The 144179-nt window shown below is 46.4% G+C and overlaps 1 protein-coding gene across 1 annotated transcript; it reads right to left on the bottom strand.

Moving 5' to 3' along the window:
* Positions 1–24242: 24242 nt before the first annotated feature.
* LOC119160911 (alkaline phosphatase, tissue-nonspecific isozyme) lies at positions 24243–115134 on the bottom strand. The gene is made up of 8 exons (XM_075889823.1): positions 114925–115134; positions 70087–70367; positions 68673–68847; positions 66820–66992; positions 65741–65915; positions 63747–63878; positions 26798–27088; positions 24243–24719 (listed from the first exon to the last, which is right to left on the bottom strand). The coding sequence occupies exons 1-8, from the start codon at positions 114983–114985 to the stop codon at positions 24424–24426; spliced, it is 1584 nt and encodes a 527-aa protein (XP_075745938.1). The 5' UTR covers positions 114986–115134; the 3' UTR covers positions 24243–24423.
* Between the last annotated feature and the right edge of the window lie 29045 nt (positions 115135–144179).

The raw sequence follows: 144179 nt of genomic DNA, 5'->3' as shown, positions 1-144179 counted from the left end.
AACCTTTCGGATTCACAGTAGTACAGATTGCGAATAGCCAGTGCACAAAACCCGTGACATATCAACGCTGCAGCTCAACGACACAGAAAAGGACGGTCTTCCCAAGTGCTCGAGTCACCAACAAGCACACCAGCACACCATGAAACTGTTCATCGGGTTTGGCAATCGATGTCTGTCGAGCAATGAGAGCAGGCGTAGGCACGTCTGCGCAGCGAAACACACCGGCCTAAACGGAGGGACGTCAGAGCCCATGGCAGACACACTGAGCAGGCCTGAAATTATACAGGTGGCATTGACCTTGCACGCACAATGAGTGATATCTTTTTTTTTTAGCGAATAAACCACAATTTCTTCCTAGGTCTGCTGGGTGTTACCACTAAGGTATTTCGTTTCAGGCATGAATTTGTCGCACTGGGTAGCAATGTGCAGTTAGATGCGTGTGTACAGGTTGTTGTTGGCGCTTTTGAAGCAAAAACAGCAGGGCTAAAATTTACTTGTGAGGTCCTGGTTCACAACACCTTGCAGTTTTTCTAACAAGTAATTTTGCGCCATTGTCATCAAAGCACTTTTTTTTTTCAGAGTGCAAGGTTACGAGGCCACCAAAGCTGACGAAGACCGAAACATGAAAGAGGTCGTCAAGCGCTGCGAAAACCTAGGCCGCATCACGTGAATTCAAACTAGGGATTCTGTCACTACGTTAATGCTTTGACCTCTGTCACCATCCTAGTGATATACTATGAGAAAAAAACTTGTGTTTAAGGCGTTGATGACCCATCTATCAAATCCGTGGTCTACATTATCTTTTTTCGGCATAGTCGTCGTGTAACAACACACGCAAGCGATGTCTGCTCACCCCGTCTCGGTTCACCATTCCTCGCAAGCTAAACATGTTAATTCCCTTGTTGCGGTCGTCATTTGCTACTATGAAGGTATAAGGTGGGTGTCGAAATTTCCAGAGCCCTTTGCTACATTCTCTCTCATGATCACATCGTGGTTTCTGGACGTAAATTCCAGAATTTATTGTTATTATTACTCACTTTCGCCAAACAAGGTAGCTTCGCCACTCTCCACAAATCGTTCTATTACTGGCGGATGGCTTGCGGTTGACTTGGCTTGCTCGAAGTGCGAGAAAGTTTCAACTTTTCTCTGTGACTAGCCCAGAGCAAACTTGGGACTTTCCTATCCTTTTCAGTGAAGCGCGCCGGTAAGGGACCATTTTTTAGCATAATTAAAGTTACAAGATGTCTAATTGACCCTACCCTCATAAAACAGCCTCTGTGAGGGCCTTTTGTTTTGTTTTTTTTTATTTCTTAACAATTGGCCTTATTATAATCATTCGACCATCGTACTTCGGTTTTTTCACTCCGCGCATTCGAGCTTCATTCTTCCTCTCACAGCTTCTCCGAGTCGGTGGTCATTTTCCTGTTGACCCTGATGATCCTCCTCACATTCACACAAAGGCCGCACTTCATTCCCGGCTGGAGTGACACCTTTCCTCACCAAAAGTACGCATTTATCATATGTTTATTCGACTACCTATGGATGACTGAACGAGTAACGACGTGCCTTTCTTTTTTTTTCTACTTGAGTTCTGCGCGTTATGTTTACCAGCGCAGGCCTTCAACACAAGCTATGCGATAATGTCACGCTTTCCCGAGGCAACGCCGGTGGGCGCGGTTTTAAACGTATGAAATTCCGGAGTACATCTAAAATCAACTAAATTATGCGTCATTATAGGGAAGGGTCTCTGCGTATTCTCCTTCAATCAAGCCACGTGGCACGAAGATTTGGGATCTCAGATTAACAGCCTGCCTTTGATGTTCGGTAGAGTCTCGCTTAGTTACACTCCAAAACGTCGAGCTTGGTTATTCGTCGATCGGTTATTCGTTGATTGCCAATTAGCTGTCGAATGACCAATACAAGGTATTGGTTATGCATTTAGAGGAAGGCTGAGCTTTATCAAGCATTATGTTATCATTGACTAATTGTTCTTTGATTATCGCTTAGGTACTGAATGCATTCAATTGATCATTACAAAGTATTGTCCCTCCATTCTGAGGTAAGGTGATGTGGCCAAGCATTTTATTCTCACCCAACTCACCACGCATGGCATTGTCACTCTAACAGCGTCCCTCCATCCGTGCATTCCTCAGTCCACCCGAAAGTCCGTCCGTCCATCGGTTTGTCCATGCGTGCGTCCATGCCTCCATTCGTCCGTGTGTGTGTTCATCCCCCGTACGTGTGTCCGTCCGTCCACCTGTGCGTTCATCTCTTCCTCCATCTGTCCTTGCATCCATTCGTGCGTCTGTCTGTCCATCCATCCAAGCGTCCGTCCGTCTGCATGTCCGTTCGTCCGTCTTTTCATATAGTGAACACTCCAAGTACCACCATCTCGCATCTTTTCATCATATATCTAGCATATACAAGTACCGCCATCTCGCTGCCATTCTAAAGACTAATCGAGAGGTGACTACTACTACAAACACGGGACGACCAGCCCACGGCGTAAGGAGCTTGGCCCCTAAAACAGCAAAGACTCTGCGCCGCGACTTTTATTAGCTCAACATTTGCATCAGGCAGTTTGCACGGGCTATTCAGTCAAATCTCATGACAAATAGTATTCATGAAGCGTTCCCACTGTCGTCCTGCACACCATTCACCTGAAAAGGGGGAGAGGTTCAACGATGAAGAGCTTGATGGGTCAACGTTCGGCGCCTCATTACGTCATCGGCATTCATTCGCATTTACAAGAGAATTGTATTGTATGCCACGAATTTTTTACTAGCAGAATAGCTTTTTTATCCTAAGCGTGTCAACTTATCGGCAAGCACGACAAACACAAGGTGTAATATAACTAGAAGCTGAAAGTTTAGAACCGATGTACTCTGAAGAGTAAGTGCAAATATAAAGGCGCACAGCATCTTACAAATTAGTCAACGATTGCTGGTTCATCGCTTATTGTAGACAAGAACTCTGGCTTTAGCACACCAGGGATAGTATGTTTTCTTTTTCTTTTTTTATAAAATATAGATTGTGTGCACAAATTCGTGCATGCGAGGGGCTTGCTCTACAGGGTGCGTGTCCCATTCACTACTTGCCTTCGAAAAAGTAAGCTTTAAGCTACAAAAAAATACTCTACAGAAAAAGCATGAATGTAGAAAATATGCACCCTTTCAAATCTGCACAAAAATACAAGTGAGTTTCTTTTTCTCATTTTGCCAATTTCCTGCGTTAAAGGGCCCCTAGACCATCTAGGGGTCAAAACTTGCTTTGGCGTTGCAGTTGCATACGAGGCTACAGCATACGTGGGCTCAATAACACGCGTTTGCTCATTCCGCTATCTCACCTGTATAGACAAATTCCACTGGACTTTCGTCACGAAAATGCGGTGGCGCTGTCTCAGTAGGCAAAAGACACTCTGCCTACCGCAGTTTCGGCTGCGTTTTCAATGGTGCATGTCGGTTTCTCAGTCAAGCAAGGAGGAAAAAAAATGGTATGCCGACGAGCTGAGTGGCGGTTGGACGTGAGTCGCGTCTATCAACTTAGTTATGTTTGTTGGCGCACTGAAAAGCCAGGGGGCGCTCGTCCAGTGCGGATGTGCGAACACGTCGGCTCCCGATTGTTCAAGTGTTCTGGCACGGATTTTTTGCCTCAACTAGCAAGAACTGTGCATCATTCGACGCCGTTTGTTGTAGTGAACCAGCAGATACCAACATCTTACCGGTGGGTGAAATTTTTGGACATCCCCAGGACTTTTACCCACGCCACGCAGACGCCTCGTGCGTCGACGCGTTTCTCGGGCGCTGCAACAGCGTCGCGACGACGCCTAACGCGTCGTCGAGCTGAAGAATGGCCTCCAACCCCAATGTGTCGGTTGTAGAAGGCATGGACATCAATCCGGAAGAAGCGGAGTGCGCGGGATGGATTGAAGTAGCCAGCAAGAAGAAGAAACTTGCCGAGCGGGCGGATTGTAACGCTGGTAATGCGCCCACGTCAGCGACAGGAAGCGGTAAAGGCGGCTCCCACACTGCCGCCTCACAGAACGTGTTGAGGCGTGTTGTGAAAGCTTCCAGGATCCCAAACCTTCCCAGAGATCACTTTAAGACCATTATACGGCCACGTGGAGGGATGGATGTCAAGAAGACAGACCTTCTTATCTTCAAGCGCTCGCTCGCAAAGGCGGCTTCCCTAACAGCAGAGCAGGTGTTCGACGACACGCTGTGCACGAACCCCTTCCAGAACATTTTCGTCGTTGCCACGCCGTTCGAGGCGAATGCGCGCGCCTACGCCAGGATCCAAGAGATAAGTATGGGCTCGACTGTCATAGGCTTGGCGGCTTACGTGGCTGCGTCTGACAACACATGTAAAGGAGTGATCCGTGGAATCAACGTGGATCTCAGTGACGCAGAACTGACAGAGATGATCGTCAACCGGAGGAACCCTGACGCTCTGGGGGTTCGAAGAATCAAGAAGACACCAACAGTGATCGTGTTGTTTGACGGACAAAAGGTCCCCCAGCACGTCGTGTGTGATGGTGTTCGATACCCTTGTTCCTTGTATCGCAGGCAAGTGGACGTGTGCTATGCATGTGGTGATTTGGGCCACAGGTCCGATGTTTGCCCCAAGGGCGATGAACAGAAGAAATGCCGCGGATGCGGCATGCAGTCACCATCACCGGATCATCAGTGTGATCCCACGTGTGCCATCTGTGGCGGAGCGCACCCAACGGCGGACCGCAAGTGCAGAAAGCGCTTCCAGGTGCCCTACATCGTGCGCCAAAGACGACGGCGCCGCCGTAGGCGCGCGCGGCGTGGCTCCGACACAGCTGGAGGCGAAGAAGGACTGGCGGAAGAAGAATCATTCTCCAGCGCTCATCGCAGCAGATCGGCATCTAGAGGACGCTCCCGCTCCAGAGGACGCTCCGGCAGCAAATCGCGCTCTCGCTCCAGAGGGCGTGACAAGGGCAGCAGTCGCTCCCGTTCGAGAGGACGATCGGGTTCTAAGGGCCGCGTTCAGAAGCAAATGTCTTGGGCTGACAAGGCCAGGATGAACATCCCAAGCGGCCAAAAGGTAACGCAGGGCATTTTACCAGAGCAAAAAAGAGAACAATCAGAGATTTTAATGCTTAAAAAAGAAAATGCAGAACTTAAAGAAGCACTACGAACGCTGAGGGCCGAGTTCAAGCTCTTCCGCAACTTGCGTGAACCCCGTGCAGTAGCCACACCCATACCGGTTCAAGCAGGAGGGTCGAATAAGCGCAAGGCCGTTTCGCCCCCCGCGATCGCGGAAAGCGTGGCAATGCAAAGTGACGAGTCCCCCGCTCAGGTCCCTGAGAAAAATGTACTCGCGTCTTTAACGGCGATGGAGGAATCGCTCAAGCAGGTGAGAGAGGCCTTAGCCATTCAATCTAGCACAATCGAACGTATGGACGGGAGCGTCTCCCACCTGACACGTCGAGTAGGAATCCTCGAATCTAAAATGAAAATGATTGACTCTAGCAAACTCAAGACGACCAACACTGGTACGATTGCAAAAGCCAAGATAGTGCAGCGGGATTCGGACGCTACGAGGTCGCCGCAGGCTATGTTCCTTCAATAATATTCAAAATGGCGGGCCAAACCGGAAACATAACTATCTGGCAGTGGAATTGCGCAAGTTTCTTAAGGCGTAAAGCTGCTCTACTGCAGCTCATCAAAGCACAGGCGTCAATGCCGCACGTCCTGCTCTTGCAGGAAACACTTAGCGAGAAGGTAGTTCTCTCGGGCTACCGTTCGATTAGCCAAAAAGGCGCAAATGGCAGAGGTATCGCCACGTTGGTCAGGAAAGATACCTCCTTTGAGCAGCACGAAGTCAAAATTTGCGACTCGGATAAGAGATCCGGTCTTGAGGCACAATTAATTGAAATCATCCCTAATGGCAAAATCCGAAGCAACATATTCGTTTTTAACCTGTATAGCCCTCCTTCGGCTTATAAACATAATATTCGCTCACTCCTTCATAGGGTCACAACTGCCGCCAGATCGAACCCTTTAATAGTAGCTGGGGATTTCAACGCTCCCCATCTGTCTTGGGGCTATGTTACGAGGACAAAGAAAGGGGCCAATCTAGTTGCAGCCAGTATAGATTTAAACCTAACGCTTATCTCCGACCCGCGTTTTCCCACGAGGCTGGGAAACTCGGTCGCCAGAGACACGATGCCTGATCTCAGCTTCACTAGAAATGCGGTGGTCGAGTGGTCCAACTTACAGGAGAACTTGGGAAGCGACCACAGCATCATAGAACTCCGGATGGAAATAAGAGCACCACCCCCAAGAACCTATAAATATACAGACTGGGACCTTTTTAGGCAAATCAGAGGTGAAGATGAGTCAGTACATGACACCTTCAGTGAACTTCTTGTACAAATCCAGAAGGATGTCGAGAAGGCCACCAAAGAAATAGTAACAGAATTTGATGCTCCGGGGATGGATGCAAGGTTAGCGCACCTCCTGGACGCCAAACGCTCTCTCATCGCGAGATGGAAAAAACAAAGGCTAAATCGCAGGCTACGGAAAAAGATTGCGGAGCTCAATCGGAATATTGAGGAGCACTGCTCCGAACTCCATAAACAACAATGGAGGGACGCCTGCTCGGCTGCGGACGGGAAAATGCGCAAAGGAGGCAAATGGACCCTCTTCAAACACCTCCTGGATGATGGACAATTCAAAGGCAATCAAAAACTAGCCATGGACCGACTTATTAATAAGGAGAAAATGGCAGGCATCTCAGAAGCTTCCCAATTTCAGATACTTGCCAACAAGTACCTCCCGCTTAGCCAGAGCTCAACTTCTGTCCCCCACCGGTATGAGGGTGTGCCTTCCCCAGAGTTGGACGCTCCCTTCTCGGAAGCTGAGATCAGGGAAGTGCTCCATAGCCTAAACGGAAGGTCTGCCCCAGGTCCCGATGGAGTTACGAATCGGCTCTTAAGAAATTTGGATGATAAAGCCATTCAGGCCTTAGTGAAGGAGATAAACAGGGTATGGGAGGAGGGCGTCGTACCAGAAACTTGGAAGAGGGCCACAGTGGTCTTAATCCCCAAGCCAGGTAAATCACCCAGCTTAGATCACCTCCGCCCGATCTCCCTTACTTCTTGCCTTAGCAAAGTAGCAGAACATGCAGTACACAACAGGATATCGTGCTACATCGAGAGGAATGACCTATTTCCATATAATATGGTAGGTTTCAGGCCCTCACTTTCCACGCAAGATGTCATGCTCCTCCTCAAAACACAAATAATTGACTTTCCAAGCAAAGATGTAAAAGGGGTCCTCGCACTGGACCTCACTAAAGCATTCGATACTGTCAAACACGACTATATTCTTAAGGAGATATCGGCTTTGAACCTGGGAGTTAAATTCTTCTCCTTCGTTGAATCTTTCCTCGAGAGTCAGACGGCGGCAATAAAACTGGGACAATCAGTCTCGGAGCCTTTCAAACTCGGACGAAGGGGTACTCCCCAAGGGGCAGTTATCTCCCCCCTTCTATTCAACATAGCCATGCGCAAACTGTCGGCAAGCCTTTATAAAGTTCCTAGTGTCGGACACGCTTTATATGCTGACGACATTACAATCTGGTGTCCCGGAGGATCGGAGGCGGCGGTTGAACAAGCTCTACAGGAGGCTCTGGACGTTACAGAGTCTTTCCTGGAAGGTACGGGACTGGCGCTTTCGCCGGAAAAGTCGGAACTCCTGCTGTACAGACAGGCTAGACGAGGTGTTAGGGGACTCACCCCTCTCGATCAGGTGCCCATTAGCGTTTGCACCAAGGATGGTCGCACAATTCCTAGAGTCAATTCTATGAAAATTCTGGGGCTTTTATTAGACTCTAAGGGATGCAACGCAAAGACTATAGCCCATCTCACCACAAAAACAGAGAACATTCTGAGATTAATTATGCGGGTGTCCAACAAGAAGGGCGGCATAGGCGAGGATATCCTCCTTAGGGCCCACCACGCTTTCCTCATGAGCCATATCATATACATAGTGGCGGCTCTCAATTGGACCAAAACGGAAAGGGATAAATTGGACACGCTCATGCGCAAAAGTGTCAAAAAGGTGCTCGGCGTCCCAGTCACGACTAGCACAGAAAAACTCATGAAGTTGGGAGTGCACAACACCACTTCGGAATTAATTGAAGCGCAAAGGTCAGCACAAATAATTCAGTTATCGAGTTTCAAAACAGGAAGAAAACTGCTCGATGCGGCAGGCCTCCGTCCTATCTTCAATCAGGGAGAAACTACGCAGCTTGATTATCAAACAAGGAATTCCTTTATTGTTGACCCTCTTCCACGAAACATCCCTCCCCAACACAATAAAGGTCGTAGGTTGGCGAGGGCTAGGGCTTTCATAAAGAACCTCTCCGGAACAGAGACATTTGTGGACGCGGCGCGCCACGCCGGCGGCAGCGGGTTTTCCGTGGCAGTAGTCAATGACAGGGGAGAACTTGTCTCGGCAGCTTCAGTGAAGACCTCCTTGGTCGATGTAGCAGAACAGGCTGCTGTAGCGCTGGCATTACTGGACACGAAACGCACCACGGTGTACACCGATTCCCGAGCGGCCGTTAGGGCGTTCGCATCGGGATTGATAGCCACAGAGGCAGCCAGAATTCTCCACAGCAAACCCCCCTCAGACGTTATTCATCACATAGTCTGGTTTCCCGCTCACATGGGACCAGACGTACTGCCGGGTCACCTGAACCCAAACGAGATAGCCCACGACTGTGCGCGAGGTTTCACAAGCCGCGACGGGGTGGTCTCTTGGGTGGGTTCGGGAGAGCTCGTCCACAGTGATCCTCTCGTTACTTTTCACGAGATAACATCTCATTACAGAGGAGAGCGACAGACTTTTCCCTTTCCCCATCATAAGCTCCACAGATCACAAGCAAGCACGCTCCGCATGCTCCAGACGGGGTCTTACCCCTCTAGGGGCTTTCTGAGCATGCTTCATCCGGATATTGATCCACTTTGCCCAGATTGTGGTGAATTTTGCTCTTTGAGTCACATGCTCTGGCAGTGCCCTGCGTTACAGGATTTTAAAACAGAAGAAGACTGGACGACGGCAATCACAGACCCCAGACAAGACGTCCAGCTTCAGGCTGTCCAGAGGGCCCGTGAACGAGCGGAGAGGCATGGCCTCTCTGTTCCGACATGGGACTAGCCAACGGCTGGGTGGGGACCTACATAGTTGGCCCGCTGCCTTGCCTCTCAGGACCAAATAAAGTTGTTTGTCCTGTCCTGTGTTGGCGCACATCGCAGCCCTCAGAGCTTGTGGCTTTCGCAATGCTTATGGCGTCTCACAACGTCGTTTTGTTGACACACATCGCAGCCCTCAGTACTTGTGGCGGAAGTTACGTGCGGATATCGCCATAATTTGACCCATAATGTCGACATCGGCCTACCTTTGTTTACAAACAAGGAATGGGTCTATACATCGGCGAGTGCCTTTCCTGGGCGTCCGAGTGGAAAACGCAAGAGGCCCACGCATCTGCAAGCAGAGTACAGGCTCTTCTTTAGCCATTGACCAAGTCTCTTGGTTGCCACGTCACCTAATCATACGGGGGACGTCATGAGAGCTATTGCCGGCAGTGGAAAGGCGCGGAGAGCTGCGTGCGAGCGTTTGTCGCTCCTTTATAGGCCCTTTTACCACTATGCTGTTCTTGGTCCAGCCTTTGATGTCTGGGATCTGTGGTAACGCTTGCGCACGTCATGATGAATTGCGCCAGAGACACTAGGTAGATGCCACAACTCAGCACTGTTCTACTCAAAGCGAAGCCAAAAGTTAGCCCCCCTTCCCCCCGACCAAAAAAACGTGTATGTGCCACAGAAATCCATGCAGCCTATGAGGAAGCCATCATCCTCATAAACGCGCGTTTGCCACAGAAAGTGGGCAAGTTCTACTGCAAACAACTCTCGCTAAGAAGGCAGAAGGCACCAGTTGGCCCAATAAGTGGAATGCGCCTTACAGGAGTCGCACCACTGTAAGATGATACTTCGTGACTGTAATAGGTGGTGGCTATATTATCACCTCAAATCTTAAATGCGACACTACATATCGGCGCATCCTAATTGAAAAAGACACTAAAGAGCAAGCCGATCTTTCGCGTATTTGTAAAGTAGAATTTCACTATCCCGAAAACACCATTCTTACCACGACATGACGCTCGGTTAGCGAGAAAACGCGGAAAAAGAATATCCGGGTGGAGACACCACGGTGACATTCCCGCATCAAACGTCGTGACGTAGTAAATTTTGAAGGTGTATGCTGGGTCCTACCAATGAGCCCTATATAGCTTCCACTCGATAAAAATGAAGTGCTTTGCGATCTGTGGGTGCCATAGACCTATAGCGTGCGAAATTTTGGAGCGTGCCACTGTTGAGAAAATGCGAAAAATACATTTTGAAATTGCTTACGTCACGCGTGAAGAGTTCGGCTCGAAGTTTAAAAATGGAAAACTTCAATTTTGATTTTCTCTGCAAATAATGACCCTATGACAGTAAAACTTATGACATTGGAGTTCTCAGTGTATAGTTTATCCACATGAACCAAGTCATGGTTTCTCTTTAGGGTCCCTAGAAGACTTCTTTGTTAAGTTTTGCATGAGAGTGGTATGGTCTAGATCCAATACGTTCCTACTAATACTTCAAAGCTTAATAAAGAGTTTTAGGGGCGAAGCTCCTTATAGCGGTACCCGTTCATCCCTCTTAGCCGTTGTAGTAGTGTGTAACGAGTATAACGTTCTGACATCCAAGGTGGTGCCGGTAAGAAATTTCTTCTGTGCGTTGTTGAACAATAAAAGATAATGCTCAATGTACATGTCAATGGCTGCTAAGGAGGAATGAAAGACAGGAGAATTTGGCTTTTAGTTAACGGCAACGCTACGAATTTTTTATTGTTCAACAACGCACAGAAGTCAAGAAAGGGTTGCTACGTTATACTCGCTGGCCGTAACCTCCTAGGTTTTAGAAAGGTTTAGCGAGCGTTGGGCTGCAGTGCCATGAATACAGTGAACTACTATATACCATGAACTCGAGGTGGTTAAAGGTGGGAAGTAGACACAAAGTGTCAGCCGTAAGAAAGTGTGCGTGTGCCTTCTCTCGTTCAGTACTTGGTATGTCCGCTGGATGGCGGTGCTTCTATATGAGGAATATATGATGAAAAGATGCGAGATGGTGGACTCGGCCATCTGCAAGCTCATGCTTCCGGTGGTGCTCGAGAACGCGGTGCTCCGGAACGTAGACCCGCTCTACTTCGGCATCCCCACGACCATGGGGTGTTCGTTCACGTTCAAGTTGCCCACCTCGACGCCACCCAATGCCATAGTTTACCACAGGGGACACATGACCCCTAGTGACATGGTGCGTTTCCTATCCGCATGCTTATAGACAGTGGCAACAAGACCTTCATTTCATTCATCAGGTTCAACACTGTACAGCCTAGTTCTCATCAGTCAATAGTTTAATATCTTTGCTATTCAGAATATCATTTTTAAACGAAGTCCTTAAAAGCCTAAAAAAAGCAAAAGTTGACCGCCGACGTGGAGATCCCTTCGCGTTATGTCGTCACTATGAGGTCCTCGTCACGTGAAGTCACATGAATACGTGATGACATTTTATCGCCACTTAGTAAAATGTGCGACGATCACGGAGGCAGTGGTAAAGGAGGAGAGGTGCCGACATCTTGCAATGCCTCCAATCTTAGAGGCAGTGTAAAACCACGTCAGGAGCACAACACTTTCAGAGCAAGGCAAGAGACGTTCAATGCAATTACTGAGAATACTAACATGGCTTTCGCATTCGAGTCATCCGAGGTATGGGCATAAGAGACCCCAACTTTTCGTTTTTTAATATGAAAGCTTTATGTCGGAGTCCAGTATGACTTCAGTGACGTACTTCCATCACGGAAATGACGTCTTGAAAATTAACATGATCAGGAGACAAAAGTTACGCAAGCGGGAGACGAACCCACCCCATCTCAGTCCGCGACAACAGCCTTCGCTTAACTGAAAAGATGCTGCCGCTTGTCGACAACTGCAGACCACATCCTTTTTTTGTCTTTGCATGCTAAATTGCTTTCATCCGACTATGTAAACTTTTTACTTCCCTTTTCTACGAATCTGTGCCGCCAGCGTACTACTCCATGTGGGAATGTTCTGCCCTACGGGGCGTTCTTTTTTATTCCCTACCCCACTGCTTCCTTTTTGGAGTGTGCACTGTTCAGCCTACGCCAGCAGGAACAGCAGTGGCTGGTCCAGTGGTCGCTCGAGACTATGGAGCACGGGATGGAGGGACCCACTCAACGAAGGCTCTCTGTACATTCGCTGGTAAAAGTTCATTACTCTCTTTCTCTCCTTCACTTTGGTTTGTCAGTCTTTCTTCTGGCATAGTTCACTGCTGCTCCTATCAGGGTGCGTTTCATGTCCTTATAAGTTGCTTAATCACTTGTGTAAAGCACACGCTATTGGTTTGTCAGATCTTTAGGAATAGCTTATTGCTCTCTAAAGCTTCTGAAGTTTTTCGAAACATATTATTTTCATAGGAGAAAGCCAGACAGACTCTCAGTTGTTTCTCTTGAACCACATGTGTGCCCTGTATGTTCCTGTACACTTGCAGCAACAGCAGACAACTCGTGTCCGTAGTCTATTTGTTTTGCTTTCACCACGATTTGTTGCGTAACGTGATATAACGATGCAGTGCAGTGGGACAGATAACTACATTGTCCAGCGTGTATACTTTCATTTTGTAAGATGAAAAATGCCTGGCCAAACTGTGCTCATTGATCTGCGTTACCAGTGGCCGATTACATTCCGTGTAAGACAGCAGATGACATGCCACGAAATTTCGTTTGTAGGGACTGAAGACTATAAATCGTTCATAATTTGTTCTAAACACGAATCCATTTTGGCAACGCGATAAGCTTCTTTCTTTCAGCTGGCGTACAATAAAAGGCACAAAAGAGAAAATACGGGTGATGATGCCACCGTGAAAAGCTTTAGTGTCACCTCGTGCTTTTCTCAAAAAATTTCAAGCCGACTCCTTGAGCCAATATAGTTACTAATCAATAAAAATGAACTACGTTGAGCATTGAGAGAGCTAGAGAGTTCACGTCCTAAGTTTCTGAAAATTTCATTGAGCCAACGTGACCACTGCAAAAACAATGACCACTTTGAAATCTATGACGTCAATTTGGGATTTACAAGCAATGATTTCGGCGTCAAATCAAAGAATGACAGTTTGTAATCTGTCGTGTAAACACAGCTAAAGGGGCTATGTAACCCACTATTTAACTATTAGGAATGCAGTTGTGGCGAGTTGCGTTAATTTAGACCATCTGGTGTTTGTTAATTTGTTCCAACATCGCACAATACATGGGCCTCTAGAGTTTTCCTTCATCAAACGCGACCACCATGGCTAGATTCCAACTCATAATCTTCGTGTCAGCAGCAAAGCAGGTTAATCCCCAAACTAGCGCACAACCATGGCGGACCCCAAAGAACGAAACCGAGAAAAGATTGCAAGACGAGAGGAACGTAAGAGTTTACGGTGGCCGAGGAAAGTCATCTCTGCAAAGCTAAGATGGCAAGGTTGCTGCAGTCTTTGCCAATTTCGTGTTAACACGTCCTACACTGAATATTCTCAATAAATGAGCGCTGCAGGATGCGCTCAGAGGAGTTGAAGACATGGAACTCGGTAATCATTTCGGGTGCGTTTTTGACAATTGACAGTTTTGTACATTGACACAAGAAAGTAACTGGTTCGTGTCTGCTTTTGCTGTCACGTATCAGAGATTGATATCCCCCACGGGGGTGCTGCTCTGAAGATTTCTTCATAGTGCATTCATTCCTCATTTTCACTTGCTATGATTCGCGCTTTAATAAATGAGCCGTAAAATAATAACATACGCCAATTGATGAGCAAAAGCTCCAAAATTTTCACCCTCGTAAAGCGCATTGCAGCTGAGCTAGCAAAGCATGACGTTCCAACGATTTCGCAGCTCTGTAGTCGCTCAGAGCTGCTTTGAGTGCACACAACACGAGCGTGACAATATTATGCAACCTGGGTGTAGCCCAGATAGTAAACCCAAAATAAATGTGGCAAGCGCTACCGTGGTGATCTGCACCCTAATTCAAAAAATACGACGCCTTGAATGTGCTGAACGAACAAGTCCCCTCGCTCAAGCGTCATCATTTCCATCGGCACTCCGAAACTGGAAGACTTCGAAGGCGTCGTTGAAGGCAATCCGCACCTGTTCGTCAACCACTGTATCTGTGTCGCTATAAAGGAATCGCTCAGGTGCGTAGAGGGAAAGCAACAATGCTGCTTACGAGTTTCAGCAATGAGTAAGAACACCTCAGCAAAGGCACGACAGTCGCTTACACTAAGAAAACTTTGGAGGTGACCTCAGCAAATCTACCGATCCTACTGCAACAAACCAAGCTCCTTAACCATGTTTCAATGTCAACCTGGCCCTTCCATAGTCAAGATGACCTTCAACCCATGCTTCTGCAATTAGACGTCTGTTTTATGTCTTCTTCAATAATTCGGCTGACCTCAGTCGCCAAACATCCCATCATAAAAGAGAAAAGTGCACTACCACTTCGTCAGAGCCCGCACAGATTTTCTACGCGACAGCTTGAGGCTGTAAAGAAACAAGTTGACCAAATTCTATACGTGACGACATCATTGAGCCATCCAAGAGTCTGTGGGCGTCTCCTATGTGTCAGTGAGGAAGAAGTATAAACACTAGGCTACTGCGTCGACAAACACCACCTGAATGAGATTACGAAGAAGGAAGCATACCCTCTCGCCCATATAGACGACGCTCTTGATCGATTCAGAACGCGAAATACGTTTCATCCATGGACCTAGAGACAGGCTACTGGCAAATCGAAGTAAAGGAAAGAGACCAAGAAAAGTCTGCCTTCAAAACGCCAGACGGCCTCCTTGAATTCAAGGTTATGCCCTTTGGTCTTCGTTCTGCGCCTAAAACGTTTCAGCATGTTATGGACACCATGCCGGCTGTAATAAAGTGGCAGACTCGCCATGTGTACCTGGACGTCGTCGTCAAGTTTTCCTCAAGCTTCGACGAGCATCTCACTCGCCTTGAAGACTTCAGAATATCAGGCCCTCCGAACTCACCCTGAAACAAGAAAAGTGCGGCTTCGCGTACGAGGAGATCTTGTTCGTGGGACGCGTGAATAGCAGCCGCTATGTCCGTAGCAGACTTAATAAACTTAAATGTGGCAAACGCTACCTCAGTGATCTGCGCCAATATTCGAAAAATGCTTACGCATTTGATTTCTACGTAAAGCTCCTCTTCAGTCTTGACATTGAACTTAGCCATGAATGCGACCTGCGAATGGCCGTAGCACATATTACGAACGAAACAGGTTTTCTCAGTTCGCCCCACCGCCTGCTTCTTCACTTGTGCATTTCGGTGTTCTCGTTAATGTGAAACGGACGAACTCTTACGGATTATTCTCATGCGCACTCCATTCCCGATTTACATCACTTACATTACCATGAAAAAAAGAACAAAAATAAACCAGAGTTCCTTATGCATTCCCTTTGGACGACTCGAAGTTGAAAATCATTTTTTTCTTTCTACGTAATCGATTTATTGATCGTCCCCCTCATCACACAGAAAGGTTTTTGCACCTACATAGGTCTTGCACAGGCTGCACGATTGCCCCATCGTGACCAAATTACGTCATACGATGACAACAACATGTGACGTCATCCTATGTAGTCTTGGTGATGACGTTACTGTAATTAGTGAAGTTTTGGTGCTCTGTGAAATCATTATGATCTCATACAGGGACGTCACCAAGTGACTTTTTTGTATCATTGGTTTTGTCGACGCCGTGGGACAACACTGAAATCCTACTGCAAATTTTCGAGTGTGATAAAACATATAAGGCTTGCGCGTAAATGCGAAATTATAAATTACTGAACTTATTCAAAGTGGCACCTTTCCTAGCTGCTATGTTAGCTTGTATCGCGGTAACACATTCCAACGCAATTACTGTATAAGATGATAAATTGCTCATTAAATTAGAGTCTGGTGTCTGACGCTTGAAAAGTGGGTACGACTATAAGTCACGCAGTGGTAGAGGGACTTTTCATAGATATCAAACATAGGCGTTTCGTTAAAGTGTACCTCAATCTACGTGTGTGAGCACATGGACGTTTCTGTACATCTCGCCCGCTTAAAAATTGGGGAACCCCTAAGCTCTGCCTTTAAGAGTTGAACGTGATAGCGAAATCCGGCGCCTATGTGCGCCCTTCAACCGCTAAATGCATACTTATTAATATATTGTGTTACATACATACACACACACACGCACGCGCACACCCACGCACACAGGGGTGGGACCCGCCGCACGCCCGCAATGTCGGAGGCCTTGATTACATTCTCTCTTCTCTCGTCCCTACTAAAGCGCTGGAAGCTAGATAGGGAGGGGTGGCAGGGGCGAAGAAACTACATCACCTTCGCCTCGTGACCTTGAGCACTTTTCTTTTCCTTTTTTTTGAATGCGCGGCTTTTGCAGTTTGATCGCACGCGCACGCGTGGACAAGTAGCGGCCTCCCGCGGCAATCTCTGGAATGAGCTTTTGCACTCAGGGACGATTTTTCGCTGACAACCAACTTGGTAGAGCATCGAACGCGTTATTCGGAGGTCATAGGTTCGATTCCTGCACACGGCAAGTTACATTTTCAGCCACTTTTTTTTCGTATTTACATTACATTGGTTCTAATAACTTCCCCTATACATTCCTTGGCATGATTGTCTGCTAGATCTAATTATTATTGTGTCAAAACACGAAAAAAGGAGCCCTTAGGTATACACTTCTTTCCCTTATATATATATATATATATATATATATATATATATATATGTATATATATATATGTATATATATATATATATATATATATATATATATATATATATATATATATATATATATATATATATATATATATATATATATATATATATATATATATATATATATATATATATATAGATATATAGTAATGAGATATAACAGACACTGATCCTGCCCACAGCGAGTTATCTTTTCACCCACTTTTCTTTCTTCCCATTTACAATAAAATTGGCCTAATAACTTCCCCTATACCTTTCTTGGCAATATTGTCTGTTATATCTCATTAATATTGTGTAAACACGAAAAAAACGAGCCCTTAAGTATACACTTGTTTCTCTTATTCCTTAACGAGGGTCTCGTACTGGCAGACTTGGTGCCTCTAGGTTGTATACGGTGGACTATTGGTCAGCTGCCAGTTAGTAATAAGTTCACGTGCTACGTGACGCCAAACAGGCTCATAAAGAGTGTATACCACACTTGCCGCCATGGCTACTTGTGGCGCTGACTGACACTCCCACGCTTAAATTGACATAGATACCCAATAAAGTGGCTGGGGGGATGGCTGTCGTGGTAGCTCAGTGGTAGAGCATCGAACGCGTTATTCGAAGGTCGCAGGTTCGGATCCTGCTTACGGCAAGTTATCTTTTCACCCACTTCTCTTTCTTCTCATTTACATTACAATTGTACAATTGGCCTAGTAACTTCCCCTATATCTTTCTTGGCATTATTGTCTGTTATATCTCATTAATATTGTGTAAACACAAAAAAAACGAGCACTTAAGTATACACTTGTTTCCCTTATATATATATATATATATATATATATATATATATATATATATATATATATATAGAGAGAGAGAGAGAGAGAGAGAGAGAGAGAGAGAGAGAAAAGCCAATAATCGAAAAAGGAGTATATTTGAAAAGGATGCAGGCTATCAGATGTGATCTGAGACTGAGGTAGTGATGGGTCCAAAACGAATGATATTAGTAGTTATATTCACACTACCATGGCAATCAGTTTGTTTCAATTACGAAGTCAAATATTGCAGAGCAGACGACCCGGTGGCTATAACCTGATTTAATGCTGCAAAACAATAAAAATACTGCCACATTTAATTCTAAGCCTAATTTTTCAAGCGAAGCTGCCAGGTACATTTTCCGCTGATAAGTATATCGGCGACAAAATAAAAAGAATTGATCTATTGTTTCTATTTCTTCGCAAACCTGACATAGCGGTGACGCCTTTAGACCAACTTTGTGTATAATATTTTGGTTGTGGAATTCTGCAACGCAATCTGGTATAAGTAACTTCCAATTGCTGTGTTGCACACCACTGTCTATTCCAGCAGCATCTAAGATGTGCGCAATCTTGAAATTTATCCAACGAGAAAGAGTTGATTTCATTATGCAAACAAAGATCTCTAAACCTTATAGCTGTCATGTAAGGCGTAGCAGGCAAAATCGGGATAAGAGGACTGCTAAGAGATACTGTGGCTAGTGGATCCGCCATCTTATTGAGATATATGCCACAATGGCCTGGTACCCATAACAACTGAAGTTTTTGCAAGTTTGTCAGTATGAGTTGTCAAAACATATGCATAAGAGTTAGGTTGGCTCTCGAAGACAGTGCAGCACATACTGAAAAAGAATGCGTGATTACGACTGCTTCTGATTCGCCCGAAGGAAGTTTCCGCAGTGCCAGTACAATAGCAAATAATTCTGCTATGAATATTGGTGTGTATACTGGAAGTGCTTTCGACGCGCTTGTGACATTCGAGAAGGAGGACGACTCAATCCAACATAAGCAAGTGAATCCAACAGACAATTAGGCCTGGGGAAGTACAGATTACATTTAACTGTAGTGTAGTCATAATGATCGAAATTGAAATGTTTTAAATGGAACGAAAAATAAAACCTTATCCTCCGTGGGATCACAACCTACAACGTTCGGATTTCGCGTTCAAGGCTCCACCGATTCGCTGCCATGAAAGCTGCACGCCCGCTAACTTAGTTTTGATAATGCGGTACGTGTTATCTATGTGAGTGTTATCCATCACCGCTCGTAGTAAAGGCGATGATAGAGAAACACACTTCTGTCACAGGGCGTCACGTGGCACGTGACCTTCGCACGAGGAGGTAGAAGGCCAATAAACCTGAGGTAGTGTCTGCCCGGACGAAGCCCTAGCTATGAATGAAAGAAAGAAGGGTACTGCTGCCTTGGGCTGGTGCAACGCAGCATAGCCTTTTGAGAGCATGCTGGAGCCTAGGTACAGGAAATAGAATTATAGACAAAAAGATAGAAAAAAATCAGAGCATATTAGTTGGCTGAATGATGACGAGTGGGCGAAGCTCCGGAGATAATCATCGGTAAAACAGTCAATCTTCCTTGTGTAATTCGCCCAGTCGATCATCGTGTACAGACATCATGAGAAACACCGTATGTGTATATATAAAAAGCTACTTTTATTTATTCTTAGAGACGATAGATGACTTGCAATGTCCCTTCATCATGACGCCTTTATGGTCCGTGCAATGAAGGGTGAGCGGTTCCTGTGTAGGTTGCGGTGGAAGATTTGCAAATACTAGGTCAGTGCATGTTCCTCGGATCATGGTTGGTTTCATATGGTCATACGATATACATCCATGCGTCCATCCATACGTCCGTCCGTCTCTTCATGCGTCCATCCGTCAGTCCGTTCGTTCATGCGTTCATCCGTCCGTACGTACGCGCGTCCGTCCATCTGTCGGTCAGTCTGCTAGTCTGTCTGTCCATCCGTCCGTCCGAGCGTTAAACTAGTGAACACTCCAAGTACCGCCATCTCTCATCTCGCATCCCCTCGGCACATATCCACTCTAGAGCGGGTATGTGCCACCGGTGGCTACGTACGTCACCAACAACAAACCCCACCGGATGTACACACCCATGCCCTAAGGAGCTTCGCCCCTAAATACTGGGAATTAGAAAAAAAAGAAAGAGAAAACCTAAGAGAAACAATGAAGGCTTTTAATTGAACTAGATTGGTATTCATTATTTCTAATATTCTCTCTTTGGGAGCTTCCTCACTAGCTCGTTGTCACGGGGAGCAGGTTGTACAGCAACAAATAAAGAATATTTTACCTTCACCAAGATAACCATTCCCCTGTAGAAAGGTTCTTCATCGAATTCTTGCGGTTTCGATCACAAATCTCAGAATTAGCAAAATTAATTTCTTTTAACAATATTATGAATTATTAAATATACAATTATTCTATGATTCTTACTAACTATTTGTTTATTGGCCAATCCCCTAGAATGGGTGTGAGCCACATACATGCATCATCATTAGCAAATCATCATCATCATCATCATCATCATCATCAAATGCGCACTTTCCTCAGGCTTGGCCCCCGCAGATACCAAGCTGCTTTGGTGTTTTTTTTTTCTATGGACTAGACTTTGCGCACGCTACTATACACCAAAAAAAAAACAAGGCCTGTACTAGTACTGACAATTGCGAGAGTGAGTAACTGCTTACTCATTATTTAGCTTTAAATGTTGTTTTTTTCAATGTTTCCGGTGCCAACTATTCTTATTGTCGTTCTTTCTGACAAGTCAATGACAGAGTACATTAGCTGAGATCTTGGGTAAGGACAACTATCACAAAATGAAATGGAACACGGACTTAAGCAGTTACATCCACGTATTGTTTATCGCAGCGTTGCCACTGGTGCCATAGTTATCGTTCTGAAGCCAAATAAGCGCCAACGTTTCCACCCATTTTATTTTCCCCTGCTTTTCTACATATCGTACTTTCGAACATTGCCGTGTAGCTAACGTCGTCGATAAGTCAGAACTAGTAAAGCATTTTTCTCTTTGTTTTCTTTTGTAGGTGTGCTCGTTGAAATTTGTGAAATTATTGAGGAAACTCGACAAACCACACGCCGCTGAAAAAAATTGCAGGTGCATCGACAAGCCCATGCATGCAAAGGTGCTCTAATAAAACATAAAGTAGTGATGACATGCTGAGTAAATGTGGTGACGCACTGATTTTTGTTTCAATCAACCTGCGGATCCCGCGCATTTGGTGCCTAATTATTTGAGCGTCACTGTCAGTAATTTAACATTTGGGGTTTTACGTCCCGAAACCACGATATGTCCTTACCCCCTGTTTGTTCCCTGATAATCTGCTCTCTTCTTGCTACTTAAGGTTACAGGTGTAATTTTCCTTTTCAATGCTCGCTCCATCATCATTAATTTAAGCTAAACCCTCTTTGTAAGCCTCCAGGTTTGTGCTTCGTAAGTAAGTACCGCTACACTGAAGCCGCTATATACATTCCTCTTGAAGGCTAGGGGTGCACTACCACCCACTATTGGAGAATATCTATCGAATGTGGTTCACCCTTATTCTTTTATAGTTATTTCACTGTCGTAGTTCGGCTCCCCAGTTACAATCTGTTCTAACGTCAATCCTTTACAACTTGCAGTGTTCCACAACCTCTCACGAAGCGCTGCTCTCTGTCATGCGGCACTTCAGTTTTGCGCATATCAATTTTCAAACCTGCTCATCTGCTTCTCGTGTCCAGTTCAGTAATCATGAGCTGTAGGTTATCCCCTGAGTTAATCATGAAGGCAATGTGACCCGCGAACCACAGGCAAGTATAGTTCAACGATGATGACTCATGCTTGAATCTCGCATCATTTAAAACTGACACTTATTTGTGCAATGTTAAGATGCAATACACTGGGTTTTGCAAGTGTGTTCGTGGCAGGTATTCTATGTCACACTGGCTTAAACAGAAGGTAATCACTTACCTTTAACACATACACCCCCCTCCCCCCAAAATTAAAAGAGGATGGCTTCTACAGAGAAAACAAAAACAAAAATATAGCATTCAAAAGTCTCACAAGTAGAAGAGGATAACTTTTGTTGCAAGCAGAAGAATAACAAACTAAGATTGTTGAATGAAGTTCTGCATTCGCCCATGCATCCCTGGTAACGACGCTGTGCCATACTTAAGTCTGGTTAACAGGAGCGTAGTGTGCTCGCGTATAGTAGCAACAACGGCACAGAGTACAATACATACATGTCATCTGGCGTGTCTCGCACATAAAGAGCCAACGTGCAATCACAAGTCAGGGCGAGGCAATGATCACGAAAACGAACACGCAGCAGGCTGGCTCCCTTTACGAGCAATTGTCCTTTACCGTTGTTGGCGCTGCGGTGGTGGAAGAGAGAACTAGCACTCTCACCGGTGCAAAAGGGTGGTCGGCTGGCCACACTAATTGAAATGTGACAAGCGTGTCTATGCAGGCTATAGTTGGTATTTCATTGCAGAATTTTAGGAATGTAGCACCGCGTACAAAATTGTAAGCAAGATGTTGACAGGAAGGAAGCACACTCGCAACTAACCTTTATCTTGCGTTGCTTCCACATATAAAGCCAAGGAACTACGTGTTGCCGACAACACCGACACATAATAAACGAAAATAACAGCTGGTAAAACCACCTACCACATGTTAATCATAAAATATTTCCGCTCTTGTTTCATTCAATATCCTTTTATATAGAATCAAATATAAAGGAGAGCCTATATTTTATATAGACTCTCCATATAATTTATATGGGCTTTTCATTGCAGCAAGCGGTGCACGTCAGCCCACTGTGCACAAGCTTGACCTTGACAAGACGCGAGTTCTAAAGAGATTTAGAATGAAACAAGAGCGGGAAATATTTGACGCGTATGTCATCAACAAGTTGGGAAGCAGATGACTCAGTAAGCCATTCCTCGACCCATTTTCTTCTGAAATAGGTTATCTTGACGATTATCCTATTAGGCGGTTTTATCTGATTTTATCTTGTTTTATTACGTGGCGATGTTGTCGGTAACAAGTTGTTCTTTGGCTTTATATGTGCAAGCGACGCAAAATAAAGCTTGGTTGACAGTGTTCCTCTTTGCTGTCAACTTCTTACAATCTTGTACGCAGCACCACACCTAAAAAAAATTCTACAATGAAATGTGACCTTTATAGTTGCCAAACCAATTCACGCCTTACACCGTGCTTAGCGGCGCAGCGCCCCAATTTCTAATACGGGCTTACGAACTAACGCATGATCACAATATCCATTCGTGCCATTCTCACCTAGAACGCAGTAATAAAGAGACTGACCTTTTTCAACAAACAAACGCAGCACATCGCAGTCAAGTTTATCAGCGACATTTATTTCTTTTTTCAATGAGGCATTAAAAGTGAACGTTCTTTTTTTTCTTGCTTTCTTTTTATTCTTTCAAATAAACGGGATGGCATATCGTAGCGAAAAACGACATTCAAAAGCAGGGTCCTATCAGTAAATACTATGAAGGAGAGTCCAATACTGTTCGTAGCAAGCGTCTCATGGGGAGCTAAAGAGACAGCTAGATGTTGTGTTTGACATAAAAGACAACTGCAGCTGAAAAAAAACAGCAGAGCCTACGCTCGGATAACTGAAGCACGACCACCGATTGCCTACATGAGTGTATACCGTTTGGCAGCGTACCAGCCGTCCCGCCTACGACCTCAGTCTTGAGTGAGCCCCGAATGGTGCCGGTTCGTATTCATCCGCCTTTGAGAAAGAGATACCGCAGCCTTTGAAAGTTGGCTCAGTGTATTGCTTGTTTAAATCTCATCTGCGACAGGCGCTATTCGAGCAGCTGAATATCGCACATAATCACATAAATTGCTGTAAAGTAACAGACGACTAAGCAGATTTTATCTTTATCGCACTTCAATCACCCTCCGTCCTCTAAATGTTTTCTCTGAATATATTGAAACCTTACATATCCCCCCCCCCTCTTCCTTTGTTCGTTATGCATGCATGAGCAGGCATGAGGCCACTTCACTCAGACCTGCTTTCCCTGCTTTCCACCATCTCAGTTTGTTTAAACTCCGTATCACACCTACAGCGCGCAACGTTGATAGTATATATCAGCTTCGTTTGTTTTTTTGTTCTTACAACAAGGAATAGTTCAGCACGTTTATCTATAATTACTCCTAACTCTTCTCTATTGACCAACAAATGAGAACATAATTTTTGTATCATAAAGGTGAAAAAAAACAGCAAATAACAATTAATACCTTATTTTCAAGAAATATGCGCATTGCTGCTGTTCTCTTGAGTGTTTTTATTATTACTACTATTTGTAAGTCACCAAGCTGCCTTAAGTGAGGCTCACTCAAGTATTGTTGAATCATTTATAACTACAAAACGCACAAAGACGCCCATTTTAAAAAATGAGAAATGCTAACCTTGCATCGCTTCTGCGGCGTTGCATGTTGTGTGTGTAAAATAGATTGGTCCTAAACTAAATCAAAATTTCATGATTGCGCAAGTGTGCAATTTTTAAGCTGGGCGAGCTTACTTAAAATGGCTTCGAGGCCAGCCCCGATATGAACGCTGTTTCAATAACGTCTATCCTTGCAGTACTTGTCTTCGTACGAAAAGTTCGACGTAGAGTGCGCAGCTGACGGCGTCGTCTCTACCGCAGCATGACCAAGGACGCCGCCAGCGACACAAGCACACTGACGATGCGTGCTAACGAGGAATCGGCCACCGTCGGAGCCGCAGAGGCTCTCTGCTCCTGACATCGTGATCTCAGCCGGGCGACGTCGCCAAGACACGCGGCGTAGTCGACCAAATGGGCAACGATGTGCTGCTCCAAGACTCCGTGCACCATGTGCGCCATTGGGCCAATGGCGTACAGCGCCACGTCTTCACCAGCGTGCGTCTCTAGCCGCAATGGGACGGCGCTCACCTGCTGGTAGTCCACGGCCTCTGCGAGGTCAAATCAATCAATCAATTGATCAATCAATCAGCCAATGTTATTTCAATCATTACGATGTCCTGCTTGAAAATAAATTCCACAGTAGATACCTTGATCTCCTCGAACGATCATCGGGGTACAACACAAGATTTGAAGCTTCTTTGTTCGTACATCACTCTTGTTGACAGGTCTCCTTTATTTTTCGACGAATGTCAGTAGGTCACTCCCAAGTTAGTCGCTACTTAAATAGCGGCACCACACGACAGAAACGTCAACACAACGTCAGGGAATGTGCCAACAGCGGCGTCGAGCAGCTGTATGCATGTGGGAGTAAATGTGGCAGTAACCAACTGCGCCCCTAGTGGCAGTATAGGCATCACATCTTGATGACGTCTGCACGAGATGAGAGCAAGAGGTAATATTCAGCGTAACGAGAACTCACCAGGCGTCTCAACGCACCGACTTGCAAGAGGGAAATGGCACTGCTGAAAACACATCAAGAATAGGAACGCGCTTGCTTGCAACGGATAGCATCTGCCCTATTTTGACACAGACCATATCGAAGGTATTAAATTTCACTTTGTAACGCATTGTTGTGATGTTATCATACAGAACTTCTTCTGGATGTTTATGATATACCATTTCTTTTAGTAAAAATGACAAAGAGATATCTTTTCATGAATGATAGTTTGCTATTTTGCCGAAAAGGACAGGTGTGAGTGTGTTTGTCATGAAGATTGATGACCGGGTGAAGCTGCTGCTTTGAAACTCTTGGCATGAGTGCGCTATAAGGAAAAGCCGTACGAACCATTATTAAGAAACGCTCTTGATATCTGTGAAAAAATGCGGCCGTGTTAACCCATCTATGAGGGGTAGCGATAGAAGCATGTCGGGTTGTTCTTTGTTGACGATGGTTAGGCTGGAGGATGATGTTGGTGATGACGCTACCCCAAGCAGTGTTAGCCTGGTAGACCTGGCCGACAACTTAGTGACTCTTTTCAACCTGTATGTCTCGTCATGCATCACTTACACCAGTCTCAGGCATATAACGTAAAATAATACCAGACGCCCCTTTCGAATAATTCGTGCACCTTCCAAAACTCCTCACTCTAATTGCAAGAATACCTCCTTTCCTTAATATTGTCGATTAGCATTTCCCTTTCAAAACAAAAGCGCTTGCAGTACCAGATGCAGTGGCTATATCGCAAACTTCATTGCACTCAGGGCACAATGCGGAAGGAGCTTCTTAGTGTGAACGCTATGCTGGAGAAGCACGCTAGACACCCAGGTGCCCAGCACAAAGCATGCGCAAAATAGAAGGAGGAGAGGTTTGAAATGGAGACAGACGCCCCCCTTCCCCCTGATCATCCGAAGTGGGGCGCTATGGCTACCGCCTTTCCTCGTTTACTCAATGGGGCATTTCACGTCGTTTTTAATACGCAGGGTTATGGCAACGCGTGATGTTAATGGCCACCGAGGACCTCTGGTGTTGCATTCGAACTGCTTACTTTCCGCCTTTACCTTTGAAGATCACGGAACCTATGGTAGGCCTTTGTGAGAAGCACGTCGTCCCTTTTCATTTTTGTATTCATAGCGAAGTTCACTTGTTTGTTTTTTTTTCTAAAAATTGACCCAAAATTGACCAACGCGGGGGAGGGGGGGCACTGAAGTGACATATTAATTGCTCTAATGGAAAGCTCTGCGCACCCTATGGCACCCCCTGTGCCTTTATTGACGCCCTGTTCTTCAGCGGCACTAACAATAGTAGGGAGTCTTAGAATAGCGCACCACAAGCCCTTGCGGTGCAGTCGCTGACACTGCGCATGCGTCGTAACGCTAGCCGCTGTTCGTGTTCGCTGCCCGCCCGCAGACAATCCGAGATAGCGGATGGCGTGTGCGGACCGCAAGCGGCCCGCCAACGCTGGTTTCGAGGCTACGGTGTCGTTGCGATCGTGTGTTGCGGTTCGCATGAGGACAAATGCTATTCTAAAGCTCGTATGGCGCCCGCTATACCAGCAACGCCCTCAGTGCTTGCAAACGTTACTGTAAAACTCCCTGGTAACTCGCATTGCACAGAACGTAAACTCACCCGTGTTCACGTCGGCCTTCCTCTTGGTCGTCGAGGGCCCGTTGGCGTAAGAGAGTGTGGTGTAAGGAAGACCGTCCTTCTCGGAGATTCCGGCAAATCCCAGGATAGGGTTTCCCCTTGCAGGGTAGCCGTTCATGGTGAACGAGTGCGAGTGGTCGGCGGTGACCAGCACCAGGGTTTCACGCACGTCAACCAGCTCCAGGGCAGCGGCCACCGCATCGCTGAACTCCGATGTCTCGCGCAGCGCCAGCGCAGCCCGATTCTCGTGGTGTCCATGGTCGATGCGACCGCCTGCGGGTCACATTGTGGGTTTTTATTGTTAAACAAGGTGGAGGACGATTGGGCCAGTTGCTGATACGTGATATAAGGGTACTACAGGGTAGAAAACACGGACGGGAAAAAAGCAAGGACAAGCGCAACTTTAAACCGCGACAAACTTTCATACTGGCGAAAATGCATGGTATCTTCCTGCCAGCCCTAGGTAACACAGCCAGGGTGGTTTTTAAATATGGAACAACAATGAACTTTCACGCTGGCTAAAACTGTTCGAGACTATCCTATGCGATACCAATGTAACAAAGCCGGAGTTGTATGCAGAGTAGCTTTTAATGAGATAACATATAGGGAATATCATATAGGGAAAATGTTCTCCGGACAGATACACGCGTTCTTATCTGACCATGTGGCTGCTCACTTCCCCTTCACCTTACTAGGGCGTAGGAAGTCGTGCCTAATATAGGCTTCGGGTTGGGGTGGTCCTAACACCAGCTTTTATCTCAACTTGGAGCTAGTCTCACTTACCTAAGGGTGCTACGTGTTCATACTGCTGTATTACAGTGACGCAAACACATGCATGCTGTCTTACACCGACATGTTATGGGCTACAGTCAGAAAGCCCCCGTCACCTGCCGCAAGCCGGCCTTCGTTACAGTGAAATGACCATTTACGACCGCTAGATGCATAACATATTCTACGAGACTTGAAATCACCCGCAATACCAGCCCATGGTAAAAAACATCTGTTATGCATGTACACCAAAAATAGTATGCATCATGGGCAAGTCTGCGAGACAACCAAGCAACAAAGCATTCAGAAAGGAAACCTTCGTGATTCTCATGAAATGGTTATAGTGTACAGATATCGATTCAGCGGTGGCGAGGAATACGCATTCTGGGAACTTTAAAGCAGAGAGTAGACTATCGTTCCTTCTAGTGAAGTCTTTGAGAAAACTAAAAAATAAAAACAGTACGGGAAGCACCTAACTTCACGGACTCCCAGTTCATGTACAGGCTTTTCCGACATAGGTGAAACTTTTCTGTATCATTGAAGGCTCAGACGAAGAGACTAAGTACACGCGCCCGCTCACTCACTACTAATCATGCCTACACGTTTTGTGAAAACAAACGCTATGCAGCGTTACACATCGGAAACTGCTCTTTTTTTCTTCTTTACAAGGGCCTAGTGAATATGGGTGTGATTTATTTACACTTCGAAGGCCTGCATACATGGCATAACACTTCAGAAACATTACTCCAGAGGATGAAGTAACAAGCACTTTAATAAACAATTATATCGGGCAAGTTGGTATGAATCCATCTTGATAGAAAGCGCACAACTTTTCACAGCAGCTGTAAGTATGTCTCGTGTTCCTCTGAACACATTGTGCGCTTCCTACCAAGATTGGTCCCTAGTACGATAAGGTGGTATTAAAGGCGTAACTAAAAAAAAGTCACCGCTTTGCCGCAAAGGTGAGGCAATGAGAGCGACAGCAACTAATTGGAAGGCCAGGCACACAATGTAAAGCGGATCTTTCGATCTGCTTTCCATTCTGCACCGTTCCTCACGTATCTCACGCCAAATGACGCACTAAACGTACTCAGAGGTTCATATGAACGCGAATAAGCGCCTCAGTTGTCACTGCGCTGCGTCTAAAAGTACGCCTTTTTCGCAAACAGAGACTGCGATGATTTCAGTGAACTTGTACACCCGGTGACTACCGCAATGTCGTTCCACAGAAAGCCCAAGGCCATCCAAGGCGTACGGTTGTCCTCACTGCGAGATAAGCGAACCCACGTGTGAGCGTCCACCCTGCCTCCGCGAGGCAAAGTACACGTGGGATGAGAGCTCACTCTACAGCGTCTTGACGATGTGTCGACGTCCGCTCGTTGCGCCACCTCGCTGGTAAGGCTGAAAACATGATAGTTGTCCTAGAGATACCCATCACCAGTGGTAGGTGGTAGATACAAAGAGTTTGCCGTTTGAACGTTGAAGGAGGCGCTCCTTCGTGGCTCAGTGGCTAACGCCTCGCACTCACAATTCAGAGGCCCGATGTTCTATATCTCGCTCCGGACTCTTTTAGGGGCAAAACTCCTTGAAACGGCACCCGTTCGTCCCTCGAAGTAGTGCGTAACATGTCTTACGCTCTAACCTTCAAGGTGGTGCCTTGCAGGTTAGAGCGTAAAATACAATCAAAATCAACAAAAAAATTTACAATAAAAAAATCTCAGTGTGCGCGTTAACTAAAAGCCGAATTCTCCTGTCTCTCGTTTCCGATTAGCAGCCATTGGCATGTACACTGAGCATTATCTGACAAGAAAGGGTTGCTACGTTATACTCGCTGAGCGTAACCTCCTTGGTTTTAAAAAGGTTTAGCGAGCGTTGGGCCGCACTGCCATCAATACAGGGAACTAGTATATACCATGAACTCGAGGTGGTTAACGGTGGGGAGTAGACACGAAGCGCAAGCCGTAAGAAAGCGTGCGTGTGCCACCTCTCGTTTAATCTTTGGAATGTCCGCTGGATGGTGGTGCTTCTATATGCGGAATACATGATGAAAAGATGCGAGATAGTGGTACTTGGAGTGTTGACTAGATGGACGAACGGACACACAGACATATGCATGGACGGACGCACAGATGGCTGCACGGACGGATGGACGCATGGGCGGACGCAGGAACGGAGGCATAGAAGAACGCACGAATGGACGCACAGATGAACGTGCGGACGCACGAACAGACGCACGCATGGACGGGCGGATGGACGCATGGACGGTCACACAGACGGACGCTTGGACGGACGGAAGCAAGAACGAATGGACAGACGGATGCTTCGCGCAACTCTCCATCATTCACCCCGTGGATATGCTGCCATTTTTTTCTGGTTTATTTTTTTTCTTGTGTTTTCATATATATAAATACGTATACATATACAGTAAATGACGGAGACACCGACGCCGGCGGCAAAATCCAGCCAAGAGTGCCCATATAATTGCTATCGCAATAAAATTTAAATCTGTCAAAAGATAAGTAAGAGGGGACTTTATTAATAGGAACACTAGTGGCAGCCGTCCCGTTTGAAGTAAATACATTGTCAAAGACGTTTTTTTGCGAGGTGAGTAAGTACATGGCATATGAAAACGGCACTAAAGTACGTCGTCAAAGTAATTTTTTACTTTTACATCTCTCAGAGGCTGGGTGGAGACGCTCTAGGGGCCGACCAGTGCGGACGCGCGAAGATCGGCTCCTGCTTTCAAGAATGCTTTCCTGTGGTATTCACGAATTTGTTGCCGAGTTTTCAGTCCCATCGTGTGCCCAAGTTCTCAAGAATTCAGCAGATACCACCTTTGTGCTGGTGAGTGGACTTTCAAACCGTTTTTGGGACATGTTTACACGGCAACGCCACAAACAACAAAGGAGGCGATTGTCGCCGATGCGCCGAACCAGCGCCAACGTGACTCAACGCTCTGCGCGTTCCAGGACCTGCAACTGAGAATGGAATACTGAGAATGGAAGATTTACAAAATCGAATGAGAGGATATCAGCTGAGTTAAAGGAAATAAAAGTTCTTCTCACTAAGCTAACCAGCGCGCAGTCTTCACAGCCAATGCCTCAGCCAGTTGATGTCCCTGTGGCTGAAAACGTGGGGGACTCGAGAACCACAAAAAAGAGGGCAGTCATTGCAGTACACGTGGAAGCCAACCAAACGACCATGTCAGATACGATAGAGGTCTGACACGCTCAGCAAAGTAGTAGCCGATCTTAGCGAGCAGATGGGTAGGCTACAATCAAGCGTAGTGGCACTGGAAGAGCATATGACATTGCGCATTACGAAGGTCGAAGCATATCTGCACAACACAGCAAGGCCTCCTCATGCACCAAACTCACCCCTTCGGCCACCAATACTAGTGGTACCAAACCTGTCGGCAGGTGCAGCATCAGGCTCTGGCCGCCCATGTAATAACCATGATGGCAGCGCTGCGTGAAGCATTTTGTATCTGGCAATCGAACTGTAGAGGTTACTTTAAAAAGAAAGCAACCCTACAGCAGTATATCAGGAGCAGCCAAGAAAAGTCTCATATTATATAATTAGAAGAGACCCTTTCACCGCAAGCAACATTGCCTGGATTCCGGCCTGTAATAGGGGATACTGAAGGGAGGGGAGTCTGCACCTTCGTATGCAACAAACTAACGCACGTAACCCACGACCTCAAGATAGAAGCAGGCCGGTTGGAACACGTCATGGTAGAGATCCTGCCAGGTACCAGCAACCGTCAGAGCATTTTCATTCTTAATATATACAGCAGTCCAAAGGAACAAAAGCGAGGGTTCAAGACGGTTCTAAAGAAAGCTGTTAATATTGACGGGAAATGTCCACTCCTCATAGCAGGTGATTTCAACGCCCCTCATGATACATAGGGTTACAAGTACAGCACTGGGAAAAGAAATCGACTTTGGCAAAGCGCCAGTGAACTTCATTTCACCCTAATAACGGACCCCAGCCTACCAACAAGGCTTGGTACATCTTGCTGCAGGAATTCCACCCCGGAAGTTACATTTGTAAGGAACATCAAGAAGGCCCAGTGGATGAACCTTGCTGTAAACCTAGGGAGTGACCACTGCATTCTTGCCAGTACCTTTTCCGTGGAGCGCAAAAAGCAGAGAGAATTCCACTTCACAGACTGGGATAAGTTCAGGAAGATAAGGATGGAAAGGGAACAAGATAGTCAGAGGCAAGGCTTGAAGCAGTGGGTCAAACAGATTAAAGAGGACATCAAATCAGTCTCCTCCACCATTACCACAGATTTTCCGGTTGAAAGACTGGACAGCCGGCTCGCTCATCTTCTTGAGGCAAAGCAAGCACTACTGAACTGTTGGAAGGGTTATCACCTGAACCGAAGACTGAGGAAGAAGATAGCTGAGGTAAACAGATCAGTCGAGGAACATTGTCGCGCACTATCCAGACAGCAATGGGACGAAATCTGCAACTCCGTCGTTGGTCAGATGCGCAATGGCAAGACATGGAATATGTCAAAACATCTCAATGAAAACACCACCAAAACAAATCAAAAGGATGTTATCGCTCAAATTTTGCATAAAGAGATAGGGCGCACTACAGAACAGCAAGTTGTGCAGCGGCTCCGGCATAAGTACCTCTTAATCAAAAGAGGATTGGCACCACCAAGTAGACGGTACCAGGGCACGCCCAATCCAGGTCTTGAGGGCAACTTTAACATCGAGGAGATCAGAAGAGCCTTGCATCATCTCAACGGCAGGTCGGCCCCTGGCCCGGACGGTATATCAAACAAGGCCCTTCGTTACCTTGATGACGGTTCAATTGACACCCTCAAGAATATGATCAACGCAGCATGGGGAGCAGGCAGGGTGCCAGAGCAGTGGAAGCTGGCCAGCACGATCCTTATTCCCAGGCCAGGAAAGCCCCATAACGTGGACAATATGAGGCCAATATTCTTGACATCATGTATCGCAAGGTTGCAGAACATGCCATACTGCACAGGATAAACAAGAACTTAGAAGATAACGACATATTAACACACATTATGGTTGGATTCACGGCAGGACTATCCACACAAGATGCAATGAAGCTTATCAAACACCAGGTCATCGACAATGAAACCAGAGACGTGAGAGCCATTCTGTGCCTAGATCTAGAATAAGCGTTTGACAACATCCACTACTCATTCATACTCGAAGCAATTTCCAACCTTGGTCTGGGGAAAGCCTTCTATGACTACGTATGGTCCTTTCTTACAGATCGGAAAGCCGTGATGAAAATTGCAGATATCGAGGCCACAGCAATTGAACTAGAAGCAAGGGGCACACCGCAAAAGGCAGCGATTTCACCAATGCTGTTCAACATTGCCATGATTGGACTGTCAAAGAAATTATCGAGCATTGAAAGATTGAAGCACAGCATCTACGATGATGACATTACCATCTGGTGCACAGGTGGAAGCGAGAAGCAGATTGAGAGTGCCCTGCAAGAGGCGATTGACACCGTAGAAGAGTACCTTCGTCCTTCTGGGCTCAAGTGCTCCTCGAGTAAGTCAGAACATTTACTGTATCGGACTGCACGCCGGGGACCGACGCCCAGGGGATGAAAGCCGTTAAACCATATAGACATCTACCTTCATACAAATCAAGGGTATGCCATCCAGAGGGTTGACTCTATCAAAGTCCTGGGCATACTGATGGAGTCTACCGGCGCTAACAGCAAATCTATAGCCAATTTAACTTGGGAAACAGACAGTGTGGTGCACTTCATACGCAGAGTGGCCAAGAAAAGAAATGGGATCAAGGAAGACAACCTCATCAGGTTGATGGATGCGTTTGTTCTAAGCCACCTCACGTACGAGGCAGCAATGCACAACTGGTTTAGAGCAGAGTCCGAGACACTGATTGTGCTCCTCAGGAAAGTTATCAAGAAGGTCCTGGGCCTACCCATACATACTAGCACCGAGCGTCTACTTGAGCTCATTCACAACACGCTCGAAGAAATAGCCGAAGCCCAAGAGAGAGCACAGTTTGCAAGGTTATCTACAAGAAGGTCGGGGAGAATGATCGTGCAGGAGCTGGGCCAACACCCAATGGCATCAGACGCAATTACAATGATATCCCCGACAACATCAGGAAGAATATCACGGTATCTCCTATACTACGAAACATGCATCCAGAACACAACATCGGAAGAAGAGTAGCGAGGGCCAGGACTATAATTCATCAAGTCTCAAACGAGGAACGAGGGGTCGTATTTGTTGACGCGGCTTCCTACGCCAATGGGAAAGCGTTTGTGGTAGTGGTGGTCGATGGGGCTGGCCGTGTCGTCAGCTCAGCGACGGTCAGGACGAAAGACCAAATCATTGCGGAACTGGTGGCCATCGCCTTAGCACTCAAGATGGATAACATTGCAGTCATTTACAGTGATTCCATGGCAGCACTACGGGCCTTCACCAAGGGGATGGTCTCTGAACAAACGCTGAGAATACTGCATGGCGAAAACATAACGCATCATCTTCTGAGTTGGTTCCCACCTCACCTTGGACAAATCAACGACTCCCCTCCCCATCTCAATGAAGCAGCACACGAGGCGGCGCGAGACCTCTCAAACCGCGCCTCCCCGGGGATGCGTTCTACCGGTGAAGGAGATAACCGGGTAATCTTTACAACATATAACGAGCTCACTAATTATTTCTACATGTCTTGATGGATTTCCCCTCCACCTCACAAAAATCTAACTCGGCCCCAAGCACATATATTAAGGCTTTCGCAAACGCGGATGAACCCTGCTTTGAAAATGTTACACATGATGTACCCTGACCTATACCCAAGTAATCTTTGCCCACATTGTGGGGAAATAGCTTCATTAGAACATATGCTCTGGCAGTGTACCAAATTCGCTCATTTATCGAACATCACCTCTGCCAGATGGGAGGCGGCAATCCGCAGCTCGTCCTTGGCAGATCAGCTCTGGGCTGTCCACCAAGCCCGCGAGGTGGCTGAGGAGCTTGGCATCTCAGTCCCCACGTGGGAGCTGCCCGCAACACACTGATCTGTGTTTTAAATGACCAAATAAAAGTTTCTCCAATCTGGTGCACCGCGCTGCGTTTCTATGACACATGCACGTTTCTGCACGTCGGGCGTTCTCCCTTAAGAAAAGAGGGAGACGAAGTTTTGTCTGGGTTACGCATCGGCGCAAATTCCGCACTGGTTGCCGTATGGCTGCGCCGACGGACGCTTGTCACGTCAGTCGCGCCTGGCATCGGACCATAGAGTTCTCGCATTTCGCCTTTTTTGCGTCGCTGTGCTGAGCGTGTGCGTGCGTCTACGCTACATTGGAGTATATTGGGCCCTTCATGAAGTGCTTGCGGCCGTTTTGCAAGCTCGACATATACCAAATTTGGTGTTAGGTGACGTCAATGGATGACGAAATATATGAGTGTGCCAACATAATATTCTTCACAGGCGTGATATGTAAGAACATGAGAACATACCACGCTCATAGCGTCCTCGCGGCCGTTTCGCTAGCTCCACATATACTGAATTTGGTATCACGTGACGTGAATAGATGACGATAAACGACACATTCAAACATGATAATCATGACACGGAAGTCATGTATGGCAACATTTACCTCTATCTCGTAACGTTGTGCTGATTTTAATGTGACATGTCAATCTTTCTTATTCGTGATTCGTAAATCATTGATTCCCACTGTACGTGGGATCTGCCAATTTTTCGTAAGTTGAACGGTAGCGTGTATGCACAATTGATTGGTCGTTTCACAGCCACGGTAACTCACCCAGCTGCACTTCTTACTTACTCTGTTGGATCACATCACTTTAACATGATGATATTACCGCTGCAAAAGACGATCACATGTGAGAGACTGACAACTGCAGACAAACGCGACAAAGTTCTCTGTCGCGTGTATGTCGTCAATCTCACATGTGTTCGTTTTCTGCATCACTAGAATCGCCAGGTTATGTAACCCGCTCATTAACATGTTATTGTTAAGCATTATCTCTGCATGTGTACGCCTCCAAGTCATGCAATCGGGCAGATTATATATATATATATATATATATATATATATATATATATATATATATATATATATATATATATATTGACACGCGTGTACTCTTGCTGATCGAAGATAAAGAAGATGAACTTGAGGTGGACGCTCAGGAGGTGCTCAAGCGTGAACGTTGAAGCTTGCTCTCGGGGTGTGGCCAAAAATTAAGCAGCTGTTGTTGGTTATTTGATCTATCATCGTTTCTTATACTGCAATAGTTGTTTGATCAGTGTTTTTGTGCAGTTCAGACAAGACAAGATGCCCTTTTCTTCACCAGGGCCAGGGACTTTTCTTTGGTCTGCTTCTACGGATCCGAAGGAGGTGCCAGTGGACCTTTTCTTGCGCAATGGAATATCATCGGTTCCAGTGGCTCTAGTCCCGACCAATGACGGCATCATTCGGCTGAAAAACCCGAAAATCATTCAGGCGGAACTACGGTCAGTGAAGGCCCATTTCCAGTCCATAACGGAGGTCCGCCAATTCGGCAGAGGAGGCATACTGTGCTTTTCGCAAGACCAGTCCTGTGTCCTAGATCTACTGAAGTGCTCGGTGTTTGCATCCCAGCCGGTGAGCACGTTCATACCTTCACATTTAGCATGTACGCGAGGTCTAGTGCGTGGCGTCGATGCCAACATGCCACCCCCCGAAGTACTAGAGCTGTTTTCGCCAGCAGGTGCTATTTCAGTCTATCGGTGTGGACGGGTGACTGATAAGAACAAAATACCAACTGAGTCTGTAATTGTGACGTTTGCGGGATCAGTCCGACCATCAGAAATTAAGCCCTGGCCTTTAATTTACACAGTAAAGCCGCTCTCTCCTCGTCCGCTACAATGCATAAAGTGTTGGCGTTATGGTCACACAATGAAAGGTTGTAAATCAGCGGTCATGTGTAAGGTATGCGAGAAAGGTCACAATTCTAGCGACTGTCAGAGTGATAAAAAAAGTGTTGCCTATGTAACGAGGGTCATGCGGCTGATAGCTCTAGTTGTTCGGCAAAGGTACGTGAACTGCAAATTCTAGAGCTAGTAGAACGAAGACGGTGTTCACGGAAGGAAACAGCACTTGAAATACAAGCACGAACACAAGGCTACGCTGGTGTTACAGCTCGTAATATGCCAACAATGGAAGTTCTCTCTGTCCCTATTGCGGAAGCGATTGAAAAGGCAGTGGAAAAGGCAATGGAGCGCATCGCTGGGAATCTTTGTGAGTCCTTGGCCCAGATTCTATCGAACCAGATGGCTCAAATATTGGGTACAGCAGAAAACTACCTCAGTGCACCACGTAACATTAGTGACTCCTCGGAGTTTGCAAAGGAGTATGACTCTGATACGCCACAGCAGGCTACGGAAGCCCTTCACATTCGTGACTCCCCTGAAATTTCAAAGGAGTACGGCTCCGATACGCCACAGCAACCTACAGTAGCTGCAGATTCAGTAGAGGAAGGTAGCGTATCTCAATGCGAACTTACCAGGAAAGTGAAGGACTCAGACGAAATGGAGATGGATCCCCGATCGCTAAAGAGCTCGATATCCCCTTTATACAAAAAAGACATCACACCTGTCAATTCAAAAACTAAAAAGTACCAGAAGAACACCCTGTCTAAAGCTGACTTTCTTAAAGAAAATATTCGAAACAAGAACATCGCTGAGGCTATTTTAGAGCAACAATAGGGTCAATTAAAATTCTTCATTGGAATCGCCGATGGGTTCACTCTGCAGCAACTGATCTAATATATTTGGCATCAAAATTTTCTCCTGATAATATTGCACTGCAAGAAACTTGGCTTTCAATGCATCAGTCTTTTCAACTAAACAGATTCAGATCATTCCTTCTGGACCGTCCATCGAAAAGTGGAGGTTTGGCATTTTTTATCAATATTATAATAAGTCCTAAAACAAAATTGCTTATAAGCTCATGTCACCTGACAGTGAAATTCTCGCCTTAGAAATAACCTTACCAGGCTGCATGCCTTTTTTGGTGGTGAATGCATACTTTCCTAAAGGTGTAATAGATACTCGATGTTTACGCTGCAGTGGCTTCTAGTTATCAAAATAAAATTCTAATCGGCGATTTCAATTCTCATCATACGTGCTGGGGTTTCCGAACTGATCAATGCGGGAAAAGATTGTGGGAGTGGACAGCGAATAATAACTTGTGTTGTCTGAATTCAAGAACACCCACTTACATTAGTGATAGGTCTCGCTCAGCCTTAGATTTAAGCTTTGTGAGTTTATCACTCACTAGTTTGACGTGGAAAGCGTGTGATTGTGCTACTAACAGCGATCATTTGCCTATATTATTCGAGATTGCTTGCCAAGTTATAACGTCAGGCTCTCAGACTCGAGTGTTTATTTATTACACCAAATTTAGGAAAGATTTAGAATCTGCTTTGGCAACTCATTCTGAAAAGCAAGAAGATACAAAAGCCATGAGACTAAGTGCACTGATCAAAAGAACATATATAAATGCAGAATTCGTTGTGGAATCCGCGAAGAGCACGACCCATAGTCTATGGTGGAACTCGGACTGTGCACGGGATTTTCGACGAAGAAAGGCAGCTTGGAAAACATTTATGTATAACCAGTGCCCCCAAAACTGGTCTGATTACAAGTATCACGCTTCAAGTTTTAAACGCACAGTCTCTTTAGCTAAGAAACAATATGATAGAAAACATTATGATCCCCTTTCAAAAGCTTGTAACAAAATGGCACTCTTCAGGTTCATGAGATCACGTAAATTGATGCTATCTCCAAATATTATATTGTTTGAGATTATGTCCTTCGAAGAAACAAAGAAATCTTTAGAAACCATGGCTAAAGGCCTGGAGTGTAGATTTACATCAACTAAGCCTTACGATCCACATAAATCAGTGTTAACGATTGAGGTTACTGAAGTTACACAGGAAGAGTTAGCACAAGTGATACAAGGTTTGCCCTCGTCAGCTCCTGGTCCGGATAGAATCACAGCTGCTATGATAAAAATGTTATTCAAATTATCACCATGTGACCTACTAAACACTGTAAATTATTCGTTAAAGTATGCGTGGATTCCGTATGAGTGGAAATTAGCTAAAATAGTGCCGATACAAAAAAGACAAGGATTCGGATATGTCATAAAAAACATTCGACCCATTTCTCTTACATCTAATATGGTGAAGCTCATCGAAAGAGTGCTTCATAAAAGATTTATAATATGTATGGAGAAAAATTCGATATTAAATCCAAATCGAATTGGCTTCAGAACAGATTGTTCAATCTGGTGTGCACACGCAGATTTAGAAAGCCGCATTCAGCTTGCTTGCAAAAAAAGATAACATGCGGCTCTAGTGACAATGGATATAGGTAAGGCATACGATAGTGTAGAACATTCAGTTTTATTGGACATATTAGAGAGCCACAATCTCCCAAAATATATATTGGCGTGGGTGAGAATATTTTTGAGAGGAAAAGAGTTCTATTGATTTAAGGTTGGGTGCGCATCGTCAAAGTACAAACAACCTCGCGGTGTCCCCCAAGGCGCTGTATTATCGCCAGTTCTATTTAACATCTTAAGACCTATACCGCATTGCCAGGGCATGACGGTGTTTGTATATGCTGATAATATTGCATTTTTCACGGCACATAGTGACATATATTCTATATATCAAAATCTACAGAGATATGTCAATATGCTGGAGAGATGGCTAGATGCAGTCTGCATGACCTTAAATGTAAATAAGAGTGCAGTATTGATATTCCCGTTATTCGATCCCATCTCAACTTCAATACGTTATAAACAAGAGCCCACTCCGCAGGTGGAATCTCTTAAATATTTGGGAGTAATTTATAATGCCAACCTAAACTGCACTCCCCACATAGAAAGCATGGCATCTAAAGCACAACGCGCCTTAGGAATTCTTCGTAGACTGAGCATCTGCCGATATGGTCTACGCAGAAGCACAATGGTGATGATATATAAAATGTATATGCGACCAATCCTAGAATTCGGGTTCGCATTGTTCTCAGGTCGCCCTGCTTATAAAATAAAGCCTCTGGTTATGCTGGAACGAGAAGCCTTGAGATTGTGTCTAGGACTTCCTAGTAACAAACAATGTTTTGTATCAGGATGCACGATTACCTACATTGCCTTGCCGTTTTCGTATCCTAACGGTTCAGACGTTTCTGAAATTTTATAGCTATGCGCCAAGACGACCTGAATATGATTTTATAAATTACCCAGACACCTTTTTTCTTGACCATTGGCCACGGTTTCGAACACCTAAAATTGCTTTTGTCCAGAAACAACTAGATAGGTTAAATGTAAAAATTTGAGATGTAATTGCGGCGCAGGTTACAAATCAAATTCTTAGGATAGAATTCGATGAGATTTTTCTCTGTAAGCCGAAATATAGGGTCCTAAATAGCCGACTGCCGGATTACCTTGCACACGCATAAACGAATAATATTATAGCCACAGATGCTTCAGTAATGGATGAAAAGACAGGTGTAGGTATACACTCCTATTCGCTTGACTGGTCTTTTTCATTAAGATTACCGGATTTCACCCCAGTTTTTGAAGCTGAACTGTTGGTGAAAAGGAGTTATTTGGCGACTGTTGCGATGGTGGTCCTACGATGAAACACGATCGGGAAGTTGGAACGGTCAAGCAGATGCCGGCGATGATCAGCACGAGCCGAGCGAGAGAAGCCCAGTACCCAGTACCCAACCGGTGGCGATGTTGCTTTCCAACGATGCGTTTTCTTCTTCACAATTCGCCCCCGCCGAAAAAGAGCCATCCTGGCGACCTTAGAGTCCGGAGGCAGAGGGCTATATTATGGCTTAAGGCAGGCGACGTGGACGATGTCACGTCCACGCCGGCGCATGTCGTCAGATGGGGAAAGTGGCTCAATGAGAAAATTCACCGGCCAGGTTTGCTTGAAAACGCGGTATGAGGCCTTGTACTTTGGAACGAGTTTTGAGGAAAGGCCGGCGGTTCGGTAAGGAACAGCCAGCCATACAAGTGATCCCGGGGAATAGCTGTGGCTTTGTGAAGAGTCGGCGTTGTTTTCTTTCTGGCGCGGCTGTTCTTGTAACGTAAAGGTGCACGCGAGTTCCCGGCACTCTTCCGCATTTCGGGCAGCTTCAGACACAGATGGGCATTCGGATGCGTCAGGACGGTATGGAAGGAGAGTGTCGGTGGTGTGGGATGGTTCGCGTCCATAAAGAAGAAAGAAAGGTGAAAATCCAGTGGTAGACTGTGCCGCGGTGTTGTATGCGAACGTGATGAATGGACCAACGCGATCCCAGTTAGTATGATCGGATGTCAAATACATCGCGAGCATATTGCCAAGGGTGTGGTTAAATCTCTCCGTGAGCTTGTTAGTCTGCGGGTGGTATGCCGTGGTCTTGCGATAAACAACATGGCATTCAGAAAGCAGAGACGTGACGACTTCTGATAGGAAGGCTCGACCTCGGTCACTTAGTAGTTCTCGAGGTGCACCATGTCATAGTATGAAGCGATGAAGGACGAAGGATGCTACGTCCCGCGCAGTGGCACTTGGAAGGGCGGCGGTCTCAGCGTAGCGTGTTAAATGGTCCACAGCGACTATGATCCACCGATTTTCATCTGATGTTGTCGGTAGAGGGCCATAGAGATCAATTCCGATCCGATCGAAAGGTTTGGCCGGGCACGGAAGCGGTTGAAGCGCACCGGACGAGTAGAAAGGCGGTGATTTGCGGCGTTGGCAGTCAGGGCAGCCCATAACAAATTTTCGAACAAAATTATACATTAAGCGCCAGTAGAAGCAATGGCAAATGCGTTCGTAAGTTTTGAAAACTCTGGCATGGCCACATTGGGGATCGTCGTGAAAGGAGGCGAAGATTTGTGATAGCAAGCTGCGCGGGACAACCAAGAGCCACTCACGACCTTCAGGGGCGTAGTTGCGTCGGTGTAGCAGCCGATCACGAACGGCGAAATGAGCAGCTTGACGTCGCAGAGATCGTGGTACCGCAGTGGTTGACGATCCAGAGAGACAGTCAAAAAGGGAAGCGATCCAGGGGTCCTTGTGTTGTTCACTGGCAAAGGAGTCGAGGTCGAGAGATGCGACGGAGCTAGTACCAGTGGTTCCGCAGGCCGAGTCGGGAGGTAAAGGCAAACGCGACAGGGCGTCGGCGTCAGAATGCTTGCGTCCGCTGCGATAGATGACGTGAATGTCGTACTCCTGGATTTGCAGTGCCTACCGAGCTAGGCGGCCAGAAGGATCCTTCAATGTGGCGAGCCAACAAAGTGCATGGTGGTCCGTTACCAGGTCGAACGGGCGACCGTACAAATGAGGGCGGAACTTGCGAAGCGCCCACACTAGCGCCAAGCACTCCTTTTCAGTGACGCTGTAATTGGCCTCAGCTTCAGTAAGCATGCGACTCGCATAAGCGACGACGTATTCGGAGTAGCCTGGCTTGCGTTGGGCGAGGACAGCGCCAAGACCAACCCCGCTAGCGTCTGTGTCAACTTCCGTTGCAGCTGTTGGGTCGAAATTCCGAAGAATTTGAGGAGATATTAGCAGACTACGGAGCGTGGCAAACGCAACGTCGCAGCCAGGAGACCAGGATGAAAGGTCTGCGTCACCGCGTAGGGTGTTGGTCAGTGGTGACATGATCGACGCAAAATTTCGCACGAAGCGCCGGAAGTACGAGCATAGTCCAACAAAACTGCGTAATTCTTTCAGTGTAGTAGGTTTCGGAAACTCAGCGACTGCTCGCAGTTTTGCAGGGTCAGGTAGAACACCTTGCTTGGACACGATGTGTCCCAAGATGGACAGCTCTCGCGCAGCCAAGCGGCACTTTTTAAGGTTCAGTTGGAGCCCAGCGTTGGTTAAACACGTCAGAACCAGTTGGAGCCGAAGCAGATGTATAGAAAAATTGGGAGAAAAAACGACAATGTCGTCGAAGTAGCATAGACACACAGGCCACTTCAGTCCACGCAGTGTGTAGTTCATGAGTCGTTCAAACGTGGCAGGAGCCTTACAAAGCCCAAATGGCTTTACGTTAAATTCGTACAGGCCATCTGAGGTAATGAACGTAGTTTTCTGGCGATCAGATTCTGCTAAAGTAACCTGCCAGTATCAAGATCGTAAGTCTAAGGAGGAGAAGAATTCGGCTCCTTGGAGGCTTTCAAGGGCGTCCTCGATGCGCGGTCATGGATAGACGTCTTTCCGCGACACCTTGTTTAATCGATGGCAGTCGACGCAAAATCGAATCGATCTATCCTTCTTTCGAACTAGAACGACAGGAGATGCCCAAGGACTGTGCGATGGTTGAATGACACGACGGCGGCAGCATCTCTTCGACTTGGTCGTTGATGACGTGACGTTCTGCAGCAGAGACACGGTACGGTTTTTGACGCAATGGCTGGTGCGAACAGGTGTCAATGTAGTGATGCACTGTGAAGTCCGACCCAATTCCGGCTGAGAAACGTCGAATGAATTCGTGAAGTGCTGGAGGAGATTAAGAAGCTCGGCGCGTTCATGGGCACTTAAGGTGTCAGCGATGGAACTCGAGAACGTGTCACTTGACGAGCATTCCAGTGGGGAAAGGGCATGAAGTTCGGTCGAGGCGCTACCGCACGATTCGTCTGGCATGTTAAGCAATTAAGAGGAATCGAGGTACTCCAATCGACCGAGACATTCGCCGGCAAGTAGCGTAAGTGGTGCAGAAAGGTTGTTGTGGACGAAAATATTGCTTCGGCCAGCAGTGACGTCAAGTGTAGCGAAAGGCAAGGAAACGGCTCTGCGGCTCATGAAACTGTCGGAAGGTGTAAAAATTACTGTAGCATCGTTATGGTCATCGCAGCAAACAGGGACAACGGCAAGAGAGCCTGGCTGAATTTCAGTGTCTTCACGCACGACGAGTTTTGGGGACCGCTCAAGAGTTTTGTGCAAAGGTTCGTCAGACAGGTGCGATAATTGAACTTCAGCGCGTGCGCAGTCAATAACGGCATGATGATGGGACAGTAAATCCCACCCGAGGATAACGTCATGCGAGCGAACCGAAAGGACGATGAACTCGATAACGTACATAGAGCCTTGGATGAATATGCGGGCTGTACAGGTGCCGAGAGGTCGAACTGGTTGTGCGCTAGCCGTACGAAGCGATAGCCCAGAGAGTGGTGTGGTCACTTTGCGTAGGGAGCGGCAGAGCTGGGCTGCTATAACAGAAACGGCAGCACCTGTGTCGATGAGGGCAAAGGTAGAAACACCATCGACAGATATGGCGACGACGTTAGCAGGTGAAGTGCGAGGACTTGGGCATTTCGACGACGGCGCAGTTCTTGCCTCTGGAACTGCGGCGTCTAGTTTTCCCGGTTAGAGGAAGCGGGTCGGGGACGCATTGGGGACAGAGATCGCCTGCGAGGAGACGGCGAGCGGGGATAATGAGTTGGAGATGGGGGCTGGGGTTACTGAGATTCGGGAAGGTTAGTGTAGCCATACTGTGAGGGGTAGGGAGCAGGTAGGTGCGTGGGCTGTGGGTCATACGGTAACGGCCAAGTAGCGTTGTGTTGCGATTGGAAGCGACGACGACAATATCGTGCCACGTGCCCTGGAGTACCGCAGGCATAGCAGACTGGTCGATTGTCAGCAGTGCGCCAGGAATTGCTGACTCGTGGTGCGGCCCAAGGTGTCGAAAGAGGGTTAGAGTGGGGAGCAAGTGCAGACATGGGGGGCAAATACTGCTGGCGGGGTCTTCTGCGTACCACCTGGGCATAAGAAGAGGCGTGGCCACGGGCTGCATAGCTGACGCATGGGAGACAGGCATGGCCACAGGCTGCTGGTGGGCAGCGACGGGAACAACCTGAGCTACCTGTTCGGCAATAACGTCGCGGAGTGATGAGGGCAGACGAGAGGACGGCGGCTGCTGCGTGAAGGGAATCAACGACAGCTGCCGAGCTACTTCTTCACGCACAAAGTCTTTGATCTCTTGCAGGGTTGTTGAGTAATCAGGAACAGAAGTAAGTTTAGATAGTGTGTCAGCGTGTGAGGAAAATGGCCGAGTCAGGGCGCGCTGCTTCCTCAACTCGTGGAAACTTTGACATAAAGTCACAAGTCCCGCAACGGTGGCAGGATTGCGCGCCAGGAGCATCTGAAATGCGCCGTCATTTATCCTTTTGAGGATGTGCTGAATCTTCCCCGACTCGGGCATGGCGGTGTTCACAAGGTTGCAAAGATCAATAATGTCTTCGATGTAACTGGTGAACGATTCAGATTGCTTCTGTGCGGGAGTCCGCAAGCGTTGTTCGGCTCTAGACTTGCGCACAGCGGGTCGGCCAAAAACGTCAGCAAACGACGTTTTGAAGATGGACCACGTCGTAATGTCGTTTTTGTGGTTGTTATACCACATTTCGGCCACGTCAGTGAGGTAAAAGACGTTAGCCAACTTGTCCGCGTCATCCCACTTGTTGTTTGCGCTCACCAGTTCGTAGTTAGCGAACCAGTCTTCCACGTCGGTCTCATCAGCTCCGCTAAAGACCTTGGGCTCTCGCAAACGAAGAACGCCGGGGTTGCCGGGGGATGGAGTGGAAGAGCCAGGTTGCGCGTTGTTGGTGGCCATGATGGGAGGTGGCGTTCGGTTGCGCAGCTCCAGGTTTAGGCGACAGCGACTGGCAGCACCCAGGTTCAGGTGACGGAGAATGTCAGCACCCTCCACCAATTGAAAAGGGGTTTATTGGCGACTGTTGCGATGGTGGTCCTACGATAAAACACGATCGGGAAAGAGCAACGGTCAAGCAGATGCCGGCAATGATCAGCACGAGCCGAGCGAGAGAAGCCCAGCACCTAGTACCCAAGCGGTGGCGATGTTGCTTGCCAACGATGCGTTTTCTTCTTCACATTTGCAATAGTTCTAGCGCTGCGAAAGCAACCTTTGAATGCCGCTAACGCGATCATAATCACGGATTCCCTGTCAGTATGTACGCCGATTACGGCGTCAACAAAATCGATGGCCTTAAAGACGCTCCCCTTATGCTAGTTTCTCCTCAGGTGCAGCTACTGAAATTAGTACGGGTACACGGTCATTGCGGCTTAGAAGTAAATGAAATTGCCAACTCTCTAGCACGAGCAGCATTGGAAGGGCCAGTACTATAAGTCCTCCTCGAAGTGGCCACTATAACTGCGACAAGATACAGAAAACTTGCGCTTAGTGCAGACGCTGAGGAAGCAGTTTTGTCAACACCAGAATTTACTCACTTAAGATTTCCATGGAAAATTCATTGGTGTCCTATAAGACAGTTGGAAACCATAATAACCAGATTTATATATCGTGTCCCCCCGTTAAATTTCTATTCTGGCGATATCACCCCTAATTGCTAGTCTGGCGATATCACCCCTATGCAACTTTTGTTCAGAATTTGAAACAATAGAGCACTATTTTTTATCATGTCACCGATACAAATTGCTCAGGAAAACATTCTTAGTCTTCCCATTTGCTACCCTGGGGCTGAATTGCACTATAGAAAACATACTTTCCCTCGGTGCTTACGATCTGGGCTTCAGCCACGAGAACGTTTTCTATGCAGTTTGCAAGTACCTTAATGAAAGTAAAAGAATTAAGCTTTTAATTGCATGATTATTATTCGTGCAAAAAGAATTCCAACATACACAAGAGCATTGTTTAACGATGCTGATTCCTATTCAAGGTAATGAATAATTGTCTTATCTGAACGAGTGACAAACAACTATTGCACTTCTTTTGTTCTGCCTAGGGTGTCTTCTTTTTTCTTTCTTTTTTACAGTGGGTGGTTTCGATATTGAAAAAAAATCTTACTGAATTAAGTCATTGATTCTTGGCTGATCCCCCTGAGTGGGTACGAGCCATGGCTGTGGAATCATCATTATCATCATCATCGGTTCGGCTGCTGAGAGTTACTGTGCCAACGTTTATCTGCCTTTGGTTCGCGCTGTACCGCCACACTGGTGGAAGTGCTGGGGCGCAACCTTACTTAATGCTCCATACTCCCACTGGGAGCCGTTCAACTAGCTCGGACGCATTTTCACCCATTGCAACTCCCGTGCACCGGTTCAGTCGGATGCTGATAGGCCTCGCTCAAGAAATCACTCCTTCCACGGAACCTCGCAGGTGCCGATTACCTCTCCAAATGGCCAACGCCAGTCCGCAACCGGCATCCCAAGGCCCCCCGCCAACACAGCCTTCACAGGCTGTGGCGGCGTCACTTTAATGGCGGCGCCCATGAGGACGTGTACGACTGGCTTGACCAATATGAGCGTGTCGCCAAGATCAATCTGTGGATTGAACAAGAAAAGCTCTCACGCGTTTATATCTACCTTGACGGCGGTGTGAAAATTTGTTATGAGTACAGAGAAGCCAGTCTGTTAGCTTGGGGCGACTTCCGACAAAAGCTTGTCGATACGTTCACCAATGTTGATCGACGCGACCGTGCGCAGCAGCTGTTAGAGCTACGGGTTCAAAAACCCAATGAACGCGTTACTATATTTGCTGAAGATATGACTCGTCTTTTTCGTCGAGCTGACCCGAACATGAGTGAAAATGGGAAGTTGAGCTACCGCATGCGCGGCGTTAAAGAGCAACTTTTCGCCGGGCTACTGCACCACCCTCCAAGTACCGTAGTTGACTTTATCAAGGAGGCTACGGCTATCGAGCGGGCCCTCCTTCAACGATGCACGCAGTATCAGCGAATGTCTAGCAGCACCCCAATCAATGCTGCCACCATAGCTGAGGATCAAAGCTCCTTGCAAGACCTCATTAGGGAGATAGTTCGCGAAGAACTGCAAAAGTTCCGGACTCCAGTTGCTCAAACCCCCGTTGCGTCCGTCGCTGAACTGGTACGCGACGAAATTCGCCACGCATTTTCTAGCGCTGGTCCTGGTGGCAAGCACCGTCCCATGAGCTACGCCGACACTCTGCGACATTCACCATCTGGTGCATCGCCGCCATATCACCCAGTGCCGACGGCCCCTTGGTCACCGCCGCAAGAGCAGACCCTGAGCCGACCGCCAAGCCAACCGACATACCACCAGGTGTCCACAGCAGCACCATGTACATCGTCGCAAGAAGGGAGATTCAGACGTCCACCGCTCCGAAGAACAGACGCATGGCGCACAATCGATCGACGTACACTATGCTTTAACTGCGGAGGTGCAGGTAATATTGCCCGTCATTGCTGACACTGCAGTGATTCGTTCCGCCCTCTTCGAACATAGTCTGACGATCGACGTGCGAACGAAGAATACATACCACGCCGGGAGGACGCCTCTTTACATGGAGCCCGTTCTCACATTTACGAATACCGTACTTCTGACGAGGAGGCAATACCTACCCGCCAGCCAGGTTCGGGACGTCGATCCCGCTCTCCTTCTCCCAATCATTCACCTTCGTCACACCGACGTACCTCCGTTGACCTTAACGCAAGAAGTCACCCAGCCCGCACCGGGGAAACTGAGGGCGGTGACCTCTGGGGGTAAGGTTGCGGGCCATAAAGATGACGATGACAAGCCCCCATTACACGACGCTGTAAATCCGACAAGACATGACAGCGACGACATTGTGACCGCCAACCTTAGTGTTTTTCTTGACGGCCAGAAAGTAACAACCTTAGTCGACACCGGTGCCGACTTTTCTATTACCAATCAGGACCTCACCATCCGCCTCAAGAAAGTGAAGACGCCGGGTACAGGCCCTCAAATAAGTACGGCAGGTGGTTAGTTATTGATGCCCTCTGGAAAATTCACAGCGAGAATTGACATAGGAGGTTCTTCTTCCGTTGCGTCGTTCGTCGTTCTCGCCGCATGCTGCAAGGATCTAATTATTGGTATGGACTTCTTACGAGAGTACGGCGCCGTCATCAATGTTCCAGACAGTTTGATTACATTCCGCAACAGTTCGGGCGCACCTGATTGTACACAGGCGCGACCAATCCGATTGCATCCAACTGATGACGATGTGGTTTTGCCTCCTTGGTCATGCACGCTTGTTTCTGTGGCAGCCGCTGTCCAGTTTGACGGCGAAGGAGTAGCAGACCGAATAACCTCGCTCCTCCTCACACATGGCATTTCCGTCGCAAGAGGTATCGTCAGTGTCGCCGCTGGACGCACGGACTTCCTTCTGACAAATTTTAGTGATGAGCGCAGGCACCTTCCAAAAGGCATGGCCGTCGCTTACGTCGACGATATCACAGACGCAAAAGGCTGCTTGGCCGTAGTACACGAGACGCCAAAACTTGATTCAACACCAGTTCTCGATGTTAGCACTACTTTGCCCAAGAACGAGCAAAAGAGGCTTCTTGAACTACTGGCCGAATTTAAAGACTGCTTTTCTAGAACATCAAGAGTTGGCCGCACGCCTCTAACCAAGCATCGGATACTTACCGAGGACATGGCGAGACCAATTCACTAAAACCCCTATCGCGTGGCTGTGAAGGAACGCGAAGTGACACAAGAGCAAGTCGACAAAACGCTAGAAGATGACGTCATTTAGCCCTCAAAAGGCCCCTGGGTGTCACCTGTAGTCCTCGTTAAAAAAAGCCGGCAGCCTGCGCTTCTGTGTAGATTACCGAAAACTCAATCGGGTGACAAAGAGAGATGTGTATCCACTTTCTCTTATAGATGACTCTCTCGACAAACTTCGACATGCTCGTTACTTTTCATCGATGTGCTTAAGGAGTGGGTATTGGCAAATCGAGGTAGACCCAAGAGACCGCGAGAAAACTGCTTTTGTAACACCAGATGGCTTATATGAATTTAAGGTCTTGCCCTTTGGTTTATGCTCAGCTCCTGCTACCTTTCAAAGACTTATGGATACCGTACTTTATGGGTTGAAGTGGAAAACCTGCTCGGTCTACCTTGATGATGTCGTAGTTTTCGCCGCGACATTTGACCAGCACTTTAAAAGACTTGAGGCAGTTTTACAAGCCATATGGTCCGCGGGCTTGACGTTGAAGCCTGAAAAGTGCCACTTTTGCAATGAAGAGCTGCAATTTTTTGGCCACGTTGTCAGTCACGCAGGCGTTCGTCCTGATCCTGAAAAGATCGCAGCTGTTGCACAGTTTCCGGTGCCGACTGATAACAAGGCTGTCCGACGATTCCTCGGACTATGTGCGTATTATATCCGATTCATCGCGGAGTTCGCACGCATCGCATTACTGTTAACCCGCCTCACGAGAGATGACGTTGCTTTTCAAAGGAGCAACGAAGAAAAAGCTGATTTTAAGAACCTCTGCCAGCGACTACAGACGCCTCCAGTGCTTGCCCACTTTGATGAGAAAGCCCCAACGATGCTACACACTGATGCCAGCAATGTTGGTTTGGGAACTGTGCTTGTGCAGCTGCAAGAGAGTGCAGAAAGAGTAATCGCCTATGCAAGCCGAACACTAACACACGCCGAGAATAATTACTCCACGACTGAGAAGGAATGCCTCGCCGTGGTATAGGCGGTCACAAAATCTCGCTCGTATTTACACGGCCGCCCTTTCAAAGTCATCAGCGACCACCGTTCACTGTGTTGGTTGACAAATCTTAAAGATCCTACCGGGAGATTAGCGCGTTGGAGTCTCAGGCTGCAGGAGTACGACATGACTGTCGTACACAAGTCAGGGAACCGCCACATGGACGCCGACTGTCTATCCCGCTCACCCATTGAATCGGCAACTCTATCCGATGAGGAGAAAACAGCATTTCTCAGTGAGCTTGACTCAACCGCTATTGCACAGCAACAACGTGGCGACCCTGAGTTACTTGCCCTAATTAATTACCTGGAGGGAAGATCTCAGAAGGTACCAACTGTTTTCGTAAAAGCGCTGTCATCATTTTGCTTACGGAGCAGAGTACTATACAAAAGAAACTTCTCTTCGACAGGATCGGCGTATTTGCTCGTCATCCCAGCAGCCCTTCGCTCCGAAGAACTCGAAGCATGCCACAACGAGATGACTTCAGGCCACTTGAGTTACTCAAGAACGTTGGCCAGAGTACGGCAGCGCTACTTCTGGCCAAGACTGACCATAGCCGTAAAACACCATGTTCGTGTTTGCCTCGACTGCCAGCGACGGAAGTTACCGCCGACTAAACCAGCGGGCCTCCTGCGGCCCGTGCAGGTCCGAAGAACACCATTCGACTAGATTGGCATAGATATTTTGGGCCCACTTCCTACTTCTACTGCTGGTAACCGCTGGGTTATTGTCGCGACTGATTACCTTACCCGTTATGCTGAAACAAAGGCTATCCAAAGAGGTACGGCAGCGGAGGTGGCACCATTTTTCATCGAGAACGTTGTCCTGCGGCATGGTGCACCAAGCGTCATATTCACAGACAGAGGAACCGCATTTACGGCAGCTCTTTTGGATCAAGTCCTCATGCTGAGTGGAACAACCCATCGTAAAACCACCGCCTACCACCCGCAAACGAACGGGCTTACAGAGCGTCTGAACAAAACAATTGAAGACATGCTTTCAATGTACGTAGACGTCGAACACAAAAATTGGGACGAAATCTTGCCATATATTGCGTTTGCATACAACACTGCCAAGCAAGAAACAACCCGGATGACCCCGTTCAGCCTAATTCACGGAAGGGAAGTACGAATCATGTTAGATGCGATGCTAGCGCACGAATGCGACGACATCGAACCGGACGCCGAGATGTTTACAGAACGAGCGGAAGAAGCAAGGCAACTAGCACGCCTGCGAATCCAGCAACAACAAGAGTACGACGCGAGCCGCTACGATTCTCGCCGCAGAACAGTCGTTTACCAGACCGGTGACAGAGTATGGGTTTGGACGCCCATACGGAAATTAGGACTCTCTGAAAAGCTCCTAAGGAGATACTTTGGGCCATATCTAGCATTGCGACGACTGAGTGATGTTACTTACGAGGTCGTCCCCGACAGTTCATGTAGTACGAGGCTTCGCCAGGACCATCCTGAACTAGTTCACGTTGTGCGCATGAAGCCTTATGAAAGACAGTGACTGCGCAAGACACTTCTTAAAGAACAGACAAAAAAATGCACTACAGGTTTAGCATCGGGGCGATGCTCATTAAGAGGGGGGCAAATGGCGCGTCTGTACTGGTGGACCAAAACGACGATAAGGGGATTTGGCGGACACCAGGTAGTGGAGCTCTGGCTGATCGAAGATAAAGAAGGTGATCTTGCTGTTCGGCTGCTGAGAGTCACAGTGCCAACGTTTATCTGCCTTTAGTTCGCGCTGTACCGCGACATATATATATATATATATATATATATATATATATATATATATATATATATATATATATATATATATATATATATATATATATATATATATATATATATATATAGGACGCGTGCCACATCCCTTCCGTCATATTGCAATCAGCCTTGGTGGAGCGCAAGCTGAACGCAATACGCGATAGTTCATTATGAATAACATTAAAGTGTGCCGAAAAGCGGAAACAGGAACAGTTTCCGGAACCACGTGAAGTGTGCTCGAAGAAATATCGGTGTGATCTCATTATAATATCATAAATAATATCATAAATAACATAACTGTTCAAGATTTTTGTCCAAAAATTTCGTATATAAACGTTTATAAGAAAGGTTTGCGAGCTCCGGAAATTTCGACCATCGGTTGTTTTTTAACGTGCACTATATAACGATCATTTCACCTCCAGTGAGGCTGCAGCAAACGGTATTCAATGTCGCGACCTTCAGGGGCATTCGAGAACATAACCACTAGGGCGGATCGCGGTGAGATCTGCAGATGTAGATTGTTGTTTGGCACGTCTCAAGAATCGCATCGACCTTATACATCGCATCACTGAAGCCCGATTCTTCAATTGTAGCCATGGTCGGTCCTCATATATCGGCATAATACTTGTCGGAGGTCCAAGCTTACGATGCACTAAGCTTCGATTAAACGACCCTGTTATGTAGCTTCAGATGCGGGCCTACTGTGTGTACTGAGTCCTCTTCCTTCAAGGAGGCATTGAAACATCATGGCACAACTGGCATTTATCAGATCAAGGTTCAAGGTTGACTCATCAAAAGCTGCTAGCTTCCGGTATGGTGGCTTCCGGGCAGGCTGCGAAGACAAGAATGCACCAAGGAACGTGGGAAACCTTCTCGTATAACGAGCCCAGACGCTCGGCTCATTGCCCGGTGTACCTTGATGATCCAAGCAACGAAGAGAAGACGACAGTTTAGACTGCAATCGCCCCTTCCAGCAGTCCATCGGTCAGGCGTGTCTAAAGAGTTCCTAGAGAGCGAGCCGACGGCTCTGCAGAATTCGACGTACCACAAATGTGTTGATGCCACTTCGGAAGGTCGCTTGTTGTAGAACGACGATTGCTGGTGGCGATTAGCAGTTGCTTAACAGTGTCTATTCGATCGTGCGTCCGGACGGAGGGGTGGACAGAGGTGCGGACGCACGGACTGACGCATAGACGGAAGCAAGAACGAATGGACGGACAGAAGCATGGATGCATGGACGGACTCACTGTTCTCGTTATAGTTATATCTAGTTATATATCTAGTTATATTATTCCCAATATTCCCAAGACCATATACAAACTACGCCATCTGTTTAGCAAGTCATAAGCTAGAGGTAGCTACGCACGGCCGGGCTAGAGGAGCGGCCCGCGGCCTGCGCACCCAAAACGAAAACAATAGGGAAGATTATTCACAGTTCTTTGCTGGCGAGGGTCGGAATGCAGTGCTATGACCTAGCGGCGGTATATACAGGAGGAAACTATAGTCACTAAGAGCAGGCCTCAGTCGGCGTTCCGCTTCTGACCAGCCACACGTGTTTGGGTTTGAATCAAGGAGGAAACACGTGCACGTTATTCATAATTTGAATGGTACTTATTTCTGATGAAATAATCCACAGAGACGAGTGTCGGTGACATAATCTTCAATAAAATTTGTTTTGAATTTGAGGTTTACTAAAGAAAACTAGTAACAGAAGGATGCACTTTGAGGACTCAGACAAGAAAAGGTTGTCACGTTAAACACGCTGGGCAATTTCATTTTTTTTAAGGGGAGAAGCTCCTTATAGCGGCACCCGTTCGTCCCTCATAGCCGTTGTAGTAGTGTGTAACTAGTATAACATTTTGACCTCCCAGGTGGTGCCGGTGAGAGATTTCATTTCTTCTGTGCGTTGTTGAACAATGAAAGATAGTGCTCAATGTACATGCCAATGGCTGCAATAAAAGGGAATGAGAGACAGGAAAATTTGGCTTTTAGTTAACGCGCACGCTGCGATCCCCGTTAGCAGCCATTGGCATGTACATTGAGCACTATCTGCAGAAAAGGTTGCTACGTTATACTCGTTGGGCGTAACCTCCTTGGTTTTGTAAAGGTTTAGCGAGTGTTGGGCCGCTGTGCCATCAATACAATGAACTGGTATATACCATGAACACGAGGTGGTTAAAGGTGGGAAGTATACCCGACGCGCAAGCCGTAAGAAAGTGTGCGTGTGCTACCTCTCGTTTAGTCCTTGGAATGTCCACTGGATGGCGGTGCTATTATATGGGGAATATGGGGAACCTTAAGAGACAAGAAGAGAGCAGAGTGGATTAGGGAACAAACGGGGGTTAAGGATATCATAGCTGAAATCAAGAAGAAGAAATGGACATGGGCAGGGCATGTAGCGCGTAGACAGGATAACCGCTGGTCATTAAGGGTAACTGACTGGATTCCCAGAGAAGGGAAGCGGGTTAGGGGGAGACAGAAGGTTAGGTGGGCAGATGAGATTAAGAAGTTTGCGGGTATAAATTGGCAGCAGCAAGCACAGGACCGGGTTAAATGGCGGAACATGAAAGAGGCCTTTGTCCTGCAGTGGACGTAGTCAGGCTGATGATGATGATGATGATATGATGAAAAGATGCGAGATGGTGGTACTTGGAGTGTTGAATAGATGGACGAATGGACACACAGACAGATGCATGGACGGACGCATGTACGGACGCAGGCACGGATGCATGGACGAACGCAGGGACGGGCGCACGAACAGACGCACGCACGGACGGGTGGATGGACGCATGTACGGTTACACAGACGTACGTAGGAACGGATGGAAGCAAGAACGAATGGACGGACGAATGCTTCGCCCCACTCTCCGTCATTGACTCCGTGGATATGCTGTCAATTTTTTCATTGTTCAACAACGCACAGAAGACAAGAAAGGGTTGCTATGTTATACTCGCTGAGCGTAACCTCCTAGGTTTTAGAAAGGTTTAGCGAGCGTTGGGCCGCAGTGCCATGAATACAGAGGACTAGTATATACCATGAACTCGAAGTGGCGAAAGGTGGGAAGTAGACACGAAGCGCAAGCCGTAAGAAAGTGTACGTGTGCCTCCTATCGTTCAGTCCTTGGAATGTGTGCTGGATGGCGGTGCTTCTAATGAGGAATATATGATGATAAGATGCGAGATGGCGGTACTTGGAGTGTTGAATAGGTGGGCGAACGGACACGCAGACAGATGCATGGACGGACGCAAGGATGGCAGCACAGACGGGTGGACGCATGGACGGACGCAGGAGCAGATGCATGGACGAAAGCAGGGATGGACGCACGGATGAACGTGCGGACGCACGAACAGACGCACGCACGGACAGGCGAATGGAGGCACGGGTGGCCACACAGACGCACGCATGGATGGACGAAAGCAAGAACGAATGGACGGACGGATGCTTCGCCCCACTATCCATCATTCACTCCGTGAATGTGCTGCTATTTTTTTTAGCCTCCTTGGTATTACCAAGGTTTAGCGATGGATGGATGGATGGATGGATGTGGCTGTACCCTTTAGATCGGGCGGCGGCTAACGCCACCTAGCCGTAATACTTAGTGAACTAACCATTACATTTATCTTTTTTTTCCTTTAAATAATGAAGTTGAGGATTCGTACTTCGCAGTGAAGGGTTTAATTTTCACTCGTGCCTTGACTTTAGCCACCAATCAGATAACCTTCTTCTAGTTAAGTCTACCCGCTTAAAGTCTATTTTGCCCTCGCTGTCCCTAAATCCCAGTGCTTTGAAAAACTCTGCGCCATCATCCTGAACTATAGGGTGAAGCCCTTTACAGAACATTATCAAGTGTTCGGCAGTTTCTTCTTCCTCTCCACACGCACTGCATACTGTGTCGACCCCTTCGTATTTGGCCCGATATGTCTTGGTTCGCAGTACTCCCGTCCTGGCCTCAAACAGTAGAGAACTACCCCGAGTATTATCATAGATCCTTTCCTTGGCAATTTCCTGCTTAAAAGTTCGATAGATCTCTAGTGCGGACTTCTTAATCATGCCCATTCTCCACATGTCAGTCTCCGTTTCCTTCACTTTTTTCTTAACCGATAGTTCTTTTTGGTTTGGCCACCTGCTGTTTTCTAAGTATTTACCAGTCAACTTCCTGGTTCGCTTCCTCCACTTTGTATCGACATTCTTCATGTACAAGTAGCTGAAAACCTTCCTAGCCCAACGCTCTTCCCCCATTTCTCTCAATCGCTTCTCAAATTTCATCTTGCTGCTAGCTTCCCTGCCTTCAAATGATGTCCATCCCATATCACCTTGTACTCCCTGATTTGGTGTATTCCCGTGAGCTCCTAAAGCAAGCCTACCTATTCCACGTTGCTTAATTTCTAATCTTGCTTGAACTTCTGATCTCATGCACAAGACCGCATTGCTGAACGTCAGCCCAGGAACCATGACCCCTTTCCATATTCCTCTCACAACATCATACCTATTGTAATTCCACAGTCCCCTATTTTTCATGACTGCTGCATTCCTGTTACCTTTAGTCGTCACGTATATTTCATGTTCCCTCAGATACTCGGTCCCATTGCTTATCCATATGCCCAGATATTTGTATTTATCTGTTATCTCTAGCGTCACCTCCTGTATTCTAAGCTCACTACCTTCGTTGTCATTGAAAATCATGACTGCTGATTTTTCCCTACTGAATCTAAAATCTAACCTATCTCCCTCATTACCGCAGATGTCCATCAATCTCTGCAAATCTTCCTTGTTGTTGGCCATTAGCACTATATCATCTGCGTACATTAATGCTGGTAGTGCCTGATCAATAAGTTTTCCTTGTTTGACTAAAGAGAGGTTGAAGCCCAGTCCACTTCCCTCTAATTTTGCCTCTAATCCTTGTAGGTACATCATGAATAATAAGGGTGACAGGGGGCACCCCTGTCTAAGCCCCCGTTTTACCTCTGCAGGCTTGGATACCTGTTTTTCCCACTTTATAACTACCTTGTTACCTTTATAGACACCCTTTAAAAGATTAGTGACTACATGCTCCACGCCTAGTGTGTCCAGTATTCCCCACAATTCCTCTTGAACCACGCTATCGTACGCTCCCTTGATATCCAAAAATGCTAGCCACAGGGGCCTGTGTTCTTTTTCTGCTATTTCGATGCACTGCGTCAGTGAGAACAGATTGTCTTCCAACCTCCTTGCGAAGGTTGGGTTGCAGTGCCACGATCTAGCGGTGGTGAAAGGTAGGAACTAGAATCGAAGTGCAAGCCGTAAGAAAGTGCGCACGTGCCTATACATACAGAGGAAAGAAGCTCCCACGACCTAGAGCTTCGCTTTTAAAACGCACAAAAGAAAGCAATATCAGTTGGTCTTGCAGAAGTGCCACGCCCGATATATATATATATATATAAGAACATGTGGGTGGCTGCATAGGAAAACATAAGAAATAGTCCGTAACTGATATTTCACGTATATAGACTGATAAATAGTCGTGTTGAGAAACACTGCACTTCCGCCACGAAGCCGGGCGAAAAAGAAGAGAAGCGCCAGCAAAACACATTGCAGTCATTCCTACAACTGAACAATTAATCATTCGCCGGTATGCAGGCCTACGGGACGGCTTTAAGCTCTCCCATAGTAGAGTACCCTGTGCTCTAAATCGTTACCTCGTTTTTCTAACCCTTCCCTCCCCGTCGTCGTGTGTTCACGGCGTAATCATTGATAACAGGGCCTCATCAAATGTGAGGTCCGTGGGTTGGCTGTGTTCTCTTCCATAGTCGAATTGCATACTCTAAATCGCTGCCCACTGCGAAGCATTCCTTAGCGAACTTCGGCGACTTTGAGCGCATCTATCCATCTAGCTGTCTATGACTTTTAGCTCTCCAGGCCGTTTCGATTATGCTATCGATACCAAACTTAGTATGGCATAACATGGCTGTATGAAGTACATAACCGACCAGTCATAACATGAAAGTCATGACAAATATGTCATGATTTATATTTCAAGGTCTTGCTGCTCTTGCTGTGATTTCCTTCATGTGACATTTTGCAAAATTGGCATGGTATGACATGACTGCATGGCGAACACAAGTGACAGCCCTAACGTAGAAATCATGACATGCCTGTCATGTAACAGCATCACTACATGCCAAGCTCATGATGTGCTCGTGGCCATTTCACTAGCATCACATATACGAAATTTTGTATAACAGTACGTGAATGATTGAAGAAGGTTTATGACTGGAACAAACATGATAATCATGAGATGCGTGTCATGAAACAGCATGTCTACATGCCATGTTCATGATGCACTGGTGGCCGTTTCGCTAGCTTCACTTATACCAAACTTAATATTACGGGACGTAAATAAGTGACAAAGGTATGATATTAGTGAAAACATGATAAACACGAGTTGTGTGTCATGTTTCGAAATCAATACATGCTGCGCTCATGATGCCCTCGCGGCCATTTCGCTAGCTTCACGTTGTTACAAAGCGCACCTCCGACGACGTTACGAAGGACGCCACGAATCTCGCCGCTGCCACGACTGTTACCAAAGACGACGACGCCAACACGGTCCCGAAGGCGCCACTGCTTCGAACTCCGCCGGGAAGGTCACCAGCCGTTTGTTAGTGTAGGTTTCTCTGCTCGCGACTGCTTCTGCGCAGAGCTGATGGACGAGCGGACGAGACGACGGTGAGTTAAACAAGGTTTATGTAAAGCATATATACAGAGGCGTTACAAATTCGGCACTGGGGCCGACAGTTTAGACACCAAGAGCCGAGCTCCCTTCTCTGACACAGAGGTCTACTACTCGCACCGCGCCGCAGGGCTTTTTTATATGCACCGGGTGGATTCTTTGAGTAACCAAATGTCCAACCAGAAGCGCCACTGGTCGTGAGGTCAGAATCCTCCAATGGGGTCGCCGCTGAGCCGCGTCATTCTCATCAAATACGGAGCCGCTGCACGTGGCTGCACCCAAGGACGAGTGACGTCGCCACGCATTGCGTCAGACTCGCCAGACAGGGAGTCGCCGATTGCTTCGACGGGCTCGCTGGCTGAGGTGACTCACTGTGCATGCGCGGCAGAAAGGCAACGCCGCGTGATGACGCCGTTGAGTTGTTCGCGTCACGCGGGCTCGCGGGCTGGTCTTGACACAGATTGCCTTCTTCAGAAGCATGCACGTTCGATGTGGACTCGCAGGCATAACAACATGTATCAAACTAGGTATTACGTGACGTTAACGGACGACATAGGTAAATCACACATCCAAACATGATAATCACGACATGCGTATGATGTAACAACATGACTACATGCCACACTTATGATGCGCTCGCGGCCGTTTCGCTAGCTTCACGTATGCCAAATTAGTTATTACGTGACGCCAGTGGATGACGAAGGTATGTGACTGGTGCAAACATGATAATCATGACATGCGTGTGATGTGAGAACATGACTACATGCCACAGTGAAGGCGCAGATACATTTTGACGTCACGCGGTGTGCATGCTCGCCGGCGTTCATTTCGTCGCGTCATGCCGGCGTTGCTACGCCATCCGCCGGTCCTGCCATATACTCGCAGCAGCGCGCCGTGCTGCGTTGCTTTGACGCATGCGCGTTTCAGCGCGTCCGGCAGCCCTCCGTGACGAAAAGAGGAAGCGGCAGTGTTTTCTAGTTAACGCATCGGCGGGAAATGCAGTATGACACATTTAGCGCCGGTAGCCGTCAGCCCGCGCCGACGGACGCTGGTCACACCTGGCGTCAGACTATAGAGTACTCGCGTTTTGCTTAAGTGGCGTCGCTGTGACCAGCGTGCGCGCGTGTCAACGCTACATTGGAGTATATTGGGCCCTTGATGACGCGCTCGCGGCCGGTTTTCTCGCTCCACATGCACTGAATAGGTGACCAGTAAAAGAGCGAGCGATTGTGGGATGCACCGTCTGCCCCCGGCTTCCGGTTCGAGAAGAGACGGTGAACCGCTTCGCCGCAAGCCTAAGATTATTCGAGATTCGCGCGCGCAGTTGCCCGTTTATATCATTATCATCATCAACATCAGCAGCAGCAGCAGCATCGTCATCATCATCAGCATCATCATCATCATCAACCTGACTACGTCCACTGCAGGACAAAGGCCTCTCCCATGTTCCGCCAGTTAACCCGGTCCTGTGCTTGCTGCTGCCAATTTATACCCGCGAACTTCTTAATGCCCATTTATCTACGTCCTGATAAACCATGGTCGGTTGTTCAGCCGTTGGCTGCTACGAGCGTGAAAGGCAAACGCAGGTATAATTCCCATGGAACGAAGAAAAGAAAATGAGGTGGGCTGCGGCTGTGAAGAGAGCCGCAGCGACAGGTAGCCTGTGAGTACGGAAGGTTGAAGCCAGAGTGTGCGAAAACCATTTTATCACCGGTACGTGTGTATTCCACACTAAAAAAAAGCTCACGCATGAATTTGCTAAGAATATCATATTGAGAAATAAATTGTCGCCCAGGCGCGCTAGCAAAAATATTATGGGAACGCGCGGGCGAAATCTACCTGCCATACGAGATGAGCGCCGGCCCATAGCCTCCTATATTTTTTTGTGCCCGCGCATTAGCGCTAAATACATACGCGCCATCCGTCCCTTATAGTTTTGGCGCTCGCCGCCAGATGCCGCACCGATCCCATAATAACAGCAGACGACGCGGCCTATGCACGCTTGCGTTTATGACGGTCTAGAAACCGTCTACATTGCATTGGATTATGCGTATACGTTAAGAAGTGCGCACACACCAAATTTTTAACACAAGCACTGTATGCAGAATGCAATGTGAGCTTTGTTATTTGATTTCGCGCTCAAAGCTTGAGCACTTTTCGAGACAATGGTTTGACATGAAAATCTTTTGCCAAGTCGTGTTTGTCAGTCACACTCGTCGCGAAGTTCAGAAAAAGTGGGCGGAGAAACTTCACGAGCACAACCTCCAAAAGTTTTTTATGATGTCCCGGGGTCGAGCACTTGAGTTTGTCACGTTTCTGTAGTATTTGCGCGGCGTTGTCAACGGCAGCCTTCAGTGGCTGATTCATCTTTCTCGCTCTTGCGAGGAAAACTTCCGCGTAATTCTTTAGAGAATTTAGAACCATTACGAGCTCAGTTGACGGATACAGGAGTCCACCTCTGTCCTGGTGCCTAATTAATGCATCCGTACACCTGGGTGGATATCTCCACATTCAATCAGAACATGCTCCGCCGTTTCCTTATCTTTCCCGCAGCATGTGCATTGTTCTTCTTCTTTACTGAATCTTGCTTTATAACTACGCGTTCTAAGGCAACCCGATCTCGCTTCAAACAGTAAAGCGCTTCCCCTTGAATTATCGTAAAATGCCTCCCTCCTTATTTCATTTTTGCCCTTTCGGTAGTTACTCAAAGCCGGTTTTTTCTCCATAGCTGCCATCCATTCTCTCGTTTTGCGCCTCGGCGCTCCGCCAGGAGCGCTCGCATCCCATAATAGCTCGGGGGACGGCGCTGAGGGACCGACCGCTCGGGCACAAAGTTATAGAGGAGGCTATGGCCGGCCATTGCACCCATATCCGCCATTTTTCAAAATTCCTTGACTAGCGCTCCTATTGGACCGCGGTGACCTATTCGGTGACAGACGCCGCAAAAATTGGTCCGAGAGCGATCGGCGTGGCGAAGGCCTTTTGGCGGATCTCGCCACCACCGAACCGGATTTGGAGCACTTTCGGCGGCCGGAATGCTCAGTGTGAACGCGGTCTTAGACACTAGACGAACACTGTGGGGCTTTCATTAGTCTTAACTGTGTGAAAAAGACCCTGGTAGTTTTTTTTTTCAATAGACAAAACTGGAGTTCAAGCCTGTCTGGATTATGTACTTAATAAAGTTTTTCTACTACTACTACTATTACTACTACTTAATAGACAAAGTAGTCTCAAAAATTATCATCATGCTACACAAATCACAAACGAAAAAATAGGAAAGAACCAAGCTGTGTCCCTGCTCCAACTATTCACTTTTTTTTTATCTTACCAGCTTCTACTAAGTGATGAGCCTTTACATAATGGAGACGGGGGCGCTGTCAGAAGACGCCAACACATACAGCGGCCACTGTCGTAATGTATTCGTCAAGTATACCTCAAGAAAATGAAACATCCGCAGACACAGATGTAACCCGCAGCTGTCATACGTACTTCGAGAGCGTCAGCAGCGTTTGGGAGAACACGGCTTTGGTTTCCGTTTCAACCAGGCAGGGCTTTGGTTTCCGTTTCAACCAGGCAGCACATTCGCTGAGAACGCATATGCCTTGCCAGCGGGCAAGGAAGCTGCTTCCGCAAGAGTATCTGCTATCGCTGTGTTATGATGAGCGACCGTGCTGCGCTGCACCGCAAACAAAAGGCGGCTGCTGACCACCAAAAGCTGCGTCGTATGTGAAAGGATGACCCATTTGTCCATCCACGTGAACAATAGCCGAACGCCAGACGTCAACGCCAAATGGATGACTGTCCCATTCGCTGTACGGGTTTCGTAAGCGTTTGCTAGCATCGTATACGTGGAAACGCCCGACAGAAAAATGAAAGAAGAAATCTGATTTGTCTATATTCAACTCAAATTCTCCCCGCATGAGATGATCGAAAGGCGAAGTAGGCTTACGCACAGACTAGCGTCACTTCCGACAATTCAACGCCCTGTGTATAGTAGAACCAGTTCCTTCTAAGTGTCTCAATCGTTCACGCAGTATTTTATTACAACAGGATGGAAACGCCGTTAACAGAGTGGGAGCCCTATATATACGCCGGCATAACTTGAGCCCAGCGCAATCTCAAGCGAGACACGACGCATTTAGGAATGGTACGTACAATCAGTCAAGCACAATAAAGAACCGCATGTGGTTAAATTACGATTGATAGATATGTGGGGTTTAACGTCCCAAAACCACCACATGATTATGAGAGACGCCGTAGTGGAGGGCTCCGGAAATTTCGACCACCTGGGGTTCTTTAACGTGCGTGGTTAAATTACTGCCCAGTCTCCCCACTGCGACGTTCCTCATCATTAGGTCTGCGTTTCCGCACATAAAACTCCTGATTCAAGTGGGATAAGCAGTACAAAAGTGCCTTCAGCAGGTCGGCCGACGTTTTTATGGGAGGACCTATCTTTGTCAAAGTCGTCTTAGCATCCTTGTCGTGTTAGTTTTAAAAAGGTTGGTATTAAGGTCATCTCCAGTGGTGGCGCCCGTGTCACTGTTCGTAATCACAGTCTGCAAAGAAAAAAATCTGTGAAGCAGAAGAGCGTAGCCCTTGCCCTATTTAAAGCAAGGTTGCGACGACGTCCAGGATTGTCATCCCGGAGGTAAAAGGAGCTGTAAGAGAGATAGATAAGGGGCGAAAAAAAGAAAGGAAGTTCCTCTGTTCGTTCTGCTTTCCTACATTGTGTTTCCATCCATCTGCTACCATCTTGATTTCAGATCTCATTGAATGTTTCAATTAATATTGACAATAAACGAACCCAGCCATGCATTACTTTTGGCACAATGACGTTACGCGACCTACGTATATTTTACCATGGGCGAACTTAATAAATAAACAATGAGCCTCCGCTTCTTCCAAATGCCTTAAAATTTTGAATACATACCATCTGTGAGAATCGGATACACCTCCGTGCAAAATTGTGGATCAACCAGTGGCTTCGGTATTCATCCTTCTATGACAAGTAATTATCAAATCAGACATATTTCGCACCAAATGGGAACGTTAATGAGGAAACCAGTACGATAAAATAATGAAAAGTGCTGGTGATTTTTTCACTCAGTGACGAAAGCGTGTCGATGAAAACAACATTGCTTACCTTCAACCATGAGCGCAAAACCGTTTCCACGCTTTTGCAGTATTTCAATGGCCGTGACCACCATGTCGAGCAGAGACGGCTGCTTGTCGTGGCGGTAATCTTCGTACGACATGTGGTCGCCCGAAAAAAGACCTGCACGAGAGCACAGTGACGTCAACGATAAATCCGTCAAGAAAGTACCAGCACATTCCTCTGGACAGAACGTCATAACGAATGTCAATTGATTGCCAGATAATGATTATGTGCTACTTTCCGGTCACGGTAGGAACAAAAAGGGCTGCTTTTCAGTCGGCAATATTCCTCGCTTTCGCTATAAAAGAAAACTTTGAAAGCTTTTGAAGACGTGTTTCAATCAAGAAATTGTTAACAGACCGTTTTCTACTTACACCACGCGCAAACATTAGCGGACCTGAAGTAAGCGACATCATCGGCATATTCAGCTAGACAGCTTCGGCACGTAAGGCGCCCTACAATCTGTAGGGTCATTTCATGCTGTAGTGCAACACGCTTCATTATGGTGCAGTGTGCTGCAATCATTGGCATACCCACAGGAGGAGAGGTTAATCACTGCAAAAAACACCGCCTTCCATGTTTTCTTTTTCATTTGTATGTGCACTCACACAGGTGCACATAAAATCACATGGACGAACGTACATGAAGGAGGATTAGGCTCTTCCGCCTGAACAAATTATTAGCTATAACTCCTTGATTGTGATGCTACCTGTAATGCGCGGGGAACCATCGGCTACATGTAATGGTATAATCTGAAGGTAACATTCGTGTAGCTTTAACCCATGTACATTCTACATTATTCGTGCTCGGTAATTTCAGTGCACACTGTAGCATTAGAACTCCGTGAAGTCTGAACCCGCGTATACGTGCATCTCAGGAATATATTTTGCGTTACGTCCGAAACATCCGTTGACAGAACCGAATGAAAGTGCTTACAGCTAATGATTTCCCACTAAACTTCAGGGGACCACATATTATCAATTTTTCAGAATTAGTAAAGCCGTCTTGAAACATTACGTTAAATGTACACAGTCACGCAAATAGAACCTTTTGCTGCGCTGTGCTGTTCATCCAGAGAAAAAAAAACCATAGACCGTAGGTCGGAAAATCTACTCGTGAATTGGCTCACAAAGACTCAGATTGAGTCACGATAGTGAATTTTAGTGAACACAGATGGGTAATATGTTGGTGAGCGCAAGTCCAAGTGAGGCCGACTGAGAAAAACTGAATTGTCTTAGCCAAAGTGAGCCCTAAGCACTAGATATGCGCCTTGAGTGAGCTTGAGTTAGCGCCACCTTTTTCACCGACCTATGGTTCCATCTACTGAATTTCAGCTTCACTGTGAGCCTATATCAGCTAACGTTTGTACTCACGTCTACGCACACATACACTTCAACGCACTAGCGTCCCTACGCCAGCTCAATATACGTTGGTCAAAGGCGCGGGGGGAGAGGGCGGTTGTCCTGACTTCTTCTCCCACCAGCTAACCCTTTCACGGGAAATTATTGATAAACATACCTCCTGTGGGTAGTCTCTGTCAATAAAAATGTGCTTACAACATTTAAACCGCTGATAACTAGTATTCGAAGATACGACATTAAAAGGCGCCCCCGCTGACCACTAATTATGTGAGGCATTTACGAGTATTTGCTATATATGGTCGAAATAGCTAATTATACGCCGGAAGACTGACTGGTCGACTCGCTCATACTTATGCAGATATATTTAGCCTTGTGTACGCCCTCTAACGAGTCCGGTTGCAGAAACTGTTGATGAGTCTGATCCCAAGAAAGTGCTCATGAGAATGTCGATCAGTCTTAGTCCAAGTAAGCACAGCATGTATTTCTTGAGTGCCCGATTTTTCGCCGACCTATGGACTAGACACACATTTTCATTCTATCTAGGTGTAACAGTACAACGCAGCAAGAGAACGATGCAGCGTTTACTAGTCCCCGTCAAGGCCTCATTGAGGGAGAACTCACCGAGTAGGTAATCAGTTTTGTTGGTGTCGATGGCCAGCAGCTCCTCGCGAGATCCAACGAACTTCCGATTCTTCTTGTCCTTTTTCCAGAGGTCAACCAGGTCAAGGCCATCGCTGCGCTTGCCTCCGCCTCGTTGCTTGTCTTTGAAGTACGCTAGACCTCCGCCCAGGATAACCTGAGCCGAATGCACGTCAACACATTGTCTGCGAATAGTTTAATGCTACGACTCGAGCTATATCCTAATTTACTGTCGAATATAGAAACTCCATGCACCAGACTTTATTTGAACAAATGTGCGAAAAGCGCACTTTCTTACAAGGATGTGTTAATGCGCGATCGAAAATAACTGCATAAAAGAAACATTTGTACCAAGCCTCAAACATTAAGCGAATCTCGCTTATATTACGAGCCTGTGCCGCCAGGATATCTTTGAGTAAATATAACGACGACACTCTAAAGGGAAGATTATACAATGTTCTGCCAGTCAACTAAAATGTATATTTTTGAGAAAATATGAAGCATCACTTTTCATTTTCGTACAGAACACTCCCTTAACACAGCACAGATAAGAGATCGTTGGTGGTGGCCACCTAGGTGCTGCCAAGAAAGGCACCTATGATCTGCCAAGTCTGTGGCTGGAAGTATATGAGAACACAAAAGCACGTCACTTCTGTGACACAAATTTAAATGGCGTACCAAGAAAATACCGTGGTCACTGCGTTTCTGCGAGATTTCAAGTTGGGCCGTTCAATTTGCACGGTTTAGCATTCCGGTGACGATGAGTGAAAACCGCAACGTCACATTTCACTCAACCAGACCTGCATCACTGACATCGCGTCGCACACTCAAAGTATTTATGTAAAGAAAGAGTGTTAAGAAAAGGGCCGGTTTTCAACTGTCTCTTTTTACGAGGGCACCTCCAATGACCGGTATGGGTTTGGGAAAAGAAAAAAAAAGGTATGAAAAGGAGAAGAGAAAGGCAGAAAACATAGGTATTCCTTAACTGTAGCATAAAAATGTTAGAAAAGTAGAAATAAAAATAAACCAATCAACGGCATTTCACCACGTCGAATCCTCACGTTCATGTTCCTTCCAGGTTCATCCTCTACGAGCTGCCGGGCGATGTCCTTGCAACGAGTGCGCTTGGGCATTTTGGTGTCCATCTCCCAGTCACGGTGCGCCGAGTGGGCGTACAGGGCAGCAGGCGTAGCGTGTGTCACCCGCGTGGTTGTCACAAGACCCGTCGACATGTCTGTATTGAGATGGAAAGGAGCAGTGACATTGTTAAAACGGATCCAACGTCGATAATTTCGTTGCAGTGTGTGTGTCAGATGACTCCTGCTACGGTCGTCCTAAAGCTGCTCAAAGAAAAGCTCGATGATGATCCGTGTTTGTCATGTGTCCTAGCTATCATGATGTGCTCACTTAGATGTTGCCCGGGTGTGAAAATTCGTCTCCATGATGACTAGAGACATTATTAGTTACATTAGTTTTGGCATTCCAGGCATAGTGTTTCACATTGTCATGTTGTTACTGAAGTTTTTCTATTGTACATGCAACGCATCATATACGTTATGTTACTCTGGGCTCGCTGTTTGGCACATGTGCGCAAGTGTGTGTATGTCCGAGAGTCCATGTGTTTAATGTATTCGTTTTACAGTGAGAACTTTGACAGTGTTTAAATCACCATGTTCTGCTCGTGTGTTTTTACGAAACTTTCACGTCATGCGTTGGATCCCTTCGAGGATAAGGAGTAGCCAGCGCCTTGTTTGCGCACAAATATTTCCCCCACATCAATAAAAAAAAAGCTACAGAGGGCACTATCATTGAGGATTCGAAATTCGAGGCCATGACGAGATGTAATGCACACGAAATCAGTATAGAACATGTCACTGCTGCTTCAACAGAACTTACTCTTTAATTGTTATTACAGCATGTGCAACCTGTTCTTAAGACACATTAGTTACTAAAGTAAAGCTTCCGTGATGAATACGTCGATGACTCCTAAAGTTCCACAAAATAAGTTACAATTGTTTGTCTGTTTTTTTCTTGAAATCGGTAAGTGCTGCTATGGTATACAAAAAAAACGTCGATAATTCTCCTACATAGGAATTGGTATAACACGAAAGTGAGATGTGCTTTCACAGAGGCAGTTCAGCGCTTATTGTGCATTGTTTCAGCAACACAAACATATAGTAAAGTCACGTCAGGAAGGGCAAGCAGCTCGAAACTTGCAGCGCACACCTCAAGCAGAAAGCCCGCATGAAATTAGCATTTACAGGACGAGCTCGGACTAACAACTGTCACAGCTCTGCACTTAAAACACGCTGTTCAAACAGAAAAAAAGACGCACGGAACGAGTACACAAATATACACAAGACAAGCGCGAACAACTGTCACAATTCTTCCTGAATCGTGTGTCATCAGCGCGCTCTTTTCGTAAACGCGGCCATGGAAGCGTGCAATGTGACCTTCGTCCTCTCCCGAATTGAAAGTCTGATAAGCGCCGCATAGGGAGACCACGCTCTGTGGGGGCGGCACTCGTGGAGGCTATACGACCTTCACAGTACTTCCAACGCGAGCTCATCGCGCCATTTTGCCACTGATAAAGAAAACGTCCTAAGGTTTTGAAGCTTTGAGTACTAAAATGGTGTATAGTGTACATAAATGGCTTGCCGTTAGCATCCTAGTCAACGATGCTCCGTGGCGTATTGGTTAGCGCTGCACCCTATAAATAGAGAGGCGGCTGGCTCGATTCCACGCTTCTGGTTCTCTTTTTCTTTTTCTTTGCAATCCGTTAGTGAATATTTTTCATCGTCACTTCCATGAGGGAAGTACGACAGTGCAGCCGTGGCAGACCCCAGCATAAACCACTTTCGCATTAAAAAATACGGCTGGCTTAAGTTGATAAGTCCTTCCTTTAGACGGGTACCTCTATCCTGGGCCTTTTTTATGAAAGAGTGCAGTTCGTTGCCAGCAGCGGAGTCACACTCAGATGTATTAGCCTTTGCTGACAGAGCAAGCATGGCCATCTTGGTCTTGGCGCCGCAGAAAAGCGCCGTTGCAGACGCTGCGCTGTCCGTCACCTGCCGGTCCACCGCGTATGTCTGCGCCATGTGAAGAGAAAAAGCGAGAGAAAAAAAGACCGACATGTAAAGGTCACATGCACACAGAATATCTGATTCATGACAAAATGGACTGTGCAGTTATCTATAAAAGTAGGTCATAAAGCTTAACAATATAAGTGAAAACTAGTAAACAGTCACACATACGTGTCACTAACGCCCAATAGGGGCCTTCAAACATTCACACTCTTTCCTCACTAATATGAACGTTTTAAATGAGACCATAGCAATCGGAATGACGAGACCAGAGAGAGCGTGTTCTGTGCCACACAGAGACTGAACAGTTTTCGTCATAATAAAGCCTAGCTTACGTTAATCGACACTTCGTCAATACCTATAAGGCGACTCTCGGGACAACCATATAGCCATAGGTCTACGGAACGCCCCGTCCTAATTTCGCCATTCCTCAGAGAATGTTTTTGTGACTGGTTTCCATTACAACAACGTAAAAGTTCACGCAATGCAAGACGCACATATGTTCGCTACCATTTCAGTTCTGTCACAAAGTTACCTAGACTGATTTCAGTGTCTCTCTCAGTACTTTTTAGCAGCGAATCTATTTATGCGAACCCGACCATTATTTCATGCAGAACGAGCAAAATACTATCTGGGAACCACTTCACGCTTTCTTCGGTTTTTTGTTTTCACCTTTTGGTTAGCTTTTGGCCAATTCGTGTGGCGTGAGATGCGATAACTCTACGGGTGACAGAACAAGGGTAAAAAAAAGAAAGAGAGAAAGAAAGAACGAATAAAGAAAGAAGGTATTAATAAATAATTACATAAACCAAAGACATATGAATAAATAAACCGAAGAAAGAAATATCGAAATACTGCAGAGTAAAAAAATAAATGTAAAAAAAGAGACAAAACAAGAGAAACAGTTAGAATGGGGGAAAGAGATAAAGGTCGCAAGAGAGAACTTAGAAATAGGAAGGGAAAGAAAGAAAGATAGAAAGAAGGAAAGAAAGATAGAAAAAAAGAAGGAAAGAGGAAAAAAGAAAGAAAGAAAGAAAGAGAGAAAAAAAAGGAAGAAAGAAAGAGAGAAAGAAAGAAAGAAATATGAATAATCAGACAAAAAAAGGAGATATAGAACACAGCGGGAAAAAAAGAGAAACAAGGCAGGCCGCCCGACTCCACACTTCCTTCAGGCTTGTCATTACTCGTGCGAAGTTGGTTTACTTTGCATGTTTCAGAAAGACTGGATAGACCCAGGTCATATACCTTGACGAGCGCCGTGTAAGGAAAGTGTTCAAAGGACAGGCTGCCCTCCTCGCCCGGCAGTTCGGTGCCTTTCTGGGTGCGGTAGATGCGCGACGCGGTGACCGTCGAGATGCCCATGCCGTCACCGACGAACACGATCACGTTCTTGGCGGGCGCGTCGACCACGGGTGCCGACAGGAGCCGGGAGATGCCGTTCTGGCCGGACAGCCGCCAGAACTCCGGGTCGTCCTCTCCTTCGGGCACCGGTACACTTTCGTATTCGCGGGAGACTTGGGGATTAGCTGCGTGCAAGCAAATGATATTTAGTCGGGTTGTAAATTGCACACACACACTGCTAGTAAAAAAGCTCGCTACATTTCAGTTGCGCATCTACATAAGACTAGAATCATGCTGAGCAGACGAGAGGGCTTCTATTATAAAAAGTGTTTGTCGTGTCGGCTTAGAAGTGTTCGTGGTCATGTTTATCGTTCAAAAAAGGCAGGTTGCGCAACATTCCGCAACACGTAAGTAACCAAGCCTGAAGACCACATGCAGCATATTAGCGAAGCGACGACGTCGAAAAAGCGATCAATTAGGACATCTTGAAGCAAAGTGCTGAACAGACGTCCGTTCAGGCACGACCGCGATGGACCGAGCGACCCAACGGTACTCAAGATGTACTCATATTTGTCTACATGATTCTTTTCAAAAAAATGTAATGGTGAAGAGAAAGGTAGACTTCAGAAAAAATATGAAAATAACACGACCGTATCGGTTAGTTTAGGTTTCTAGACCTATTAGTCTGGCTAGATGAGTCTGGCATTCACAAAAGCGATGGCGAAGGTGCGTGGCAGCGTGCTACCATCACGTCCCCACCAGCAATAGAACCTGGAAAGCCGGTGCACTAAGTGACGATGCTAAAAGACGCAGCGTCCTAGCCAGTGCAGCTGCTGGATCAAGGTCTTCGAGGCACCTATGGGTCCCAAACCTCCTGAGGTCTTCCTGGATATCCCGTAGGCCGTGAACCACACCTTGGTTCAGGCGGCCGCCCAGCTGCCATCGTAGTCCCCGATCCAGAAGCGCACTCATGCATTTCGCCGGTGAAGTGCAGCCGCCAACTTGCAGAATTTATACCGCAGTAAGTCAGACAACCAGCCTCCTACGGGGTACGGCGTGCGGGATGGCGCAGCAATAAATCCGACATTTTATAGCGTACTCTTTATTCTGAACCTTATTCATTGTTGACCAGCCCATTTACACTGATAGCCCATCCTCCTCCTCCTGTCCACTCATTTCTTACTTCCGTTCGGCCTTATCGAGGCTCTCCTTCTGGCCATTTGCATGTTCCTTTTCCACCTGATGATGATTAATTTTCAAAAATGGCTCATACCCACTCAGGAAGATCGCTCAAGAATTGTTTATATTATGTAGGCGTATACCAAATCTTATTATCCTCCCACGCAGTGTTCTGGCGCGCAATAGTTCAGCCACCATCTTCAGCAAGGAAGCCTCTGTCGCCGCCTCGTAGGCACACTCTGTGCCTACCTGGCATACTCTGTGCATAACGCTGAGATTTACCCTCATACGCAGCATAATTATGGTTATATTGAATTCTCTTACGAGGTGGTGTCCATTTCTGTAGGAATGACGCTCTTCACTAGAGCGTTCTTGTTTTGTTCGATTTCATGCGGGATGGTGCCTCCAGCTTCAATGAAAACGCATCTCGGTTTTTGTAGATATTGCTGATAGCGCCTGTTTGAATGCGTAAATTTCAATGTGTATGCTCGCCTGTAGCGAAAAAAAACGAATTAAATACTGTTCTTTTCTTATAGGATACTCAAACAATTTTTGTATCCTGCTTAAATGCTCATGAGCCTTGGTACTGTTGATAATGCTATGCCGCACAGTGGCACGTACTCATTTGATGACGATAGGTTCATTCGTTGATATTTGTAGACCAGTGGTGATCACTGGGATTTAGCCAACTTCTCCGGCACATAAAGGTTTCTTATGACGATAGTTACGCGATACACTCATACAAAGCTATAATATGTACGGCCGTTTCACCGTCGTCTTATAGCGCTTTTATGAACTTGCCAAACGTGCTTTTCTTTGACGAAGTATCAGCCACGCGTACAAGCCACTGTTTGTCTTTGGCGTGTTGTACAACGACGAAGTATTTGCGGAACCAAGGAAAGGCTTGGGGGGGGGGGGGGGGGGGGCAGTCCCAGCAGACAAGGCGAGACAAACAATCCAGTAATGCTCTTCGCCTACGGCCTCCCATGTCTTGTTACTTCGCTTACACTACCCCCAACAGCGAAAAAGCAACAAGATAAGCGGAGTCAACGCGCCGCACGACTCGGTCGTCTCCAAGTCGCACACGGTCAGCGCTTGTTTGGTCTTTCTACAACGTTTTCCCGCTTGAAGGCCTCGCGAATTCCACGTGTCGCTTCTTCAAGCGTTTGAACAAAAGTGTACGCGGGAAGGAAAGCCGTTTTAAGCCACTCGTAAGCCGCGAAGTTGAAGTGCCCAGCGACACCTGCTTGTTTCCGTCCTGTTTTTCACACTTCGAGCGACACCGGAACAGCGTGACGTGCACGCACGAACTGCCGTCCACGACGCGACGAGACTTGAGAAGACAAAAATCTCGTCGCACGGCTTCGGCGTTTCCTCCTTTTCGTGAACCGGGTGGAAAATCCGGCCGTTGTGAAAACGCCGCGACCAGACGAGTCCCGATTAGACAGCGCCATTAAACTTAAAAAGAAAAAAATTACACGCTTGCTATATTTGCACGTGCGCCCCCGTGTTTCTTTTTCTTTTTGAAAGAGAGGGTAAAGGCGAAAGAAGCCGCTCCGTTCCAGTATTCCTTATCTTTACTTCCGCCGCGAGATCTGAACTGGCCAGCTATTTCACTGGCGGACTCAAATTCACTTGCATCCGCAAGGAGAAGATTCATCCTTTTTTTTTTTCTAAGTTGGGTCTCAGTCGAAGAGCTTTACGGGTTGATTTGCTACCTAACAAACACACACACACACACACACACACACACACACACACACACACGCACACACACACACACACACACACACACACACACACACACACACACACACACACACACACATGAAAAAATACGAGGGTACAACGTTCGGTGCATTTACAGAGTCGACCACATCTGAGTTGAATAACTCACTATAGTATTCAAGCCGGTGAAACTAAAACGTTTATTCAACTTCACGATTTCTATACAACGCGTAATAATAGTGTCGATAAAATGTATATGTGGATGACCCTGTACGCCCTACTTTGATAAGCACGCTTTTATTTGATCTATCTGATGTCTGCTTTCAACGCAAGTGTCTCTAGAGATGCTACAACACAATGTTTAGCACCGCTTACGTGTAGGCGATCGAAACTAAAAATTTCAAGAAGTCTAAAGTCGTAAACTTCAAACTATTGCGGACAGTACGGAAACACGGTGCGTGCTTACACAGTTTGGTCACAGCCCCATAGCTGCCGTAATTTGAACGCATCAAGATGCCCCCGATTCCATCGCCTGTTTTCTCCGCTTACAAGCATTTAATCACGACAAATACGGAGACAATGAAAAGAAAGGCGGCCCCGGTTTGATTCAGTTTTACACACAATAAACGGCAACAGCATGCATGAGTATGTAGATTTGTCATTGTCGACCTGGTACGCAACGTTCAATCTTGTGTAGTTACGTCCATCATTCAAATTTTTCTAGTCGTTGCAAGTTGACTCATACGATGCATGTAGCATGCAAACAAACTCGAGTGCTAATGCCATGTTTTTCTCTCTTTTTTTTCTTTTTCAAGACAATTTCATCTTTTGTCTCTCCCACCCACACTCAATGGAGGGGTACCATGAAAGTACCTTTCGCAATCAAGCTATCGTTTTTTGCCGCATACTACAAGCACGTGTAAGCAGTCACTGATGTTTGTTAATATAATAATAGCTAATTATTAACAGCTAACATTTCCTGATATTTGGCATATGTTGGCTTGTGTCCCCTCCAATAAATTATCGCTTATGCCAGCTGTTCGCACTCACGTTGGCTGTTCAATATCGATGCTATACGGTTGAGTCATGTACCCGTTTGCTGGACCTATTTCATTCGCAGAAAGCACGGTATGCGCCAAAAAAAAAAACGTCTCTGAGCCAAATCACTCCGATATTTTGATGTCACTATCGCTCCGCCGCGCACGCTGTAACCACCGCGAGCAGGTAAGTTATGGCTACCAGAACCGTTCGAAATTACTTCCTCCGTTTATAGAAAAGCACTGGCCTTGAAAATATGGAACAACTTAAGAACTGAGCGAACACTTCCGCGCGTCCAGGATAAGGAATGTCACAAAATTAGGAAGAAAAAAAATAATGAGACAGGCCTACAAATGCTTCGCTCGGGGAAGGCACGTTCTGCTTGAGCCGTTTTCTGTATGCAATGCGTGCAGGCCGGTGGCACAAATTTGTCATCTACAATTGTCTGGAAAGAAAGAAAGAAAGAAAGAGAGAAAGAAAGAAAGAAGAAAAAAAGAAAGAAAGAAAGTTGTGCGGTTGTCGTTGTAGACGACGTTGCTTTAATGTGCCGCGACACATGCCAGCAGACACACTTTCTCTTCATTTTCCGCGTTTCTGCAGTCGAACTCAAGCATCCGTGTCACGTTTCCCTTGTCAGCTCTCGTCAGGCACGAAACGAGCTTCATGTTTAGCAAAGTGACCGCTGAGATATTCATCGTGGTTTGGCCGGCAGTAAATAGGAGTGAGTGGTCATAGGCTCGTTCTGACCCAATAGATCAAGCCACAGGCGTGAGCCGTGCCAAATCATACTGTCGAACCTAGTTACAGCGAAGTAATAACAGAACCATAAGCTTTTTCATTATATCCAATAGTCGTTGTAACAATTAATTCTTTTCCTCGCTTGACCTTCGCTCAGGTTATTGGCAGGTGCCAATGGCTGAGTCTGATCGTCCAAAAACGTCGTTCGTCACACCAGATGGTCTCTGTGAATTCACCGTAATGCCATTCGGACTATGCAATGCGCCCGCCACATTCGAGCGAATGATGGACAGCATTTTACGCGGTCTCAAATGGAACATATGCTTGTGCTATCTTGATGACGTTGTGGTCTTTTCACCCGATTTCACTTCGCATCTCACTCGTCTGCGTAAAATTCTACAGTGCCTTACAAATGCCAGGCTTCAGCTTAACCTGAAGAAATGTCACTTCGGGGCTAAACAACTCACTATACTTGATCATGTCGTCTCGGAAGCCGGCATCCTTCCCGACCCTGATAAGCTTCGTGATGTTGCCGAATTTCCTAAGCCGACTACAGTTAAAGAACTACGGAGCTTTGTGGGCCTGTGCTCCTATTTTCGTCGGTTTGTCCGGAACTTTGCTTTCATCGTCGCTCCGCTCACCAAACTTTTTGCTGGCCCTGCAGATCTTTCGAATTTGACAGAAGCATGTGACGAATCCTGCACAACACTGCGCCAACTCCTTACCTCACCACCCGTACTGCGTCATTACGACCCTATTGCACCGACCGAAGTACACACGGATGCAAGTGGCGTCGGTCTTGGTGCAGTACTCGCGCAACGCAAACCAGGTTTTGCGGAGTATGTGGTCGCCTATGCCAGCCGCGCCCTCACTAACGCAGAAGCCAACTATTCTGTTACGGAAAAAAGAGTACCTGGCAATCGTGTGGGCGTTAAACAAGTTTCGCCCCTATTTGTACGGCCAAACTTTTGACGTGGTAACAGACCATCACGCACTCTGTTGGTTGGCTTCACTGAAAGATCCTTCTGGTCGCCTCGGACGTTGGGAACTACGCTTCCAGGAATTCGACATACGCGTCGTCTACTGATCGGGGCGAAAGCACTCCGACGCAGATGCGCTTTCACGATCACCCGTGAAATGTGATGATACGGAAATATCAGCCCTTGACCTTCCCCTCTCTGCCATCAGCGTCACAAACATGTCAGCCGAACAGCGGAAAGACCCTTGGATTGTCTCGCTCTTGATTATGCTTTCTGACGCATCAACTTCCGGTTACCCACGTGCTCTTCGCCGCCAAGCAACGCATTTCGCCATACGAAATGGCCTGTTATACCGTCGCTACTATCAAGTGGTGGGTCGTAAATGGGTGCTAGTCATGCCCAGCTATATGCGCTCTGATATCTGCGAATATTTTCATGCTGAGCCGCAACACGCACACGCTGGTGCGCTAAAGACGTATGAACGGATCCGTCAACGTTAAGACTGGCGGGGTATGTACACGTTTGTACGCAAACACATTCGCTCATGTTCCCTGTGTCAGCAGCGCAAGACAATCCCTCATTCACCCGGTCAACTGCAGCCTTTACCATGTCCTGCACGCCCATTTGACCGTGTTGGGATTGACCTATACGGCCCGCTACCGTGCTCTGTTGGTGGTAATCGATGGGTGATTGTGGCTGCCAACCATCTGACAAGGTACGCCGAAACGGCAGCGCTACCTTCGGCTGGTGCTCGTGACGTTGCAACTTTCATCTTGCATCGGTTTGTTCTTCGTCATGGTGCACCGCGGGAGCTCCTGAGTGACAGGGGCCGGGTATTTTTGTCCGAAGTTCTGCAGCAGCTCTTACATTCGTGACGTACGGTACACCGCACATCAACAGCCTACCACCCTCAGACGAACGGCCTAACGGAACGTTTCAATAGAACCCTCGGAGACATGCTCGCTATGTATATTGATTCCGACCACTCCAATTGCGACCTTGTCCTTTTCGTGACGTATGCCTACAACACGGCGACTCAATCAACAACGGGCTTTTCTCCATTTTTTTTCTTTTATATGGTCGTGACCCATGCAGTACACTCGACACAATTCTGCCATACAATCCTGATGCCTCCGAGTTCAGCCCAGTTTCTGAAATGGCAGAACATGCCGAAGAGTGTCGTCAGCTTGCACCGTCCTTCACAGCCGATAATCAAGACCTCCAAAAAGATCGCCACGACCGTGATCTTGTTCAGGACACTTTCCCCGTCGGTTCGCTCGTGTGGCTCCGACTGCCTTTCCACTCTCCTGGACTGACTCCCAAGTTTGCACCGAAGTATACGGGCCCTTACCACGTCATACAGCACCCTTCTTCTGTCACCTATGTGATGGAACCGCTCAAGCCATCCACGGACAAGCGCCGCCTTGGTCTTGAGACGGTCCACGTCAGTCGCCTCAAGCCCTGCTATGACCCTCCTGTTCTCTCGTCACCTTGAGTCGCCAGGATGGCTCGTCTTCGTCGCCGGGGTATTGTAGTGGGGAATTCGCAAGGCACTGACTAGTGGGACCATCTCTCTCGGAGTGCGAAGCGCGAGTGTGTGCACGAGCTGTATACGCTGGACTGCTCGAGCATTTCTGTCCGTACCGGCTGCCTGCCTACTACCTGGCGTCGCTATTAAACTTCCTTGCACAATAAATATCAAATCGTCTTTAACGAATCTCATCCGGGCTGAGGTGGTACTTGTACATCCAAAAGTATATTGATCTATAAGCTTCGAACCCACTATACACTAGGTAATCCATAAGTGTGCCATATAAAAACTCATTTTATATAGTTTCGCAACCAATCAAAGATGCTTTTTAAATTCAAAGAATTTTTGCTTAATGCAGGCACCTTCAGCTTGCCCGCCTGCCTGCCTGCCTGCCTGCCTGCCTGCCTGCCTGCCTGCCTGCCTGCATGCCTGCCTGCCTGCCTGCATGCCTGCCTGCCCGTCCGTCCGTCCGTCTGTCTGGCTGGCTGGCTGGCTGGCTGTCTTGCCGCCTACGTTTTGGTGCTCTCCTGATCACCCCCTTCAGACCAGGTTAACGAAAATTAGCATGAGAGGGTATGCTAATTTGACGAACATGACTCGCTGGTCACGACATGAATAATCAGCCCCGTCGCATACGTCATCAGACCCTCATCAATAAGAATTCAGTGCTTAACGGCTAAGTCGGCGAAGGCTTGATCGGCAATTAACTAATAAAATTCATCGACCATTTCAACTTCCATCGTGACTAATCTTGGCATTCAGCGGTGATAGTACTGATAGATACAAGTACGAAATATATCGGCTCCTTCAAATTAAATTAATGTCCCATGTGCTACACAACAACGTCGCATATGACGTGCTGAGAAACACACTACGTCAGACTGATGCGCGTAATCCAAGTTCTGCCGCTGCTGATGGTGTAAATCTCACAAGGTAACTCTATGCGGCTGTCGCTTACGTGCAGGCGCTATTGCTTTGTTCAAGCGCGCGCACTCATTGGCAATCCCACATCTACCCGGAGTTTCAACATTATCCAAGCGAAAGCTACTGTGTTGTCCTGTCCAATTATGCGCGAACCCTGCGTCTACCCGTTACACAACGCATAGCATTCTTCGTTGAGGCACTCTCGCAAGAAGCGCACTGATCCGTTTCATAATGTACGGAACGCTCTCGTTTACGGAAGTCAACGATGGAAGGCGGAGAGGCCAACCGTTCCCATTAATCGGGCTTGACTCCAGCGAAACGCGCAATATTCTTTTTTTTTTTTCATAGCGCACCGCAAGAGAGAAGTTCCCACCCTTCCTCCAGCAACACGAGTGAAAAGTACTCGGTTAGCGGCGAGCGAGATATGTCGGTCAGCTTTGCCGACACGCTTGGCTGAGCGACCGCTGTCTGACGCATGCCATACGGTCTACGCACAGGGCCACGTGCCCGCTTGTAAGGAAGGAAGCCAGCCGGCTGAGTCAAGTCGAGTCGCGCTGTCTTGTTGTAGGACATGCGGCACGCCCTTGTCGCATACGCGTGCTTTCACTTTTGCTGGCCGTTCAACTGTATTGACGTTTGTCGATTTATTGTCCTGATAAGGGGCAGACAATTGGCCTACGAATGTACAGTGCGTGCGACAGAGTTCTCACCGTAATTACTTAGCTGCGGCACTAGTGCACATACAGACCGAATCGCGGTTGTCTAGAGCGGTAGAGCCCGTGGCTCTGGACACTGTTACTGCCCGCCGCTGATTCCTCCTGGCAGCTGCAAGCTTTCGTTCATGCTTAAATTATAGCAAAAGAGTCTAGCCTGCAGTTTTAGTATGAAATGCATCGTTACGGTGTCAGTGTTTGCGTATTTCTACAAAGAATTCTAGGTAAGCATGATTCCGTCTGTACACGGAGTTTACAAGTGCTTGTACAGCCAACCTCAAGAGTCTACTGACTAAGAGTCTACTGACTAAGAGTCGTCTACTACTACTACTACTACTACTACTACAACTACAACTACTACTACTACTACTACAACTACAACTACTACAACTACAACTACTACAACTACAACTACAACTACAACTACAACTACTACAACTACTACAACTACTACAACTACTACAACTACTACAACTACTACAACTACTACTACAACTACTACTACAACTACTACTACTACAACTACTACTACAACTACAACTACTACAACTACAACTACAACTACAACTACTACTACAACTACTACAACTACAACTACAACTACAACTACTACTACTACTACTACTACTACTACTACTACTACTACTGCTACTGCTACTGCTACTACTACTACTACTAAGAAGAAGATTGACAAGAACGAAAGTTCTACCGTCTTCCTCGGGCCTTTTCGGTTCTAAATAAGGAACGGGGTATGCCCGATATCAAATTCAACTACCGTGCGCACTCATACATTACCAACGATGGCAAATGTACACTGTTTGTTAGTATTGCCCAAATCATGAATGGTGACGGCTAATTGTTGGCCATCCAACGACAAAACAGTCCCACTGCCTTGATTCAGACACAATATGACGACTGAGTTTTTAAAATTATTGTTGTAGGCATAACAGAAAGGTTTGCTTTTTGACACCACCATCTTGTGCATAACATTATAGACAGTGCATGTGTAAACCCGTTCACTGATGGTTACGTTAGGAGAAGTCATAAATCTTGTGCCTTTTCTTACAACACGCTTGTATATCTCGCGGGTGAAGAACAGGTCACATCGTTTCACATTTCCCAACCCCACGTTCTTCCAAGGACGTCTGGTCCCTCGGCGCTTTGTGAAAACTTTCCAGTAACTCGTATCATAATATATATATATATATATATATATATATATATATATATATATATATATATATATATATGTATATATATATATATATATATATATATATATATATATATATATATATATATATATATATCCAACATGTGCGCGTACTTCCACGCAGACCCTCAAAACGCACACGCTGGCGGTTTTGAGAACATACGACCGGCTTCTTCAGCGATTTTTCTGGCTTGGAATGTACTGGTACGTTCGCAAGTACATACGCTCCTGCACTGAGTGTCAGCGACGGAAAACAACTTGTCATGCTTCTGGCGAATTACAACCATTGCCATGTCCAGTCAGCCGTTTGATAGAATCGGCATCGACCTCTACGTCCCACTACCGTTTACTCCTGCTGAAAATTGCTGGATTATTGTGGCCGTTGACCACCTAACCCGTTACGATTCATGAAACTGCCGCTTTGCCAGCTGCTGCTGCTTGTGATGTCGCCTTGTTCACTTTGCGTAGCTCTGTCCTTCGCACTGGCGCGCCACGTGAGCTCCTTAGCGACCGTGGGCGTGCGGTTCTATCGCAAGTCGTCCAGGAGCTTCTCAGTGAGTGCAACATTCTTCATCGCACCACTACAAGCTATCACCCACAGACAAACGGTTTGACGGAGCGCTTCAACCGCACGCTCGGTGATATGCTCTCTATGTACATATCCTCCGACCGTTCCAATTGGGACTTGGTGCTCCCATTCGTGACGTATGCGTATAATACGTCCATGCAAGAAACTACAGGGTTTTCACCTTTTTTTTCTACTGTACGGACGCGAGCCCTCTTCTACGCTTGACACGATACTTACTTACCACCCAGATGCTTCAGAACACCGCCCAGCCTCCGATCTTGTTCAGTGTGCCGAAGAGTGCCGCCAATTAGCGCGTTCATTTACGTCCGTCGCACAAGGTCTCCCAAAAGAACGACTTGACCGAGACAAGCCTGCTCACAGCTTCCCCGTAGGCTCATTTGTATGGTTTTTGGTTCCATTGCAGTCCCCCGGCCTCTCCCGAAAGTTTGCATCCAAGTACGATGGTCCGTACCGCATCGTTCAATGCACATCACCGCTCAACTACGTCGTTGAACCAGTGACATCTGCCGATGACAGACGATGCCGTGGTCTTGAGACAGTCCACATCAGCCACTTAAAACTTTACTATGACCCACTAGTGGTTGCTTCGCCGTGAGTCCCCAGGATAGCTCCTCTTCCCCACCGTGGCAAATGCAGTGGGGAAGAGGGAGAGAGAAAGTATGTAGTCGGAGAGCCTGGAAGACGACTACGACGATCTAACCTCGTGACAGTGATTGATTTACGCCCTTTGAACAATGCAGGCAGTTGGTTTTAGTCAAAAAATCTCCTTGATATATATATATATATATATATATATATATATATATATATATATATATATATATATATATATATATATTATATATATATATATATATATATATATATATATATATATATATATATATATATATATATATATATATATATATATATATATATTCATGCAGATCGAGCCGGATGAACAAGCAGCTCACAAAAACGTTGGTCGGTAGGCAAAGAGGACTTAAAAATACATGACAGGCGCTGTAGGCCCTCTACTACCTTGTTGTCAGTGTCTCTATTCTGTGCTTCGATTCGCCCACACAAAGACCACGCTCCAACTGCCTGAATAATCGAGCACACTTCGGTTTTTCAGCGCCAAATATAGCTAATTGATTACCGCGTGATAGTTATCATCGATGTTCCGCTGCAACCTCGCTCATAAGTGGCACGTTTTCACCGATCCCATTGACGACGCCAAAAATGAGTAAAAATGAGCTCTACGATAAAATCTCCCCCCTAGCGGCTTCTCGTGACGCCATCAGATAATGCCAATAACGCCTCGCTGGACGTCGTCTCAGGCTGCTAGCGAATACAAAAGCGCCGTTGCAAAGATGGTGACATTGCTCTGAAAACAGCTTGATAGATGGTATTCACAGCGGCTTGAGGCCACCGCTTTTACATTTTTGGCTGCTTATCTTTCTATCTTTCCTGAAGAGCCGACTTCTTTAACCGCGCCCTTCCTTTATCTTGTACTATACTGGCAACAACGTTGACGACAAACATTTAAACAGGGGTTGTTCAAGTAAAATGGTAATAAAAGTCGGAACAACATGACCGTTGAGGTAGAGTCCTAAGCCGCTATGGTAGAACGTATAGCGAGACATCTAGGAATGCGATCGGAGTCCTTGTTGGGGTTGGAACGTGCGGGGGCCCTCACGTACCCACGGCAGGGCAGAGTCTCTCCACCGTTCATTGGCGTGGCCATGCCTGTGAGGACAAGATGGCGTTCGGAACTCAAAATTCGTTGGCTAAGGCGCAGCAAGGCATTATCCGATTCCTGTCAGCGGAAGGTGCTGAACCGGCCACCACTCATGGCATGCGATTTTCATGTGTTTCGTCTCCTGGAAAACCAAGGAAAGCATTTCAGCTTGGATGACGAACTTAATGAAGCTGTGAAGACCTAAGCCTGCTCACGGCCACAGGAATTCTGGGAACAAGGAATCATTCGGCTCATTCATCAATGGGTTCGTTGTGATCGTTGTGGGTATACTTTGAATAAAGTCTTAATGTACACTCCCGATGCCGTTTCGTACCTTTTTTTTTAATTGAACACCACTTGTAGGTATATCTAAGCAAAGGTGACATCCACATAAGCCACATAATTCAAACTGTATACAACATCCTAAGAAAAAACTCTACATTCTCTTTAATGCCTGTGCATACCTTGACGCATTCACAACGCACGTAGTTTCATGCGCGTTCACAGTCGCCCACAGTCATTTAACTAATCACCATTACCTCGAGGCATGAAACATAGGGACGGCCTTACGGATCACACTGTATAGAAGGAGACGAATGATTTATTTTTCAATGAAATCACTTACAAAACATTTGTGCGAAAGCATCTGAAACCGTAGCCGTATCTATTTCCAATCGTGAAAGTTTTATTGATAACCTGATTTATTTGTGTTTTATTATTATATAACTTTGTTGCACGTTACCGTTTATAATTTGTTTTGTTTGTAGGTTTGTATTTTCGTCTTGTTATTTTGGTATTGCTTTTTGTTTGTATTTTTATGCAATGTACATACTAATGCCCCCTTACTCAATGCTCTTTCATGGGCCTCTAAGGCATTTTGATCAAAAATTACAATAAAAGAAACTTTAATAAAAAGTATATCCCAGGACGTATTAGATGAACAGATGTTAGACCATATTTCTACAGCTATTTTCACAAGAAAATGTTTATTGGGCTCAAGAAGTCTACTCTTACGCAAACAACATGTACAGACGCATCCACTGTTAAAGGGAACAGCTGAGGGCACAGCATCTTTAGATTTCGCTATCGTATATGGAAGCGGGGTAGCATAGAGAGAGAGGAATAAAATGAGGGAAAGGCAGGGAGGTTAACCGGAAATTGGGGCATCCGGTTTGCTACCATGCACTAAGAAAAGGGAGAATGGGGAAGAAAGGTGGCAAAAAGAGTGAAATAGGCGCGCGAGAAAGAAAAAATTATGAGCTGGGGTGATGTAGCCTATACAGTAGGCCACTACCACGCAAAAAGCTCAATAAGGCCTTCACTGATTTTCTGTGCGAAGACAGATCATGTCGCCTTTCAAGCGCGGATTGTTTGTGACAAATATCTGTCGTCAGGGTGAGCTAATGCAGCAGCTAGCTGCCGTCTTTGCACGCTGTAACGAGGGTAGTGACAGAGAACATGCTCTATCGTTTCATCGCTGCCGCAATGACCGCAAGCAAGCTTACATGTGCATAAGACTAGTGATGGTTAAAATTTCTGACCCCTCTAGACAAACTATAGTGGCGTGCATGGAGGTTGTTTTCATTACCAATACCTGCTAGAGAGCCAGCAATACTGAGGGTGTGCATTTGAGTGCTCGCTTCAACAGTGGATAGTGTACAAGGCCACCTATGTATCTATATCACATCTATACTTTCAGTTAGGTTTCCGTCAAGTTACCTGCGATCACGTGTGCTCATTTTAGTATGTGTGGACGCGTTTTCCCAAAGATAAAATTAGACCACCACTACTCCTATTCTTCTCTGTTTTTCCTCTTGGGACTTTTGTACTTATTTAAATTGCTGCCACAACCACACCGAGTACCGCTTGTGGTACAGCACATCAGCTCTAGCTAAATTTGCTGCAGGACATTATGCCACACCGTTTCTTTCAAGGCCAAAAGTTGTGCTGCGTAACAACGTTGCTTGAGTCCGCGATTGTATACCCGACCAACTTTTTCTTCACTGCGGCATGCAATTTTTATATCGGTCACGACTCACTTCTCTCGATTTCCACCTGATTGCTCTCTCTTCAAACGCTAGTTTTTCCTACAAGTCGTACTGAGCGGTAAAATCATTTTCGGGCACGCAACTTTTTACGAGGAAACAGCTGTCGTCACGGTCGACAGCTGCAGCGCATTTCAGCAAAGCAATTTCATTCCCCGTAAATTGTAGGAAACCAAAGAAATGCGAAGCGTCGTAAACTGAATGAATTTGTCCTGTTACCGAATCAATGCCATCGCTTAGCTTTTTTTTTTTTTCGCACTAAGAAGGAAGCAACGTGACACGCGATCCTCGAGATTTGCTGTATATCTATCGGCGGGCCCGAAAGAACGGAAACGGGGAAATAGGCCGGCCTAGATTAGCATCGTCTCGATCGCCTACCGCGATGATTGGCGCGGCGAGTGTCGGCTGAGCGATGCTACTTCCGTATTTATAGACACGCCTTCACGTCGAGTTTGTATCTCTCTCAAGGCGTAAACGCGCACCTGCCTGTTATACTATACGGCTGATAGCATGCAAAATGAAAGTCATGGAAATTGCCCTTGCTATTGACTGCTATATACCAGCGACATACTACGCCACTTGGCGCGTCGAAAGATCTAGGAAGTGTTTAACGCGAAAGCGGTGAAGTGACGGTTACTAAAACATGAAACGCTTTGAGAGGAGAGAGCGTTGGCTGCCGCTTCTGTTCGCCTCGCGCTTCATTCAACTTACAAGTGCGTGGAAAGATTGCACTATTTCAAGGTCGCTGAACTTTAAGTGTCAGGGGAGCGTGAAACTTGTTTTCCCGAGGAAAGCCAACCGATGTCAAAGGGCTGCCGCATAATTCGAACAAAATGCAACCACGTTTCGAGCGACATGGTTATGCCAATCAGAGTGTATGCTATTGGTAAGACTGTTGTAATGTGTACAGTGCAACGAGCATTAGGCACCATTCGATTAGCGAAACAAAGTTGCTGCCTGTTTTTTTTTTTTTCAATGAAACTACCACAAGTGACAGAGAAGTTCATACAGTAGAGCTGTCGTCTAACATTTGTGGCGTCAGTTATAGCCTACCACGCAGCTTTATAACGTTTGTCCAAAGCTCTGTAAAACTTCCTGTCCTGTATTTAACCTTTTCTCTGTTTTGGAATTGCTCAAGTGACAGCATAAGGCTTGCTATACACGTTATGATTAGAACCTACGGGAACGGCTTCTTGTCACTTCCACCTGCGTTTCTCAAGCTACCCCTCCCTCACTCTAAGGCAGCAAACCAATGTCTGAGGTACAAGTATCCTATTCACTTTTCTCTCTCTCTCTATTTCTGTTTATTTTGTGACAAAACCAGGAATGGTTAACAATTTTAACATTGAAAATGTACGCGACATGGTATCCGACGCTTACTTCAGCCGGATTTGTCCTTTTTCCGGGTGTAAGGCATCAGAGAGTGTTTATGCAGCTCAATAAACTTCGATTCAAGACGAAACACGTTTAATTTGCATGCTAAGTTATACAAGTGTTCATACACCATCTTCATATTGTAAATCGCCAATCACTTCCAAGTTCGCTATCGTCAGAGCGTGTATTACTGGAAAACAACTCATATAAATACGCATGCGACTTAAACACCTTTCTGGCTTTTGTTTATATGAATACATTTTTTTTTGCTTCGTGGTGGATGTGTTGTCAGTTATATCTTGATACCTAGAAGGACAACTGAAGTGCTAAGCTTGTCGAGAAGCTAAGCGCCGCTCTGGGTGATGATGAATTTTCGCTGACGCGGCCTCGTGAAGTGTGGGTCCCGTGGGACGCCTTCATGCTTCCCATAGTAGAGTACTAAGCACTCTAAACTGTTAAGAACTTTTTCTAAACAGAATGGTCATCTAATTGGACACAACTGTGCCCAACCACTCGTCGTGAACTCCTTCACGGCGTAATTTTTGTCATAGGGCATCATCAAGTGTGAGACCCAAGCGACGGTTTCATGCTATCCCGTAGTAGGGTTTCTATAGTGCTCTAAATCGTGACCTTCTTTTGGGGGCGAAGCTCCTTAGACCGTGGGTCGTTCCCTCGTCTGTATGTAGTATTTAGCCACCTCTATAGTTTACGACTTGCTCAATAGATGGCATTATATGTATATACATGTCTTTGGGAATAATAAAACTAGATGGCGTTAGTGGTTTTCACCGCATATCCACGGAGTGAATGATGACCAGCAGACGCACGGACGGACGGAAGGACACACGGACAGAACCACGGACGGGCGCTTCACCCCACTCATCATCATTCATTCCGTCGATAGATGCTTTTTTTCTAAACACTATAATGTCGGGTTGATGTCTACTCGCTATAGAATACATAGAAGAGTAGCGTACTCTAAATCATCGAACATATTTTTAAACATCGTCATCAAAATGTTTCAAGTTGAACTTCCTGGCACGCCTCCATCGCTCTCCCATAGTACATTACTATGAACTCTGCATCGCTAGAAATTTTTTTTCTGAACACGCAGGCCAGGATATGACGTGCAGAGGACGTTACTATGTTGTGATCACGTAGGCGGAGTTTCAATCATTTTCGCAACATGCCGTATTCCGCGGACTCTATGTGCACGCAGCATGCACGTTCCGCATGGAGACAGGCACGCACACACGTAATGTACGTTACATCATGCACTTGGTCGAGGCACACGTGGAGAACGAGCAAACACGCTAAAAGATCTGCGCGTCACCGCGGCTTCTCCGGGTTTCTCATGGCATGTACAAGAAGACCTCAACGCGTGTCTGCCTAGGGGCACCCGGTGTGGTAATTACAAGTACGCTCCCACATGTGCCCTCGTGCAGTTTACCACGTAGCGCACTCGGTCTGTGCGATCATTCGTGTGTGCTATGGTGATTGCGTATTACCGTAGGGGGGATGTTTGCCTTAGAACACGTCGACACGTTTGAAATTTGACGTTTGTTTTTACAGTTTTGACAGCGCATGGAATGTGAATTTTTATTACATGCACCTGAGTTTCGTTTGCTATTTTTCTTTGCGTGTACAGAGGACATCTTGGGGCGTTCAAATAGCATAGTCAGTATCTGCAAGCAGATAGGTATACATTGCGACTTTAGCACGTTATCTCGTAACCTTTCGCACTCCCTTTGTTAATTAAAGGCATGGGGAAGATTCGATACTGTATTACGCTTAGCATTACACGGATGGAAATACGAAAGAACCAACAAAAATGCAAACGTACGTGGGAACATACTACCACAATTTTTCTTGTTTGTTTGGCTGTTGGTCCGTATACGTCATTCCGTCGATGGTCGAACATTTTCATCTAGCCCCAGTCATTGCTTCAGTAAGCGGAAAGTGTAAATGTGCAGAGCCACTAGGAGGAAAGCGATGAGAGATCGATCAATTACCATTTTTCGGCTGCTTGCAAAATCATTCGATCAATCTGCGGTTGTTTGATTGGGTTTAACGAGTCAAAGCGACGCACAAGGTATGAGTGACAGTGCAGAAATAACGGAATAGGGCTTTTGTTTTATTTTGAGCGACTCATTTTATACTTATATACTACCAACATACACTTAGGCCACGGAAAGCATAGCGGTAAGTAATGTTTGTCTTTCATAGAAGTGAATTAATGTGGACAATAACTCCCCGTCGGTGGGAACCAATCCCACCATCTTTGAATTGCGCATCCGATGCTCTAGCAATTGAGCTACGACTGAAGGCCGTGTAGAAAAAACGCCTGATTAAATTTCATCACACCATCCTGACTAGCTGGCGGGCAAAGTTGAGAACACCTGCTTGCTATTTCTGGTATTTTTCTTCCTGTCCCTCAAGAATGCCACCGACTAAGCTTGGAATCGAACTCGCCACGTAGATTTGAGGCCGACGTTTTATTTGACTTAAGTACATATTTAGCTGTCAGGCCAACCAGCAGAGTTGAGCATTCCCCAAACCTTCGGATTTGAACAAATGGAGGCGTCAAGCGGCACCTGTTGTACAAGCTACCTTTCCTAATTGCAGCGCGGCCCCATTTACTGGTTTCTTATTTGGTGCTTCGTCCAGGCAATGCCTGACGTCAAAGTTAGGACTGTGCGTAGATCAATCAAAACACCGAGTAGGGCGATATTGAACTTTACAAGAAAGCGTGTCCCACCAAGCGTGTTGAAAGCGAGAGCAACATTTCCCTTGGCAGTCGGACTGCAATCAGCGTCTATTGAAGCCCTTTCACGGATCACTGAACCCACATTGGGCGGCATCGAAACAATGACGCCTGCAGCGTTCTCGCTCCCCGAAACGTGCTGTTACTATACCACTTCCACTTTCTTGTTATTCTTGTAACGACCTACTTTTTATCTGCGCATACTGTCATCGACGTACTTCCGCTTAGTTCAAGCATCTGGTCTGTACATTGAAACTGACAGCCTCTGTTGCAAGCAGAACTAGATTCAGAGCAAGTTCATTCTTCTTTGAGAAGTGAAAAAAGAAACTTGTCGTTCAGTGGCTCGTAGCACAATCCTACAGAGAAATGAGTTGTAGGTATTTGACAGAAACGAATGCTTTTCAATTGATGGAAAGTTTTGTTTTGCTACGAGATCTCGACCAATATTAATTTCGAATGCACAAAAAACAGGCATACTTAATAGGAATTCAACCACGGTGACATTGGGTACTTAGAAAAGAATACGAAAGACACTCTCATAGAGGAAGGTTGAGGTTAAGCAGCTTTTAAGAATACCAATGATTGTAGGTGGGCCAGTCACGTTCAGACTTTACATGGAGCTCTGTAATACAGAGTGTGAAAGAAAGAAAGAAAGAAAGAAAGAGAGAAAGAAAGAGAGAAAGAAAGAAAGAAAGAAAGAAAGAAAGAAAGAAAGAAAGAAAGAAAGAAAGAAAGAAAGAAAGAAAGAAAGAAAGAAAGAAAGAAAGAAAGAAAGAAAGAAAGAAAGAAAGAAAGAAAGAAAGAAAGAAAGAAGGAAAGAAAGCTGAATGTTCCTTCCTCGCGGTCATGGCGCAAGCAGAGCCACCACCAGGCTCTGCCAACACTGTTGCAACACGAGGTCATACGCGCTGCCGTAAGTGTCGATTTCTAGACAACGAAACTCGCCACACACTACTACGGCGCGGCGAGATCCCAAACCCGATCACCTGAGCCACCACGGGTGCGCACAGTGTACATGGTATGCATACAAAAGAAACGGCAACCGGAACCTCCACAGTTCTAAGGTGCGTCTGTGGACTGACCGAGTGGCCATACAAAAACTCGGTGGCTGCACCTCTATGTGCATATATACCAGCGGATCGTTTGTATACCAAGAGAAAGCTTCAGCGTGTACGTCGGCGCGCCAAGGGACTCTCGTTCCCAAAAGGCACATTCAGGACTATACAGCGCCGGTCCGTTGACACACTGTGTATAAAAGCATCTTCGAAAGATAAAAGAGAACGGACGAGGTTTGCTGGCGACACACTCCACAGGCGTTCAAGAGAGCGCCGCGAGCGTTTTTGTCTGGAGACCGGCTGACGGCGTCGAACGAGCCGTTTCGTAACACTACCGTCGCCGAGTCTTATAGGACCGCAGGAAACAAGGCACGCCTGGTAGAAGCAATTGCGGCGATTGCGGAGGCGGTATCTTTGTGAGCCTTGCACCGCCAGGCGGGGTCACCGGATCGGAACAGGGTCGACCGCACCATGCGCCACCGTCGCGAAGACCTGAAGGGGTGCGACGCGATCAACACCCTCCAAATCAAGTGGGCCAGCAATCCTCGGCTCTTTGTTGCGGAGACATGATGAGGTTCCGTTCGGTGTATACATACGCCAAGAGCGGTTTCTCTATAAAAAAGATGGAACGGGCGAACGTAGGAATGACGTGCTTGAGAATAACCCATCACGCGGAAGTGGAAACGATCTGAATGTCGACAGGCCTTGATGTTCTTGCTCTATATACGTCTTTTACTTCAGGTGGCTTACGCTGACTGATGCTACTATTGCATGTGAAACTACTACATTGAAAGCAATAACATTCCTAATTTCTTCAAGTTGGTGCGTAGATAAGAAGGACTACATCTAATTATGGAAAGTCGTAAATTACATATAGCGCTCGAAATAGTGAACCAATCGATCTATTTATCGGAACACTGTATACGCAATGCTGATGTTTTCATAAAAAACGCCTAGCTCTGAATCTCTCGTGACGCATTGGCACGCTATAATCTATTACCATGTACTCTCTAAAAACTAGCTCAGACTTCTCTTTTTCCTAATTTTTGGTGTTGCCGCATTTTTCAAGGCATTATTAGATGCTGCATCTCCCTCGTAACATGAGTAACATTCCACAGTTGCGCAATAAAACATCATCAAATTTACAGCTTACCTCAAAAAAACTTTGCAGCTATAACGAGTTAAAGCAATTCAGACATCCGTTTGTGCTCTACTGCAAGGACACCAAGGCACTATCGTGTAGAAAAAAACAAGGACTTCCTTGTCTGTTACACGGATACACGCCTCTGAAAATGTTCTACGACGTCTGGACTAGTTTTCACTGCTATATTAAAATACAGCCGTCGTACCACAATATCACCTCCAACTCAGCGTATCAAATATTCTAAATGACCGGAGCACCTTTGCCTATCACGTGTCATCATAACTTATTTGCGCGCTACATTGAAGCTACTCGAACACGCCCCCACGATCCTTTTTTTTTTACGCGCCCCCATTCTACGATGTTTTCTTTCTATTATTACCTATCATTACCTCTCTTTGAATTCACAGCAGGTAGAAAAAAAGAGCATGCTGTCCATAGAACAGTCCTTATTGCACACGCATAGAAATTTTCATGCATGCGCAATAAACAGTCGGTTCAGTGCACGAAGACTGCACTGTCGTTACAATGCATTATTCCAGTTCTCGTGCGCACTGCAGCGTAACGAAAGCGCGACGTGTGCTTGCTGACCACGGGTGGGGGCATCCAAGCGCGTGCACTGCGTATCAGGACAAGTTAAACACGTACAATGTACTACATACCAAGTCAAAGGCAGTTGTGTGCATTAGTATAACATGGCCACTACATAAAACGCGATTAGAACCGTACCAAGCTGCGTTGAACGTAACCGTCAAAGTGTTTATTTCATCCCAAACGAAGGCGACAAATAAACAACATTACACCACACTGGCGCAGGAAATAGATTGCTTTTACTTCAAGAAGAATCACGCGCATGAAAGGCACGAAGTTTGAGCGATGTGGCGCACCTGGCCAGTGGACCATCCTTGTAAAGCTTGTCGACATTCTTGAGCTCTGTAGGAAGCAGTTTTTACAGCGACATATAAGGAGCGTGGACAGATTTCAAGCATTCCGTTCGTGCGATTCTTAACTTCACAGAAGCCCGCAATTCGGTACTTTGTAAAAGAATCAGATCACATTGTCGCCACCTACGCAAGAGTTCAAGTGCGCTCCTGCACTAAACAAGTGTCCGGGTGGGGGGGGGGGGGGGGGGGTCGTGAAATTATGAGCCAATTAGAAACTCTGATTCACTGATCACGTGAAACCAGTGATAAGAAAGAAGTGAAAATGTCTTGCAAATAGCATGATACATTCAATAGGTTCCAGCTCACCACCACCATAAGAATATCGTTCATTGACGATGGCGCATTCTCTCATACCATTGCTTTCAAATAAGGGTGGATGCATTGCTTGCCTGTTTTTATTATAAGTGGTCACTACTCGAAAGCCCTCTGTGAAGCAATGGCAAAAATTCTACAAGAAGATCGAGTTATAACATACAGATCATGCTGCGGAAATTGGAGAGATCATTAGTTGGGAATGCGATTGTAGACGGTGTTGTTGCTTTTGTTAGGACGTATTTTTTAGTACGATGAGTTCATTGAAAATCACGACATGGCGCAAGTTTCACTTTTCTCTCGCAGTCTATGCCTATCGCTCTGTCTTTTTCAAGATTTTGCGACAGTATTATTATTATTTGATTTCTATACACGGATGCACAGTAACACAGAGGAAGGAGGAAGAGACCAAGCTGGCAACTTCCACATGAAGGGGCACTATGCCTGCTTATTCTTTCGGGAAGAAAAAAGAGGAAATGAAGGTAGGGGCAAGTAAGAAGAAATAAAAGAGGGAAGTGAATACAAAAATGACGAAGGCTTAGACAAGGATGTGTAGGCACAAGAAAGTAAACCACCAAGAAACAAAGCATCACGCACGAAATATTACAGTTCATTCATAATATCAGATTCCAGCTGATCTACGCATTCTTTTTCCCAAGTGTTAGAGATTGCTAGCATCCTTAACGTATCAGCAGCATATTTTACATCCGGAAAGCTTCATTTTCCTCTGCACATGTTTGTATGCAGTCGCTACGTATACGGTCTGGTCTCTATACTTTTTTTTTTCTCTTTCCTTCAACAGATAGCATTAGTAAATGCATCTGCAGCACGTGTGGCTGCCGGCCAATATTTTCAGAGTGTACTATTGTTGCAAGATGCAGGGATCGCACCACATGCGAGATCACAGAGGCAGAAAAGATTTGCTCATTGAAAGACGCTTGTGTTAGCACCCCTTCTGTCAAGCTCACCGATAAAGAAAAGTTGTTCCTTTGCTTGCCGTTGTGATGCACTTATGCATTGTCATTGTGTTTCGAACATGACTATTGCGACTGGTAACTGTATAAAAGCGAAGACCTTTGCAAGAAATAAATTCTTGACAGGTCAGCGCTCTGTCTCGTCTCTTCTTTTGTCCCCTACTGCCCGGTCGTTTGCGCTGGTAAGCACTCTTTATCATGTTATACCAACACGCCCAATCCTACTGTCTCTTGAGTCTCATCAAATCAGACAGATCATTTTCGCTGAAGTCTCTTCATAAACATTCGGCGCCTTTGCAGCCTCTCCCTATGACTGCCGCACGTGCGACCCTATAAGTCTACGCATGAGACGTCACGAATTAGAAAGCGAAGGCTGGCACGCGCCGCTGAGTTAAAACACACTTCCTCCCATAACGCACGCACGCTGTCGCCGTGAAAACAATGGACCAAGAACAGCCGCAAAAGGAACGCTTCATGTGGGTCACGCAGAGCTCAACGTGCATACCGCGTTTCCTTCCTTATAACAACTGGCGTATGCCTAGCATTTACCTTCTTCGCGTAATCCATAAACGAAACACCAGCTTGTACACAGACATACTGCGGTAACATACCATATTATATACCGAATATGTATTTACTACACATTTTCAGAACCTGATACTGAAGAGCACTCAGAACACGACGCATGGCGCTTCTGCGAGCATGGGAATAATAGGCTTGTCTAAGTTTCGTTCTTTTGGCTCCGTGTGGCTTAGCGTGATCCGCAGCCGCTTTGTCACGCGAGGAAGTTCACGAACTTCAGTGAAGTGTCAGGAGTACCACTTCACGATCTTGACTCTTTAAGACATTAAACGCGTCAACGTCTGAAAAATTGTCCCCTAGCTAACAAAATAAAAATGGCAGCATATTCACGGAGTGAATGATGGAGAGTGGGGCGAAGCATCCGTCCATGCATTCGTTCTTGCTTCCGTCCGTCCATGCGTCCGTCTGTTCGTGCGTCCGCACGTCCATCTGTGCGCCCGTCCCTGCGTTCGTCCATGCATCCGCCCCTGCGTCCATCCATGCGTCCGTCCATGCAGCCACCCGTGTGTCCGTCCATGCATCTTCTGTGTGTCAGTTCGTCGATCTATTCAACACTCCAAGTACCACCATCTCGCATCTTTTCATCATATATTCCCCATGTAGAAACACCGCCATTCAGCGGACATTCCAAGGGCTGAACGAGAGGTGGCACACGCACACTTTCTTACAGCTTGCGCTTCGTATCTACTTCCCACCTTTAACCACCTCGATTTCATGGTATATACTAGTTCATTAATTGTATTCATGGCACTGCGGCCCAACGCTCGCTAAACCTTCCTAAAACCAAGGAGGTTAGGCCCAGCGAGTATAACGTACCAACCCTTTCTTGTCAGATAGTGCTCAATGTACATGCCAATGGCTGCTAATGGGGAATGACAGACAGGAGAGAGAGAGAGAGAGAGAGAGAGAAAGAGAGAGAGAGAGATAAGTTTATTTACAGAAAGGCAGAGAGGTCGGCCTGAGCGATAGCTTGCTCTAGCCTGCTACTCTACACTGGGGGAAGGGAAAGGGAAAAAGAAAGATTAATGGATGACGATGGTGAGATAGAGAGGTGAGTATGTAGTGTTATTTCTAGCTGAGACACATTTTATAGCCGCGCATATATATAGTCCAGTTGTTTCCAAAAAGGTTATAACTGCTCTTGTGACCACAGTTGCACTGTTGGTGTCTGGCCAAGGGCCCGACACGGTCTCATCAGTTAATGGCCTACTGCGATATAGTTCAGTAGAAGAAATCAGTGTTTGTCGTTCACGTGCGTATGCTGGGCAGACACAAAATATGTGCTCAAGTGTTTCTTGCACATCACAGTGTTCACAATCAGGACCGGTGTCTCTGTGACCGATGATATGTGCGTAACGTCTGGTGTACGCCACACCAAGACGAATGCGGTGGATCATACTTGTGAGTTGTCGTTTCAATTTAGGGGGCATGCGGAACCTCATTTCCGGGTCCCATTTGTGAAGTCGCTGGTGGCGCCGTTCCAGTTTGGTCCAGTGCTGAAGTGTGTAGCCACGCAACACGCTGCGAAGCAGGGCGTTCGTGTCAGCTCGTGAAAACGCAATGCGTACTTCAGGGGCACTGCTTAAAGCATTTTTAGCTTCAGCGTCTGCCTCTTTGTTTCCCATCACGCCGCATTTAGCGGGAATTCACTGGAAAGTGATAAGATGGCCATTTGTTGAAGTAACCTGAATAAGTTCTGTGATTTGTACTGCCAAGCTGTGATACGGAACTTGCTTCGTGATGCAATAATGGTTTGCAAAGCGGGTTCGGCATCACTGAAAATCGTCCAGGCTCGAGGTCGCTCTCCGGAAATAAATCTTATTGCCTCCCGGATAGCGAGAGACAGGAGAATTCAGCTTTTAGTTAACGCGCATGATGCGAATTTTTTATTGTTCAACAACACACAGCAGAAATCTCCCGCCGGCACCACCTAGCAGGTCAAAATGTAAGGCTCGTTACACAATACGACTACGACTACTACGAGGGACGAACGGGTGCCGCTTTATGGAGCTTCGCCCCTAAAAGACGACGCCACCAGACTGATCAGGCGGTATCAGGTTCCGGCTCGAACGCATTTCCAGCTTGCCGTCGACAAATTCTCAGGTGACACTGCAAGCGACTGACGGGAGCAATGCATCCGTATAGTATAATGGAGTTAACTGTTAGCAGCTTGACAATGTCGACCTTCAGCTGTCGTCGATGACACGTGGCGCGTTTAAGACAAAAGGGGCAGCTTGCCTCATCTACTTAATTAGGCGCTTCCAACGCGACTCTTCATTAGAGCGAGGGACAACAGTTCAAAACCGTACAACGTTTCTCAAACTGTTTTTTTTTTTTTAACCATGAACGCTTAGCTACAAGGGCACGCTGTTTTGCTCTGAGAGCATAATGAATACATATAAACCAGCACATTTACACTACTTAGTCGTCCCGATAGGATGACTTCGCTTTAAGGTCAGCCCACTAATTCGCAGTCAGGAGAGAATTTTCTTTGAGCGCAAATGTATACCAGTGGTGTTACAGCGTCATTCACAACGCCTCTCAACATATGTGCAGATCAGCCAAGCCGGAGGGATCGCTGAAGCGTCATGATGTCTTAGTTTCGCGTGAGTGCTCTCTGTATCGTGTCGTAATGATACGCCATAATTAGGTTGCAAACACACCGTAACCAAAAATGGTTGCAAAAGTATTGGAGCATTTATGGCTCTTTTGAGACATGCCAAAGTATTTCTATTGTTTTGAGTTTAGGAATGGTTATATGAAACAATGAAAAAATAAACTTCGTTCAAAAGTGTTCCGGCAGCTCCACTTGTTGTGTAGTTGTTTACTTACAGTATTGTGGCTCTTAAGAGAGGCCATAAAGGAAGGACCATATATACAGAATATACATACACCAATAGGCGAGAGCTACAAATAGGCATTCTATGCGCTCCGGCATTTTGTCCACTCGTTCAATAACTTGACTACTATCTGCGCACCGTCGCTGTCTCGAGTAATTTACGAATCATTCGATCTTCAAACGCGAATCCCTTTCAACAATGGTTTCCACTTTCTATAAAGAGATAATCGAGACGACAACAAAATCACGGAGACGAGCCTGCCTGGCACAGTGGGCGTATCACGATTCAGATATGATCACGGGGGTTTAAAAAACAGAGCTGTTGGCACGGCAGCCTAGACAATGGATGAAAACTTTGTAAGTATGCAGGCGCCGTGGTTAGCAATCAGACTCCATGGTGTTTTTTTTTTTTTAGGAGAGGTAAGACACAAAACAGTGATTTACATTCGGTCACACAACGACCTCAGGGTTTTATTTTCTTTACCTTTTTTGTGAACCTTCGTGAAAGCTGCTCTAGCATTAAAAATGAGCAGAGATGACCCTCCGCGATAGACAATGCGTCTTTCTTATCTGCGAAGAATAAATAACGACTGAACTGAAAATAAAAGAAAGGAATCGGCATTACGACAAGGCAGTGGCGCCACTTTGTATACCACCCCAGTGCGGCCAATACTGCGTGGGTGGCCTCGGAAGATCCAGACGGCTACCTCCTCAACGTTTTTTCATTGCACACTGATAGGCTTGGGTATTCTCCGGAGACAAAAATAACTAGATATAAAAGATTTGACAGGGTTCTAGTATTCACCTAAGGCCACCAGAAGGTGAAAGCCATTCAGTGTGACTGTTTTACACTGGACTTTATATCACCTTTCAACATTCACTGTCAATAAATAATCCTTCATTAATTAACTTTCACTAATAAACTTTCAATAAACTGAGAACTCGATTGATTCGATTTGGTTGTCGTCGTACAATTAACTTTAACTAATTTACAAAATACTCGATTTACTTCATCATTGCGTACGAGCGTATATGCATTCATTCACTCACTTTCGTATGGCTTTGTCTTCCCTAGACGCCATGTGATTTTTTGTTCACTTTGCTTTCTCACCCACCGGTATTTCGTTCAAAACCACCTTCGCATGAGGCATTAAGGCGTTCGCCTTAATAAAGTCCGCCAGTGAATTATAATTAGCAACATTGACGTGGTATATGTGTGATTATACGCTATATAAAGTACGGTCAGTAAAGCTCACTGCAATTAAAACAGCTCTTGCGCTTCTCTTGAAGCGACACGCCCGAGTTATAACTATACTTTTAGCAGTATAAAGGGCCAACAGTCAGTACAGAGTTAGCGGTCCCGTTCTAGCGAAGGGTCCAGCTGAGTGGCCTTAACGCTTCGCAAACGCTCTACGTGCTAATTAGTCGCAGTTTGTTCCAAGTTATGCGAGCTCAGGCTCCGCAAGTCAAACATTTGCACAGTAATAGGCATACGAACAGTGACGCACTTTGTATTCGCTTGTAATCATTCGCAAACTTTTATTATATTTTTCCGGCCCGGCGTGGGTTTATTTGTTCAGCTTGCATTTGTCGTTGATTGCATAATAAAACCACAAAAAATTGGTGGAAGCCTCGCCTTTAGGAGTTGAACACAATAGCGAAATGCGGCCGCTAGTGCACCCTTCAACCACTAAGCGCATACTTATTCATAAGTTTTGTTACATACATACACACGCACGCACACAAACACGCACACAGTAGATTATACCAGTGCCCGCTATTATCGCCGAATGGGCTCGTTTTCGTCGTGACACCTGTCGAACAAAATGCGTTAAAAGAGCCCAGAAACACTTGTTTCAAGTAACAATGTAATTAATTCACTAGAAAAGCTTATTGCCTCACGAATTCAACGCCGCAAAAATTTTAAGAATTCATCGAGTGCGAGTGGAGTTACAAAGGTTTGTCACATGCTACAATTGCATTATCTCTTCTCTCGTCCCGGCGAAAGCTCTGGAAGCTAAGCAGGGAGGGGTGCCAGGGCGAAGAAACTACCGCGCCTCGTGACCTTGAGCACTTTTCTTTTTCTTCGAATGCGCGGCTTTTCAGTACGTGTGATCGCACGCGCACGCGTGAACAAGTAGCGGTCTCCCGCGGCTATCTCGGTAACTTGATTTTTCGGTCACCGACGCACAGACGATTTTTCGCTCACAACCAACGAGGCCGACGCCACTGGCGGGTTTTCTGCGACACGAGCTCTTTAACGCTATCACGTTAATAACTTCAACATATTCCGTAAACATTGAGTGTCAAACTTCGTCTCTAGATGGAAAAAAAACAACAAAAGGAAACACATACTCAGCGCTGTCTTACCACTAGACAGGAAATAGGTACGACAAAAGTATATCTGACGTCACAACTCGAGAAAACAAAACGCCCCAGCTATCAGGGACTTCACCGATACACCTGCATTCAGCTCTCCAGGAAACAGATTTCCTTTTGCGAAAGGGCAACGGAAGGAGAGCGGACACGTTATTGTTTGTTTCGGTGAATCTCGAAGGCTTCCCAAAGTTTTCGCATTAGCCTGTTCGCATATCATTCTATACATTCTGCACTCTTCGACTGAAGGTCAGCATGCGCAATCTGCAACATGTCCGGCAAGGGTGCTCCCGGTAGAATCTCGAACGTCGCACGCGTGTTCTGTAACATTCGCGGTGGTGAAGCACGAGGGCACGGGTTCGAATCCAACCCCAATCCCGCACCATGAACGAGGTTGTGCGCTTCCTTCTCGGCACCAGTGGCTACGTTTTGATATAGGGGAAATGAAAAAAAAAACATTCATGTGCATACACTTGGACGCGCCCTAAAGTAGCCCAGAAGGTCCAAGTTATTCCCACGTCTCCCGCTGTGGCGATAAGCATATCGTGGTTTTCGCACTTATAATCGCAATATATAGTAGTGTCACATGTTGACCAATTTGGTAAAGTATGGTAATAAAGAAACAGATCAACGTTTTGACAGAGACAAAATCAAAGGGAACGACATGAACAAGCATTGAATTTTAGCCCAAAATTATGGCACACGAAAAATGTCTGCGTCCCGAAAAGTGTCGTGCTGGAGTTATACGATGATTGGTGGGATATTACGTTCCAAGGCCACGCGATGAAGTAGCTGAAGAAGTCGCGTTGTTTTCTTATCACTGCCCAGAGAGTTTAATTTTATTAAATATTAATAACACTCGCAGTGATTACATTTTCCCGCCCTGCTGTTTAGACAATCACTTAGCACTCATAACCATAACGACACCGTTAGGTCGACGTCAGGTGCCGATCGAGGGGCAAGCAAGAAGCAGCAGCCACGCCTTGTAGATTTAGGGTGGGATTGCGTGGGCAAATTCACACTTGTTTCTTACATGTAAGGCGTGTGAGGACTCGACCATTGGGTGTGTTCGACGCCTACAGGCAAGAGGAACGCTAGAAAGCATTCAATTGTCTCGGGGCTCCGCACGCGAAGCAAAAGTTGTGGTAAGGTAACGTCCGGTGGCTGGCTACTCTTCGTTACACCTGAGTATTTCAGCCAGTGAGGATTAAGCTTAACGCGCTGAACGAAAGAATGAGAAAGGATCGAGGGACTCATATATTTTTTTTTTCATTCATGCATGACCGCAGATTGAACCGAATGGATAATGAAAGCAGCGAAAAAATGGGGGGGGGGGGGCGTTGTTTGTAGTCTTTATCGACACGAATAATTATATTTAAAATATACAAATGAATAATGCGCTTCAGCCAGTAACGACTGAATTCAAGAGGGTTTCCTTGTGACCTCCTAAATAACATCAAACCCTTTCTTGGGTTGTCAGCCTAGTTTTGCTTTACGTGAGAAAAAAAAAAGACATAGGAGCCTGGAACAGGAGAAGTAAGCAGTATATATTTCAAAGAAAAATAGTGAAAAGAGGTCCAATAAATTATTCAAAAGTAATCTAAATGTAACCGGCGCATTGACGTGACTGACATATTCATCGCTTCGAAAGTTTAGATTGTTAGTTACGAAGACGCATGTTTTGTGATCGTATTTCCTTTGATCTTCTGACCCTCTCCGTCTGTGCTGTGGTTCTAATAGGCATTAAAAGTGCAATCTAATAACAGACAAAACTATAGCGTCGAGAATACCATGTAGCTGCAAAATCTGAGCTCTAATATATATATATTATATTTGTGTAGTTTAACGTCTCAAAACCACCATATGATTATGAGAGACGCCGTAGTGGAGGGCTCCGGAAATTTTGACCACCTGGGGTTCTTTAACGTGCACCCAAATCTGAGTACACGGGCCTACAACATTTCCGCCTCCATCGGAAATGCAGCCGCCGCAGCCGGGATTTGAACCCGCGACCTGCGGGTCAGCAGCCGAGTGCCTTAGCCACTAGACCACCGCGGCGGGGCAAAATCTGAGTTCTAAAAGAGAGGAAGAGAGAGCAAAGAAAAACTATGCATGAGGCCTGCAATTTTGCTACTCGAACCTGGCAGTAAGGTAAGGGGTGCTAGAACGGCAGTGTGTGCGCATTGGCTCACAGAAAGATTGATTTATTTGTGAGGTTTAACGTCCCAAAACCACTATTTGATTATGAGAGACGCCGTAGTGGAGGGCTCCGGAAATTTCTACCACCTGGGGTTCTTTAACGTGCACCCAAATCTGAGTACACGGGCCTACAACATTCACAGAAAGACAGCGTTCGGTTACCGCAGCCGGCGTTTCTGAGCTCGTTTGCCACACTGTTTGTTTTTGTTTTGCCCTCATCGTTTTAGCAATAAATTCTGTAGGTGACTTATTCCATGTCGAAATCATAGCACACACACGAGACATGGACATGTGCTGTCTTCTCTAGGTGCGATTTCAGTATTGACAGTCTACAACTTGCTCAGCTTTCATGTAGTAAAATAGAAAGGTTGGTGAGGTAAACATTATGCGCACATGAAATGCTAATAGCAAATTTCTCCACGTGACCTAGAACCCTTCGCACTCATTCAGAGACTTTTTTTGTGTCATTACTTAAGTACGCAGGTGTTGGGCTCTTCATGTTGTAAGTTGTCATCTTGCTCTCCAGTTACTCTGTGTCATTGTGTGCTTGTGATAACGTATCAAATAGAAACAACAAATTCGTAAACAAATTTCAGTTTTCAGATAGCACTCGCCCTGTCCCCTTTTTCTGCGTCTGCGTTGTTTTCACGCTGGTATTTCAAGTATAAAACTTTCAGGTCCACGGTGTATTCAGATTCATAACACGAGCGTGGTCAAGTGCCCCGTAGTGGCAAAGCGGCCCACCAACCAGCGTTTCCAACTTTTTTTTTCTATTTGGACGCGACGCCTGCAGACTCCATCACGACAAAAGCCGAAACGTTCTGCCAGTGGCCATGGTTCGACGAAGGACAGCGCGATCGCAATCTCGAGAAAGTGGGGGAGCACGCTCGAGCAAGCCGCTGCGACGTGGCGTGGTGACCATCGCACCGCTGTCCACGTTTGTAGCCCGCTACACCGACCGAAACGTGGTTTTCCCAACATAGACAGGGATTGGGCAACGGCGAGTGCGACGCTGAATTCTTATCGATCGACCTCTCGTTAAATGTCTCCTTTGCATTATGAAAACCTAGCTTCACGCTTTCAACGACGCTTTCAAGGCTGTCTGATCTGTTACTTTGGTCATGAGCATAGGCAGTTGCATGGCTGTGTTGCTCACATATGAGGGCAATAATTGCACGTCTCCAGAAACTGATTCTGCAAATACATTTCTTCCAATACAGCTAAACCGGTTACGACATGAATACGGAGATCCCGATGCGGCAGCAGCTCGAAATTAATAGTTTCGAAACAGACAGCGACGGGAACACCCAGTAATACGTCAACGTAATTGAATATTCTAGTATTGACTGTCACAGAATGTTGTCCCTATAGGTTACATTCTAATGAATTGGAAATAACGTACTGCTTTTTGCTACACAGGTCTGCATGGCATAACGTATTGCACTTGAAATTTCGTTGGATTCTCGGCGACCGATCGCTTGATGATGCGCGAGTATCTGATTGATTTGATATCTGAGGCTTAACTTCCCGAAACCACCGTATGATTATGAGCGACGCTGTAGTAGAAGGCTGCGGAAATTTCGACCACCTGGATTTCTTTGAACGTGCACCCAAATCTGAGCACACGGGTGAACTAGTTTCTGAGAGCCGAATAATAAATCTATAGTTAATTATAACTTTTACTAAAGCTCAGCCACGATATTCTTGCACCGTGACCTGAGCGGACGTCGGGCGAATACGAAGAATTTCGTGCATTGATGGAGGTAGCGGAACTGAGACAATGAAGTTTCAGTGGGCAAACAAAGATGTTGAAGTCAATATTAAACAGTAGATTCAGCTGAATCAGTATTTTGAAAGTAAATCTACATAATCTGGAATGGTTTGACGCTTCTTTGGTAGCATCCCCCCCCCCCCTGATATTTTTACGCGATTTGTTATTTACTATCGAACACCTAAGGGGTTCCACGAATGCCGTTTAATAACGCTCAACTCTTTCGTCTGACGCCTGCAATTATCTTTCTTTCACAGAAAATGGTGTGCCTATTCTGAGTTATCGGACGTTGTCCTTGCCGCCGCAAACGAGACGAGATGACAAGAAGTTGGACACTTGGCAGCGTCCACAATTCCATTCTTTGAATGCAAAAGACGCGGCTCGACAATCATAAATTTTGCAAAAATAATGCGATAATGCAAAAATATGCAATCATAAGTTGTCATAAATTATGCATATGCAAAAAAATCATTTTCATACGATAGTGACGACTGCCATATAGAGCAAAGACGGCGAATTAAAAAAAACAAGGACGGTCATTTAATTTACGAAAACTATGAAGTTGGCAGCTAGCGTCGCCGAGCAGGATAGCACGATTGCCATCCGCTTGATTTAATTAAAGTGGTGGTCTAGCATTCAAGCCTACATTCGACGGTTCTCGCGCCAGTTTTACACATTGGTAAGCAAGCATGAAGAGGACTTTACGCTCTGTGTTGTTCCGGACGTTGCAGCAACAAGTGCTGCTATGTAATACACCTACCAAGGACGCTCACCATAGGCGTATACCTTCGTCATTTAGAAGTTTGGCAGTTTAGGCTAGTTAGCATGACATGACGATAGTTAGAGCGAGAACTGAACGACGACAAAGAGTCCTTGTTGTCTCTTTGTCGTCGTTCTGATGAGAAGCGTGCACGTTACTCATCATGTGGCGTTCTTCTTCGTCTTAGAGTGTGAGGGCTCGTTTTCACTGTGATCTGTGTTTTGGGTGTGGTCACTTTGCCTTTTGGTCGGAGACTTATAGTAATACTAGAGATAATAAAGGTGCTAGCAGATTGCTCATTGAGGTAGTAGCGGTAATCTGCCACGTAACAAGTGGTGGGGGCGCTGTGGTTTTCGAAGAGGCATCCTGAGCTATGTTTCCTATTTTTTGATGGTACCGATTCATTAGTAGCAGACATTCAAAACATAGTGGGATAATTGATATTAAGCTAATTAACTAAAATACGTGCATTGGTATTTTCGCAAGTTTTGACGCACATAAAGCAACTGCTGAATGTAAAGTGAAAAGCGTTGAGCGTATATATACTTCCATTCATTTAAGCCTCGAGACCACAGTGTAAAAAATTTTTTTTCTTACACCATCCTCGATACCAAAACACTATGCTTAAGAAATGCGTTTGTCCTCGAGTTAAGCGATCAAATACGTGAAAATTGAGAGCGATTCGATTTCACGTAGCACGCGGCCACGGGCACTACTGGAAGGCTATGCTGAAAATGCCACCGCAGTTCAACGGATTCGGAGGTTGGCGTACAATCACTGGAAAAAACGCGCAGAGTATCTCTATTAAAAAAGCAGCATTCATACGGACACTCGACAAGTGAAGCACGTAATTTGACATTATACTAGGAAAATTTACCTTTCCGCGTCTATGCTACTTCGCGATCCGAAGAGGATACGCGCCATGTCAATGATTGATTGATTTGTGGGGTTTAACGTCCCAAAACCACCATTTGATTATGAGAGACGCCGTAGTGGAGGGCTCCGGAAATTTTGACCACCTGGGGTTCTTTAACGTGCACCCAAATCTGAGCGCCATGTCAATGGTACCGGGATTAATTGCCCCACGTTGAACACGCTTGCGGTTCAACGTGGGGCAAAAATACAGGCAAGGACTATAAGCAGGCAACTGCCACCTAGAAAGACACAACGTCTGCGTACGTTTTCGGCAGGAGGGAAGAGAGAGGGGAAAGAAAGAGGAAACAGATAGGAAATAGAATAGGAAATACGCAAGTGACGCAGACTCCCACAGAAATATGTAGGAACACAGAAAAAGTGTACATGAACTGGAGGTCGAATCGCATTTGTTCATCAGTGATCGCAGGGCTCTATGTGCCCGGTCACGCCGCCGAGGAGCACGCCCTCTGGGAAACGGGTAATCGTCAAAAGCATCACAGTTGGAATGAGCCCTCCGGGAGTTCTAGCGTCGGCTTTTGCGAGCAAGGCCACGCAAACGCCCTCGGCAACGACAATCGCGTTGAAAGCACCTCGACTCAGGATCACTCGCACGCTCGCACGAACTCGCCAGCTCGGTTAAATCTGCTTCCGTAAGCGTATGATGCATAGCAAACCGTGTCGCTGGTGAGCGTGGGTGCGTGTATGCGGTTAAAGCAACAAAATCTTCACCTCTCGGTAAAAGAGAAAAAGGAAAAGAAAGCAAGTCCCTCGGTTATATACGAATGCCTGCATGCTGTGAACTGCCCTTTTCGTATACTCCTCGCCCTTGCCGGAGCAAAAACAGCGATTCCGCGCAGGCAATGTGTTTGCCTTCGTTAAATACGTGTCCTGTAAGAACTGTTCCAAGGTCAGCTGTGAACGATTGCGTACGGCATGAATCACGCGCTTCTGGACGCCGTGAAGGTACGACGCCCTTAACAACGGCACGACTATGAACCCGTGAACGGGTTAACGAGGCATAGGTCGGACGAACAGCGCAGAGCCTTTTGTGGCAGCACACAGCATCACAGTCCAGGCTTTATTTCTTTGTTCTGATTTTCTTTTTAATTTCTCTCTAACGTGCAAAGAAGTCTCCGTTTATCTTTTTCCCGTGCGATTAGTAACGATAATCTTGTACATCTAACGCCTCCTTTGAGAAAATCATTTTACCACCGGAATGTATTTTGTTTTCTTCTTTACACAGTGATTTTTTTTTGCTTTTATGCTTTACAGTGATGAATGTTAACCAGTTTTTTTTTCTATTGCTCTCACGATTCTCTAAGCTCTTCTAAAGCATACTTTCGATTTGACTGACATTGCCTACTTGTGATTTGTCAGCATTCCCTAAGCTCTCCTAAGTCGGGCCTGTCCACCGCAGTGGTGTAGCCGTTGAAATGCTCGGCTGCTGAACTGAAGGTCGCGGGTTCGATCCCGGTCGTGGCGGTCGCATTTTTATGGAGCCGAAATCGCACAGGTCCTTGCACTATGCGATGTCGGTGCCCGTTAAAGAACAGCAGACGGTCGAAATTTCGGTATCCCTCCACAACGGCGTCTCGCGTAATCATATCGCGGTTTTGTGACGTAAAACCACAGATATTTTCATTATTAGGTTCAGCCCACACCGTCTGCAAGTCTGTCAGATATCAGGCAGGACGCTTAAGCAGAGGAAAAAGTGAATAAACGAATAGTTAAAACTAAATTATGAATACTATGCTCGAAATTAGACTAAGCTGTCTTCCTCTACACACTCCCATGCTCACATCTTTGCTGTCCGACGGTTTTAGGACGTAAATCTAACTGAGTTTTCTTCTTCTTTTTTTTCTATTTGAAGGTTTAAACAAGCAGGACTCCAAGGAGAAATGGAGAAAGGCTTGCTAAAAGGCAGTGAGGTTAACCTGAAGAAAACTTTGGTTTGCAGGACTCTAGCAAAAACAAGTAATACTGGCGAGCATCATAAAGCGTTAAACATATTTCTAAAACAGTTGTTTGTGTGCCATCGTTTCGATTCTGACACGACGTCACAGGCTCACCCTTCCAAAACCTCGATGAAGTGCGCGGTGTGTAGAGGTTGTAAGTGTCCCCCAAATGGACCGTCCATGCCAGTAACGCCTTTGTTCGGGTCACTTGGTGTATTTCTAGAAAGCTTATCAGGGCAGCGCGAGAGGGCACGGCCGAAGAAAGGCCGTAAACAGGACAACCTCCCATTTTGTGTACCACCTCACTTAGCGGTGACGATTTGTGCTGGTATGCCGACTGTCGTGCTTTAGCTATCTGATTATCTGTAAAGGGCAGTCCACTTAAATGGCGCTGCGTATTTCACTCTACTCCATGACGAAACGTGAGCACTGAACGGAATTATGGCACGGTGCAGTAAAGAGGGAAAGACATCGAAAGCGGTCAGCTCGGCGCCCACAGCTGACAAAAGCTAAATATTAAGTGCAGTACTGTAGCTATGCAAGAGAACGCATTGTCCGTATAGAGCGATATGTGGCTGCTTACTTCAACGGAATCGGCGATCGCGGTGACGCCGGTGGTTTTGAATGGTGCTTGCATTACAGGCTTTGCTTGCCCTGAAATAGTGATTCCCGGCATTTGATACGCCCTTCTTACACAAACAAGCATCTGCGGACAGTGCTGCAAAAAGAAATAAACGGCGACAAACAAAAGCTAATCGCATACCGTAATCGCCCAGTAACTACGACTGTGAGATTATGAAACTGAGTTCCCGGAAGTTACCACGAGTTATGTGCTTAAATTTCTATCGGTGCCAGAAACATACTCGCAATATTGCTGTAAACATACGAAGAAATAAGATCCCCACAGCGTAATTTCTCCCGAAAAATCTTCAAACGAATAATCGCCGGCTATTGTCGCCTCAACTCAGAATTTGTAGTTCATTCGTGGAGCTAAATAGCACGAATTGATAAGAAGCAAATCAATTTAATTCATTTGAACACGTGTACATCTCACAACCTTAATACGACCATGAGGGCAGGTATAACAATTGATAGCACGACGAGGTAAACAGCGCGAAAAATGAAGACAGCGCTCGTCTTGTGTGCTTTCGGTATAACTATTTAGGATTCCTAAATGTGCATTTATAAGTCGACGTGTGCGAGATTATTCCTTTTCATCATTTTATTATCCCACTAATCTCTTCCTTAGACAATGGCTTAATTACTGCAGCGCTGTTGTTATCACATTGGACGGTTCACTCGGCGAGACGCATAAGTTAGCACTTAGTGAGAGCAGCACTCATGGGCAAGGGGCAATCTATTGGCTGCGATCGCGCAACAGTACAGGGTGTTTCTTCTTTATTATCTATGAGCCTTTTTATCACGTTAACATGCCCAAAACATGAATAAGTTAAGACACTTTAAAAATATGATGCTGCGGAACTTCGGACACTCTTCTCATTTAATGTTGTTTTACAAACAGCCTGAGATCGCGGCTCCGGCCAACATATGCATTATCAGCGATTTGTATACTACGTCCAACATGTATTCGTTATCTGTAAGAGGGTAAACAATTCGTTCTTAATCTGTCGTGCCAACTTATGGCGTCAGCATGAACGCGATGTCGTGCAGGATGATTGCTTCGCGAGAAATCAGAATACATTTTGCCTCTAACAAAAGTGACGCGTTATCATTAGTGCGCTGGCTCGGGAAAAATTCGCGAGAATATGTTTAACAATAGGAACGATAACGAATGTACTGCAAATACTCTTCGCTCTTCTTTTCAAAGATAACGAGTTTGTGTAGCTCTTGGTTCTTATCCCACACTCGTAGTGTCCCGTAATGAATCATACAGGGGCCTATACTGCACGTTTGATAACGTCCCAACACTTCATACACAGCAGCCTATTCTTTGTGGAATGACGGCTTTCAGAAGTAAAACCTCAGAATTCTTGTCATCATTGAGGAAATATACATGGGCCGTTGAGTCGGCGCGCACATGTACAGCGCATTCAATTTTGTGCGCAAGAAAACTGACTGCTGTTGATCTTTTAAAAAATACGCCATTATTCTCCAGTTTTACGTATACTTACCCCTAGCAGCGAAAGTATGCGAGGCGTTGTATCCACAACAAATGCGAAGTTCTGCTATATCAGGGCTTAATGCTTGTAATCGAGCTGGTCACAAGATAGATCAGAATGACAAGTGCAGTATGAAATATTTATTTCAGAAATACTTTCGCAGACAAAGCAGGATTGATTGATATGTGGGGTTTAACGTCCCAAAACCACCATATGATTATGAGAGACGCCGTAGTGGAGGACTCCAGAAATTTTGACCACCTGGGGTTCTTAAACGTGCACCCAAATCTGAGCACACGGGCCTACAGCAGACAAAGCAGCAATTCAGCTTTATCGAACATTTCACATCCTGCTAACGTGACCTGTTAATAGTACGTGTTTGACGCGCACACATTTCCAGGACAATGAAGTACGAAGGACTGCACGCCCCATCTAACGCAACGCAATGAAGGGGGGGGGGGGGGGGGGGGGTTGAAGCAGGCTCTTTTAACCTGTCACCTCCCGTAGCGCCAGAAGGCCGACCTTGTATATATAGTTCTTTTGGTAGTACACTTACCCTCACCTCTACACCGTCAAGAACCTCTGCGACATTCCACACCTGCTCCTTCGTCAGTGGAAGGGAGATGACTTTGTTTTAAACGACTTTTGCTAAAGGGGGTTTAGGAGAGTTCACAAGTAACATGTCTGTTAAAACGAAGCTGCCGTGGATGGAAACCGTACACGTTACCTAGCGCTCAGTAGGAGAACGTCATATACATCCATTAAGCCACAGTTTTTAAGACGACTGTAGTCGGTTCACCTTAAATGGGACTTCGAGGTGCGCAGTTTTCAGTGGCCGTGAGTGGTGGATGCCATTTCTATGAGCCACTGCAAACTACACCTTGTTAGATAGCACTAGGCAAAAAAAATACAAGGCAAATCAAAATGTATAGGTACAGCAAGAGGTTAGGTTATCGATCGCCAGGCTCGTTGGTAAAGTGAAAAGCATGTCGCAAGTGTTCGTCGCGGCCGGCGATAGCGATGGCGCTTAACGAGCAACTGGCCAACGCATTAGGAGTGACGGTACAGAAGCGATGCGCATCTGTAACAATTATCGCCTCTTAAAGTGGTGCCTAGGATGACGGTTGAAACAAGATGGCTGGAAAATAACACGGTCTCCGAAATGGAAGCTGAGGTGTTCGATTCAGATAAGAGACGCAAAATGGTGTGTAATGAGCAAGCTATCAGGCTGCTATATGTAGAGTCTATGGCCGTGTTATTCTTGTCAAGGGCGCAAAAAATGATGTACCAGCCAACTATTGAGACAATCTCCCTGAACAAATCGGTTCCCCGGAGCACGCAAACCACAATTGAATGCAAAGCCTTCACCAAACCTGCGTAATAAAAACCAATAATGGAAAAAGTTAGCTCTGACTCTGCATCTTACGAACGACAGCCTTCGTTGATGCACGAGAAAGCCTACAGGTGTTTCTACCGTTATTGGCAACTGCCAGCCCCGCCGTGGTGATCTAGTGGTTAAGGTACTCGGCTGCTGACCCGCAGGTCGCGGGTTCGAATCCCGGCTGTGGCGGCTGCATTTCCGATGGAGGCGGAAATGTTGTAGGCCCGTGTGCTCAGATTTGGGTGCAGGTTAAAGAACCCTTTTATGAGCGGTTTGTACGATGAACTACTACGTCTACGAAGCAAAAATCTTATTTTAACGGGTGACTTCAATCTGCCAGCCATTAATTGGGATGATATAAATTATGGTACTTCTTCCTCGGCTGACACACTCTTAGACATAATGTTTTCTCTAGGCCTTGAGCAAATGGTAGGACACCCCACAAGGGGGAGTTCGATACTTGATCTGCTATTTACAACGGAACTCTTTACCGAAGCGACTATCACAGTTGAAACCGGTATTTCTGACCATAGATTAATATCATTTGTTTGGGACAGGCATGCACGTTGTAAATCAGTGAAAACGCCAGTGGAAAGTGTTGTAAGAGATTTCAATCGAGCGGATGATGTTGCAGTAATTGATTATTTAGAAACACATCTCCCCACATCTGTTAGTGATGTTGATAGAGCCTGGCAACGCTTCCGTGGTATTGTGGACTTCTGTACAAAGAACTTTGTCCCGCTTAGGAGAATACGCAGGCGTTCACATAACCCATGGATAAACCGTGAGATTATAAAGATCAAGAGAAAGATAAAAAGGTTACGAAAAAAACACAAGACTAGTACGCAACATTTTTCCGATCTTAAAGAAAAATTATTAGAGAGTGTTAGCAAGGCTAGGCATCAATTTTTTAACGACACACTACCTGAATTCATCAGGACAGATCCTGATAAATTTTGGCGCTATATTAAGCAAACTAAAGAAGGCGTTTCTGAAATACAAGTTGATGAGGTCACGATAACAGATCCGGCACTAATTGCTGATCATTTTAATAAATACTTTCAGAGCGTCTTTTCCGAACCACAGTATTATGAACTGCGAGACCCGATGCCCATAATCACGGATGATGTTCTGATAACTCGTGAAGGTGTTTTACAAATGTTACTTAAGGTAAATCCTAAGAAATCGTCAGGCCCTGATGGCATTGGTAATTCATTCCTACGACGCTATGCTGAACAAATCACTGACTTCCTTACTGCCCTTTTCAATGTATCATTCAAATATGGTCAGATACCAGCCGATTGGCGTAAAGCTCGTGTTGTGCCGATCTTTAAAAAGGGTAACCGCTATTCCTTGACAAACTACCGTCCTGTTTCTATCACTAGTAGCTGCTGTAAAATGTTAGAGCATGTTGTTGCAAATTACATTAACACATTTTTATCAGAAAATAATATTTTGTCGCCTAATCAACATGGTTTCCGAAAAAATATGTCTACGGTAACACAGCTTGTGTCTACAGTGCATGAATTCGCACGGGTTCTAGATATATCTGGGCAGACTGATGTGTTCTTTTTAGATTTTAGCAAAGCGTTTGATAAGGTGCCTCATGGAAAACTTTTGTTTAAACTCGAAAATATTGGGCTACCTTCGGGTATCGTTAAATGGATTCATATGTACTTAAATAACAGAACTCAATTTGTTGAGGTCAGGGGTTGTTTTTCTTCTTCGCTAAATGTTTCTTCTGGTGTGCCACAAGGTAGTGTGTTAGGCCCCTTGTTATTCTTAATTTTTATTAATGATTTAGTTGATGTCGTACATAAGGACATATCCGTCAGATTATTCGCGGATGATTGTGTTGTTTTTAAAGAAATATGTTGTGTAAATGACCACATATTACTTCAACAGTCTCTTACAAGTATAGATGAGTGGTGTCAAAACTGGGGCATGGAACTTAATAGTGACAAAACAGTTCTCTTGAGAATAACAAGAAAACGAACTCCCAGCCTTTATACTTATTTTCTCCGCAATAACCCACTCAAAGACGTAGAAAAATACAAATATTTAGGAGTCACTTTGACAAAGTCACTTACGTGGTCAGACCACATTACAAGCATATGCACGGCTGCACTTAGGAAACTGTGGTTTCTTAAGAGGAAACTTAAATCCTCAACGAAGGAGACTAGATTATTGGCATATAACACCTGCATCCGATCAAAACTTGAATATGCCTCGGTTGTTTGGGACCCTCAATGTAAAAAAGATATTGCCTTGATTGAAAAAGTTCAACGGAAGGCTGTCAGATTTATATTTAGTAAATATAAAAGATATGATTCGCCAACACAACTTATGCAACTAAATGATATCCAAACACTGGAAACTCGCAGGAAAATTAATCGGTTAACGTTCCTACACAAAATTCTTTCCGGTAAAGTTACAACAAGTCTGCCCAACTGTGTGAAACCTCTATCTTCTAGAAAAACAAGACATAAGCATAAATATTCATTGGCGCCAGTTTTTGCCCGTACCACTGCTTTTAAAAATAGTTTTTTCCCTAGGACTATTGCTGACTGGAACTCTTTACCAATAAGTGCTTTTCAGTCCGAAGATATTGAAAAACAGCTTGAAACTTTTTTTGTTTAGTTCTGAATGATGTATCCATATGGTGTGTATTCGCAGTGCCCGAGTAATGTAGTTAGTTGACTTCTGCTGCGCATGAGTGTTCTGATCACTGTTTATGTGCCGTAACTCTGTTGTGCAAGTGCACTATAAGTTGTCTAATTAAGTGCTGTGACATTGTACTTTTTTTTTTGTTGTTTTTGCCCCTCCTGCTTGGGCCTAAGTATAGGCCTGCAGAACCTGTAAATAAATAAATAAATAAAACCCCAGGTGGTAGAAATTTCCGGAGCCCTCCACTACGGCGTCTCTCAAATTCATATGATGGTTTTGGGACGTTAAACCCCGCATATAAATAAATAATTGGCAACTGCCACGGAATTTGAGAGAAAGCAACTTTACTGAGTCCTATGAAACGCGACAGCTTTCTGATATTTTTTCATCGTTGCTCTTTTAACCTCACTTTAAAAAGACAGCCGAACGCAGACGCGAGGCAACGTTCGATGAAAACTCAGGCGCACGCCTGAAAGCCAAGACCAGATACGAAAGGTAAAAAAAAAAAAATCGCGAATACAACTGTGCATTACAAATACTGTTCTGAAGCACACAAGAATAGTCCTGACGCTGTCACATTTACTGCGTTCAATGCCCTCGTTTTCTACTCGCAGCCGAAGTGCGAAGAGCACACAGAATAGACACCCACAAAATATATTTTTCTTTATTTGCTACAATTCTATTGGTTGATTGGCAAAAACCGTGAAAGGTGTCGTCGCATGTATTGGTTGCGTTCAAGCCCGGCTAGACTGCAGAGGCAGGCGCCCGCGCGCCTCATGCATAATTCCTGCTACGTAGTTTACACTGTAACACAAGACAACATATTTATCTTGGCAAAAACCGTACAGGTTCTGCTTACTCTATTTTCTATGCAATGGCACACAAATGCAACACACCACAATTAAATACCGCCGTAGCAATAAATCTAAACCGTTTTATGCACGTCATTATGTGGATTTGGATACCCTTTACGAAAACGTATTGCGACAGTTGAGTCACGTAACCTACGAGGTCATCTCTGACAGTCTTATTGCCTCAGGCGTCGCCAGCACCAGCCTGAACTTGAGCTTGTGGTACGCATGAAGACAAATGTCATGTCACTGACTGCGTTTTCATATAACGGCGGCTCTGATGTAGCACCAGGGCGAAGCTCATATATTAGCAGGGCCAAGTTACACGTGCATACGCGTAAGAGAGAATGACGAGGAGGTGCTTTGCAAACTCCGGTTAGTGGAGCTATACGTTTTGATGCGAAAGACGAAGGAGGCGTTCTCTGTTTTTGTAACAAGGATGAAACAACTGAGCTTTTTTATCGTGTAGCCGTTTCAATTTATTGAGGAAAAACTTTCCTAAAGCAGACTTTATTTGAATTAAATTTGATTTCATTATTTCATTATTAATATGCTTTCCTTGGGAGCCTCCTATTAGGTGATTGTCACCGGGAGACCAGTTTCACTGCAGAAATGTTCTTAGTCGAATCAGGACGGTTTTGATCTCAAGCTATAAATTGGTAAAAGAATTTCTTCTAAGCATCTTATAACGTATTAGATATAAAAGTATATGTGATACCTAATATCTAATTATTCGTTTCTTGGCAAATCCCCAAAAGTAGGTTCGATCATGATCATCATGTGTACACCTGATGTTGCAAGTTGCTTGTATCTTCCGTTCACGCTGCATGGTGCGATATATATCATCGTAATATTCAAACGAGTTATATGTTCAGTTTCCCAGCGTTTCGTTTTTGGCTGCCTGATCAATGGGTATGACGCCGAGTGATGTGCGGTTTATTATTGCGGTATCCTCGCAATTAGACCCCATGTACTTTATGTAATTGGACATGCTCAACTATGCATGCAACGGTAAGCATGTGAATAGGCTTGGTTAGTCGCCTCTAATGTAGGCGTGCCATGGGCCGAACAACAGACGACGTTACGTTAACAAAATCGACCCATAGTGGACTGAAATGTTTTAATTTCAGTCACTGCTCGTGCCTGCATTTTGACCATTTTTTACTTGTTAGATGGAAATGAGTCAAACAAAACGAAAAGCGCCAAGCAACACAGACGTACAATTGAAATATTGAAGCCAGGACATTTGAGAAAACAAACAATACTACTTTTATAACAGCATCCCAAATTATGCACCTTTTTTGTTTTTTTTACGAGGGTTCTTTTTTTTCTGAAGAAGAAGAAGAAGACGAAACACTCACCAAAGCCTGTCGCCCCGTAGATGTAAATGGCTACGCACACGATGACTCTGACAGCCTTCATCCCTGCAGTCACTTGTCTTCAGCTATTCGTGGGTCCGATGCTTATCCGAAGTGCGACCGCTAACAATCGCCACTCCCCTCCACACACCCCACTCCGTCCGTCGAGCTCAAGATAGCCGTTGTCAGCAACACCCGACGAAGTCACACAGAAGCTCCGTCACTCGGTTCGATACTCTCGTCACCAATCGCAGCGCGACAAGACGCGCGAGCGCGCGCCGCAGCGCCGACGGGGGGTCGAACTCGGAACCATCCGTGGCTTCATTGGCGCGAAGGGTTCCTCATGAACGAGCGCGTTGGCACGTGCAACGCGCGAAGTGGGCGGTGGCCCAGTGTCGGCGTCGTCTTCTGCTGAACGCGCTGTGAAGTGATGCGTCGCCGGGAAGCGAAAGTGCTCAGAGCACGTGCCAGCTACCTTTCGCCGCACACGATGCCGACCGACGCCGCTACACGAAAACCACCGCTGCCGCCGACGAAGCCTGCAGCGGCAGCAGTTCGCTGAGGGAGAGGCCGAAGAACATGCAAGGCGACGAGAGGAGGAAAGAGAGAGAGTGTGTTTGGTGTGCAAGTGAGAGGCGCGCGCCCAGCACACGCCTTAGGACACTACCTGCCTCCGGAAAAGAAAAAAAAATTATAATGAATACAAAACTAGGTTATGCCGCCGCTTGCAGGCTTTCTCCTTCCCGGTCTCTTTCTCATTCGCGCAGTTGTTCGCGCGTCTCACTCGTTTAATGTTTACCCTGTAGGAAGCGGGTGAACACATGAGGTCGGGTGAGGACAGCTACGGGACATCTAACTCGAGCGCATCTGCAGACGTTCTTGTTAATCCCTCGCAGCCGGGTGGAGGTGATGACTTGTAACAAGCGCGTCGCTGCATCACGGCGGTCACGGCTGATGGCTCTAAGCTTCGTGCTTTCACTTGAGCAGAAAAGCCTATTACGTGTAGATGGTGTGAAAGCGCTCTGTACACGGAAACATTACCCACAGCTCTCACTGTGTTTTCTAACTGAAGGAAATGCATGCAGGAAACAGAACCTGCCGGCACAGGAACTTTCTGCAATGTTCGTGGTGGGAATACGCTGCACGTCGAACATTGGCAGACGAAAACTCACTCAGCCTGGGCCAAAAAAAGCGATAACGCGAAGAACGGGCATTTAAGTCAATGCTACCGCAGCCTATTTGCGTGGCGAAACGCGGGGCGTGATCGGAGTGCGCGTAACTCGAGGAACGTTTTTCAACTCGCTGATTTTTGAAACAAAATCACGTCTCGTGAATACACCATATTGGGCCGAGGACGGCAGCGAGTTATGTGGAGGAACGAGATAAAGAAATTCGCAGACATAAAACGGCATCAGCTTGTGCAAAATAGGAACAGCCGAAGAATAACTGGAGAGGCTGGTAATCACGGTGCGCTAGCCATTGCCGCCGTCATCTTGAATTTCAAGCATGACGTCCCTGACGATGTCTCTAAAGATTGTCGATGCGTGCGCAGGTTTTGCAATTTTAGACGGTGATGTTCACAGCCACAGCTTCGTGGCAAAAAGCGCTGTGACGTTATACGTCTCCGATATAAGGGGGACGGAGAGAAAGAAAACTGATTATAATGATGATGAAAAATTTTATATTGACTAAAAGGTTTCAGGAGGTGTGTGTGTGGGGGGGGGGGGGGGGGGAAGGGGTCCTTAGTCCAGGATTCCTGAGATTTGAGGACATTTTCAACATATCTGCGCACCCAGCAAGGAAAGGAGAAGGGGAAGGAGCATTCGCGTCTCCTATCCTCTCAGGTAGCGCTGGGTCTGTCTCATATCTGTGCTCAGTCAAGCTTGCCCCACTCCTTTCTTGCTTGAAGCGTAGAGTTAAGGCCGTGCAATTTGTTTAGTTACAATGACTGTTCCGTTCCCACATTTGTCCTATATGGAAGCCTGGAATGACGTCATAACTTCATATTCAATTCTGCAAATATTTCTAAGCTAATTTATTTTGGATTCAACCATAAAAGAGATGAGGGGAAAGGCAGTGTCCCAAAGCTTGCCCCCCTCTCTACCTATGGAGAACTCAGCGCCAGGCTATGATATCACGTTATTCAGGAAGCCTTACCCCCGTATACGGAAACACTCCTTGACTTGCACTTGACTTGCCACCGTCTTCAATACTTTCCGGACTAAAAGGCCCAACCTCTAGAGACTTATTTATTGGCAATACAATATTTTCTTCTTCCGCAGCACAAAAGCGTTCCGAGCGTGCTGCATTGAAGGGGCTGACAAATCAAGTTCAAGCCAAGGAGCATTTCTGGATAAGGATGTATATAACCTTCTTACACTGAAAACTTGGCCACCTTAACCGCGGAAGATAGAGCGGAAAGAGAGCGGACCACACTAGTGTGATGCAGGAAAGGGAGAAAGCATTACACGCATTTCTCATTCCGGTATACCCGAATCTCGGTTGTTCCTCGTTGCGAGAGGAAAAGGAGTAGAAGAAAACGGGGCAACAACGACTCGATCTCGTTGTTTCGCGTCCGCCTCGTTAATTTCAAGCGGGACGTACGTTTCCCGGCAATCTATCTCTCGCTCTCCTTTCGCTTTTCCGTCGTTATTACGAATGCGCCACTTACCGACTTTTTTCCTTTCTGTTACGCGTGCGCGCACTCTCGACAATATACGCTGTCGTTTTTCAGCGGGTGTAGCCGCGGAGGCCAAAACCTCACGGTCGGAAGGGCTGCAGAATTCCCATGCTTTTCGCCTCTCCATGCGTCACACCGGAGTGAATTGAATGCGCGTGCGTGCGCTAACGTGTATATGTGTGTATTCGTGTGCGGCTACACTGGTGCAACGCTAGTGAGCACGCATGCGCGAGACGCGCCCGTGTGCGTCTGACGTCCCTGAGGAAGTTCCGCGTGACACAGCAGAAAACGGGCGTGGCATGGTTCCTACATGCGATTCAACGCGATGTGTGTATACTGGTCGGGACACTGTGTTCGTTGCATACGACCTCACTTCATTTTATTTTTTTCGTCTACAGATGTACGCTACTATAGCTTCCTTAAATGCGAAAGGATAGTCGCGTTACGGAAGTCAGCGAAATGCGTCGTATTCAGAGGCGTGCACTCATAAATTCGAGGGGAAACTGAGCGGAGACACGTTAAGATCTGACCCGCGTATAGTTTAAGAGGCAACCCTCAGCATACATATATGTTGGAAAGCTCTCATGACGAATTCTGAAAGGTCTGCCCACGCGCGCTCTGTATATAGGTCGAAGATTGGAGCGAGTTAGTTTCATACGCGCGAAAACTCAGACAGCTTCTGTCGTTACGCTTGTGCGTGCAGTGCACCGATGACTGCGACATGCGCTCTGAGTATTCGGCAGTGTATATAAGCAGTTCTGGCGCCTTAATTGGTGCGATCTCGGGATAAAGGTGTCTTTTAGCTTGTTACAAATGAAATGCCTAACTGCTGGGTTTTAACATGTCGAAACCAAAACTCATCAATCAACACTCGAGCACAGACTTATATAGAGCTTGCTCTGACGTCACCTAAACAGCCACGTTGGGGCAACAAATCAAATGAAACTTTATTTCGTCCTCGTGTTTGTGTGTTGTGGAACAACAATATAGTCACACGAGAACGTTTCGATGTCACGTTCGTGTTATCAGTACATCACATGCTGATCCTCCCGTTATTCATTCGCAGAGACCCAACAACATTCCGGCGACTTCGTTATCACACTGAAGCAGGTTAATCACCAAGTGATTGTGCTGCTTTGACGTCATCTAAGCCGCCATGTCGGAACCATGTAGCGCGTCCATGACGTCCTGTGCAACCCCTCTCATAGGGATGGCATGCACGAGACGTCACGTGATAACGTACCTTAAGCATGGCTTTATTGAGCCGTAGTTTCCATGGGCATTATAACTTGTTTGCGTTCCGGCGCAGGTGATTGAAAAAAAAAAAGAATCAACGTACAGAAACCTTGATCAGACTGGCCCAGAGGGGGGGGGGGGGGTCACAATATTGCGAGACAATACACTGACACACAGTTATGTTTAATACACAGTTACGTTCAGCACACAGTCGTACATTGGTGTAAAACTACATCTAAAAAGCCCCGAACATGGCATTGCACTGCAGCCGGTTCAAAAACGCCGAAGTTATTTTTTTTTCTTTGTTTCTTTTCTAAAGCGATTCAGCCGGCCGGATGTGACAAGTTAAGTCGCAGCCTAGTTGTCACACAACACCAATCGCACACGTATAGAGACACCTGGCAGGAAATTGAGACCTGCCAAATCGATTATCTCCGAACTGGAGCAACCGACGAACGAAGGACGCGCGGCGCCTTGACAATGCTTGCGCGCCAAGCGCAGCGCATTTCTGACTCCGCCACGTGCACCTCCGCTCCATATCGCAAAAGCCCCTTCACCGAGACTTGACGATCACTATCGGGTCGCATATATAACCTCGCTATTCTTCCGTTTTTTTTTTTGATATTTTTGTGACGCTTGGTGGTGGCGCGGGTATCTGTTCTCCTCGAAGTGGTGTACAGGTCACGTCTATTGAAGCACGCGGAACACGTGGAAAGAGTGTGTGCGTGTATACCATTTGCAGGTAGCACAGTGGCATGTGCTTCTATCAACGCTTGCAGGGGAAAAACCGGGCTAAGCGCACGTCAGATACGGGTGTGCGCGCCCACCCATTCGTCCGGAAGAGATCGTTATCAGTGCGCGCCTCTCACTCAGCTGCGAAAAGCCCAGCAATTATCGAAAGTGGCGCAATCTGGACTGGCCCGGGCCTCAGTTGCGTGATCTACGGCACTCGGGTTGTTTATTACTCTCGCATATTGGGTTATATGATCAGTACGCCGTCCCAGTATGCCTATAGAGGGAGGAAATCGTCAGCCTTTGTAATCCGGCTAAGGTGTTCGGACGACATAATTGCGTCCTATTCGAATATAATTGGCGACAATTTATCGTAGACCCGAACGTGGGAACGTTCACACTATAGCGACAAAGGGACGTCCAAGGCGGGATTCGTTGTACACGTTACATTTTCGAGAGAGAGACACACACAGAAAAAGGAGAGAGGACGTCCATGAAAGTACTCTTTTTGAAATTCGCATATTATTTCAGCACGTGGTGGCTCCACCAATGTTTTTTATCGAGCTTGTAAACGCTGATCCCAACAGAACTTGAAATAAACCATTCAATTTCCACTCGTTCACGTGTCAAAATTTACAAACTTGCGCACAGGCGATTGATTCTGTGCAAAGTGTTTTCAGCTATCGTTAGGCAAGCCGTTCTTTTTTTTTCTGACAATGTTTTAATTATTCAATTAACCACAATGTGAGTACTGTGCAATAGTAGTGCATTTTTAGTAATCCCACGAGCTCGAAATTTCCGGAGGCCTCCTATATGAGCGGTGCGCCTCGTAATCGTATGGTTTCTGACACGTAATAACCACACACGTTAACAATAATTAACTAGCACAAAAACAAGAGAACGAATAACCGACGCCGTACAGGTTTTATAACAGCGGTATACTAGTTTTCTGGTGTCTTTGCGTTTGCGAACGATATAGCTAACGTTAACCGGGACAGCCCGCGTACGCTAATTATACGAAACAAAAACAGAATTTATAACGCTATATAGCTTCTCATCAGAAATGCCATCCTATAGACTATTTTACGGAGGGGTTTCAGTGTCGCCATGTTGGCTGTTAGTCTTTTGTTTTGCACCTTTAACAACTAAACAAACAGCGTTACGGTAGACGCATACACACGAAAACTGTTGCGTAGGTTCTTACAATGTTTCCTCATTAATTCACATCGCAATCTACAAAAACAAGAAAACATTAACATCCCAAGATGGCGGTGCCCACATGTTTTAGGTAGAACAGTTCATCTAGTGAATCGTATCCGAGAAAAAAAAATTGGCAGCATATCCACGGAGTGAACGATAAAGAGTGGGGTGGAGCATTCGTCCGTCCATTCGTTCTTGCTTCCATCCGTCCATGCGTCCGTCCATGCGTCCGTCTGTGTGACCGTCCAGGCGTGCATCCGCCTGTCCATGCATGCGTCTGTTCGTGCGTCCGTCCCTGCGTTCGTCCATGCATCCGCCCCTCTGTCCGTTCATGCGTCCATCCATGCATATATCCTGTGTGGCCGTTCGTCTATCTATTCAGCACTCCAAGTACCACCATCTCGCATTTTTTCACCATATATTCCCCATATAGAAGCACCGCCATCCAGCGGACATTCCAAGGACTAAACGAGAGGAGGCACACGCATACTTTCTTACGGCTTGCGCTTCGTGTCTACTTCCCATCTTTAACCACCTCGAGTTCATGGTATATACTAGTTCAATGTATTCATGGCACTGCGGCCCAACGCTCGCTAAACATTTCTAAAACCAAGGAGGTTACGCCCAGCGAGTATAACGAAGCAACCTTTTCCTGTCAGATAGTGCTCAATGTACATGCCAATGGCTACTAATGGGGATCGCAGTGGGCGCGTTAACTAAAAGCCGAATGCTCCTGTCTCTCATTCCCCAATAGCAGCCATTGGCATGTACATTGAGCACTATTTTTTATTGTTCAGCAATGCACAGAAGAAGCCTTTCACCGGCACTACCTTGGAGGTCAAAATGTTATACTTGTTACACACTACAACGGCTACGAGGGACGAACGGGTGCCGCTATAAGGAGCTTCACCCCTAAAGGTACGTTATTCTCGTGAGATGTGTTCTCGCGACCTGATAGCAAACGAGAGTGCGTTAACAGATATGCGCTTTCAAACAGATACGCATTCAAACAAATGTCGACACTCCGCTAGTCAAGTTGATAGATATAAAAAAAAAAAGCTGCGACTCGAGATGCAGGCGTATGCAGAACGAAATATCGCACACACAGTCAGCGACAAATACAGAAACTATAAAGCAAGTTCCGCCCTTCCCCTTTTTATCCCTCAATTGATTTATTTTTTTATTTTTGCACGGAAGTCTGGGTTGCGGCGGTCGCACTTCTTCGATACATAATAAACAGTTGTCCGAGTGTAGTTGAACGAGCACGTTAAAAGACACCAGGTGGTCCACATTTCCAAACCCTTCAACAACACCATCTCCCGTAATAATATTGTGGTTTTAGACGTCAGACTCCAACTATTAATACGTTTTTCCTTCGTATACATTATCCTCCACATTACGAGGTTCAATAGAACTGATCCTAATTTATTGCTAAGGTTTTACGCGCCACAATATGGACACGATCAATATCCCCCAGATTAACTTGAATTGCGTCAAATTGTGCAACGGGCGTCTAAAGATAAGCGCACGAGTGATCTTCGCCTTTCACAGGCCATTCGTGATGCGGCTGCTGTCAATGGGAATCGAACCCACGTCCTTGAGCTTTGCGCGACAGCTCAGCCTTCAGGACGCAATTCAGGGGTCTTAAGTCGGGCGAACAGCGCGAGAAACTACACCAGAAGGAAACAGCCATACATATCAGTGCTACTGCGCAGCCCCTGTAGTTGATGTGTGTGTGTGTGTGTGTGTGTGTGTGTGTGTGTGTGTGTGTGTGTGTGTGTGTGTGTGTGTGTGTGTGTGTGTGTGTGTGTGTGTGTGTGTGTGTGTGTGTGTGTGTGTGTGCGCGTGTGTGAGTGCGTGCGTGTGTGTGTGTGTGTGTGTGTGTGTGTGTGTGTGTGTGTGTGTTTTGGCGCAGTCCAATTGACATGCTGCTAACTACAAATAAAAAATAAAGAAATGCTACAGCGTTATGCAACTGTAAATGTCATTCGACTGACCCAGTCGGGTGCATCACATGCGAGTTTTTTCATTGTGATCGGTCTGCCGCTTTTGCAATGACGTACTACAGACAGGCCTGGCGGACAAGTGAGGCACTTTACGATACAGATGCTAGTATATATATACAGCGACACATTCGTTTCCTCTCGAGCCTCGTTTCCACAACAGTACGTGCATGCTATACGACCAGCTGGCAAGCTGTACAGTTCCGGTCACTGACCTCCATCTTTCCTGTACATCGCTCAAAAAAAGAAAAAAAGGCCAACGAAAAACTGAGCAGTAAACAACACAGCCTCGCGATACACGTGTTGCATTGGCGCCAAATAACGTATCTACCGGCGGAAAAAAAAAAGACGCGACAGATTCAGCCGAAAATGGCGAAATTCACTTTTGCCGCGCGCGCGTATCACTTGTAAAGGAAAATAAAACAAATAAAGAAGAGAGACGAAAAAATGGCCACTTTGCGTGAGTGGTGGCCCTCGATCGGTCGGAGATGTCGCGTGTATCGCCCGTTCTTCCTCGAAACAGCTGTACGCAGGGAACGCGCGTGTATCTACTTTTCGCTCCTCTCGTGCGCAAAGCTACGAGAAAAAACAACAACAATGAAACAGCAAGAAGGTCGCCTTCACGAGGGCATGGTTGGGAGACATCGAGAGCCTCCGATCCGCCACGTCGCCGACAGCCGATATAAATCGCGCCTACGCTGGCTGGCTCGCACGACCGCGCACCTTCCAGCCACAACTCTTCAAAACAACTCCCGTTCTCTGCTCCTCTCTTTCGAGAGTTCTACACAAAACAAAGACCAAGCCTTAAAGCCACATTCCTTCAAAACAACTGCACCTTCACTTCTCCTCTCGTCTAAGAGTGATAAAAATAAAGCGCCGATATGTATCGACACCGGTTTTGCCTCCGGCGATCTCGCTATCGTTTAGGCAGTGGTCTCTGCGGCTTCGAACGAAGAATGCGTTTACTAATGTGTTCTTTGCGACGGCGGCACGAAAAACACTTCCGAGAACAAGGCTATTCCGTTCACACCCTGAACATGGAGGCCCAATCGGCTGTCCATATAGACTTATGTAATGCAACACGTCAGATTGTCGGAGATTTACTGCCACCCGTAATGCATGACCTTTGTCTATTCGCTGCCACTGATCAGTTGGTGCATGGGGTTATACCGCGTCATTATCTGATATCTGTACGCGAATTGCAATGACTATGGATTCATTCGAATTTCGTTTCGGATCTAATGTGATACTCTCCGCCGCGGAATGTGTCTGGAAGTTAAAAACGCAAAACGCTATCAAAACGCAAGAGAGGAAACATTATTTCTTTTGTGTTTCACCCTCTTAAAACTGCAGTGGCGGTGCTTGAACGCTATTGCGCTACCGGTGCATGATCGCGGCAAGCTTTGTTTCGTATTCCTGTCACGTTCAATGTTAGTGAAGCCGTCGTCTGGAGAGGTTCAAGGCACCGATAATAATAATAATAATAATAATAATAATAATAATAATAATAATAATAATAATAATAATAATAATAATAATAATAATTCTATCATTGCAGCATTGATAACCAGGTGAAAACATATTTTAAAAGACATTGCTCTGAATTACACATTGTGAAAAACATGAGTATATATTTAATTAGTAGTATTTATTCGGCATTATCATAACTAATTATGTGGTAAATCCTGCTACTTTAGTAAAATTGAGACACGAAGTAAAAAAATATCACAGCATATCCACGAAGTGAATGATGATGAGTGGTGGGGCGAAGCGTCTCTCCGTTCATCCATCCATCCGTCTGTCCGTCTCTCTGTATGTATGTCTGTATACGCTGTACTAGGTACGCCGGACGGATCGACTGCCCTACACCATAAGGAGCTTCGCCCCTAAAATGAAAAGGTTTGAGGGTTTACAACCCCATTATCTCGCGGTCCTGGTAAATCCCGGGAAGAGGCTTTCTGACAGCGGTGTCGGGCATACTCAACTTAGGAATCAACGATGTTTCATTGAAGTTGCAATACAAAACCACACCCACTGTGGGTCATGCTGTACATACAAATGCCTGCAAGATTATTTAATTGGTCTTTTGTCTATCGCTAGCATCTGTACGCGTCCCTTTATTAGCAACCCTTTTCCATCCCATTCAGGCCGATAGCCCTACTTAATTCTCCGGGTAAAAACCCTGAAAACGCCTCGCGCCAATCTGGCCTTCAAGATCAACAGGCGAACTAGCTTCTGCGAATGAGAGCCAGAGAGAAATGTTTAAATTAAATAGCTGGATGTGTTAGCCAGACTATTCGTCTCACATGCTGCTTCAAGTGGTGGGTGATAGTTATGAAATATACACTTTTCAAGCCATAACAGCACTGATAGCGGCGCCCACGCATACATGTAGAATATGCTTTTAACAAAGTTTCGTTAAGAATCGTGGTCCGCAATAATATCCACCGCGCTCCAGTTGCGAGTAACGATACAGGTGCTCGCTTTGTCATGGAACCAGGATATGTCGCAGTTCTAAGCTCAAATCCCGTTAAAGGTGTCGGCTTCAGAGACCATCTTTTTGGTACTTATTGCTTGCATTTGGACAGAACACGTTTCAGGTCTCCAGGGAGGTTACAGCAAATGCAGTAAAACACTACTAGAGCGGGGCATTCGCGAACACAAGCAGGGATTCAAGGTGTGGCACTCATCCTCCTTGTCTAAACCAGGACACGCAAGAAAGTTGAATATCTGAAAACCAAAGTTCTCGTCATTTCCCCGAACAAGCAAAAACCAAGCTATCGCTCGACTGCACAGTCTATTGGCTCAACCGCGCTAAAACACGTGACGTCCCCCCCCCCCTTTTTTTTTATGTTTCCATTTCCTACAGCTTTCCTTCACAAACTGGTCCTGTTACGCTTTTCTCAGTTGTTTTGCTTACAAATCTTAAGCTTTCATTCTCAACCGCAAACAGACCCACCAGTTTTATATCGTGCTTAATTAAGACACATCATATAAGTTGTCCCTATAATTTCCTATCATTGCTTAACTTATTATTTAGCACTTACAGATAGGCGCAACTATTTGGCTCAGTAATTGTCGTTAGCTAAATAGACGTCATCATCAACATAACTTAAAAAGGGTTTTTAAACTCTGGTAGATTAGGGCTTTTAGTATCAATCGAGTGCGGAGGGATTCAGACGTTTTAAACTATATATCTCTTGATTTCTACTTTTTAAATCGTCGACTTTAGTTGGAAAACCCAGAAGAGGACAGAGTAACGCTGCCTCAAAAAAGCTCACAAGTGCGGTGTACAAAGTAAGCGTGAGAATCGTCTGCGCACGCGCATACATTAGGAGATGAACGCCAATGCATTCTTTGATCTCCGAAAGAAGCTTCGTTGTTCGCGGCCTGCGCACGTCTCCTACAGTGAGACGCACGTTCCTTTTCTTTCTCCCGCAGAGTGATCGACCTTGTGACCCTGCGTAATCCGCGAGCACTTAACGTTGGCATCGTGCGGGTTCATTCGATACTCAGGCGCGCGTCGAGCGAGCTTCGTGACCTATCCTCACGGGTCGCCAGTCACGACGACGGTTCTGTATACGAAGAAGGTGCCGAAAGAACAACGCAGCCATTACGTTCGCGCTTATAGAGGGCGCGCGTGAATGCGCCGTTCACGAATGGCTCGGGCGAGTCGGCGAGCCATCGTTCGACCTCATGTGCGAGGCTTAAGAAAGTGTATACACGTGCAGACCAGAAGAGGAGGGTCAGGTGCTACTAGTGCGGATAAACGAGAGAGGTTCACGTGTGAGCCTGAAAACGAAAGATACACATGCTGTAATGCATATACACACACGTATGTAAGAGGTATGCTGGGGGCGCGCTCGCTTATAATGAGGCAGCGAAGAAGCTCGCGTGAGCGCCCCTCTTGACTGCGACCTTGGCCGAGACCTCAACTATAGGTCCATGTGCCGTTCCGAGCTTCAGCCTATCGAACGACCGTTGTATCTCCGTGCGTATTGCCGAAGTACACAAACGATCAATTGTTCTTGGCCTTCGAAAGCATCGGCGGCGTGCCGGTTGTGCCTCTGCGAACGTGATTTTCCTCTCAGTCGACTTCGATTTCGGGGATAAATATCCCTATAGTGAGCCCTTAGTGAGTATGGTTTGTAGAGTGGTTGGGGGGGGGGGGGGTTGCACTGCCACGCAATTGCGCTCCCATCGTGCCCGCCAAGAAATGTTATCACGAATGTGCGCTGCGCTATATAGCTGAGTCACGAGATTCGAACGTTTTTGTTTTTCGAGTTAAGTGCACGAACTCTTAGCTGAACTCAAAGGGGCATCAGACCCCGCGGTTAGTGGACGCACGACCTAACGGCCCGCTTTTCTGAGAAACTCTCCTCAAAAGTTTTGAAATTACCCAAGAGAGAGAGATAGAGAGAATAAAATGAGGGAAAGGCAGGGAGGTTAACCAGAAAATGGAGCATCCGGTTTGCTACCCTGCACTAGGGTAAGGGGGAATGGGGAAGAAAGATTGGAAAGAAAGCGAAGAGGGAAATAGACGCGCGCGAAAAAAAAAGGGGGGGGGGGAGCTGGGGTGCTACAGTCTATACAATAGGCCGCTGCCACGCAAAAAGTTCAGTAAGGCCTTCACTGATTTTCTGTGAGCCCACAAATCATGTCGTCTTTCCAGCACTGATTGTTCAGACAAAGGTCTGTCGTCAAGGCGAGCTAACGCAACAGCTAGTTGCCATCTTTGCACGCTGTAACGAGGGCAGTGACAGAGAAACGTGCTCTATAGTTTCATCGCTGCCGCAATGACCGCAAGCAGCACTGTCTTCCATGCCGATTCGGTAGGCGAAAGCTTTGGTGAACGCGACACCAAGCCATAGTCGGCAAAGCACCGTTGTCTCGAGTCGGGAGAGTCCAGATGGAGGCCGGAGTCGACGAGACGTGTCCAGTCTACGCAGTCGCGTGTGCCGTAAGCACTCGGTGTTCCACAGGGATTTTAAATCTGCATTAGCGATTTTTCGGATGGTCATTGCAGCATCAGTCCTTGAAAATGGTATAGATTTTTCTTCGCCATCTTCGTGTGCTGATCGGGCAGCTGCATCGGCATGTTCGTTGCCCAATATGCCGCAGTGACTTGGAAGCCACTGAAACGTGATTCTGTGTCCTTCGTCGAAGAGGTGGTGAAGCAGCTCTCTAATTTCCAGCACTAGTTGTTCATGAGGTCCCCGGCGAAAGGCGAATATCAAACACTGTAGTGCTGCCTTAGAGTCCGTGAACACGCTCCATTTCTTGTCTTCTTGGTGTTTAATGACTTGAATTGCGCTACGTAGAGCAGCAAGTTCTGCAGCTGTCGATGATGTCTGGTGGGATGAACGAAACTTCACCGTTGTCGCTGTTGCAGGAAAGATCACCGACCCTGCAGACCCATCCACTTTAGTTGAAGCGTCAGTATATAGATGAGTATGCTCACTGTATTTCTCATATAACAAGAGAAGAGAAAGCTGCTTTAGCGCTGGAGACGAGAGCCGGGCTTTTGACCCTATGCCTGGAACCGTGAGTTCAACATGTGCATAGGTCATACTACATGGGGTAGTTGAAATCCTCGATGGAGTTGTATATCCCATAGGAATGCGTGTGCGATATGACAAGGCTGTCTGGCAAAATGAGGCACAAGGTCGGGCTTCTGGCAGTGAAGCTAGATGATGGGCAGGGGCACGAGTAAGACGCCTCACGTGTGCTCTGAGCACTTCCATCATGATATGCGTCTTTAGCGGGTAGTCATTAGCGATCTCGATTGTCTCAGCTTTTGATGAACATCGCGGTAGCCCCAGACAAACTCGCAGAGCCATGGCCTGGATGCTTTCGAGAGTCCGAATGTTGGTTCTACAGGTGTTGGTCAACACAGGCAAACTGTAGCACAAATAGCCAAGAAAAAGCGTCTTGTACAATTGCATCACTGCATGTACTGAAGTCCCCCAGGTTTTTCCTCCGAGATACTTGAATAAGTTAGCAATTTCTGTCAGCCTCTTCTTCAAGTGGGCCACATGTGGGCCCCAGCAGAGGTCTCTATCAATGAATACGCCTAGAAATCTGTGCGTCCTGACATATGGTATGACTTCGCCATCGATTGATATAGCGTATGGTCTCATTGGCTTTCGACTAAAAGCAATCAATGCACATTTCGCTGGCGAGATTTTCAGACCCTGGTCCTTGAGGTACACTGATACCAACGTCACAGCTTTCTGAAGTCTTGCGCGTACCTGAGGTCTTGTTACTCCAGATGTCCAGACGCAGATGTCGTCAGCGTACATGGATAACTTGACCACACTTGGTAGTCGTTCTACAAGACCAATGAGAACGAGGTTGAAGAGGGTTGGACTCAAGACGCCACCTTGAGGGACTCCACGATGCGTTGGGTGTTGGGAAGTTGGACCATCTGCAGTGTTCACAAACAAGGTCCGCCCTTGTAAATAACTGCGTGTCCAACAATACAGTTGCCCGCCTAGGCCCACTGACCCAATGGCTTCGAGGATGGCGTCATGTAGAACGTTGTCGTATGCTCCTTTTACGTCAAGGAACATGGCTGCAGATAGTCGTTTACCTGCCTTTTGTTGCTGGACATATGTGACGAGATCTATAACATTGTCGATCGAACATCGGTGACGGCGAAAACCAGCCATGGCGTTCGGATATATCTAATGGTATTCCAGGTACCATTCAAGCCTGGCCAAGATCATTCTCTCCATTACCTTTCCTACGCAACTTGAGAGTGCGATCGGTCGGTAAGAGGCAATGTCCAGGGGAGATTTGCCAGGCTTAAGGATCGGTACCAAGCGGCTAATCTTCCAATCTTACGGAACGACGCCAGCTTGCCAGGAATCGTTGAAGATGTTAAGGAGTGCTTCTCGTGTCCGTTTACCAAGGTTGCACAGCATCTTGTATGAGATGTCATCCGGGCCAGTTGACGACGACTTATTACATAAGACGAGCGCCGAATCGAGCTCCTGTGATGTAAACGGTAGATCCATGCGTGGGTCTCGTGAGTGAGGGATATGATTCACTGTATGTAGGCTTGTGTACGCTGTCTGGCCCACGGTCATAGCGCAGAAATCTTCTGCTACCTCAATCTCATGCCGGCGATGAAAAAGTGCAAGGGCTTTGAAGGGAAAACGCTGCTCTGGAACAGAACGTAGGCCTCGCACAATTCTCCATATCTGAGACAGTGGTTTATGAGGATCTAGCGACGCGCAAAATTTCCTCCATCGTTGGGTGTCTGATTTGTCAAGGCGCCGTTGTATCTTCTTTTGGATGCACCGGGCTGTCCGTAGATCGTCTGTGGAATTGGTGCGTCGGTATCGTCTTTCGGCACGACAGCGTATCGCACGAAGTCGCTCCAGCTCGAGGTCATATTCAGAGCACTTCGAAGAGCATATTATTGTGCGCATAGTCGCATGTGCAGTTTCCTTAATAGCTTGCTGAAGACCATTGGACAGGCCTTCTTCACAAGCATCCTCAAGTTGAGTTTTGAACACACTCCAATCTATTCTTTGTGTTGTGGTAGAGGAGTACGTGTTCGAAATACCTTTGATCTTCAGGTAAGTGGGGATGTGGTCACTTCCGTGTGTTTCAATGTCCAAAAACCACTTTACCCGTGTAGCAAATCGGCGTGAAACAAAGGACAAATCAAGGCAGCTGCTATATGTAGTGCCTCGTAAAAACGTAGGACTGGCGTCATTCAGAAGGACGAGACCATGGCTGGAAACCAATGATGCTAGGCGTCGTCCCGTTGAATTAAGCCTTGAGCTTCCCCAAATGGGATGATGCGCATTGAAATCCCCGGTGATAACCCACGGACCCGGATGTGCTCTTAATATGCCATCTAGTTTGTTGGCGTCGAAATGACTTGATGGGGATATATACACGCCTAGAAGTGCGAATGACACCTTTCCTTTTTCAACAGACAAGCACACATACTGATTGCCGTCGTGAGGTTGCACTTGGCTGGACGACGTAAGTAAGCTCCCGGCGAATAAATACAACAACCTTGCTACTTTCGATGTCACTTGAAGAGAAAAATGACTCGTAGCCGGATAATCTGATTGGGTGCGATAATTTCGGTTCACATATAATCATGATAGGAAACCGGTACAGATGAACAAACTGGCGAAAATCAGATATGCGAGATCTCAGACCTCCTGCGTTCCACTGAAAAATCGACGCTTCTCTGACCTCCTGACGGAACGACTTGTGATTGTCGGCCATGGTTTTATTGGAAGCTTGCAATGACCGGACTCAACGCGTCCAGCACCTGTAGGCCGCTCCTAGCAGTTGGCGTATCGATGCTTGTCAGAAGACTTCTGATGACACTCACAATGGATCGCAGCATAGGAATAATTTGACGATCTGCTGTTGGAGCCTCGTCATCAGCAGCATTGGCTTTCACTGGGAGCAGAGAGCGGGAAGGCTGCTCGGAAGGCCGTGCGTTCGCAAGCACCGGCCAGTCTTCAGGGGAGAGAGGCTTCGCCGGTGGAGGTATTCTTGTGTTCTCTGGCTTTCTACTGGATGTTGATGGTGGTGTAGATCGAAGTGGTGCATGAATATCATCATGACTGGAGCGCTTCCGTCGGTGGCGACGTCGACGCCGGATTTTCTGTGAAGCTTCTCTATGGGTGGAGTTATCCCTGACCATTTCTTTCAGGATACCCATTTCTTTCTTGAGTCTTGGGCATTCCTTAGACGTGGCCTCATGCGTACCTCGACAATTGCCGCACCTATAAGTTGTTGCACAACAGGTGTCTACCGTGTGCGCCTCCGCGCACCGGGGGCATACGGTAGAGCACCTAAACCCCTCACAAAAAAAAGGTGCTGCCAGCCCACATACACCTGAAGAAAGTAAACATATAATCAAAACATTAAACTCGTAGTTCCAATCGGTTTTCACCGCAGATAACGGAAGCACCCCGGATGTCTTGACTACTTGCATTACTACAATGGAGTCAATTAAAGTAGATCAGGCGGGAGTATTGACCCTACTACTTAAAGAAATTGACTACCATCCTTCATTGCCGCTTTCCTGTTTTGAGTCGCAATAAAAAGCGTACCATGGATGAGGAGTGTCTAGCCTTGCAGCGGTTTCTCTGGAAAGTGAATAGAAATCTTTAACGAGCATTTTGCTGTCCGCACTATGTCTTCTTCCATCGGTGGGATGAATTCCCACAACACTGGTCGGTGCCGGTGAAATTCAGAAACTGAAACCACGTCCTGTTTTTGCAGGCTTCATCAAGTTTGGTTAATATTAAAACAAATACCTTAGTAGCTATTTTAGGCACGCACATACTTTTCAAAGCGAAACATTTCAGCGTATCTATCTATCTATCTATCTATCTATCTATCTATCTATCTATCTATCTATCTATCTATCTATCTATCTATCTATGTAACCGCCTATTACATTTAGCTCTCCGGGCCGTTTCGATAATGGTATGGCCTAACATGACTGTATGAAGAATATAATTGACTAGTCGTAACATGGAAACCATGACATCTGTGTCATGAATGTTATGAGTTACATTTCATGGTCCTGCAGCTCTTGCGGTGGTTTCGTTCACATGACATGTTGCAAAACTGGTATGGTATGACATGATTGCATGGCGAACACAGGCGATAGACCCTAACATGAATATCATAACATGCGTGTCATGTCACAACATGACTACATGCCACGCTCACAATGCGCTAGCGGGCGTTTCGCTACCGTCACATATACCCAATTTGGTATTACGGTACGTGAATGGATGGCAAAGGTGTGTGACTGGTGCAAACATGATAATCATAAGATACCTGTCATGTTTGACCATGACTACATGCCACAGTCAAGGCGTCAATACATTTCGACGTGAGACGGTGCGCGTGCTCACCGGCGTGCATTTCGTCGCGTCACGCTGGCGTTACGACGCCAGGCGCCGGTTTTGCCATATACTCGCAGCCGTGCGCCGCGCTGGGTTGCTTTGACGCATGCGCGTTTCAGCGCGTCCGGCGTCCCTCTGTCATGAAAAGAGGGAGACGCAGTGTTGTCTGGGTAACGCATCGGCGCGAATTTCACACCGGTTGCCGTCGGACCGCGCCAACAGACGCTAGTTGCCCCGGTCGCGCCTCGCGTCAGACTATAGAGTGCTAGCGTTTTGCTAACGTAGCGTCGCTGTGCCCAGCGTCCGCGTGCACCAACGCTACATTGGAGTATATTGGGCCCTTCATGATGCGCTCGCGGCCGTTTTGCTAGCTCCACATATACCAAGTTTGGTGTTACGTGACGTCAACGGATGACGAAATGCATGACTGGTGCAAACATGATAATCCTGACACGCGTGTCATGTAAGAACATGGACAACATACCACGCTAATAGCGCGCTCCCGGCCGTTTCGCTAGCACCACATATACTAAATTTGGTATCACGTGACGTGAATTGATGACGAAGATAAACGACACATCCAAACATGATAATCACGACACGGAAGTCCTGTACGGCGTCATTTACCTCCACCTCGTAATTACATATCAGCCCTTCTTATTCGCGCTTCGGATATCATCGATTCCCACTGTACGTGGGATCTGCCATTTTTTTAGATGCGGAGCATCTAATACTCGAGGCTTGTAGTGCGGCGCCGTCCGCAAGCTTCCTCCTCCTTCTTCCACCATCTGTGCATCCCTTCCTCCTCTACACACCGCGCGCGCTTCACTCCTCCACCATCTGTGCACCCTTCCTCCTCTACACACCGCGTGCGCTTCTCCTCTTCACGAACATTCGCTAGCTGTATAATGTAGCGCGCATGCGCCGTCACGCTTCGAGAATATCGGCAGCTGACGCGCGCGCATGCGCCGTCGCGCTTCGAGAACATCGGCAGCTGACGCGCGCATGCGCCGTTGCGCTTCTCCCCCTTCTCGAACATTCGACAGCTGACAGTGCATGCGCCGTCGCGCTGTATATATACTCAAGGTCGGTGCTCGCTCGCTCAGTTGCCGCTCGTCGGTTGGTTTGTACGGCGCGTCGACGTCCGAGGTCGCAATGATCGACGTCCCTTCGACCAGCGCCGGCCAAAGTTTTGGCGGAACCGCTCAAAGTTCGTCGCAATAAATAAACACCGCCCTTTCGCATACGTGTCGTACGTGTTCACTCATTTAACACCCCTCCTACAACCACGTTAACCAATTTAGCCAGCGACCCAAGTAAGTCGCAATTTAACACCCCATTTCACAACCACGTTAACCAATTTAGCCATCGACCCAAGTAAGTCGCACTTTAACACCCCTTTAACCAATTATATGCTCCGCATCCTCCTCAGTGTTCCCCCGAGGGAAGCTGCGGGCAATTTTTTTTTTGTCAGTGCCCTCCCTACCACTGTCAGAGAGAGTCCATGTAAGAAGTGTTTGCACGCCTCGACGACCAGCCGCTTTCCGAAAAATTTTGGAATACCGGAAACATCGATCTTCACGCCTAAAATCGACGAAGGCCCTCCTGAAGTTTCTGCGATCGACCCACCTCGTCGAACGTTTGTGACGTTTTAGTGTGCTTTTGTGTTTTCGCTTCCGTCCCACTTTTTTTCTCTCACTTTTTTTTCCTTACTTTTCTGTTCCCCAGTGCAGGGGAGCAAACCAGACACTTGATTATTGGTTAACCTCCCTGCATTCCTTCATAGCATATATATCTCTGTATGAGTGGTTTAGAAGAAATGTTCTACGATTTAGAGTAAGATGTACTCTACGATGGGAGAGCTTTTTTATCCCGCAGCCGTGGCAATAAGCTGCCCCAGTTCCAAGAAACCTGGTCCATTCTGCAGCTTACTGTCCAAGTTTCCAGAAAAAAAATGTTGAACGATTTGGAGTACTATCTATACTCTGCAATGGAGAGCGGTAACCTCTCCCTGGCATCGAGGATGTTTAAAAATATATACTAAAGTGGAAATTATTGCCTAGAAGTGAAGCCGTACCCGCCGTAAGATGGCGGCTGCGGCTGCCATTTTGGTGGTGGTAGTAGTTAGAATAAGAAGGCACCAAATTTCTGCGGCCTGGTTGGGAGCATGGCGCAGCGCATGCGGGAAGAGGGAATGGGAGAAAAGTGGACAGAAGACAGCCGTTGTACTAGGGACATAATGAGTTATTGGCGCCCGGTAATTGAAAAAGAAACTTCTCCCCGCACGCCCAACGAGTTTTTTCGGTCAGACAGGGCTCAAAGTTCGTATTTATGTTACTATAGTCTTCTTTACTAATCCACGAATTTAAGGCAAGCTTTGTGGGAGATTGAGTCACTGATAGTCGTCTCTATGTGTTATTCAATCGAAAAAGAATATCTTTTTTATTTTATGATTACCGTAGTCTTCCCACTAGCAGATCAAAGTCAACTGATGTCTAAGTGGGCACAACCGGAAAAGAGCATTTTTCAGAGATATTTGGAGGGCAAAAGCTGGCTTTGCTGGCAAAGAACTGCTGAAGCTTCTACTCCAGCATTGTTTTTTTTTTATCTGTGAATGGAAGCCGTAGAGCTTCTACTCCAGCATGTTTTGTTTTTTTAATCTGTGAATGGAAGCCTGGCACATAGGCTTCCATTCGCAGACATTAGTCATTTGTTTAAAAAAATAGATGTGTAACGCTTTCGAGTACTTCATACTCAACTATGGGAGAGCAGTGAGCCACCCTGATTACAAGTGTCTGAACAAATTTAAATAAAACACGCCACCGTCAGGACAGAATCTCACTGCTTGGTCGCACTTGTGTGTTTAGAAAAAGTGGGTAACGATTAAGAGTGCGTTTAGAAAAAGTTATTAACGGTTAGGGTACTTGGTACTCTACTATGAAAGAGCATAAAGCCGTCCCGAGTGGTGTTGCGGGAAACGGTAACGATCCCCTATGACACCAAAGTGTGTTTAAATAGAGTGGATAACAATTTAGAGTACTAGGTACTCTTCTATGGGAGGGTTTAAAGCCGTCTCTGGCAACCACAGAACACCTCCACACTAACGAAGACACAAATGACCCTAATGCAAAGACACCAGATTTCGAAAAAGTGGTTAACGACTTTGAGTACTAGACAACAAAGTGTTTAGAAGAAAGGGGGTAACGATTTAGAGTACTATTTGTACTCTACTATGGGAGAGCATAAAGCCGTCCCGTGTTAACAATTTAGAGAACACAGTGGCTCTTTCTAATAATAAGTTGCTAGTGTTTAGAAAAACATTTTTAACGATTTCGATTTTTAAACATTTAACGATTTTTAACGGTCTGGCAGCCATCCCGCTGCCAGAACGTTGTTTGGTAGTGGGGGGGGGGGGGGGGTTAGAAAAAAGGGTAACGATTTAGAGTACCGGGTACTCTACTATGGGAGAGCATAAAGCCGTCCACCATACAAACCGACGGTTATTCTTCCTAATGCCTCTTAAAAGTTGGCTAAAGGCTGAACTTTATCGCAAGGACCCGTCGTTGCGTCGCTAGTTTCAGCTGAAATCTGAACGTCTGGACAAATTTGTTTGGAAATACTCTTATCGAAATTATCAGGAATACGAACTCTTATTTCGTAATAACACTAGCTTTATTTGAGGAGAATGAAAACAATCAAACAGAGCACTGACTTTCGCAAGCATAGCTTTACAGAAGTTGAAGTGGATGCTATCTACGGTTTCAGCGGGGCAGCTTGCACCGAATTATACCGTTACAACCATGAGGCACACATATGTTCAAGCCAAGTGTAGGATTGTGCTCCAGGGACACTGAAATACTTTGTTTAGAGAAACGAGGTTTTGTTCTCATAACACGTAATTTCGTGCGGTGAACTCGAATATCAAATCGAAAACTTGAATAAACCGACAGACACACTCGCAAACTTTATTTTGCCGAAAGCAAGCAACAGGCGCCGCGGACGCCATCGCGAGTAAGACCGCCACTGTGATTGGTCGAAGCTCCATACATCACTGTAAGGAAGGTGGGGACAGCCGACTGCATTCGCCGACAGGCAAATCCGTGTTTATCTGCTGAAATCGGGTAGTTGCTGTAAGTATGACGAACTGTGAAAGTGGGACTGAGTTCGCTGTACATCCGTACATGTTCCAGCCGGTCGCCACGAAAGCGGCCGGGAGCGATTCCCAACCAGCCGCCTTCACCCGCGTCGGAAACAGACTGGTACGTATAAAATGCAAATCAGTGCTCAATTTCACAGTAGTGAACTGCTAGTAATGATACGCTTATCAGTGTATATCAAATTCGATAAGAAACAGCAGCATCGACACTCGCTTGGATTGGATTGGATAAACTTTTATTTGGTCCTCCAAAACACAGATCACTGTGTTGCGGGCAGCTCCCACGTGGGGACTGAGATGCCAAGCTCCTCAGCCGCCTCGCGGGCTTGGTGGACAGCCCAGAGCTGATCTGCCAAGGACGAGCTGCGGATTGCCGCCTCCCATCCGGCAGAGGTGATGTTCGATAAATGAGCGAATTTGGTGCACTGCCAGAGCATGTGTTCTAATGAAGCTATTTCCCCACAATGTGGACAAAGATTACTTGGGTATAGGTCAGGGTACATTATGTGTAACATTTTCAAAGTAGGGTACATCCGCGTTTGCAAAAGCCTTAATGTAAGTGCTTGGGGCCGGGTTAGATTTTTGTGAGGTGGAGGGAAAATCCTTCTAGACAGGTATAAATGTTTAGTGAGCTCGTTATATGTTGTAAGAATTTCCCGGTTATCCCCTTCACCGGTAGAACGCATCCCCGGGGAGGCGCAGTTGGAGAGTTCTCGCGTCGCCTCGTGTGCTGCTTCATTGAGATTTGGAGGGGAATCGTTGATTTGCCCAAGGTGAGCTGGGAACCAACTCAGAAGATGATGCGTTATGTTCTTGCCTTGCAGTATTCTCAGCGTTTGTTCAGAGACCGTCCCCTTGGCGAACGCCCGTAGTGCTGCCATGGAATCACTGTAGACGACTTCAATGTTATCCATCTTGAGTGCTAAGGCGGTGGCCACCTGTTCCGCAATGATTGGGTCTTTCGTCCTGACCGTCACTGAGTTGACGACATGGCCAGCCTCATCGACCACCACTGCCACAAACGCTTTCCCATTGACATAGGAAGCCGCGTCAACAAATACGACCCCTCGTTCCTCGTTTGAGACTTGACGAAGTATAGTCGTGGCGCTCGCTACTCTTCTTCCGACGTTGTGTCCTGGATGCATATTTCTTGGTATAGGAGACACAGTGATATTCTCCCTGATGTTGTCGGGGATATCATTGTAATTGCGTCTGATTGCCATTGGGTGTTGGCCCAGCTCCTGCAGGATCATTCTCCCCGACCTTGTTGTAGATAACCTTGCAAACTGTGCTCTCTCTCGGGCTTCTGCTAATTCTTCGAGCGTGTTGTGAATGCCAAGCTCAAGCAGACGCTCGGTGCTGGTATGTATGGGTAGGCCCAGGACCTTCTTGATAACTTTCCTGAGGAGCACATTCAGTGTCTCGGACTCTGCTCTTGACCAGTTGTGCATTGCTGCCTCGTACGTGAAGTGGCTTAGAACAAACGCATGCATCAACCTCATGAGGTTGTCTTCCTTGATGCCATTTCTTTTGTTGGCCACTCTGCGTATGAGGTGCACCGCACTGTCTGTTTTCCAAGTTAACTTGGCTATAGATTTGCTGTTGGCGCCGCTAGACTCTATCAGCATGCCCAGGACTTTGATGGAGTTGACCCTCTGGCTGGCATCCCCTTGATTTGTATGGAGGTGGATGTCTATCTGGTTTAACGGCTTCCATCCCCTGGGCTTCGGTCCCCGGCGTGCAGTCCGATACAGTAAATGTTCTGACTTACTCGAGGAGCACTTGAGCCCAGAAGGACGAAGGTACTCTTCTACGGTGTCAATCGCCTCTTGCAGGGCGCTCTCAATCTGCTCCTCGCTTCCACCTGTGCACCAGATGGTAATGTCATCTGCGTAGATGCTGTGCTTCAATCCTTCAATGCTCGATAATTTCTTTGACAGTCAAATCATGGCAATGTTGAACAGCATTGGTGAAATCACTGCCCCTTGCGGCGTGCTCCTTGCTTCTAGTTCGATTGCTGCGGTCTCAATATCTGCAATCTTCATCATGGCTTTTCGATCTGTAAGAAAGGACCATACGTAGTCATAGAAGGCTTTCCCTAGACCAAGCTTGGAAATTGATTCGAGTATGAATGAGTGGTGGATGTTGTCAAACGCCTTTTCTAGATCTAGGCACAGAATGGCTCTCACGTCTCTGGTTTCATTGTCGATGACCTGGTGTTTGATAAGCTTCAATGCATCTTGTGTGGATAGCCCTGCCCTGAATCCAACCATATTGTGTGTATATATGTCGTTATCTTCCAAGTACTTGTTTACCCTGTGCAGTATGGCATGTTCTGCAACCTTGCCGATACACGATGTCAAGGAAATTGGCCTCATGTTGTCCAAGGTAGGCGGCTTTCCTGGCTTAGGAATAAGGATCGTCCTGGCCAGCTTCCACTGCTCTGGCACCCTGCCTTCTTTCCATGCTGCATTGATCATATTCTTTAGGGTTTCAATTGAATCGTCATCAAGGTTACGAAGGGCCTTGTTTGATATACCGTCCAGGCCAGGGGCCGACCTGCCGTTGAGATCATGCAAGGCTCTTCTGATCTCCTCGATATTAAAGTCGCCCTCAAGACCTGGATTGGGCCTGCCCTGGTACTGTCTACTTGGTGGTGCCAATCCTCTTTTGATTGGGAGGTACTTATGCACGAGCCGCTGCACAACTTGCTGTTCTGTAGTGCGTTCTATCTCTTTATGCAAAATTCGAGCGATAACATGCTTTTGATTTGTTTTGGTGGTGTTTTCGTTGAGGAGATGCTTTAGCATATTCCATGTCTTGCCATTGCGCATCTGACCATCGACGGAGTTGCAGATTTCGTCCCATTGCTGCCTGGATAGTGCGCGACAAAGTTCCTCGACTGATCTGTTTACCTCAGCTATCTTCTTCCTCAGTCTTCGGTTCAGGCGCTGACCCTTCCAACGATTCAGTAGTGCTTGCTTTGCCTCAAGAAGATGAGCGAGCCGGCTATCCATTTTTTCAACCGGAAAATCTGTGGTAATGGTGGAGAAGACGGATTTGATGTCATCTTTAATCTGTTTGACCCACTGCTCCAAGCCTTGTCTGTGGCCATCTTGTTCCCTTTCCATCCTTATCTTCCTGAACTTATCCCAGTCTGTGAAGTGGAATTCTCTCTGCTTTTTACGCTCCACGGAGAAGGTAGTGGCAAGAATGCAGTGGTCACTCCCTAGGTCTACAGCAAGGTTCATCCACTGGGCCTTCTTGATGTTCCTTACAAATGTAAGGTCCGGGGTGGAATCCCTGCAGCAAGATGTACCAAGCCTTGTTGGTAGGCTGGGGTCTGTGATTAGGGTGAGATCAAGTTCACAGGCACTTTGCCAAAGTCGATTTCCTTTCCCAGTGTTGTACTTGTAACCCCATGTATGATGAGGGGCGTTGAAATCACCTGCTATGACGAGTGGGCATTCCCCGACGAGACACTCCCTTTTAGCCGTGTATTGGGTATACGGTCCGCGCTAGGCGCGGGAAGAAACATAAGCTGTTCGTGGATTTCACAACTCAAATATAGACCGGTAATATGGGAAATCCCAGTGAGGTGTGGGATACGACGGCTTGCGGTTCGACGCACCACACGAGTTAGTAGCGGCACGCGCGCATTTTTGTACCGCTCTATTAAAAAAAGCACCTCGCCGTGCAATGTCAGTGCTTTAGAAGTTGGTTTCTTTTTGCTAACCGTAACTGACGATGACAAGCTACGAAAGCCAAGAACGGTAAGAAAACTTCTTCATCGCAATTAAATGATTTGAAATGCCTTTGTGCTGCTCGGGGGTGCTGTCAGTTTTGCTAGCAGATCAGTCAATACAGTAGACAGTTTTCATTGTATGATACGTTACTGCAAATAAAAATCACCCTTTTAAAGAACTCAGGAGATGGGGATGACTGGGGCAGCTTATTGTTCCACTCATCCCCAGCTGCCCCAGAACTTATTGCTGGGGCAGTTGCTGAAGCCAGCTGGGGAATCAAGAAGGCGGCCGAACAAAATTTACCACAGTAACTTGATGAAACCATACGTTCAACGTCAAGCAGTCGTAAATCTGCTTTTGGGTGCTTCAGTGGAAGAAGAAGCAGAAATTTCGACTTCTAGTGTTGTAAACGAAAGATGATCCGACGTAATCTTGGAGCAGTTGAACCTAAAGCCTAGGTTAAGTGAAGTCCAGAAGGAGAACTTGAGAAGGATTGTTTTCGAGTTTACAGACGTGTTTTCGGACCGTCCCGGAAAGACGACGGTGATTGAACACGATATCGAGCTAACTTGTGAGGAGCCAATCCGTAGCAAGCTGTACCGATGTTCCCCTGAGCGAAAGCAGATCGTGAAAGAGGAGATCGATAAAATGCTGCAGTTTGGAGCTATATTGTGCCAGGATGACATTGCTGGTAACGAAAAGGCAGTTTTCTATTTAAGTCGAAAACTGAGCTGTAGGGAAGAGGCATACAGTACCTCTGAAAAGGAATGCGCTTGCCTCGTGTGGGCCGTTCAATAGCTAGCCTGTTATGTCTCCTGTTCGAGGTTTGTGGTCGAAACGGACCACTGTCCACTAACCTGGTTAAATAACATGTCGCCTAAAAGTGGCCGGTTACTGAGGTGGAACATGATACTCCAACAGCACAACTTCGACATTCGCTACAAGAAAAGAAAGCTAAACGCTAATGCAGACACATTGAGCCGTGTGTTTCCGTTAGTACCTTCTCCACCTTTCGGTCTTTCACTGGCGGGTAAGGGGCAAAATTTTGTCTTCATCACGGCCTTAGCTGAGCGCTTTCGTCCAGAGTGATGTCAAGGGGCCAACTTTATGTTGTATTCTATTTCATTACGTTGCTGTACATGTAAAAATTTGAGCTCTCATTTCAAGAGTCTTGTGTCCCACATGTGCCTCTTGATGTAGAGGGAACGAAATTCCAATAGACACAAAGCTAGGTATATGTAGTACTACACTTTGTCTGGTGCTCTGTCGGGTAACCGAGGCCACTTGCTTGTGTCGTGTGTTGTCGAACCGTTCTTGACAAGTTGCAGGACCACCGACAAGTGCTGAGACCAAAAATCGTCAGAGGAGACGAGCGAAGCTAGTCGACAAGTTGCGGCGACAAGCCAGTGGAGCTGGGATCCGTCCTCAAGAAGGGGATGTGTTCACGGAACTGGGCCTGGAGCCACATCCTCCCCATTGCCCTGGAGGTGAACCAGGAGGAACCTGGCAAACGAGCACGCCTGACATGCGAGCCAAGTGGACGCTGCTCGTCTTTCCGGCACATTGTCTGGCAGTGGGGTGCTGTTTCGCCTGGCAGTCCACACCGAACGACATTGCCTCTGCAAAGGCAATCTGTGCCAAGGCCAGCGAGCGAGCCCGCCTGACTTCATCATCTCAACGACGTCATGCACGCTGCGCCATCCAGTCTGGCGAGTTTTACGCAATGCGTGGCAACATCACTCGTCCTTGGGTGCAACCCAGCGCAGGGCCTCCGGAATTGAGGATCATGACGCAACCCAGCGGCGGTTCCTGACAAGAGGGTTCTTACATCATGGCCAGCGGCGCTTTTGATTGGACGTTGGTGACGTAAAGGTCTACCCGGTGCTTTCAAAAAAGCCAAGCGGCGCGTTGCCAGCAGCTGACCAATGGGTCAGAGAGCAGCCGACGTATGCGTCAGTGAGAAAACATCTCGGCTCTTTGAGTCCCTAAGCTGTTGGCCCCAGTGCCGAATCGGTAACACTTCTATTTCAATGCTGTACATAAACCTCGCCTTAACTCACCGTCGTCTTGTTCGCTTGTCTATCACCTCTGCGCAGACACAGTCACGAGCTGAGAAACACACGCTACCAAACGGCTGGTGACCTTGGCGGCGAGTTGGAGCAGTGGCGCATTCTGGATTATGTTGGCGTCGCGCCTCATAACAGTTCTATAGGCGGCCCGGCGCTAAGTTGCTCGGCGGGCAGCGGCTCGACCCTGACGTCACCACCCCACGTGTCTATATCTGCTGTGCCCCGCCCATACGCGAGCCAGCTGGGGAGCGTTCCTTCGGTCAAAGTTCACCGTTGTTTAATCGGACCTTTAAAAAAAAACCTCTGTAGACTTGTAAGAGGTCGCGGACACAGGATTTGCAATGTGAATTCAAAACCTCTTCAGTGTCCCTTTAAAGCCACACAAGTTTGGCCAGCAAAATGTCGAACTCCGCGCACCTAGAGATGTGCCCTTCAGTTTGTCAATGTGAGGTCTCTTGAGAGGTTGCAAATGAAATACCAGGAACCGAAAACAGTGATTGCGAAGTGATGTGGAACAAGATATTGTGATTCACATATTGGAGTTCCTAATTTCTAGTGTACAAAGCACCTTCATGCATCACTCAGCCTTCAAAAAATGGTTGATTGCTTCGTTACAAGAATATGCAGAATACGAAAGTAAAATGTCTTTACAGAAGTAGGTTGAGTAACACTAGGTGGCATCGAGAAGAAGTGCCGTGTCCGCATGTGCTCCGCAAATTACACGATGTATGCAACCTCGTATGCTGTCATTTGATTTTCGGTACGATTCCAAGTTGTCACAGACTATTCCCATTCAATGAGACGTATAATGCTCTCACTTTAGGCATCAATCAAAAGTGAGCTGAATGTATACATTGGTATGCAAGCGAATCAAATCTGAATTAACAGCGAGTTAAAAGCAACAGTCTCGGCACGTAAAAAGACATGCGACCATACTAATTGGTGTACATTTATGATGTTGCAGAGTTCTTGCTTGACACCAGAATCAGCTTACAAGGCTCATAATAGAAGCAGCAGTGATTGAAGCAAAAGGGCCGATCAGTAACTCATCAATCCCCTCGTGGAACAAAGAGTTGTCTTTTCAAACTGGCGCTAGTGGCGACATTCCAGTTCCTTTATTGGCGCCGATGGGTTTGTCATCGACCTTAGCACACAGCGAATGTATCGTATGGTGCATCTTTGTTTAGATATGTGTTTTGGCTGCAAAATTAAATGTAGTTGGAAGCCAGCAGTTCATTTGTTACTCCTTTCATTAGTGCATTGTGTGAACTGTGCACCATAACACATCATGAATCTTAACACACAAAACAAGCACCGATGCCTAAACGACCGAAAGAGAGCAGTAAGAGGAACTAGCAATGCAATAGAAAATAGCTTTAGTGAGTGCCTTGCAATGGCTCACACTTTCACTGGTTAGCCTCCTTAGCATCAGCTAAAAAAACAGAATTTATGGCGATTTTTTAAATTTCACGAACTGTTGCAACGATTCTTGTAATGGTTCTTAGAAGGTGGCAAACGCAACTGCCTAGAGATTGCA

The sequence above is a fragment of the Rhipicephalus microplus genome, chromosome 3 (assembly GCF_043290135.1).
Source record: "Rhipicephalus microplus isolate Deutch F79 chromosome 3, USDA_Rmic, whole genome shotgun sequence".
NCBI lineage: Eukaryota > Metazoa > Arthropoda > Arachnida > Ixodida > Ixodidae > Rhipicephalus > Rhipicephalus microplus.
This window is presented reverse-complemented; position numbering and strand designations above follow the sequence as displayed.

What these genes read in the sequence shown, in the direction of transcription:
- LOC119160911 (XM_075889823.1), bottom strand. Translation starts at nt 114,985, where the DNA reads ATGAAGGCTGTCAGAGTCATCGTGTGCGTAGCCATTTACATCTACGGG. An exon ending in CTACGGGGCGACAGGCTTTG is followed by an intron (nt 70,368 to 114,924) that starts GTGAGTGTTTCG and finishes GCTTGCACGCAG; the next exon opens with CTAATCCCCAAGTCTCCCGC. An exon ending in CAAAACTGATTACCTACTCG is followed by an intron (nt 63,879 to 65,740) that starts GTGAGTTCTCCC and finishes GCTCTCGTGCAG; the next exon opens with GTCTTTTTTCGGGCGACCAC.